The sequence below is a fragment of the Bos javanicus genome, chromosome 18 (genome assembly GCF_032452875.1).
Source record: "Bos javanicus breed banteng chromosome 18, ARS-OSU_banteng_1.0, whole genome shotgun sequence".
Classification (NCBI taxonomy): Eukaryota; Metazoa; Chordata; class Mammalia; order Artiodactyla; family Bovidae; genus Bos; species Bos javanicus.
Window position 1 is genome coordinate 54,355,675 of NC_083885.1, and position 138,754 is coordinate 54,494,428.

General features: G+C 51.2%; 5 protein-coding genes across 20 annotated transcripts; 3 read left to right on the forward strand and 2 right to left on the reverse strand.

Annotated features, from left to right (window-relative positions):
• Positions 1-6,173: 6,173 nt before the first annotated feature.
• On the forward strand, positions 6,174-19,629 carry C5AR1 (complement C5a receptor 1). The gene is made up of 2 exons (XM_061388802.1): positions 6,174-6,257; positions 18,344-19,629. Exons 1-2 carry the CDS (start codon positions 6,255-6,257, stop codon positions 19,397-19,399), a joined length of 1,059 nt encoding a protein of 352 aa, XP_061244786.1. The 5' UTR covers positions 6,174-6,254; the 3' UTR covers positions 19,400-19,629.
• Positions 6,176-34,704, forward strand: C5AR2 (complement C5a receptor 2). Of its 4 annotated transcripts, XM_061388803.1 has the most exons (4): positions 6,176-6,257; positions 28,128-28,332; positions 28,726-28,900; positions 32,111-34,704. In XM_061388803.1, the coding sequence occupies exon 4, from the start codon at positions 32,126-32,128 to the stop codon at positions 33,137-33,139; it is 1,014 nt and encodes a 337-aa protein (XP_061244787.1). In that variant the 5' UTR covers positions 6,176-6,257; positions 28,128-28,332; positions 28,726-28,900; positions 32,111-32,125; the 3' UTR covers positions 33,140-34,704. The 4 variants fall into 4 exon arrangements, with proteins under 4 accessions (XP_061244787.1, XP_061244790.1, XP_061244789.1 ...); XM_061388806.1 differs by lacking the exon at positions 28,726-28,900; XM_061388805.1 differs by lacking the exons at positions 6,176-6,257; positions 28,128-28,332; positions 28,726-28,900 and adding an exon at positions 28,940-29,363.
• On the forward strand, positions 32,240-63,307 carry DHX34 (DExH-box helicase 34). Of its 6 annotated transcripts, XM_061388793.1 has the most exons (18): positions 36,570-36,977; positions 38,171-38,217; positions 39,496-40,488; positions 41,456-41,767; positions 43,425-43,679; positions 46,088-46,190; positions 47,669-47,886; positions 51,544-51,718; positions 53,029-53,222; positions 53,875-53,976; positions 56,401-56,643; positions 56,838-57,011; positions 57,348-57,465; positions 59,581-59,687; positions 60,494-60,778; positions 61,834-62,010; positions 62,224-62,362; positions 63,041-63,307. In XM_061388793.1, the coding sequence occupies exons 3-18, from the start codon at positions 39,784-39,786 to the stop codon at positions 63,172-63,174; spliced, it is 3,441 nt and encodes a 1,146-aa protein (XP_061244777.1). In that variant the 5' UTR covers positions 36,570-36,977; positions 38,171-38,217; positions 39,496-39,783; the 3' UTR covers positions 63,175-63,307. The 6 variants fall into 6 exon arrangements, with proteins under 6 accessions (XP_061244776.1, XP_061244773.1, XP_061244779.1 ...); XM_061388792.1 differs by lacking the exons at positions 36,570-36,977; positions 38,171-38,217 and adding an exon at positions 32,240-32,326; XM_061388789.1 differs by lacking the exons at positions 36,570-36,977; positions 38,171-38,217 and adding an exon at positions 34,805-36,546.
• Positions 63,308-71,833: 8,526 nt separating this feature from the next.
• Positions 71,834-89,833, reverse strand: MEIS3 (Meis homeobox 3). 7 transcript variants are annotated; one of them, XR_009730977.1, is made up of 13 exons: positions 89,227-89,833; positions 87,388-87,563; positions 87,022-87,181; positions 86,868-86,918; positions 85,264-85,644; positions 82,313-82,424; positions 81,977-82,125; positions 80,970-81,046; positions 80,682-80,740; positions 80,501-80,584; positions 79,862-79,931; positions 73,275-73,396; positions 71,834-73,045 (listed from the first exon to the last, which is right to left on the reverse strand). XR_009730977.1 is itself a non-coding variant. In XM_061388800.1 (13 exons), the coding sequence occupies exons 1-12, from the start codon at positions 89,236-89,238 to the stop codon at positions 79,882-79,884; spliced, it is 1,080 nt and encodes a 359-aa protein (XP_061244784.1). In that variant the 5' UTR covers positions 89,239-89,827; the 3' UTR covers positions 78,321-78,769; positions 79,862-79,881. The 7 variants fall into 7 exon arrangements, 6 of the variants coding, with proteins under 6 accessions (XP_061244782.1, XP_061244784.1, XP_061244783.1 ...); XM_061388800.1 differs by lacking the exons at positions 71,834-73,045; positions 73,275-73,396 and adding an exon at positions 78,321-78,769 and having other exon boundaries at positions 85,264-85,362; positions 85,594-85,644; positions 89,227-89,827; XM_061388799.1 differs by lacking the exons at positions 71,834-73,045; positions 73,275-73,396 and adding an exon at positions 78,321-78,769 and having other exon boundaries at positions 85,264-85,413; positions 85,594-85,644; positions 89,227-89,826.
• A 15,478-nt stretch (positions 89,834-105,311) lies between these two features.
• On the reverse strand, positions 105,312-138,487 carry SLC8A2 (solute carrier family 8 member A2). Of its 2 annotated transcripts, XM_061388807.1 has the most exons (10): positions 138,199-138,479; positions 133,162-133,854; positions 128,142-128,806; positions 121,253-121,675; positions 115,113-115,216; positions 114,950-114,967; positions 113,416-113,540; positions 113,011-113,110; positions 108,351-108,629; positions 105,312-105,934 (listed from the first exon to the last, which is right to left on the reverse strand). In XM_061388807.1, the coding sequence occupies exons 2-10, from the start codon at positions 133,837-133,839 to the stop codon at positions 105,558-105,560; spliced, it is 2,769 nt and encodes a 922-aa protein (XP_061244791.1). In that variant the 5' UTR covers positions 133,840-133,854; positions 138,199-138,479; the 3' UTR covers positions 105,312-105,557. The 2 variants fall into 2 exon arrangements, with proteins under 2 accessions (XP_061244791.1, XP_061244792.1); XM_061388808.1 differs by lacking the exons at positions 105,312-105,934; positions 108,351-108,629 and adding an exon at positions 112,058-112,296 and having other exon boundaries at positions 138,199-138,487.
• Between the last annotated feature and the right edge of the window lie 267 nt (positions 138,488-138,754).

The following is a 138,754-nucleotide window of genomic DNA, read 5'->3' on the forward strand; positions in this document are numbered from 1 at the left end:
TGCAATCACCATCTGCAGTGATTTTGGAGCTCAAAATAACAGAATCTTAAAACTGACATTTTATGGGAATTCCCTGGCAGTCTAGTGGTTAAGACTCGGCACTTTCACTGCTGTGGGCCTGGGTTCAATTCCTGGTCAGGGAACTGAGATTCAAAAAAAAAGGAAAAAAAAGAAAAGAACTGGTAAGTTTTAAGGTCAGAGATGCTTCTGCTCTTCATATACTTAAACACTTTTAGAATTAGAAACTTCTAGAATTTTCAGAGTAGTAATAATAATAGCTCCCATTCTGAATTCCATCAGGGTTAGCACTTCTTATCTTTTTTTGTAGTTTTATGAATTGTACTTATTTATTTTGGCCATCCCTTGCAGCAGGTGGGATTGATTCCCCTGACCAGGAATCGAACCCATGCCCCTGAAGTGGAACTGTGGAATCTTAACCACTGGGCCATAGGGAAGTCTCAGCACTTCTTCACCTGTTTCTGTTATTGTGAGATGCTAGGAACAGCATGGTCACCAGGCAATGGCTTAGGGAGCTTTGGCTATTATTATTATTATTGCTGGTGGTGGTATTTTCCGCCAGCCTTTGAGAGCCCCTCTCTTTGAGGCACCCTCCGGAGTTCTCCTCCCAGGCCCCCCGTGGTGTTTATTGCCACCTCCTGGGTCTCAGTTTCCACAGTGTTGAAAGTTCTGGTGAACCAGTCTGGCCAGGGTCAGAAGACTGTATGGACCCAAGCATTGCTGCCTATAGTGAAGGAGGAAACAGAGATGGACTCCATCGTAGGCCAGGCTGCGAACTTTAGGCTACACGCAGGGTCACCCTCCCAATGGACTTCGACCTTTGTGCCTGGTGTCTATAGAAATGGCATACCAATGGAAAACCAGACCTCCCGGATAAAAGAGACTCAGGACTTGTACCTTGACTCTCCGATGCCTAAAAGAATACGCTAATTATCTCTAAACAAATTTCATTATGTTTATGAGGTATGACCACAGGCCTATTGATAAATGTCCACTGTTTAACTACCTAGGCTTATGACACATGAATCATGGGTTAACTTTGATCAGATCTCTCTTTTACCTTGTCCAGACTAGTTTCAAGGAATTTGGGGAGGTGGGTTTGAGCACGTACACTTAGGGTTTTCACAAAAACTGGTCGGAGTCCTTGGCAAAGAGGAGACTCTGCCTTGGGCCTGCCAGTGTAATAGACTGCATTCCATTATTTGCATTGTCCTTCTGAGTGAATTTGTTTCCTGGAACGCGTGGCTGCAAGAATAGGTCCACCACATCCTGCCTTGGAAGCCACGGTGCCCCCCAGTTGAGAGCCTCTGTGTAGATTGCTGACATCTGACTGGCTCTGGGCTTCCTGTGGCCGCTGGCAGGCTGGTGGCTGGCCATGGCTGCCCTTGAGGTGCGGTGGCTTCGGCCATCTGCTCAGCCCTACCCCTCCAGATGGGGTCAGCTCTGCATGGCCCTAGAGACTTGGGGTCACAAAACCCTATGAGTCTATATGCCACTTGGTCATAACCTTTTTTCTTCTCTTTGCCTTTCCACTGGGTAGATTTTAATCCTCTCGATGCACAGTGTGAGAGTTGCGAGTTAAATTTTATTTGAGGGCAAAATGAGGGCTTCCCAGGTGGCGCTAATGGTAAAGAATCTGCCTGCCAATGCAGGAGACATAAGAGATGTGAGTTCGATCCCTGGGTCATGAAGATCTCCTGGAGGAGGGCATGGCAACCCACTCCAGTATTCTTGCCTGGAGAATTCGCGTGGATAGAGGAGCCTGGTGGGCTAAAGTCCATGGGGTCGAAAAAGTCAGACACGACTGAAGTGACTTGGCATGCATGCATGAGGGCTGCAGCTTGGGAGACAGCACCTCAGATACCTCTGAGAGACTGCTCCAAAGAGGCAGTGGGGAAAGGTCAATATATAAGATTTCAGTGAAGGGAGAGTTCAGTGCAATCAAGCACTTACTCTACAAGAGGTTTTCTGCAAATCAGGAGGAGATGATGTCATGATGAAGGGATTTAGTGCTTCTCTAGAGATGAGGAGATGCAGGGACTGGGATCATGAAATCAGTTCCTGAGAATATCTAACTATCTAAGGACCTGTTCCACCAGTTTCCCTGGAGGGCAGAGTGCCTCACTCTCCACCCTGAATTCCCCTCAGGGCATGTGGAAGGTCAACAGCTCAGAGCACGGGGTTCAGTCTGTGCAGAGGCAGATGGCAAATGCTCTTGGCAAGAATCCACCTGCAATGCGGGAGACCTGGGTTTGAACCCTGGGTTGGGTAGATCCCCTGGAGGAGGGCATGGCAACCCACTCCAGTATTCTTGCCTGGAGAATCCCCATGGCCAGAGGAGCCTGTCAGGCCACAGTCCATGGGGTCACAAAGAGCCGGACACGACTGAATGACTAAGCACACAGCACCTACTTAAAAAATTTTTGTACTGAAATATAGTTTTCTTTCAATATAGTACTTATATTTTCATTTTACAGATTTTTAAATTAAGTTTGGGGAAAAGTTTGTGCTCAATTAGAGATCACAGTCTTTGGAATCCAAAGAACTAAGGTTTGAGTCCTGATTCTATCCAAACTGTTTCTGCTTCCTGCCCTTGAGTGAGTCATTCATCAATTCCTTCGTTTCCGAGGCAGACGGAGCAGTACTAGGATTTTCAGTCAGGCCAGTGCCCCTCACCCCTGCTTTGTTCAGGCATCAACTGTAATTAACAATACGCTTTGCAGGACTTCCCTGGTGGTATGGAGTAAGACTGTGCTCCCAAGGCAGCGGGGGGCCTGGGTTCGACTCCTGGTTGGGGAACTAGATCCCATATGCTGCAACAAAAAGATCCCACATGCTGCAGCTAAGACCTGGAGCAGCCAAAGAAATAAATAAAGAATAGTGCATTTTGCTTAACACGATTTTTCCAATTTTTCCATGATTATTATTTGAACATATAATACAATAAAAAATTGTTGAGATGTTCTACAATCATTTTTTTTTTCAGTAAATCTTGGAAATCTGGTGTGTTTTATACTCAGAGTACATGTCAATTTGGACTCACCACGTTTCTATAACTCAGTAGTTGAATATGGCTGGTGGCTGCTGTGTTGAACAGCCTGGGTCTGGGTCTTGAGGAGCAGAATGAGGGGACACCAGCATCAAGGTTGCACATGCTGACAACACCCACTCTGCCCTGCAATTCCATTGTTAGAGAGTTGTCTGCAATAAATCCTCACACACAGGCACCAGGATGCATGTGCTAGGGTGCTCCCTGTGATATGGACAAAAATATTGGAAATCACCTGAAGTTCCGCCAACAGGGAAGCTTCAAACTAACAATGGACTTATGGCGCTATTAAAACAACATGGGATGCTTCAGTGAACTTACAAAAACATCATTCTGAAAAAAGTGATCGGAGCACGTTATCGGAACAATTGATGAATTGGGAATGAGGACGGCGGCTTACATAAGGTGACCTATTACACATTTCCTTATTGCTTTTATACTGTCCTGGCCACTTCTTGTTACATTTGAATTTGCACCACCATAAGGTGGTGGCTCAGACGGTAAAGAATCTGCCTGCAGTGCGCCTGGGTTTGATCCCTGGGTTGGGAAGAGCCGCTGGAGAATGGAATGGCAACCCACTCCAGTCTTCTTGCTTGGAGAATTCCATGGACGGAGGAGCCTGGCTGGATACAGTCCATGGGGTCACAAAGAGTCTGCCACGACTGAGTGACTGATACTTTCACTTTCAAAAAGTTGTAAGAATTTTTCTGAGAAGCGGTTAATAACTTCTCCAAGGGTCCAGGACATAGAAAATGTTAAGAACCTGTGATTTTAAGGCAATGCCCAGTTCAGTTCAGTTCCTCAGTCATGTCAGACTCTTTGCGACCCTATGGATTGCAGCATGCCAGGCTTCCCTGTCTATCACCAACTCCCAGAGCTTGCTCAAACTCATGTCCGTCAAGTCTGTGATGCCATCCAACCGTCTCATCCTCTGTCATCCCCTTCTCCTCCTGCCTTCAATCTTTCCCAGCATCAGGGTCTTTTCCAATGAGTCAGTTCTTCGCCTCAGGTGGCCAAAGTACTGGAACTTCAGCTTCAGCATCAGTCCTTCCAATGAATATTCAATATTCAGGACTGATTTCCTTTAGCCATGCCCAACTGTGGTCCCAAAATCTTAATAATCAAGAGGGTATGGCCTGGCCTCCTGACTCTCCTCTAGCTCACGCACCCTCTTAAGGTCAGAGTTGGTATAACAACCATGCATTCCTATTAGCCAAAAATCCCCTAGGCCAAGACCTTCAAAATCCTTGCTGAGTCAAGTTCACTGCACATGGCTTCATCTAGTGGAACCAAACTTTGCCAAACATCGTGCACTCATATGTCCATTTCCAAACACAAGCACCACATTTGTCAAAGTCTAGGAGAGTACATTCTAAAATGCTAATTTCAGAAGGGTGAAGGTCAGGGGATTTTTCAGTGTTTTATTGGTGGGGAGTATGGCGGGGAGTACATTTCTGGATTGTTCAAATGTTTACATGGATCATCTATGCTATGAAAAGAAAGCTAGATCTGCACAAATTGAAGCTTGCTGTGGAAGAATACTATTTGGGCAGGAAGGATGTGGGCGATCTATTGGAGCGTTGCAGATGAGCGTGGGAAAAATGAAGCTGTTTCTACACTCATGGTAATAATCTTGCTCCATTGCTATAGACTGAAAAGTCGTTCCCATGGATGTTTGCCTCCTAATGACTGAAACCTGCAGGGTGACTTTAGGTAGGAAAAGGGACGTGGCAGATAAACTAATGATCTTGAAATGGAAGATTATCCTGGATTTTTTAGGGGGTTCTTTTTGGGGGGCTGTACTGGGTTTCTGTAGGTGGCTCAGTGGTAAAGAATCCACCTGCCAATGCAGGAGACGCAGGAGACTCAAGTTTGATCCCTGGGTCGGGAAGATCCTCTGGAGGAGGAAATGGCAACCTACTCCAGTATTCTTGCTTGGTGAATCTCATGGACAGAGGAGCCTGGCGGGCTACAGTCCATGGAGTCATAAAGAGTGGGACACAGCTGAGTGACTGAGCCTGCACACACGGGTCTTCATTGCTTTGTGTGGGCTTTCTCTAGGTGCAGTAAGGGGAGGCTGCTCTTCGTTTTGGGGCTCAGTTTTCTCACTGTGGTGGCTTCTCTTGTTGCGGAGCATGGGCTCTAGGCGCCTGGACTTCAGTCATTGTACCACGCAGTTTTCGTAGTTGCGGCTCTCAGACTTAGTCACTCCACAGCATGTGGAATCTTCCCGGGCCGGGGATCAAACCCATGTCCCCTGCATCGACAGGCAGACTCTTAATCCACTGCACCTCCCAGGAAGTACCCTAGAGGGCTCTTAAATGTAATCACAAGGGTGCTTATACCAGGGAGGCAGAGGGAGACTTGTGACCCGCAGTTGGAGGGAAGGCGATGTCTCTGCCCTTAGAGGCAGGTATTGGAATGATGTGGCCACAAACCAGGAGTCCTGCCAGTCAGTGGAAAAGGAAGAAGCAGGAATATACTCTCCTCTGGAACCTACAGAAGGAATGTAGCCCTGATACATTCTGGCCTCTAGAACTGTAAGAGGATACATTTCTATTGTTTTAAGTCACTTAGTTTATGGCGATTTATTACAGCAGCAATAAGAAACTAATAACATAGTTTCTTCCCCACCCCAGAGTCCAGCATGTTTCAGCAAGAACCCAGAAAGGGACTGGGAAAGATGGTGATGGCTAGACAAGAAGACTGAATAGTCCTCAAGCACTTCTTCACAGACTTGCTTTTCCTCTCTGGTCTCAATGGAACCCAGTTGGGAGGCTGGGGCTCACAATCAATCCCCAATTCCCAGGTTTAAGCCAATTGAACCCCTGAGCTTTTTCAGGGTTACCTGGGGCCATAGAAGGAAAGAGAGAGCCTCTCAAAAGGGGGAACTCAAGGCCGGGAGAGGGGCCAGGTCTAGACAAGGTGGGAATCTCTAATGTCTGGCTTCCTTCCTCCTGGGACCTGGAACTTCCTCCTGGACCCTTCCGTGGAGCGGCTGGAGGAGGTGTTCAGGGTTCACTGGGTGCCTGCCTTGCGGAAGAAACCCCGAGCCCCAGACCAATGAGAACCCCAGAGGGGTAAGACGGGTCATTTCCTCTCTGGTTATCTGCACCCTCCCTTGGGGCTTGCAAACCACAGCCCTTGGGAGCCTTTGATCAGAGGAGGATCTGGGAGAGACCTAAAGATGGTGAGTCTTGGGGTGGGGAGTGGGGGGCAGACACCCGCTATGTGTGTGGTCTCCCTTCTTGGTGCCATCTGCTCCCTTTTTCCTTCCTCCTCCTCCCAGTCCCTGACCTCTCCCCTTCTCGCCTCACCTTCCTCTCCCGCTCCGGGGCTGGGAAGCAGCTAAGGAGTAAGACTGTCAAGGGGTTGTAGAGCCGGTGATTAGCTTTGACTTTTCCTTTCTGTTAAACAATCCCAAATAGTTTGAAAAGTTTGTTTCTACACATTTTATTATTCACTCATGATTTTTTAAAGTTAAAATGTTTTCATTCCTTTCTCTGCTCAGCTGATGCTGAGATACATATTTAGTTTTATAAGCTAATCCCTGTGTTTTTTTGGCTCATGAGATTTTTTTTTGTCATGGAAATGTAGGAATGGAATATTAATACATTTCAGTTTAGTTCTATAATGTCAGAAATTTTTTTAAATTAAAAGATGGACTAGAGCTTTTTCTTTGTGAATACTAGTAATTTTTTTTTTTTTTTAAGTCCCAAATCCTTAAAGGGTATTCAGTGAAAAGACCGTCCCTGTCCAGAGACTCAGATTCCTTGTAGCTCTGGTTCCTTGTAACCAGAAACATGATCGGGTGGGATTAGAGCAGCAGTTTGTGGCTAACACTTCTGGAAACAGTTCACGACAGTGTAGGGAGTAAGGAGTATTTTGACATGGAGATCATACTGGAACTAGGTTCAAATCCTGCCTGTCTTGTATAAGAGGTGAAGAGACTAGTCTGTCTGAGCCTCCTTCTCCTTGTCACTAAGATGGGGATAGTCACCCTACAGAGAGAAATCTGTATCCTAGGGTCATGGAGAGAGTTCAGTGAGATAATACATGGGAAGCTCTTTCAGCAGTGGCTGGCATACAGCTGGCGCTCAATGCCTGTGATATGTCTATCCTTTCTACCCTACAAAGAGAAGTCTTTTTTACATGATATCCTACATCTTGCTTTTTTTCTTACATGAATAACTTATAATATTATTGACAACCTTCACCTGCATGTCAGGCACTGCGCTAGGCACTTGACATTTACAAACTTCAGCTTAATCGGTGAGAAAGATACTGTTATATCCTGGTGTGTTTCAGGGAAATTCCCTTTTTCTTTTTATCAGCTGTGTCATATGCCAGTGAGAGTTCCCATTGCTTATCAGTGGAAATTTAGGCTGTTTGTAATTAGAAAATTCCATGGTGGTCCAGTGACTAAGATCCAGTACTTTCGTTGTCACGGGTCTGGGTTCGATCCCTGGTTAGGGAGATAAGATCCCACAGGCTGGGCAGTCAAAAAAATAAGCAAACTCTAAAACACCAGAATTATATCTTTGGATTCATGTCTGGGTTTTCAGAACTGCAAATGCTGAATCTAAGACACAGACAATTTTTATTTTAACAGATATTGCCAAAACCTGTACCAATTTATATTCCTCATCTTCAGAGCAGGAGAGTATTTACTTGTCTAGACACCCATCTGCAGGTTTAGATGGAACTATTTTTGTTTTTGCCAACCTGAAAGGTAGTTCATCGCATCCTGAAAGGATCCGGAGGTTTGTCTTTTTCACATGGTTTTTAAAATGTAAATGCCTGTGTTTCTTCGTGCTCAGGGATGTTGAGTCTCAAAGACTGGGCAGATTCAAGAAGATGAGTCGAGATGCTCACCCCCACCCTCGTATCCCAGTTTCTGAGGATGCTTTAGTGGTTTTATGTGGTTCTGTGGGTGGATTGTTTAAAGACATTGTGTCCGTGTAGAAACGGGGAGAGGGATGTTCCGGAAAAAAAAGCAGACCGTGCCTTCTGTGTATTTCCTAGCCCTGACAGCATTCCTGAGTGTATTATTTCCACCGTAAAGAAGGGGACAGTTGGCAGGACATTCCCTGCCCTGAAGATGGCAAGATGGAAGCCCCGTGAGGGAGGGAAGGGGTGTGTTGCCCCGCTTAACTCTCCTACTTTTCTTCCTCCTCTGGGCATCACGCCCATCTTTGCTGGCCTGAGTCCCTGCCCCAGCCTCCTCTCTGGTCCTCTTGCCTCTATCTCACCTCCCTACAGCAGCCAGAGGAGCCTTTCCAAACAAAAACTCTCATCTAGTCCCTCTGTGACTCAAAGACCATCTGTGGCTCCCCATTACCCCAGGATAAAATACATCGCCTTTAACATGACATCCGTGGCTCCTCCAACCTCGCCCTGGCTACCTGCCAGCCACGCTGATGTTCTTTCACCTTCTGGTGTGTGACATCCTCCCTGTTACCTTGTGACCCTTTGCCTTGAAGGCATGCCCCTCACTTCCACCACGTCTGAGGCCTGGTAACCTCTAGAGAAGGTTCTAGGGTAGGACTCTCTGAAGGGCTCTTCTACCTCTGCCACTTGCTAACAGCGAGGACCTGGAAAGGTCTCTTAAGCTGTCTGTAGCCTCAGTTTTCTCATCTGCAAAATGGGTTTTGCAATGGCAAAAAAAGAAGAGCTGATACATGAAAAGGACTTAGAACTTGGTGATTCTGATTGCTTTTCTCCTAAGCATCTTCTCCTTAGCCCTGTTCTCCTCTGATCCATTCATGAGTCCTCACACTCACCACCCTAGAGTAAACCACCATCATCCCGCACCACAGCTGGACAATCCCAGTCGCCTCTCCTTCTCAGCTTCTGATCTGGCCCCTTCTCCAAACAGTAGGCAAGGGCTCTTAAAATGAGCCTGTGATCTTAGGGAAAAAAGAGAACCCCGCCTTTGGGCTTGTTGTAGCGTAAACACTGTGGTTAGAGAATTAACGAACTAACACCTAGGAAGCACTTAGGAATTGCTTAGGAGCCCCAGACGGCTGGTGTCTGAGACGCAGCCACCAGCCACACGTGGCTGGTGAAACTTAATTAAAATGACAGCAAAGTTTAAGTTCAGTTCCCAGACACATCTGCCACATGTCACAAACTCCACGGCCACAGATGACTGGCGGCTACCATCCCGGATGGCACACCTCTGGGACATTCCCATCAGTGCAGAAATTTTGTTTGGACCATGTTGCAGTGTTGTTGTTGTTTTTTCATTTCTACTTAGTTCTTGCTGTTGCTTAGTGGCTAAGTCGTGTCCGACTTTTTTGCGACCCCATGTACTGTAGCCCTCCAGGCTCCTCCGTCCATAGGATTTCCCAGGCAAGGATACTGGAGTGGGTCGCGCAGGGTTGTGGCTTGATTTTTCCAACACCCTTCTCCTGATCCCCCACCAGGCTGGCTTCTCTGTAGAACACGCTCAGTTCCCATCCCTGGTGATTAATTTCCCTCTCGCAGGAGACCATAACCTCTCCAAGGACAGGTGCCAGGTATGACAGGAGCCAATCTCTAAGATGTTAACATTTATGAGATGAATAAATGTGCTTAGACTCTTTCCTAGACTCCTAGAATTGCACTTGGGTGTGTGCCCAGCTGCCAAGTCGTGTCCCACTCTTTGAGACTCCATGGACTGTAGCCCGCCAGGCTCCTCTGTCCGTGGGATTCCCCAGGCAAGAATACTGGAGTGGGTTGCCATTTCCTTCTCCAGGGGATCTTTCTGACCCATGGAGCAAATGTGCATCTCCAGCTTGGCAGGTGGATTCTTTACTGCTGAGCTACCTGGGAAGCCCCTTCTAGAATGGTAGAACCACAAATTATTTTGTAGAGGCTATATAATATCCATTTCTGGGGAGAAGGGAATGGGTGGTATATTCACTGATATGGCTCTACATATCAGAAGAACAAAAGCATATATGATGAGGGACTTCCCTGGCAATCCAGTGGCTAAGATTCTGTGCTTCCAATGCAGCGGATACAGGTTCGATGCCTGGTTGGGTAACTAGGATCCCACATGCCTCTTAGCGGGGGCCAACCCTGCCCCCTGCCCCCCAGAAAGTATACCAACCTCCTACTTCCCTTCCCCTGGGGCAACCACTGTTCCAAATTTCTTTTGCCTGCTTCTGGAGCTAGTCTGTGCAGACACTCAGGAGAGATAAATCGACAGAAATAGACACAGAGGGGAAGTGGTGAGGAAGGGAGAGGGGGTTGGGAGGAGAGAGAAAAACAGAGAGGAAGAATGATTCCTCTTTGGTAGGTAGTGTTGCTTCACACACTGTTCTCACTTGTCCTGTTTCACCCTAGATCTTAGAGTTCTTTCCACACCCACCCGTAGGTAAACTTCCTCATTCTTCTGCTGGTTGCATAGAATTGTTTTGCCTGGATGTGTCATCCTCATTGAGCCAGTTGCCTGTTGCATGGACACTTCAGCTGTTTCCCTTCTTTATAGAGATACTGTCATGGCTAAACTTTTTAAGCCATTTACATCAGGAGGATCCTAAAAACCGCAGAGCGTTAGAATCAGCATCTTTTTCCTGCCCTCGTGAAGTCAGTGAGAGGGAAGGGCTGTGTGAGCTCATCCCAGGCGAGGATCTTTGTCAGCTGATGTGAGGGGTAATGGTGAACATGGGAGCAGGGAGTGGGGAGGCGTCCCCTTCTGGGGTCTGGATTATTCTGCAGCATAGTCCAGAGCTTGTGAAATGAGCAGAGATCGAAGTTAGTTTTGTGTTATCATGTCCACGGTGGACACTTAAAACATTTAACCATCCGCTACAGTGCAGGGTCCCCCTGGGCAGGATCTGGGGCCTCTTGCCATGCCCAGCATTGACCCTTTAGTGATCTGAGCTTGGGGGGTCCCAGAGTAGAAAAAGGGAGGTCAGGGTGCTGGAGGTGAGGATTGTCAGGCGGGTGACTCAGGGCAGAGTCTCTTTATCAATGGAAATAAAGCAACCATTTTAAATTTTTTGGAAACATCTTCACACTTACAGAAAAAATTACAAGAATAATACAGGGAACTTCCATACTCTCTTGACCTAGATTCTCCAGGTTTGCTCTATCTATCTGTCCCTTCTATTGATTAATCTATCATCTACCACTTTTTTTTTTTTTTTCCTGAACCAATTGAGAGGAAGTCGCAGGCATCCTTTGCTCCTAAATATCTCAGGGTCTCCTTCTCGAAAACAAAGACATTCATTTACATGAGTACAGTGATCAATGTCAGGGAATTTAACATTTGACGCGATATTGTGATCCAGTCCATAGATCAAGTTAAAACTTGCTCCGTGGTCCGAATAATGCCCTTCAGAGTGAATCTGTCTTTCCTGCTCCAGGCTGTGGTCCAGGATGTCTCATCACATTTGGGTGTTCTGGTCTTTTAATCCCCACTCGTCTGGAACAGTCCCTTGGCCCTTCCTTGTCTTTAGGACACTGGCATTTTCATTTTAATCGACCAAAATGCCACAAAACGTATACTTCACCATTTTGAAGTGCACCATTCGGTGGCACTGAGCGCATTCAGTGCTGCCCCATCACTGCGTGCGGCTAAGTTGCTTCAGTCGTGTCCGACTCTTTGTGACCCTATGCACCATAGCCCACCAGGCTCCTCTGGTCATAGGATTCTCCAGGCAGGAATACTGGAGTGGGTTGCTATGCCCTCCTCTAGGAGATCTTCCTGACCCAGGGATCGAACTCAAGTCTCCTGCCTTGCAGGCAGATTCTTTACCATGGAGCCACTGGGGAAGCCCTGTCCCCAATACCACCTTTATTGATTTCCAATACCACCTTTATCGATTTCCAGAAACTATTCATCACCCTCCAAAGAAACCCTGAACCCACTAAGCACTCCCTCCCTGCTCCTGCTCTCCTAGCTCCTGGCTGTTACGAGCATATCTCCCATTTCTACGGATTTGCCTGTTTTAGACATTTTATACAAATGGAACCGTATAGTATGATTCTGACTTCTTTCACTCAGCATAATGTTTACAAGCTTCATCCACATTGTAGCATGTGTCAGTACTTCATCCCTTTTTATGGCTGAATAATATTCCGCTACATAGATATACCACACCCAGTTCATCCACTCTTCAGTTGACACAGACCTTTCCTCTTTGAATAATTTGATCTCCGCTATGGCTGTACCAGCAAATATGCTGGGCCATCAGCCTGGCTGACCTGGTTGACCTTAAGGGAACATAAAGGAACTAGAAATTAAAAAGAATGGTTCAGAGAAAGATCTGAGCTCTCCAACAATTGTAAGATCAATGGGAAATAAGAGCATTGCCATTTCTTATCTCCCTACTGTGTACCAGGCACCTTGACAGGTTCTTGAGCATTTTTCATCTTATTCAATCTATGAGCTGGGTGGTTAGTGGGTCAAAACCTCAGCCTGCAAATTCAAGTACCCTAAAAATCCAGCTCTGAATATTTCTGTAACAGTGATCTGTGTTTTTCTCTGCCTCCTTTCCCTGGGCTGGTGACAAAATCACCTTCAGGGATGGGCTCCAGGGACTACGGAGTTTGCCCCTTGGGTGTCCTTGGAGGCCCCCTTCCAACCTCTGGAACTGCCCAAGGGCAGCCTCTCTGGGTTTGCATACCAATCTAAAGAAAGTTGAATTCCCGTCTACATGACTGGAACAGGCTACTTCATCTTCCAGTGCCTCTGTTTCCTTGTCAATAAAAGGGGCATATTCACAGGACCTACTTGTAGGGTCGTGGTCGGGACTGAAAGAGCTAATGCTGTACTTAAACGTAGATGCTCGATAAACACTGGCTGCCTTGGTGGGATCACTCCTGGTCCTGCATGGGGATTTTTCTTCTGCCTGTGTTTGGTGCCTCCGGGTTATTGTTTTGCATCCAAGGCTGTTTCTCATTCAGCTGCTGCTCTTTTCTCTCTTTGGAGGGCAAAGAAAGTACTCAAGACTCTGTTCTTTATTTTATTATGGAAAATATCAAACCCACAAAAGCAGAGAGAATGAAGTGAATATCCAACATACTCATGACCCAGCACCCACAGTTATCAACACTTCCCATTCTTAGTCATCCTTGGTCCTCTCTCCTTCCCTCCTCTGTTCCTTTTTTTTTTCTGAAATTTTTAAAGCAAACCCCAAACATCCTATTTCACCTGCTATGTGAAACCTCTCGGAGAAGGCAATGGCACCCCACTCCAGTACTCTTGCCTGGAAAATCCCATGGATGGAGGAGCCTGGTAGGCTGCAGTCCATGGGGTCGCTCAGAGTCGGACACGACTGAGCGACTTCACTTTCATTTTTCGCTTTCAGGCATTGGAGAAGGAAATGGCAACCCACTCCAGTGTTCTTGCCTGGAGAGTCCCGGGGACCGGGGAGCCTGGTGGGCTGCCGTCTCAGGGGTCACACAGAGTCGGACACGACTGAAGTGACTTGGCAGCAGCGGCAGCATGTGAAACCTCTATCAGAAACTGTCTTCTACCACTTTTTGAAAACATAAATACAATATCCTATCACCCTCAATAGAATAAGCAATGGTTCCTTACTGTTGTTGGATATCCAGTCTATTTTAAAATCTCCCAGATGTCTCCAAAATATCTTATTTTCCATACGACTATTCCAATCAAGATCCAGGCTTGGTCTCCGTATTATCTTTGGTATATCTACTTCTTAAATCTCTCTCTCCTTTTAAAATTTTTACTATGGTATAGTGGGCTTCCCAGGGGGCTCAGTGGTAAAGAATCCACGTGCCACAAGAGAGACACAAGAGATGTGGGTTCGATCGCTGGGTGGGGAAGATCCCCAGAAAGAGAAAATGGCAACCCACTCCAGTATTCTTTTTTGTTGTATGTGATTAACAGGTCTTTTACTGCTAGTAAACTAGAGCAAACAATCAGAATAGTACATAGGCAGTATTCAGTACACACACTAAAAGATACAGGAATTCAAAACCTATATAAAACAAAACACTGGAGGAAAAAAATTGTACAGCTTAAGAGAGACAGTGGGAAACCTCCTCTCCCTCCTTTGATTGCAGCTTGTACTCTGTACCCAACAGACCGAAATAATACAGACTCTTTAGGACTGATTGTATTTAAGAGGGATTAAACACATTTTCTAAGAATCTTGCAATGACAAATAAGCGACCCTTTCTCTGGTAAAGCAGACCTTTAAGGGCGGAACGTGGGGATTATGAAACTGACTAGTATTTCGTAACCATTTTAAATAATTTCTCATTTTCCGAACACTGCTTTCACAACAGAAGCATTTGACACTTGCACAATATTAATTACTTTGTTATATATGGAAGCCTGTGGTCGGCTGATTATACAATGAGGCTGCGAACAACCAGCGGTACTTTTCTGATGTCAGAAGAGTACGTAAAACTGAAACATCACCAAAAGTGCATAAAATACTTGTCCACATCAACAGCCAACTACGCTAAAAATATAATCAGGAAAAAAATACAATTGCTAAAAAGGGGTTTAGAGCGGAGCCACTGTCTACCAGTGGCTTCAAATGGCAATTAGTGTTCATAGCAAGTCTGGATGACTTTACAGGACCCTCTACAATAATGCACCCTTTTAACATGTACATTACACAGGCTGCAATTTCACAAAGAGGTGCTCACATCGTTACTAAATGAGACACTTTTAACCCTCACGTCTGCTTTGTCTCCAGTTGGAATTATCACCTTACCACTCCAGTAATCTTGCCTGGAGAACCCCAGGGACAGAGGAACCTGGCGGGCTACAGTCCATGGGGTTGCAAAGGAGTCCGACACGACTAAGTGACCAAACAACAATAAACAGTTGATTTACAATGCTGTGTTCATTTCTGCTGTATGGCAAAATATATCAGTTATATACACATGTATTTCACTCTTTTCTTAGATTCTTTTCCCAAATAGGTCATTACAGAATATTGAAATGCGTTCCCTGTGCTCTACAGTAGGTCCTTATTCAGTTCAGTTCAGTTCAGTCACTCAGTCGTGTCTGACTCTTTGCGACCCCATGAATTGCAGCACGCCAGGCCTCCCTGTCCAACTCTATCTCCCGGAGTTCACTCAGACTCACATCCATTGAGCCAGTGATGCCATCCAGCCATCTCATCCTCTATTGTCCCCTTCTCCTCCTGCCCCGAATCCCTCCCAGCATCAGAGTCTTTTCCAATGAGTCAACTCTTTGCATGAGGTGGCCAAAGTACTGGAGTTTCAGCTTCAGCATCATTCCTTCCAAAGAAACCCAGGGCTGATCTCCTTTAGAATGGACTGGTTGGATCTCCTTGCAGTCCAAGGGACTCTCAAGAGTCTTCTCCAACACCACAGTTCAAAAGCATCAATTCTTCGGCGTTCAGCCTTCTTCACAGTCCAACTCTCACATCCATACATGACCACTGGAAAAACCATAGCCTTGACTAGATGGACCTTTGTTGGCAAAGTAATGTCTCTGCTTTTCAATATGCTATCTAGGTTGGTCATAACTTTTTATCTATAAATCTCTTCTAATCCATGACACTTTCTGTTCCATTTTTTTTCCTCTTCCTATTTTAAAAATGCCATTTATTTGTGAGAGAAACAATACCATTCGTCCTGTAGAGTTTCCTAAGCTCTGATTGCTCTGGTTTTGTCCTTGTGGTGTTATTTATCATGTTCCTCTCTCACCTGCTTTTCCTGTAAACTGGTAGTTTTAGATCTAAGACCTTGATTAGATTCACATTCTTTCTTTATTTTTTTTTTTGGCAAAAAAACCTCCGTGGTGGTTTAGTCGCTAAGTCGTGTCTGACTCTTGTGACACCACGGGCTGTAGCCCACCAGGCTCCTCCATCCATGGGATTCTCCAGGCAAGAATACTGGAGTGGGTTGCCATTTCCTTCTCCAGGGGATCTTCCTGACCCAGGAATCAAACCCGAGTCTACCATACTGCAGGCAGATTCTTTACTGAGTGAACTATGAGGGAAGCCCTGGTGCTGTATCGTCGTTTTTCCGCATCACATCAGAACAGATATCTACTCGTCTCTCTTGTCCGAGTGCTGAGGTTGATGGGAGGGTTTGTGGTGCCAGCACCGATTTATTGTAAGGTTCCTGTCTGTTTTTCACATGATGGTTTTATTAGATATTGTTGTCCATCATCCAGATCCATATTTCCTTAAATTTATTTCATTCCTTCTGCAGGAATTATTTTTAGAGTCTTCTCTAAAGAAGGACCTCCCACATTGACTCTTTATTTCTCTGAAATAATACTCTGTATAGAAACGGCAGGATAAGTGCTTGATTCATTCCCTTTTCAGAATAAAAATGTGACCAATGACTTACTTGATTTTATTATCATTATGAACTCAGAGATCTTTATTATTAATATATATTTTATTCCATCAGTTATTATTATTATTAAATACTCAAATTGTCCCATCTTCTGGCTAGTGTCCCTCATAGCTCAGTTGGTAAAGAATCTGCCTGCAATGCAGGAGACCCCAGTTGGATTCCTGGGTTGGGAAGATCCACTGGAGAAGGGATAGGCTACCCATGCCAATGATCTTGGGCTTCCCTTGTGGCTCAGCTGGTAAAGAATCTACCTGCAATGCAGGAGACCTGGGTTCGATCCCCATGGAGAAGGGAAAGGCTACCCACTCCAGCATTCTTGCCTGGAGAATCCCAGGGACAGAGGAGCCTAGTGGGCTGCCATCTATGGGGTCACAAAGAGTCAGACACGACTGAGTGACTTTCACTTTCTGGCTAGTGTGGGCTCTTTCAGGCTCTCTCTCTTTCTTTTTTTTTTTTTTTTTGCCACACCATGTGACATGTGGGATCTTAATTCCCTGACCAGGGATCGAACCTGCACCAACTGCATTGGAAGGTGGAATCTCAACCACTGAACCATCGGGGACATTTTGATATGTCCCTATTGTTACTTAAAATTTTTCTTAATTTCTAGTGTGAGATGTTCTGGCCTCATCTTGGATATTTTCTGTCCCAGGACAGGAACCAACTTTTCTCCAAGGAGCCCCAGTTCTTCTGACTTGTGTTGTTCAGTTGCTAAGTCCTGTCTGACCCCATGGACTGCAGCATGCCAGGCTTCCCTCTCCTTCACTATCTCCTGGAGTTGCTCAAACTCATGTCCATCGAGTCAGTGATGCCATCCAACCATCTCATCCTCTGTTGCCCCCTTCTCCTTCTGCCCTCCATCTTTCCCAACATTAGGATCTTTTCCAATGAGTCGGCTCTTCCCATCAGGTGGCCAAAGTATTAGAGCTTCAGCATCAGTTCTTCCAATGAACATTCAGGGTTGATTTCCTTTAGGCTTGACTGGTTTGATCTTGCTGTCCAAGGACTCTCAAGAGTCTTCTCCAGCACCACAGTTTGAAAGCATCAATTCTTCGGCATTCAGCCTTTTCTATGGTCCAACTCTTGACTATACTTAAAATCCCGCATTGCTTGATATGTTAGCATGACAGCGTCAACCTGCAAACCACCCCCAGCTGGGAATGAAAACTGTGGGCTCATCTGAAGATCCCTCTTGCGTAACAAGGCAAGGTCATAAACCAAACAAATGACTGCAGCAGATTGCCTTTATTTAAAATTCCAATTTTTTTCCACTGTGGAATTTTTTGGAGAGGCATTAATTTTGATTTTTTAAAATATTGCCTTAAGATATTATGTATCTTCACTGCTGTACACCTGAAATTAACACATGGTAAATCAACTATACTCCAGTAAAAATTTAAAAAAAATAAAATTTAAGTAATAGTTCAAGACTTGGGCTATCAATTTTGGAATTACGTGCATGTGATTATTAGTTCATTCTCCTCAAAGTATTTTTAAAATTATTTATTTATTTTTGGCGGTGCTGGGTCTTCATTGCTGCCTATGGGTTTTCTCTAATTGGGGCAAGCGGAGGCTACTCTCTTAATTGCGGTGGGGGAGCTTCTCATTGCGATGGCTTCTCTTACTGCCGAGCGGGGGCTCTAGAACACACAGGCTTCAGCAGCTGTGGCTCTCGGGCTTAGTTGCTCCATGGCATGTGAGATCTTCCTGGACCAGGGATCGAACCCATGTCCTCTGCATTGGCAGGCGGATTCTTAACCATGGGACCACCAGGGAAGTCCGGTTTTCAACATTTGAATCAGGGGTGTGACACCCAGCTGGCTGTCAGCCCTCAGCATCCCTGTTTCCCTGGGAGAAACCTGAGCCTTAAAGAAATGGCGTGATGGGCTTTGAGTGGCTCTGATGGGCAAGCTCCTTGCTACCTGCCACTCACACTCTCCCCGCCTCTCTGATTCCACCCAGGACTCCATGGCTCTCAGCACCCCTGACTACTCTGATTATGATAAATGGACCTCGAACCCCGATGTCTTGGTGGATGCCTCTTCCCCCACCCACAGACTGCGTGTCCCAGATGTGATCGCCCTGGTGATCTTCGCGGCCGTCTTCCTGATCGGGGTGCCCGGCAACGCCATGGTGGTCTGGGTGACAGGGTCCGAGGTCAAGCGGACCGTCAACGCCATCTGGTTTCTCAACCTAGCGGTGGCCGACTTCCTCTCCTGCCTGGCACTGCCCATCTTGTTTACATCCATCATCCAGCACAACCACTGGTCCTTTGGTGATGCTGCATGTCGAATCCTGCCCTCTCTCATCCTTCTCAACATGTACGCCAGCATCTTGCTCCTGGCCACCATCAGCGCCGACCGCTTCCTGCTGGTGTTCAATCCCGTCTGGTGCCAGAACTACCGAGGGGCCCGCGTGGCCTGGGTGGCCTGTGCCGTGGCCTGGGGCTTGGCTCTGCTGCTGACCATACCGTCCTTTGTGTTCCGTCAGGTCCACATAGACCACTTCCCACCCAAGACGATGTGTGTCGTCGCATACGGTAAGGACCGTGAATATGCGGAGAAGGCCGTGGCCATCGTCCGGCTGGCCGTGGGCTTCCTGGGGCCGCTGGTCACGCTTACAATCTGTTACACCTTCCTCCTGCTTCGGGCATGGAGCCGCACTGCCACGCGCTCCGCCAAGACGCTCAAGGTGGTGGTGGCCGTGGTGACCAGCTTCTTTGTCTTCTGGCTGCCCTACCAGGTGACGGGGATGATGCTGGCCTTTTTCAATGTGCACGGGGACAGCTTCAAACTCGTGTCCAGTCTAGATGCCCTGTGCGTCTCCCTAGCTTATATCAACTGCTGCATTAACCCCATCATTTACGTGTTCGCCGCCCAGGGCTTTCACGCCCGGTTCCTGAAGACCCTCCCCGCCAGGCTCCGGGGCGTGTTGACTGAAGAGTCGGTGCGCAGGGAGAGCAAGTCCCAGACGCTCTCCACGGCGGATACCCCGGCCCTGAAGAGCCAGGCGGTGTAAGGCAAGGCCTCTCTGAGCGCCAGCTTTCCAGGGCTCTGCCAAACTTCCGGTCCATTCACTTTGCTTTTTGAAACTCAGGTGGGCGGTGGTGGTTGAATGAATTTGCCACCTTTTCCTTCCATCTTTCTTGGACTCGTCCTGCTTCTTCTAGGCGAACCCATCTTATCGTTCTTCATTTTCCAAGGTTGATAAGTTCTTCTAGGACCGCCCCCCCACCCCCCACCACAACCTTTCCATCCAAGGACTCTGGAAAACAAACGGCAACCAACATACCTGAAACCCTCCCACAAAATAAGACGTTCCTGTGCAGAGCGTGTGAAGATATCAGATACCAGAACAAACAGAAACACTCAAACTTTGAATAACAAAAAAAAAAGAATTCTGTATTTATTTTATGGAGAGTTGACCAAAAAAAAAATCTCTATATATAAAACTGGAATCTCAAAAGTTATTCTTGTTTAGGACAAAGCAAAAATCCATGGACTGGGCTTCACTGGTGGCTCAGTGGTAAAGAACCTGCCTGCCAATGCAGGGGACAGGAGTTCGATTCCTCGTCGGGGGTGGGGAGATCCCATGAGCCTTGGGACATCTAAGCCCATGTGCCACAACTATTGGGCTGGAGAGCCTAGAGCCTGTGCTCCAGGAGAGAAGCCTCCGCACCACAATGATAGAGTAGCCCCTGCTCGCCGCACCTGGAGAAAGTCCATGCAGCAAGGAAGACCCAGCACAGCCATAAATAACAAAATAAAGAAATAAAATTTTTTTTTTTAATTCATGGACCAATCTCAGCTTTGGAGAGTGAGTTGGTTTAAAGAGAAACAGTAAGGGCCTTCCCTGATGGTCTGTGGTTAAGACTCCATGTTTCCACTACAGGGGGTGTGGGTTCCATCTGGGGTCAGGGAACTAACATCCGACATGCTGTGTGATGTGGCCAAAAAAAAAAAAAGAGAGAGAGAAAAGCAGTAAGTTGGTACATTACTTCACTAGGTTAAAAAAAAAAAAAAAGAGTATTAAGTAAAAAGATGTGATGTGGTTATGGAGAAAAGCAACGAACGCGGAAGGTACCCAGGGTTGGGAAACACGGGTTGGGTCCCTCCAGGGGGTGGAGTCCCAGGGTAATTTGCTCTTTTGGGTTGTCAATTGACGTTTTGTTTGCCCTGAAAAAGAAAACTAACCGTTTCATCTTGACCTCGTTTAGCATCTCATGAGGTTGGGTTGTAAGTGATAATACGAAAGTGATCCTGTGAGTCTTTGACCTGTCTCCTGTAACAGGAACATCTTTCAAAATGGCATTACAATATCACAGCCGAGATGTTGACATGGATATGGCCAAGGTGCCGGACATTTTTGTAGCCGCCAAGTCCCTCGTGACATGCTTTTCTAGCCACCTCCATTGTCCTCTACCCTCCCCAGCTTTGTCCCCAAGCCCTGGCAACCAGGAATCCTCTCTCCATCTCTGTCATTTGACACTTTCAAGAATATTGTATTGATGGACTCATATAGCATGTAACCTGTGGACTTTTAAGTAGCTGGTATGCACCACCTGAAATATGAAAATAAAGAATAAGTGTAGAAATGTGTTGTTTATAATCGACCTGGAAATATTCCTACTTACTGATTGTGTGTGTGTGCATCCGCATGGGCTGGAAATAGTGTACAGACAGCACTGTCCAACAGAAATGTGATATGAGCCACAGAAGTGTAAAATTTTCCAGCAGATACATGAAGACATTTAAAAATAATAAAATAAATAAAAATAAAAAATAATAGCAATATATTTAATGTTGTTGTTCAGTAGCTAAGTTGTGTCTGACTCTTTGCAACCACATAAACTGCAGCACACCAGGCCTCCCTGTCCATCACCAACTCCCGGAGGTTACTCGAACTCATGTCCATTGAGTCGGTGATGCCATCCAACCATCTCATCCTCATCTCATATCAGGGTCTATTCCAATGAGCTGGCTCTTTGCATCAGGTGGCCAAAGTACTGGAGCTTCAACTTCAGCATCAGTCCTTCCAATGACTATTCAGAGTCGATTTCCTTTAGGATTGACTGGCTTGATCTCTTTGCTCTCCAATAATGTAATGCAATTATATGTTAAACTAACAACACGGATATGAATGCTATATTAATTATATTATAATAATTTATTACATATCACATGATATATGAATATAAACATATTGTGTAAACGTATTATATAATAATGTTTACAAGTACATGATATATAATTATATAACATAAACCACATAATACTATATTAATGTATATATGTATGAATATATTATAGTAATAATAATAATATAGTAACAATACATTACAGTAACAATGCTATTAATAATTTATGTTGCTATATATAATAATAATAATATAGTCAATAATATATTTCGCTTAACTCGATATTTTTATTTCAGCATATAATCACTGTGAAAAATTATTACTAAGATCTTTTACATTTTAAATTCTTTTTTACGCTGAAGAGAAGCAATGGCAACCCACCCCAGTACTCTTGCCAGGAAAATCCCATGGATGGAGGAGCCTGGTGGGCTGCAGTCCATGGGGTCGCTAACAGTCGGATACAACTGAGCGACTTCACTTTCACTTTTCACTTTCATGCATTGGAGAAGGAAATGGCAACCCACTCCAGTGTTCTTGCCTGGAGAATCCCAGGGATGGGGGAGCCTGGTGAACTGCCGTCTATGGGGTCGCACAGAGTCGGACACGACTGAAGCGACTTAGCAGCAGCAGCAACAGCAGCAGCAGCACTGTGCATATGTTAAGAGCTTTCCACATGGCGCAGTGGTAAAGAATCTACCTGCCAATTCAGGAGACACAGATGTGGGTTTGATCCCTGGGTTGGGAAGATTCCTTGGAGTAGGAAAATGGCAACCTGTTTAAGTATTCTTGCCTGGAAAACTCCATGGACGGAAGAGCCTGGTGAGCTATAGTACGTGGGGTGGCAAAGAGTTGGACACGACTACATATGCACTCATGTGTATATGTTAATCCCAAACTCCTACTTTATCTGTCTCCTCTGTGCCCTGCTATCCTTTTTGGTAACCATAAATTTGTTTTCTATGCCTGTGAGTCTACTTTTGTTTTGTAAATAAGTTCCTTTGTATGACTTCTGTTGGTTCTGCATGTAAGTGCTGTCATGTGATACTTGTATCTCTCTCTCTGATTGACTTCACTTAGTAGGATCATCTCTAGGTCCATCCATGTCGCTGCAAATGGCTTTATTTCATTCTTTTTTATGATTGAGTGATATCCCAATGTATGTATTTATATACCACATATTCTTTATCCATTCATCTGTCAACGGACCTTTAGGTAACTTCCATGTCTTGACTTTTGTGAACACTTCCGTTATGAACATTAGGGTGCGTGTGTCTTTTCAAATTAGAGATTTCTCCGGACATACGACTAGAAGCGGGATCACTGGGTCATATGGAAATTCTGATTTCAGGTTTCTTTTTTTTTTTTTAAGGAACCTCCATTGTGTTCTTTATAGTGGCTATACCAGTTTACTTTTTTGGGGGGTGGGGTGGGGTGGGTACTAGGTCTTCAAAATCCTGGGTGTGAGTTACACTCACAGTACATCTCCATTCAGACTGGCATATTTCAAGTGCCCAGGGAGCCACACAGAGGTGGTGACCCCTGAATAAGACCGTCACGTAGATAGCAGCTCCTTCTTTCTCTTTGCAAAAGCTGGCTGAGTCTAGGGAACAGCTTCAGCACAGGGCACTGGGCATGGATGTTGTCTGATTCTGACAGGAACTGTAGCTGAATCCTGCTATTTCCATGTTGTCATGTCTGTCCTGGGGATGATTTTATTAGAAGATGCTGTGTGAGCACCTAGAGTGCCAGGTGCTCGGCAGGACTTCCAGAAAAGGTTGTGTGTGGGTTTTGATAGTAAATGTTGGTACCCATACAGACCCTCTGGCAGCAAGGTCATTGGGGGAACTGAGCCCCAGCTACCTTCTGCTCTGGTACCCCATAAAGATGCTTGTGACCTTAAAGGTCCCTGCTACCTAGACAGCCCACTTGCCTCCTTCCGCCTTCCTCCCAGCCACTTGGGCCCCTCCCTGGCTTAACCTCTCACTTTCAGCATGATCTTTCTCTGCCTCTTCTACAGACTTTCTTCTTCTTCCCTTAAATGTTGGCTTTCTAGAGTTCTCTCGAACATGTGTCTTACTTTTGTGATGTCATCCAGTACCTTCCAAGCTCTCTTGCTCTTCAGGGTCTAGCCTCTACACCTACTTCACTTAAAATGATCTCAGCGTCTTCTCCCAAATTTCCCCTTCCCTTTTCATCCCCTACTCAAGGGCTTGCCCCCACGGTCCATATAGTCACCCAAGCCTCAGTTGGGACCCACTCTGGAAGCTACCCTCTTCCCATTCCACATCTTTCCTGGTTCAAGCCCTCCATCCTCTCCCACTTGGGTCCTTGCCTTTTATCCTGCCTGGTCTCTTGGCTGCCTGGTCTGTTTTTAAAAGACCACCCCTGTTGCTGTTCTACCTTCCTTCAGGGTGCAGCCTCCTCCAGGAAGCCCTCCCTGACTTCTTTCTCCCATCTCCCCATCCCTGTGCTCCATCCATGTTCCTGGCCACCTTCAGGCTTTCCTAGGTTGGGGGAATAGGCTGTAGGCAGTGGGGTCTTTTCCTTCACCCTGATTTGGAAAGGAGTTGCTTCCCAGAAGCTGGGCCTCACAGTGATCTTCTAGAAACACTTGGATACCAACATGTAGGATCCAAGTGGCTTTTCTAAGGCCTGGTGTTGATCAGCGCTGCCCAGGAAGGAAGTGGGTTGATGGGCTAGGCAATTGTGAAATCAGGAGCCCCAGGAATCTGCTGGGTCAACAAATACCAAAGAGGAAGTGGTGGGGAAAGGAAGTGGATGATGGGTTTGGTTGAGTTGGGAGGGCAGAGCTCCCAAACCCCCTGCATCTGGGCCGCCTGACCTTCTCAAGTACCCCATCTCCAACCTTCAGGATGGTATTACTTCAGATTGGTGTTGTCCGAAAGGAATATGATGTGAACCACGCACATAATTTTAGATTTTTTCAGCAGCCAAGCAAGGGACAAGCAAAGAGAAACAAAATGAATTGGGTAAAATAATTGAATGCTATATTTTATTGAACCGAATATATTTCAAGTACTATCATTTCAAAATATGATCAGTACAAAAAGTTATTGAAAGAGTTCACATTCTTGTTTTTTCTTCACACCAAGTCTTTGGAATCTGGTATGTAGCTTTCACTCACAATAGCTCTCATTTCAGATTCACCTCATTTAAAATGCTCAGCAATCTTGTGCAGCCAGTGGCTACCATATTGGACAGCTCAGAGCTATACTTCCTTGATTAATGTTCAGATCATCTACAAAATTTTAATATCTAACTGCTGGAGTTTGTATTTCTAACATGTGAAGATTCTGGTGTGACATTCTAGAATCCTGTGATTCAAATAGTGTGTGACTAACGTTGTAGGATCCCTTAGATCAAGTAGCCTGTGATTCCAACATTCTGAGAGTCTGTGATTTCAACAATTTAGGCTTCAGAGTCTTTGACCTAGCTCAGCCATCAGCAAACTCCAGCCTGTGGACCAAATCCTGCCCGTTGCTTGTTTTTGTGAATAAAGTTTTATTGGAACACAGCCATGCCATTCAGTCTGAGGCCACTTTCATTTTACCAAAGAGTATGTATGGCCTCTTGACCAGCAAAAACTAACATACTTACTCTCAGTTCCCTCACCAAAAAGTTACCCTTGGGCTAGAAATTCAGATTCTAAGCTGGATGGTGATTTTTACAGCTGCTTGTTTTGTTGTACTCTTTACTTCACACGTTACAGACACACTTTTTCATGCATCAGATATCTTGTAGTAATATATATATTGTTCAAAAGAGACTGGTTTCCCTGTGTGGGCCACTCACCCTTTTGGGCTTCTGGAATTCTATTAGCCCCTGGTGTGGTGGTTTAGTCTCTAAGTTATGTCTGATTCTTGTGACTCTATGGACTGTAGCCCATCAGGCTCTTCTGTCCATGGGATTCTCCAGGCAAGAATACTGGAGTGGGTTGCCATTTCCTTCTCCAGGGGATCTAACGGACCTGGGGATTGAACCCTGGTCTCCTGCATTTTGCAGGTGTATTCTTTACTGAACCACTAGAGAAGTCCCATTAGGGTGAACTTTATGAAATTACCAGACTTCATCCTATTTTGGGGTGAGGGGGCATAAGAGCTTATTATTTTAAAAAAAATTGTATGATATGCATAATGTAAAACTCACCATTAGTAACATTTAGTACATCCACAATGTTGTGCAACTCTGACTACTATTTCTAACTAGTACTACTTATAACAGACTACTATCTGTAGGTCCAGAACACTTTCTTTTTTTTAAAAGAAACACACATTTTATTTTTAAAATTTATATATATATATAGGCCATACTGTGCAGCATGTGGGATCTTGTTCCCCAACCAGGGATTGCACTTGTGACCCCTGCATGGGGAGCATGGAGTCTAAATCCCTGGACCACCAGGGAAGTCCATCTAGAACATTTTCATCACCCCAAAAGGAAGAACCCATTAAGCAGTAACTTTCCATTCACATCCCTCCCTTCCCCTCAGGTTCTGGCCATCACTAATCTGCTTTCCGTTGCCACAGATTTGCCAGACTTCAACCTATTATGACTCACAAAAAATGACAAATTTCATATGGATGAACTGAACAAACTTCTAAAGGGCTTCCTAGGTGGTGCTAATGGTAAAGAATCTGCCACCCAGTGCAGGAGACTTAAGAGATGAGGGCTCCAACCCTAGGTTAGGAAGATCCCCTGGAGGAGGGCATGGCAACCCACTGCAGTATTCGTGCCTGGAAAATTCCACGGGCAGATGAGCCTGGCAAGCTACAGTCCATGGGGCCCCAAATAATCGGACTTCTAAGATGTCCTTATTGTATCGTGTTGAGGGGCCAATACTCAGGATCTCATAGGCCGTCTATAAAAGGAACCCCACTCCTTAAATGATCCCCCAACTTTTCATAACATCTGTGTCCCTGTCTCCATTCACAGCATCCCCCAGCTCCCCAGATAAGAACCTCCAGCTCCAGAGACAGCAGCAAACCTTAGCTTCCTAGAATCCGAGAAACAGTTAGCTGGGACTCAGTGACCAAGCAGTTTAAGTGATCTGAGAAATACATTTTGTAACCTCAAGATCAGAGGAGGTTTGAGCTCATAAAGGACGGTGTCCCCTCCCATATCTGCCCTCACCCCCTGGGACTGCTCCCATATTACTTTCTCTTTCTGACCAGGGTGGGTTCCCATGGGGGGCTTAGGGCTGGCGGGATGTAGGGGACGAAGGTGGTGGGAGGGGGTGGTCTGGGTCAGGCTCAGCCAAGACTGGGTCGCCCAGAGACACCCCCGCTCACACTGAGAGTTACTGTCTCTTGACCCCAAAACAACTCCCGCTACCAACGGGAGTTTCTTCTCCAAACAACAAGAAAAGAAATGTATAAATATATCCCCTCAGCCTCTGAAGCACGCACACAGTGGTGCAAACACCAAAACCACTGAATGAAGGGTTCTGAGGCTGGAATGAGGGTCGCTTCCTCTTGCTAAGCCTGTCTCCCTAAAATGCAGCTTTTAAGAATTGATAGCATATGCTTTTTATTGTTCCTTAATGTGGACACAGCATCTCCTGTGTGCCAGGCGCTATTGTACGTGTGTATTTTATTTTATTTTTTTTACTTTTACAATATTGTATTGGTTTTGCCATATATCAACATGAATCCGCCACAGGTATACACGTGTTCCCCATCCTGAACCCTCCTCCCTCCTCCCTCCCCGTAGTGCATGTGCATTTTAAATCTCTTCATCCATTTAACATTCATAGCTAAAATATCCATTTCACAGATGAGGAAGTTGAGGCTCAGAAGGGTTGAGGCCCGAGAAGCTCGTCAATGGGGAAGCTAGAATATGTATGCTATTGCTCTGGCTCTCAAATCCATGTTCTCAGACTCTATGCTACGCTGGGAGGGAGGTTAGGAACCACTATGCTCAAAATCTTCCCATTTTATTTATTATTATTGTTTGTTAAGCTTTCGGCCAAGTTGTGCAGCTTGCAGGATCTTAGACTCCTGACCCAGGATCGAACCTCAAAGCTCAGAAGTGAAAGCGCAGTATTCTAACCGTTGAACCACCAGGGACGTCCCCCAAATCTTCCCATTTTAAAGAGGGAAAACAGAGGCCCACAGAGCGGATAGGACTTGTTGTGTTTTGTCTGCCTCTGAGGCCTCAGGCCCTGTGCTGGGCACCCTTGGCCTTTTACTGGAGGCTGTGACCTTGAGCTGGCTCCCTCAGAACGTGGGAGGCGGGAGGCATACTGGTCTTCATGGCTCTGCAGAGGGCAGAAGGGAGGGGAGGGGCTGAGCTGGAGTCTGGGAGTGGGTGGGGGTAGTGGGCTGTGGGGACTTGGTGGGAAAGACCTCAGAGGGCCCTGCTGGGACAGCCAGTCTAGGCCGAGACCCCCAGACCCCAAAGGTCAAGCCACATGTAGATCTGGTTTCCAGGAAGCTGGTGACATGGAGATTGGTGCTGGGGACACTGGGTCAGCTCCCACCCACCTTTGCCCGCTGCCCGGTAATTTTGGGATGTGTGAGTCATGGGAAGAATCCAGGACAGACGCCAGCGGCAATAGGAAAAGGCCAATCCTGTTTTTCCTTGCTTAAGAGCGTCGGCTGGGACCTGTGAGGACACTGTGAGGTGACAGTGCCCGGCGGAGTCCCCTAGGAGCTCCGGGAACTGGCTTGCAGGAATTCACTAGCTCACAGACGTTTGGGGAGAGACTTCAGAACACCCGGGTCTTGGCTGTCAGCCTGGATCTTGCCCCCCGCCGTGGCATCTGGCCCAACTGGGGACCCTTCCTCAAGAGACGGTAAGGATGGAGGGAAGAAGGGAGGGGGGCATTTTCCCAATCCTGGTTATATAGACTCATTATTTTCAGCATCTGGGAATCAGAACTAGAATTTCAGGAGTGGAGTCTTAATGCCATCGCAATGGAATCTGATTCAAAATCCCAGACTCTTGGAATTTACTCAGGCAGGTCAACAGAAAGCTTCTGTTGAGGGAATCCCATATATTAATATTATCACACTCAGGTGGGCTTCCTTGGTAACTCATTTGGTAAAAAAAATCCTCCTGCAATGCAGGAGACCCCAGTTCGATTTCTGGGCTGGGAAGATCCCCTGAAGAAGAGTTAGGCTACCCACTCCAGTGTTCTTGGGCTTCCCTGGTGGCTCAGTGGGTAAAGAATCTGCCTGCCGTGCAGGAGACCTGGGTTTGATCCCTGGATTGGGAAGATCCCTTGGAGGAGGGCTTGGCAGCCCACTCCAGTATTGTCGTCTGGAGAATCGCCATAGACAGAGGAGCCTGGCAGCTGCAGTCCATGGGGTCGCCAAGAACCGGACACGACTGAGTGACTAAGCATACAAGCACACCCACAGGTATAAATGTAGAAATATAATTTATTTGGTGTATAAAATCAGAAGATAATAATACTACCCATGATGCTCCTTAAATGTCCTTTAGTCTGTGGCTGGTTAATAAGCATGACACACCCAGCCTGTGGATTGATTTTGACCTTATTGTGAAGAAAGGAGTTGATTTGTGTCCAGATAGGGAAAGTAGATCTGAGACATATTAAATGGAAAAGATTAAGCAATGGCACAGGGAGTGTTTGGATTTCTGTTTAATATGTTAAAAGGGAAATACCATTGACTGAGTTGCTTACACAGGGAAAACTCAGATTTGAACCAGGAAGACCTGGGAAGGGTGGAGTCTCGGGGTGGCGGGAGAGGGTACATGTGGATCTGGGACCAAGTGGCCAATGCATGTCTAACGCTCACGGTGGACGAGCTCAGCTCTTCATGCCTATTAAGTTGATGAATTCTCCTAACACCCTCTAAGGTGAGTCTATTGTTCTCATTTTTGCAGACGAGGAAGCTGAGACACAGAGAGGTTTGGTGGTTTGCCCAAAGCCACACAACTGGTGAGGGCTTGAATTTTCATTCTGTTGAAATGCAGGTTCCGATTTGGTAGGTCTGGGGATGGGCCTGAGATTCTACACTTCTTTTTTTTTTGGCCACGCTGTATAGCGTGTGTGGGATCTTAGTTTCCCAACCAGAGATTGAACTGTTGCCCCCTGCGGAAGAAGTGGGGAGTCTTAACCATGGAACCAGAGGAAGTCCTGAGGTTTGAATTTTTAAAGCCTGCACATGGCTTCATGTTAGAGATGAAAATAATATGAAAGTGAAGTGTTAAACTTCACACACAATGGCTTGGCCTTTTAGTAGCTACTTGGCATGGAGGAGGGGGAAGGGGAGTGCCCCAACTTCCCTTCTGCCCTTCCTGTTGTGTCAACTCCAGCTGATGCCCTGCGGAGGGCCAGTCAGCCCAAAAGAGTCAGCAGAGAGCCGCAGTGTCAGGTTATTATGACATCATGCGGACGCGTCTATTTTCTACCTGAGCCCTTGATCTGTGCCACAAGCTTTACACATATCGACTGATCAAAGCCTCCCCAAACTGGTGAGGTAGGCTCATCTCCGTGACTAGCTTCTCAGATGAGGAAACCCAGAGAGAGAGCCGGCCGAAACTGTGCACTCAAGAGTCGGAGAGGCCGGGTCTGCTCAGGGTCACTGGCTGTCCGGCCTTCCAACTCTCCCAAACCTAAGACTTTTGGATGGTGATGTCCTAGGGCCTGGAGTTTCAGAGTGGGACTAATTAACACAGTTTGAAATTCAGCTCTGTTACTTGCTTAGCTGAGCCACCTTCGGTAAGTTTCTTAATTTCTCTATGGCCTCAGTTTTCTTGTCTGCAGAATGGGTCTAACAATCGTGTGAAAATCAGAGGGTTGTTATAAGGACTAAATGATATAATATGTAAAGGGGCTTGGAGCGATGCCTGGCACAGAACACAAAGTACTCGCTAGATGGTGCTTAATAGTAATAATAATGAAAGGGGATTTCCTGATGGCTCAGATGGTAAAGAGTCTGCCTGCAACACGGGAGACCTGGGTTGTAGTAGCAGTTATGATTCACATTCTATGGTAGACAATGTCATTTCTCTGCTCAGCACCTTCCCATGGCTCCTGTCTCATGCAGAATAAAAGATGAAGAGCTTACAGCACCTAGGTGGGCGCTGATACCTCTGTTTTTACCTCCCATCTATTCCACAGGAGATGGAGTTCTAATGTGTACCATCATGTTCCCGCCTTAGGGTATTTGCACTGGCTCTTTCCTCTGCCTGGGATTCACTTCTCCCAGATCACCACACAGCTCCCTCCCCACCTCCTTTCTTGTTCCTGTTGTTCAGTCCGTGTCTGACTCTTTTCGACCCCATGGACTGCAGCTCACCAGGCTTTCTTGTCCTTCACTATCTCCCAGAGCCTGTTCAAACTCATGTCCATTGAACATGGACATGATGTCCATGGTTGGATGAGGTCATCCAACCATCTCGTCCTCAGTTCCCCCACCCCCCACCTTCTCCTCCTGCCCTCTATCCCCTCCTTTGTGGTTTTGCTCAAATGTCACCTTTTCAGAGAGGCCTTCCTTGACTCCTCATTTAAAGTTCAACTATAAGGAATTAAAAATTCCAAAAAAAAAAATAAAAATAAATAAAAATAAAAATTCCTTGTAATGCAGGAGACCTGGGTTCGATCCTTGGGTTGAGAAGATCCCCTGGAGAAGGGAAGGGCAGCCCACTCCAGTATTATTGCCTGGAGAATTCCAAGGACAGAGGAGCCTGGAGGGCTACATGCCATCTATGGGGTCGCACTGAGTCGGACACGACTGAATGATTAACACTTTCACATTTACTTTCATCTTGATGAATATTCAAGTTCCAATAGTTTAGATTCTAGAGTTCCAGTCTGCTAACTGGCTAGTGGTCAATGCTCTAGAGCTTCACTAGTCACGTGTAGCTATTTAAATCAATGAAAATGAAATAAGATAGAAAGTTTAGTTTCTCAGTCACCCTGGCTCCCATTTCAAATACCACAGATATGGACTATTTCCATCAACATTGAAAGTTCGATTGGACAGGGCTGGTCTAGAATGCCAAGCGATAAATGGCTAGCTAGCTACTAAATTCTAAGAATTTAGTATTTTGGAATTCTAAGATTTTTAGCATGTTGGAATTCTAACATGGTAATATTCTGGTAATAAGCTGGGGCTCTAACACTAACATTTTAGAATTCCAAGATTCTAATGTGCTGGAGTTCTTTTTTTCTTATAGCTTTATTTATTTATTTTGATTGTGTTCAGTCTTTGTTGCTATGCAGGTTTTTCTCTAGGGGCTACTTTTCAGTTTGGGGGCCCCGGCTTCTCATTGCAGTGGCTTCTCTTGTTGCGGATCACGGGCTCAGTAATTGTGGCTTCTGGGCTTTAGAGCACAGACAGGCTCAGTAGTTGTGGAGCACGGGATTTGTTGCTCCGTGGCATGTGAGATCTTCCCGGACCAGGGATCAAACCCGTGTCTCCTGCATTGGCAGGTGGATTCGTTACCACTGAGCCACCAGGGAAGCCCTGCACTGGAGCTCTAACGTTGTCCTGTCCTGGTTTCTGAGATGCTAAGGGGCTGGTGTTCCTATCCACTAGGATTCTGAGGGCCTGACAGTTTTCGTCTCTGAGTTTTCACACCATTGCTCGCCTTCCCAGGTGTCTGCAGCCTGAATGGAGAACAATTCTCTCGGCAATGAGTATGGGGATTACAGCGACCTTCCGGATCTCCCGGTGGACTGCGCTGATGGCTCCTGCATGTCCATTGACCTCCTCCACGCGACCCCACTCCTGCTGTATGCCGCCGTCTTCCTGGTGGGGGTGCCGGGCAACGCCATGATGGCCTGGGTGACCTGGAAAGAGGCCCGCCAGAGGGTCAGTGCCAACTGGTTCCTCCAACTGGCCGTAGCGGACCTGCTCTGCTGTCTGTCTCTCCCCATCCTGGCAGTGTCGGTCGCCCACAAGGGCCATTGGCTGTACGGGGCAGTGGGCTGCCGGACCCTGCCCTCTGTCATCCTGCTTTCCATGTATGCCAGCGTCCTCCTCCTGGCCACTCTCAGCACGGACCTCTGCCTGCTGGCCCTCAGGCCCATCTGGTGGGGGACAGCTGGGCGGGCGTGCAGGGTGCGGGCAGCCTGTGGGGCATGCTGGGGGCTGGCCCTGCTGCTCACCGTGCCCTCGGCCATCTACCGCCGGCTGCATCAGGAGCATTTCCCACACCGGCTGGAGTGTGTGGTGGACTATGGTGGCTCGACCGTGGCCGAGAACTCAGTGATGGCCACCCGGTTTATTTTTGGCTTCCTGGGGCCGCTGGTGGTTGTGGTCGTCTGCCACAGTGCCCTCCTGTGTCGTGCTACCCAACGCCGCTGGCCACTGGGCCTGGCTGTTGTGGTGGGGTTTTTTGTCTGCTGGGCCCCCTACCACGTGCTGGGACTGGTACTCACCATGGCGGCCCCACACTCCACCCTCCTGGCCCAGGCCCTGCGGGCTGAACCCTTGGTGGTGGGCCTGGCCCTTGCTCACAGTTGCCTCAATCCCATGCTTTTCCTCTATTTTGGGCAGGCTCAACTCCGCCAGTCTCTGCCAGCCGCATGTCGCTGGGCCCTGAAGGAGCCACAGAGCGAGGATGAAAGTATGGTCAGCAAGAAATCGACTAGCCACGACCTGGTCTCAGAGATGGAAGTGTAGGCTAGGGGGAAATCAGTTTCTATCCTTCTATCCCATTTTGCAAGATGGGCTTCAGGCATAGCTGGATCCAGGAGCTTAATGATATTGTCATTTGTTCTTTTATTCATTCAACAAACATTTGTTATGCCCCTGCCATGTGCAGTGCAGATATAAAACATTTCCATCATTGCAGGAAGTTCTACTGGACAAGGTTGCTCTAGAATATCACCTGTTCAGATCTTTGAAATCACATAGTAGTGATACCCTCTTAACTCCAGGACAGCACTTTACACACAGTTTCTCCTTTAAGGTAATTCTTACAACAACCCAGAGGTCGTTTTCCCAAGATCGCACAACAAGGAAATTATAGAGCTGAGATTGGATCCCATGTTTACCTGACCCTAGTATCCATGCTCTTGATCATTGAAAATTTCCTTCAACGCCTTCTTCAAATAGTCTCCTCCCTGGGGAACAGAACATTCTGTTCTCCAAGTTCTGGAACAAAATTTCCCAGCTAACCTGTAAGTTTTCCAAGGACAACATCTGGGCTAGTTTAATTTCTGTCTTGCCTCCACCCTTCCCAAACTTTAAAAAGAGCCAAACTATGTTTGTGTACACCCTATTTTCTTCCAACTAGATTGTGAGCTACCCAATGATGGGGATCTTTTTGTTAAAAAAAAAATCTGATACAGGGACACATCTTAGGTCAACAACACATATTTTATTTTTTGATATTTTATTCAGCATTCTCATGGAGAAGGGAATGGCAACCCACTCCAGTATTCTTACCTGGGAAATCCCATGGACAGAGGACAGAGGAGCCTGGCAGGCTACAGTTCATGGGGTCACAAGAGTTGGACATAACTTCAGAAACTAAACCACCAGAATTCTCATGCATGATCCAAAATTGCCTTATCAAATGAATCCTGTCCTGGGACAATTTATATAACTTCATGAAAAGTTGGAAGAAATCTTGCTGTTAATCCATTGGGGCCAGGTGCCATTTAGCAGAGTTCTTTGTACATTTGTAAACAGTCTTTTGTATTTTTTGAAATTTGTTTTCCTTTCTTATTGCATCAGTATTACTTCTTGTTAAAAAATAATTAATTTCATGAAAGCTTTTAGAGTCTTTCTCAGCAATTTTCCATAGAAGTCCTTTGATCATGAAAAATAACCTTGTTTTTGGTTTGTTGCAACTTCCTCCTTTTGCTCTTAAGTTTGTTCTTTGGTTTTTGTTTATTTTTAGCATGAATGTATCAAGTTCTTTAGGTTTCCAATTAGAATGTTTCCCAAGAACTAGTTTCAAGTTTTCTACTCAATCCTTAGCATTGGTAGTTTGTTATTTTCTTCCTAACTTCATATTTGTTGCTTGCTTTCTCCCATTTTCATTTTTAAAAAAAAATTGTAGTTCTCTTTTGTACATTTTAAGCAGATGTTAGTCAATTTCTTCCCCTTCTTCTTTTGATCATGACACAAGAATTGGCCTCTCAATGTTCTAATTGCTTCCTAAGGATTCAATAGTTACATACAACTTACCACTTGACATTCCAACTCATTGTAGAATAAATAACTTAATATGCTCAAAACGGAAGTATGGATTTTCTCTTTCAGCCATCCTCCTGCTTCTTTTCCATCCCAATTGATGGCAACTCTATTTCCAGGCGCTCAGGCCAAGAACCTCGGGCCACCTCTGTTTCTCTCATATTCACAGTTCATGACCAGTTTATCAGCCAATCCCTGCAGATTCTATTTTAAAATATCAATTTTCTCCACCATCGTCCTGGTCCAGCCATCTATTGTGGCAGCCTCCCCCTTGGTCCCCTCTTCTTATCTTGAATCCCTGTAGGCTGTTCCCCACATGGGAGCCAGAGGACTCTGTTAAAATCTAAGTCACATGGAACTCTGCCCATGGACTCCACCTCACTCAGATTGGAAGCCAAAGTCCACACTTGTATCCTCCTCCTCTCTCCCACCTCATTCCCTATTGTTTTCCAACCTTCATCCAACTACACAAGCCTGCTTGCTGACCCTTGAACCCTCCAAGTTATGTGGTCATCTCAGTCTTTGCCTCTGTTGCTTCCTCTACCTTGAATGCTCTGGCCAAGGGATCCCCATGGCTTGCAACACTGTTTTTAGCTCTTTGCCTAAATGTTACTTTCTGGGAGATGTCTTCTCTGACTGTCTCTGGACCAAATAGCATCACTCCTTGTCCCTTCCGTGCTTTGTTTTACACCATAGAAAATGCAGTTCTGCTTGACATTCTATATATTTATTTTAATCTACGTGTCTGTCTCCCTCACCAAAATATAAACTCCTTCGTTTTGTTCATTTCTGTACCCTCAGTACCTAGAACTGATTCTAGAAATGAAAGCTTCTTAACCATGATGCTATCCAAAGGAAAAAGGAGAATGATGCGAAGGATATAAAAAATGAAAGATTTAACATTTATCAAGCACCTATATGTATAATAGTGAAAAAAGTTTAGCTACCTTATGTATGCATACTTTTGCATTTGTTTTTCCCAACAATCTTGAAAAGTAGGCATTATCCTCGTTTTATAAATAGGGAAACTGAGGCTCAGTGCCGCAATGACTGACCCATCTAGGACTAAAGAGGAGTCACTTTTCTCCTTCAAGTAGTCACTCATTCAACATTCACCGACTATCTAATCCCTGTGTTTGTCTCTGGAGAATCTAGGACCTTCAAGACAGAAAGCTTGGAAGTTGAATTGTATTATTCATTAATGAGCTGATAGGGTGAATTATACATGAATAGATTACATTAATGATTGTGAATTATAATACATCAATGTAAAGACCCTGATGCTGGGAAAGATTGAAGGGAGGAGAAGGGGACGACAGAGGACAAGATGGTTGGCTGGCATAACTGACTCGATGGACATGAGTTTGAGCAAGCTCCGGGAGTTGGTGATGGACAGGGAAGACTGGCGTGCTGCTCATGGGGTCGCAAAGAGTAGGTCAACGACTGAGCAACTGAACGGAACTGAACACATCAATGTATTAATAATTAATACATTAATAATAATAACTAAATCACGGGGGGGGTGTTTTGATAGTGTCTGGGCTCAGGCCAGCGTCCTATTTTGGCTAAACCCCTGCGTCCGGGCGACCCACAGATACAATTAGCTGTTCAGAGGCAGGATAGACCAATTTGCCACCGTCACGCCTCCACTGGCCCCCAGAGGGCGCAGCGTCACCCGAAGCTCCGCCCAAAGCGAGGCGGGGCCTGATCATTCTGTACGCAGGCGCACAGTGAGCCTTGGGCTCTCGCAGCTGCTCATTGGTTCCTCTTTCCGCCTCGGGGGCTGGGCTGGGCCGTGAGAATGGCGTGCGCAGGCGCAGGACCGGCTTCGGGCGCGTGAGCGGTCCTGGGGACCGGAAGTTGAGGCGATCTCGGCGGGTAGCGAGGTGAGGGGGGCGGGGCGGCTGCGTGGGGCGGTGGTGGCGGCGACTGGAGCTCGATCGGGATCGGGAACAGCTTGGGAGCGGGCTGAGGGGAACGGGGAGACCCCGAGATGAGGCAAGGTGTTGGAGGAAGCCGGGCAGCCGGGAGAAGCAGATAGAGATGGAGCCTGAGCGTTGCTAAGAGAACTGAGGGTCAGAGAGGTTGAAAGAAATGGAGGCACAAAAAGGAGTTTCGAGAAACTGAGGGACTGAGAGACGGGGAGGTTGAGACGAGGAGAGAAGCTGAAAACTGGAGAGATCGAGGGCGAGAGACTAATGGATCCGACGGAGAGAGGCTCACAGGGTCCACTAGAGAAGTGTGATCGCACCGTGCACTTGGGAGATGGAAAGAAACGTAGAACGATGAGAGTGGAAACTAGAGTTTTGAGAAAAGTGTACATATTTGTGTGTGTGATGTATATGTATGCATATAACTATATATGAGTGATGTAGTGTCTGATGTGTGTCAGCCCTAAGTAAATGTTGGCTATTATTAGAGCTTCAAACTAGGTGACAGAATTTTAGATGGAGAAATGGAGAGTCAGTGATGGAGAGAGAAGAAAACGGAGAGTCACACACACACACACACACACCAAATTCAAACAAAATGAGAGATGAAAAACTGAAGAGGAGGAGTGGAGTCAAATGGAGAAAGACAGTTGGAGAGAAAATCAGAGTGAAAAACAGAATCAGGGTGGGAGAGAATCAGAGAAATGAAGAGTTGGGACCAGTCAAGGAGAGGGAAGAGAGGTAAGGGTGGTGAGCAAGATGGACCAGAAAAAAGAGACCTGAAGATGGAGAGCCAGAGAAGAGAGATGGGGAAGTAGAGAAAATCTCTAAAAGCCTTGAGCCTAGGAAGTACAGGCCAAGAGATGGTCAGAGGCACAGTAAGAGAGAAACTAGTCAAGCCAAGAAGTCCAAAAGATAGCCTAAGACTAGACACCTTGAGAGCCATAAGGATGCCCTCATTCTGACCCACATACATACGTAAGGCAGTTGGCAGCCTGGGAGGAATGCTCCCCTCCGTTTCATTGTCCCTGTCTTTTTCTGAGACTCACTGGCCCAGCATGGCAGCATTTTCAAGGCCTTTTCCTTTTTGTTCCCTGCTAGAAAAGAAATTCCCTCTGAAGGTGCTATGGTATCACCCAGCCCACGTGCTTACCAGGAAGTGGTGGGCACTCCCCACAAAGCTACTCTTTTATGGGTACAGCTCTGCCAGTCCACAGGTTCTTCAACTGGCTCTTGCCTGGCTTTGATAAACCCTTAACTGGCTCTGATAACTCCCAGGGTTGGTCTGGGTCTCTCTGAGACTAGAGATAGAACCTCTGAACTCTGTTCTGTGATGGCCCTTAGAGACTGAAGGCTGAGGAGGAGAAAGCATTGCTAATAAACCAAGGGGAACTGTGGCCTTTTGAGTGTAAAATTCTTTCCAGGTTGTATGCCTGTGGTTCCTCGCACTGTTTTCTCTGTCAGTCATCATGGAGAGAAAGCACTGGGCTTGTATGTCAGTTACTGTTTCGCTTCTCTGTGTCAGGCTAGGTAATAAACGTTGCAGTGTTTTGAGATGGGGATTGTTCCCATTTTTCAGATGAAGAAAACCTCAGAGGAGTTAATTTGCACGTGGACGCCTATCTGGTAAATGATAAAGCTGAGGCTGAAATTCAGATCTACCTGACTGTGAAGTCTTTACCATGGAAGGCTCGGGACCCTTTTGTCAATTTTTTTTCATTAATTTTTTTTGTTGTTTTGGCTATGCTACACGGCATGTGGGACTTTTAGTTCCCGGGTCAGGAGTCGAACCTGCGCTCCCTGCATTGGAAGCATGGAGGCTCAACCACTTGACTGCAGGGGAAGTCCCTTAGGACCCTTTGAAGATCATAAACTCCTTTAAGAATCTGAGTGATGGGCTTCGCTCCAGAAAATAGCATATACAAGGGGATGTGCTTCATTTGTTAGGAGTTTACGCAGCTAAGAAACCAGGCCTTAAGCAAATAGACTTAGCGGTGAAATGGACTTTTGGAAGGAACTCAAGCACTGAATGGCGTTGCCAAGCTTCTCCCCTGTCCCTCTTCCACTTCTGTCCTTGTGGTTGCTTGGTGACCATCCTTGTGTGTGCCTCCTTGTGCCCACATGCAGTCTTTTCTGTAGGAAAGATTTCTAGGAAAAGACTATTTAAGACGTGCTACAAAGAGCTCCCTGCTTATATCATCCTTGCTTAGCCAACAGTAGATAAGCTTTTCTGTGCTAACAGCCTAGTGTAAATTCCTGGGAAGGGCCCTGACTGCCTCTCCTTGGGTCACATGTCTACTCCTCAGACCAGTCACTGGTTAAAGGGGGAGTGGGATACCATGATTGGCCAGGCCTTTGTCACTTGCCCAATCAATAGGAGTTCTCGGACTTATAGGCAGTGGAAACCATGTAGATTTCAAGAAGGGCTACTCCCCCAAGGAGAGTGCATTTGTTTTTCAGGAAAAAAAAAAAAAAAGCAGGAAGTGCCAGGCAGGCAAAAACAAACCATGCAACACTTGCAAAATCAGGCACTGAATTCCAGAGGGTTTCCGGGGATCCTGAAACTCAGTAGACCACGCTCTCATGTTGTTGTGTCTCATGACCAAGTTCTGCTGTTGGCTGGCCATGTGACCTACATTCCTTCAGGTCCAAAATCCCCTTCTTGGGGATCCTTCCCTGACTCCCAGGCATGGTCAAGGAAGGCTCCTGCAGCCCCCGGGCTTCCTTTCTTGCTGCCCCCATCTCTGGATTGTCAAGAGTCTGGTGGCAGGACCCCCTGTGGGCGCTCAGTGTGGTCTTACCCATTGCTGTCCCTTCCCCTAGTCCAGTGCTTGCAAAACAGCAGGCTGTCAGTAAATGTGTCTAATAAATGACTGTCTTCTGTTTTTTCCCGCAAACATCCAGGGCCTGCAGCCCCAGGATGAACTTGTGTCCATCCCAGAGGTCACCACAGGAGTCGTGAGGTGCCCTGTGCGTCACCAGCCTGACCCAGGCCGCAGACCATTTGCTCTGCCAACTCCTGTGTCGATCCTGTAGCACCACTGAAGAGGAGATTAGCTCTTGGAGGAGAAAGTGCTGCCTTCTTGCCGGCACTGGCCTCTCACTGCAGCAAGTGGGGAATGTCCGAGAATATTTGGTCTAGGGGCTCAGAACTGAGGCCGGTTTTGTGACAGCCCTGGGATTGGCCACGGCATGCTGCCTCCCAGAACAAGGGAGAGCAGGGGTCCCTGGGACGGACCCCGGGCTCCCAGTCCTGAAGCGGCCCCAGAGAAATGGAACTGGAATTGTCCCGAGACACGGCGCCTCTTTGAGGATGCCTTCTTTGGCGATGAGGATTATATCCGGCAGGGTTCTGAGGAGTGTCAGAAGTTTTGGACATTCTTTGAACGCTTGCAGAGGTTCCAGAATCTCAAGACCACCAGGAAGGAGGAGAAAGATGCCAGGCAGCCCAAGCACAGCCACCCAGCACTGTCTGACTTGCCTCGCGCCTACGACCCTCGCTACCGCATCAACCTCTCCGTCCTCGGCCCGGACGCTCGGGACTCTCGGGGGCCGGGCAGGCGCCTGCCCCCGGAGAGAGTGTCCGAGTTCCGCCAAGCCCTGTTGCACTACCTGGACTTCTGCCAGAAGCAGGCGTTTGGGCGAGTGGCCAAACTGCAGCGGGAGCGGGCGGCACTGCCCATTGCCCAGTACGGGCACCGCATCCTGCAGATGCTGAAGGAGCACCAGGTGGTGGTGGTGGCGGGCGACACGGGCTGCGGCAAGTCCACCCAGGTGCCCCAGTACCTGCTGGCCGCCGGCTGCAGTCACGTAGCCTGCACCCAGCCCCGGCGAATCGCCTGCATCTCACTGGCCAAGCGTGTTGGCTTCGAGAGCCTCAGTCAGTACGGCTCACAGGTGAGTGGGGCAGAACAGGCTTCCAGGTTTTCTCACATAACCTCACGGGATAAGTTAATATCAGTGAAGTTACGAAAACACTACCCTTCTACCTGGCAATGCTTCTCCTAGAAATTTTTTTATAGATTGGCCTGGATATGGTCCAAATGACAAAGGCGCTAACGGTAGCCAGTTTAGTACTGTAAAAAAAATTAGAAATGCCTAAATGTTTATCAGTCTTTCTCTAGGCAGTCAGAAAAAAAAGAATGAGGATGTTTCTTACTAATGATATCTAGGGTTCTAATCCTGGCTCGACCACTTAAAAATTGTTATTGAGACTTCCCTGGCAGTCCAGTGGTTCAGAATCCACCTTCCAACGCAGGGGACTTGGGTTCTATCAGGGTCAGGGAACTAAGATCCCACATGCTATGGGGCAACTAAGCCTAAGTGCCCCGACTAGAGAAACACATCTGAAATCGAGGTGTGTACGATGTGAGGTAAGGGTTAAGATATGTTTCCTTTCAATAACATTTTTTAGCCTGTTTACTTTGGATGACTGGCTTCAGTTTCTCCATCTGTGAGATGAGGGTAATAATAGTGCTTACATTGTGTGGTGGTTGTGAGGATGAAATGAGTTGATATACATAAAGATTTGAAGTAGTTCCTGGTACTTAGAAGGGACTCAGAGAAAGGTTAATCGTTACTATTGTAATTAATTAGTATCATACATCAGGCTCCATGCCAAATACTTCATGTGCATTAGCGCATGTAATTCTCAGGGCATCTAGAAGGAAAAAATATGTCTCTGGGATGGAATTGCCCAAAGTCGGCAGCACTAAGTGGCAGAGGTGACATTCGAACCCAAGCCTGTTGGTCTCCGGGCTCTAATGTGGGACACTTGCTCAGGTTTTTGATATGGGGAGGGTCAGAGGCTACAGGACAGGCCCAGTGTCCTCTCTGACCACCCCCTCCCACCCCCCACCCCCAGGTCGGCTACCAGATTCGTTTCGAGAGCACGCGCTCGGCAGCCACGAAGATCGTGTTCCTGACGGTGGGGCTGCTCCTCCGGCAGATGCAGCGGGAGCCCAGCCTGCCCCAGTACCAGGTGCTGATCGTGGATGAGGTGCATGAGCGGCACCTCCACAACGACTTCCTCCTGGGGGTCCTCCAGCGCCTGCTGCCCCAGCGGCCTGACCTCAAGGTTGTCCTCATGTCGGCCACCATCAACATCTCGCTCTTCTCCAGCTACTTCGGCAACGCCCCCGTGGTGCAGGTGCCGGGGCGGCTCTTCCCCATCACGGTCAGTGCTGCCCACGCCTCCCGCCGCCCCCCACCCCACCCCCCAAGCCCCAGACTCCCCACCCGGTCCCTGGCCAACGTGGACATGTCGCTTCGCTTCTCTCCTTCTCTGTTCCCCATCTCTTTAATTAATGACCTTCTCTCTCTTTTTAAAGTTTTTCTGTATTTATTTTGTGGCTGCTGCACTGTTGCAGCATTGCATGAGCTTCTCATTGCGAGGCTTCTCTTGTTGCGGAGCACAGGCTCTACAGCTCGGACTCAGTAGCTGAGGCGCATGGACTTAGTGGCTCCGTGGCACGTGGGATCATCCCGGATCAGGGACTGAATCCATGTCCCCTGCATGGACAGGCAGATTCTTATCCACTGTACCACCAGGGAAGCTGCTATTTTCTGGGCATTTGCAGTGTCCTAGGGAGAGTGCTAACTGCTTGTTAGAGGAGAGCCCAAAATTTAAAGGCTCAAATAACACAGAAATTTTTCTTATCTAACAGAATAGAACCAACTTGTCCAGGCTGGTCCAGATTGATGAGCAATTCTGTTGCACATGGTCATTCAGGGACCCAGGCTCCTCCTTTCTCATCGCTTTACCATCTCACAGGGCAGGGTTTCTCAGACTCAGCACAGTTGGTATTTTGGGCTGGATAATTCTTGGTTGTGCCCTTCAGGGTGTTTATCAGCATCCCTCAGAAGTGGCAGGGCCAGGACTTAAATCCTGCTCACAGATAGATGTGGCACCGGGCCAGGTAGCTTCTGTTTGCCCTTCCAGATCTCCTGTGCCCTTCCCTACCTTCCTGTCTGCCCCGGCAGGCACTAACGGACCCCCCTCCACCCAGCTTCTCCTTGGCCAGTGGAAAAGGAGAGGCCGCCCCTTCCCTCGAGGTCTGCAGTGGGCTAAACCTCGAAGCTCCTTCCAGGACGCCTCTCCGCACAGTCCTCTCCTTTATGGTTTGATAACCGCTCCTTCCTCTTGTTCTTTGGGGCCAAGGCTTGATAACAGCTCTGAGGCTCCTCACAGCAGGAAATGCAGTGTTCCTTGTGGTTTCTGGATCTCAGTGCCCATCAATCTGTCTTCTAAGTAGTCATTAAAAACAGAGAGGGTGCTTTCAGAGAAGTGATTTTGAGGGTTTCAATTCCGACTCCACCCCTTAAAATTTTGTCATTGTTGGAGTTATACTCCAACTACAAAAGATTTATGTGTATCACAAGTGTATAGCTCAATTAATTTTCACGAATTAAATGTCTCAACGGGGACTTCCCTGGCGGTCCAGTGGCTAAGACTCCGAGCTCCCAATGCTGGGGAGCCGTGTTCGATCCCTGGTCAGGGAACTAGATCCCACATGCCGCAACTAAGACCTGGCACAGCCAAATAAATAAAAAAAATTTTTTAGTTTTTATCACAAGAAAAAATTTTTAAAAATACTTGAATGGAGCCAGTATCTAGGTTAAAAGGCATGAAACATTACCAGCACCCCAGAAACCTCCCAGTTACCTTGATACTTTGTCCTTTTCTCACATCCTCTTCAAGCTGAATATTTGAGACAGTTTGTCCTCTGTCTGCTGCCTGGCTGGTCTGTCCTCTCCATCAGCCTGTGGCCTCCCCACCCCCTGGTCACCTGGAGTGACCAGGTCTGCTCCTGCCTGGGGCCGTCTCCTCGCAGGTCGTGTACCAGCCGCAGGAGGCTGAGCCAACCACGTCCAAGTCAGAGAAGCTGGACCCGAGGCCCTTCCTCAGGGTGCTGGAAGCCATCGACAATAAGTACCCCCCCGAGGAGCGGGGCGACCTCCTGGTGTTCCTCAGCGGCATGGCGGAGATCAGCGCCGTGCTCGAGCCCGCCCAGGCCTATGCCAGCCACACCCAGCGCTGGGTGGTGCTGCCGCTGCACAGCGCCCTCTCTGTGGCCGACCAGGACAAGGTGCGGAGTGTAGCCGGGTGGAGCGGGGCAGGGGGCGCCTCGCTGCGTAGCCCAGGAGGAGGGGCTGGGGTGGCTGACACAGGACTGAGGCCACCCCACGACCCTGGGCTGTGGGCTGCAGAGAGTGGCCACTCACATCTTTCAGCTGGGGGAGGATGTTGCGGGGCGAGCTTCCTGATGAGGTGGGGGGCACTGGGGCTGGGCTTTGGCAGACAGGAGAATTTTGAGTAAAGGAAGAGGAAGGAAGGCAGTCCAGGTTGGGGGAACTAGCTTGAGCAAAGGCCTGGACGGAGCAATCTGGGAGTCAGGTGTGGGGAAAGGTGAAGAGACTGCCTGCTTGGAATGGAAGGGTGCTGGGGGACAGGTCTCTGGGTCACTGTCGGTCTAACAAATCACCCCAGGAGCTAGAGCATGGCCACTGTTACAGTCATTGTCTTACACGTCTTACGTGGTGTCTGTCGGTCAGGAATCTGGGAGGAGCTTAGCTGGATGGTCCTGGCTCAGGGTCTCTCATGAGTCGTGGTCAGGTGTCAGCTGGGGCTGCTGTCATTTGAAGGCTTGACTGGGGCTGGAGGATTCTCTTCTGAGATGGAGCACTCACTCGCATGGCTGGCTCTTGGTTGGGGGGCCTTTCTAGGGGGCTACTTGGGAGTTCTCACAATGTGATGGCCAGCTCTTCCCAAAAGACCAAAGTAGAAGCCATAGCATCTTTTATGAGGTAGCTGTGGAGATCACAAACCATCACCTCTGCCCTGTTCAAAGGAACAGTACCAGGTGAGGCTGTGAATCCCACGAGGTAAGACTGCCCTGGCCATCCTGGAGGCTGCCTGCCATAATCACCTCCAGGAGAGTCCCTTCAGGTCACATGTGGTTGTTTAGTGATTAAAGAAATAACCTTTGAGGGACCTCCCTGGTGGTTGGGTCCCGAGGTTAAGGCTCCATGCTTCCACTGCAGGGGACACAGGTTCCACCCCTGGTTGGGGAACCAAGAGCCCACATGCTGTGGGGTGCAGCTGTAAAAGTAAAAAACAAAACCAAAACACAGCCAAAAAGTTAAAAAAAAAAAGAAGAAGAAAGAAAAGGAAGAAATAACATTTGAGCACTTCCTAGTGCTTCTCTTGCACCAGGGGGCCCCTTTGGGACACGGTGGGGGCTTCCCCTCAAGCTGCTGGTCTGCTGGGGGCCGGATGGGCATGTAATCAACGATTCTACAAGTAGTAGAGGAAAGCCTCGGATATTCTGAGAGCAGAGTCTTGGTGGATTCAGGAAAGGCTCCCTGGGGGAAGGGACTTTGCAAATGGAGACCTGAGAAAGCCCCATTCTGGGACGGGGGGCAGGAAAACGCATGTGCCAGCTAAAGTGTGTGGAGCACTTGTTTTGTGCTGGGCAGTGTCTGAACCACCCTGTCTGCCGGGTCCTGTGTCCCCATTTGACAGCTGCAGAAACTGAGGCATAGGCACTCAGGCAGAGTCACGTGACTGGCAGAGCCAGGCTGTAGAACTTGGTAATTTGGTATCAGAGCCCATGCTCCGAACCATCTGTTGGCAGACTTTCTGTGAAGAGGGTGGAATCTTCAGGTTTTATGGGCATGTGGTCTTTGTCACATCTACCCTGCTACAAAGCAGCTGTAGACTCACCAGGTGAGGCTGTGCTCTGTTAAGTTTGATTCACAAAAACAGGTCACAGAGTGGATTTGGCGCACAGGCTGTAGTTGCTGACTCTTAACCACTCTTAACCACTGTGCCTGACTGTCTTTTGGGTCCATGAGAAGGGCTTGTGCAAAGGGCCTGGGGTGAGAGAAAGACAGGGCAGCTGGGAAACTACACGCAGAGTGGCTGGGTCCAGATTGTGAGGGGGAAGTCATGGGACCAGGGAGGTGCACAGGGTAGACCACCAGGGGTCTGGAAGACCCACTGCAGGCCTGGACTTTGTCCTGAGGGCACGGGGGGATCTTGGGAGGGTTCTGAGCCAGGTGGCGGGCAGTTCTGTTTGCTTTAGCAGACCCCTCTGTTGCATGTGAAGGCTGGATGGGAGGGGTGAGACCAGAGACCAGGGAAGAAGCTGGAGCGGGATCTGGGTGGGAAAGAATAGGCATGGACCGAGGCAGGGGCTGTGGCTTTGGGGATATTCAAGGGGATCGGCTGTGGCTGGATGGGTGAGGCGAGATGAACACCCAAAATGGCCCAGGTTCTGTCCCCAGTGATGCAGTAGATGAGGAGATGGGGGCCCAAGGAGGAAAGGGTTTGGTAGAAGGTGCTTAGGCTGTTTGAGACATATGACTGAGGTCCCATGGGAGATCCACGAGGCCCCCAGACACGGGTCAGTGAGTGCCATGTTAGTTGTGCAAAGAGCCCGGGTGGGGTAGGACAAAGACAAGGCCCCAAGGCCACCTCTTTACCGCCCCCCAGGTATTCGACGTGGCCCCCCCTGGAGTCCGGAAATGCATCCTCTCCACCAACATCGCTGAGACCTCAGTCACCATTGACGGGATCCGCTTCGTGGTGGATTCTGGTAAGGGTGCTCCCTGGCTTCCCCCAGGACCTGGCGAGGTTTGGGGTTGGAGATGTGCGTGTGTAGTGAGGGAGCTCACACAGAGGCAGGGAGGTTGGTAGTGTTTGGGGCTGTGGAGAGTGGTGGCATCTTAGTCTCGTTCAGGCCGTCCAAGCTTGCCCCTGCCTCAGGGCCTTTGCACTTACTGTTGTCTCTGCTGAGAGCTGTCTTTCCCCCAGATATCCACACGGCTCACTCCCTCACCTCATTTCAGGACCTGTGCAAATGTCTCCCCAGTAGAGAAGCCCACCTTGTCCACGTTATCTAAGTGATCTCCTTTCACTGTCACCTCCCTCATGAGGCTTTATTTTTCTTCATAGTGTGGGGCATTATATTTTATATCCCAGCTAGACTCTTTTCTGAAAAGTCAGCATAGCTTAGTGGTGAGGAGACACTGGAACCAGCCTGGCCAGGTACCTTGCTGGCTGTGTGACCAAGGTCTGACAATCTCAGTGGGTCATTTTGTTCACTTGTAAATAATAATAATAAATAATAAAGTAATAATAGCACCTCCTTCAGGTTGTGAGGATTAGAAGACTTAATACGCTTGGGGGCTGAGGCCAGTACCTGGCACAGGGTGAACAAATGCTCAGTAAATGTTAGCGGTTACCTTACTGTATTGAATCTGGTACCATTGATGAGAAAAGGAAATGGCAAACCACTCTAGTATCCTTGCCTGGGAAATCCTATAGATAGGACCCTGGTGGGCTTCAGTCCATGGGGTTGCAAAGAATTGGGCTTGAGTAGCGACTAACACACACATAATTTTATGTACTGTTAGAAAATGCTGTCTGTTAATCAATGACATGTCACTAATTTTAAGGTGCATTCCATTTTGAGAGACAAAAAAGTATGAAAAAAGCGTGGTCTTGAACTGATGAAATCTGGTGTTTTGTTCAGCCCCGTGAACAAAGGGACTTTGTTTTGTTCACAGCTGTGTCCCTACTTCATAGTCCAGTGCCTGGCACCTGTGTGTGTGTGCTTAGTCGCTCAGTCGTGTCTGACTCTTTGCAGCCGCTTGGACTGTAGCCCTCCAGGCTCCTCTGTTCATGGGGATTCTCCAGGCAAGAATATTGGAGTGGGTTGCCATGCCCTCCTCCAGGGGATCTTCCCAACCCAGGTCTCCTGCATTGCAGGTGGATTCTTTACCATCTAAGCCATCAGGGAAGCCTGGCACCTAGTAGGTATTAATAAAATTTGTTGGACGACTGAATCTCTGAATAAAGAAAGGCATGAAGAAGTAAATGAAAAGATGCATGAATGAAGAAACTGAAGAGTACATTAACAGAATGGTAGAGTGGGGCCCAAACTAAGCCCTGGGATAGTGTTACTAGAAGAGTCCTAAGTGAGGTGTTGGTCGAGGCCCAGGCACGTGGAGGGCCCACATGGGTCCTGCACACACCTTCCCTTCCCTTCCTGCTCCCCTTCTGCCCACCCAGGGAAGGTGAAGGAGATGAGCTACGACCCACAGGCCAAACTGCAGCGGCTGCAGGAGTTCTGGATCAGTCAGGCCAGTGCCGAGCAGCGTAAGGGCCGGGCGGGCCGCACGGGCCCCGGCGTCTGCTTCCGCCTCTATGCTGAATCGGACTATGATGCCTTCGCCCCCTACCCGGTCCCGGAGATTCGGAGGGTCGCCCTGGATGCATTGGTGCTTCAGGTAATGCAGGGGCGGAGAGGAGGCTGAATCCTGAGTGCTGGTGCCAGAGAGGAATCCAGGAGATATTTAGACAGGGTTTCAGGGTCAGGAAGGGGAGGGTGGGCCACGCCACAGAGGGGAACTCATTCCTTCCAAATGTCAGATCCCACTATGGGGTGGGAACTGTTCCCCCCCAGTCCACAGGGTCATGGGAAGAAACTGGTGACTCAAGCAGAATGTTTTCAGCTGTAACAGAAAACCCACGAGGAAGTGGCTTTTTACTTTTTTTTAGGAAGTGGTTTTTAAAACTGGGGTTTCTCAATATGCTTTATGTCATGGCTTGTATCTCAGTAGTTAGTTTTGCTTAGACTAGGCTGCTGTGATGAATAGACCCACTTACATAACAGCCAACACAGCAGAATGTCAGTCTTTGGATTGGTTTCCTTTATTCCTATTAATAAAGGAATATTATTAAATATTATTATTAAATAAAGCAGTTTCCTTTATTCAGAGGTGTTTAGTCACTAAGTCATGTCTGACTCTTGCTACCCTGTGGACTGTAGCCCGCCAGGCTCCTCTGTCCATGGGATTTCTGAGGCAAGAATACTGGAGAGGGTGCCCACTTCCTTCTCCAGGGGATCTTCCCAACCCAGGGATTGAACCTGCGTCTCCTACACTGGCAGGTGGATTCTTTACAGCTGAGCCACTGGGGAAACCCTTATTCAGAAACCCAGGCCTTTTCCCTCTTGTGGCTCCATCATCCCTCCAGGGCCTTCATCATTTGTATCAGCCTGTGAGGGGGACAGAGCGTAGGACTTGGGTTTGGGAGGGTGAGGGTGGGTCCGCAAGTGATGTGCCTCCCTTCCACTCACCCTGGTGAGAACTCACGGCCCTGTCTCACTGCAGGGGAGGCTGGGAAGTGTAGTCCTGTGCTCAGGAAGAAGCAGAGAAGGACAGTGGGCGGCATGTGCCATGGGCTCAAGTGACTTGAACCAGCCCCCTTCCTAAGGGTGATGCACACTGATGGGTCTGTATTTGTTTGATTTCCTTTGGAAAAAGTGCCAGTTCTGACCCACTTCTTGGAGTTCCTGACTCATATAACCTGCTGTTTGAAAAATATTGGCTTGAACAAAATTTCACATAATGAGAAGTCTTGAGATAAGGAGGTTACAGCCTTGGTTGTTTAAATAGATTGGTGATGTCATGCAGGACCAGGTTTTATTTTTTTAATTTATGTATTTATTTATAATTTTTATTTTGGGGCTGTGCCTCGTGGCATGTGGAGTCTTAGCTCCCCAACCAGGGAGTGGACTTGTACCCCCTGCAATGGAGGCTTCCCTGGTGGCTCAGTTGGTAAAGAACCCACCTGCAATGCAGGAGACCCTGGTTCGATTCCTGGGCCAGGAAGATCCCCTGGAGAAGGGATAGCCTACTCATTCCAGTATTTTTTGGCTTCCCTGGTGGCTGAGACAGTAAAGAATCCACCTGCAGTGCAGGACACCTGAGTTTTATCCCTGGGTTTTGAAGGTCCCCTGGAGGAGGGCATGGCAACCCACTCCAGTATTCTTGCCTGGAGAATCCTCATGGACAGAGGAGCCTGGCGGGCTACAGTCCATGGGTTCACAAAAAGTCGGACATGGCTGAGCGACTAAGCGCAGCACAGCCCCTGCAGTGGAAGCTCAGAGTCTTAACCACTGGACCACCAGGGTTTTTTCTAGCTTTCCAACCTCAGCTTAGCAGCAGCTCTCCTAATAACAGTGATGATGATGATGACCATGATAGAAAATAATTTCACCTCGTATTTCTCATGTGCTGGGCTCTGTTCTAAGTCATATATATGACTGTTTTGATCGTCACACAACCTCTGTGTAGTAAGTAAGCTTCTTCCAATTTATGGATGAGAAAAAGGATGCACAGAGAGGTAAGATACCTTGATCCGTGTGGCACTCCTGGCAAGGGGCAGAGCCTGGACTCATCTGAGGCTCTCAGGCTCCAGAGCCTGCCTCATGAATGCACCTTCACTTTGGTAGCCACAGGTGGCATCTCCTCCTCCTTTACCTGTTTGGCAGCAGAAGCAATGAACTGCCCTTCTTTGTGGGTCTCATTTTTTTTTAAATAATTTTATTTTTATTTTTGGCTGTGCCAGGTCTTTGTTGCGGCATGAGCTTTTCTCTCGTTGTGGTGCTGGGGCTTCTTGCAGTGGCTTCTCTCGTTGCAGAGCAAGGGCTGTAGGGCTCTCAGCGTCAGTAGTTGGGGCTCCCGGGCTCTAGAGCGCAGGCTCAGTCGTCGTGGCTTAGTTGCTCTGGGGCAGGTGGGATCTTCCCGGACCAGGGATCGAGCCAGTGTCTCCTGCATTGGCAGTCAGGTTCTTTACCACTGAGCCACTAGGGAGGCCCCTGTGGGTCTTGTTTTTTTAAGGCCATGGGAACTTTTCCAGACACCCTGGCCGGTCTCCCATCCTGCCTTGTTGGTGGAACTGGGTCAGGTGTCCACTCTGTGACCTGTAATTGATCTGTAATTGTCCAGGAGGAAGGGAGGGCATTGCCTGACTGGATCAGAGCAATGATTTGCAGTCCCAGTTACATGTTGGAATCACTGGAGTGCCTAAAAAGGCAAAATCATCCGTGCTTTATCCCCCCACCCAGACCTCCTAATTTGAAGGTCTTTTGACAAGTGTCAGTGGTCTGCCAGACAGCACCAGGGCTCGGTAACCAGGGAGGACGGTGGGATGGCTGGTTGAGGGCTGGATGGCCTGCAACTTCTGGTGGCCTCCAGATCAGGGCCAGGGGAGAAGTCACTTCACCCAGAGACTTTGGCTGAGCCCCCAGCTCTCTGAGCTTTGTCCTTTCTCAGAGTCATGTGAGCCACCATGCCAGCCTTACCTTCATCCCCTCACCAGAGGGGTGCTGTTTCCCCTGAGCCGTGCCAGGTCTGGTGATGGGTACACATTTCACCTCTTCCTCCCCACGAGCCCCTCTGTGCCACTGAACTAATCAGGATGCTCTTGTTGAAAGCGAAAGAAACCCGACTGAAGCTGTTGTATTCAAAATAGGGGATTTTATGGATTTGTGAGTCCATGTTGGGGGAGGTGGGGCTTAGGAAAAATAAAGGGTTTCTCCGTCTGCTGTGGATTGGCTGATATCCAGGCAGTGGGAAAAACAACCTCAGCTGCTCTGGGCTTCCACCCTGGCCCCTCAGAACCAGAATGGGTGCAGGAGCTCCTCTCTCAGCTCCAGGTTGCAAAGTCCCAGGGAAGGATTCTGATTGGCCCAGCTCAGGTCACATGCTCAGCCCTTTGTCAGTTGCTGTGACCAGGGGCTGAGAAACCTCAAGTGGTCCAGCTTAGATCGTTTGCTTGTTCTGTGGCCGGGGTCTGGGAGAAGAGCTGCTTGGTGGACACACAGATAATGGCCCGCCTTGTCCACTTCTATACAATGGGCCTCGACATTGGATGTATTTTTACAATTTATTTATTTATTTTTAATTGGAGGATGATTGCTTCACAATATTGTGTTGATTTCTGCCATATGCCAACATGAATCAGCCCTAGGTATACGTATGTCCCCTCCCTCTGGGCGTTTTAAAGTGTCACAGGTTTGTGATCCCCGAGTCCCCCAGTGTTCCCCAGTGGCTCCTGTGTTCCCCATTCCTGAGGGGGGGGGTTGACTGTCATTCCAGATGAAGAGCATGAGTGTGGGGGACCCCCGAACCTTCCCGTTCATCGAGCCCCCACCACCAACCAGCTTGGAGACAGCCATCCTCTACCTCCGGGACCAGGGTGCGCTGGACAGCTCAGAGGCCCTCACCCCCATTGGGTCCCTGCTGGCGCAGCTGCCAGTGGACGTCGTGATTGGTGAGGACCACCGCCACCCTGGGGGTGATCACTGAGGATCCTGAAAATGGGTGTGGGACGATGCTCACTCTCTGAGTTACCTGGAGGCAAGGGTGTTCTGTCTCTAGGCCCTGTCCACTCATTCACAAGTCCTCTGTGCCACACACAGTTCTAGCACCAGGGTTACAGCAGTAAACAAAACAGATGCTTCTTTCCTGTGCCCAGCCCAGCCCCAGCGTCACCCTGGTACCCGCTTTCCTGTGGTTATAAGGATGTCAAAACTGCCAGCCTCTTCCTCTTACTCATCCCTGAGTCATCCCAGCCCCCCCCAAGGAGCTTGCTAACCGAGGCATATTCATCTTCATCTTGCCCAATTCTCCTGATTCAGGACATTCTGTATCTACCAATTAACCATCTACGGCCCAGAGAATAGTCCCAGCTGAGCTTTGCCACCTGGGGCATCATTTCCCAAGCGTGGTGCTCAAGGGAGCTTGCTGCCCTTGTCAACGTTAAAGTCCCCATCATTGTGACACGCTAGAGCAGCTATGAGCAGCAGGCTGGGTACCCTGAGGGCCACCCACAGCCGTGGAAGTGGTTATTTCTGTTTGTGTTAGAAGAGGACAGGGCTAGTGCAGAGAGAATCGCCTCTGAGAAAGAACGTTCTGTGAGCCTTTACTGTATGCCAGTGTGGAAGACTCTGTGGCCCTTATTTCATCTTCATTTGGTGAGGGTAGGACCTCCAGGCGTCCTGTTGTACAGATGAGGAAAACAAGGCTCAGAGAAAGCGCATCACTAGCTCGCCAGGGAGGCACGCCCCAGCCAGGCTGGCACCGTCGGTCCCCGGGCCCTGCAGGGCAGGAGGCACAGATGACGCGGTGCTGGGCCCAGCTGGCTCATCACTGGTCTTCCTCCGTGCCAGTAAGCGCCCAGTGCTTCACAGGTGAAACAGTTCATGCTCATAGCACGTAGACACTGCTGTTAGCCCATTTCACAGATGGAGAAACAGAGGCACCGAGAGATGGAGGGACTTGCCTTAGGTGACAGAGCTAAGAGTTCTGGGACAGCCTTGTTTTTCTGCCCATCTTTATCTTACGAGGCTAGCTGTGTAACAGGAACTTTCTGGAAAGGTGGGCAGGGGAACAGTGAGGATGAGTCAGGTCACCGAGCTCTTGGAAGCTGGAAACACTCTTTCGTCACACTGGGAGCTGATTCTGGGTGTGATTCTGGCTCCCGAGGCCCTCTGGGAGTGAGGTGGAGGGTGGGTCAGGGGTCCCTGAGGAGTGGGGAATGCCGTCGGGCGCCCAGGAGGCTCAGCGCTGGTCCACCCCCAGGAAAGATGCTGATCCTGGGCTCCATGTTCCACCTGGCTGAGCCCGTGCTCACCATCGCCGCCGCCCTCAGCGTCCAGACGCCCTTCACCCGCAGCGCCCAGAGCAACCCCGAGTGCGCGGCGACGCGGCGGCCCCTGGAGAGTGACCAGGGTGACCCCTTCACACTCTTGAACGTCTTTAATACCTGGGTGCAGGTGAGCTCGGCAGCGCCCTTCCTCTGCCCCAACCGCCTGGCTGTCGTTCTCACGGAGTCCGGGCTTTGCACCCCACCTCCACCCCAGGGAGGACCCCTGAGGCCACCGCAGACGGGGCCTGTCTGGGGAGAATCTCGAATCCACTTTTCATGGGACGAGCACATGCTGAGGGGAGCCTGGGGTCTCTAAGCACTGACTAAAGCCAGCACTGTCTGGCTTTTCAGATGCCTTAGGGGGTATCTGTGTGTTGAACACATGTTCCCTGACCAGGCCTGGTCCTGTCCTGAGCTGTGCTAGGGACCCGGTGATGACTAAACTTACCTGGCCCTGCCCTCCTGGACTCCCAGTCCAGCACAGAGAGGCAGATTGTCCCTGGTCAGTGACCACCCAGAATGGGCTGCAGTGGGGAGTCCAGGGGCCTCTGAGAGTCCCAGAGGGCTGTCTGACCCTGTGTAGTCTGGGAGGACTTCCTGTAGGAGGAGGCATTGGGCTGAGAAGAAGGAGAGCAGGTGTCGCTGAGGGAGGGCTCCCGCCAGCCTCACATCTTTCCAGTGGCTGGTGTTGCGGCTTGTCTGGGTGGTGGGTCGGCACCCCCCACCCCTTTCCTCAGCTGGTCAGGCCCTGACCTCCTGGGGTCTGGACCTCCACTCAGGTGAAATCTGAACGGGGCAGAAACTCACGCAAGTGGTGCCGCCACCGGGGCATCGAGGAGCACCGGCTATACGAGATGGCCAACTTGCGGCGCCAGTTCAAGGTGAGGTCTGGGAGAAGGGGTGGGGGCTGGCCCCCCGGGGAAGGCAGCCAGGAACAGACTTGGGACATGGGTGTGGGAGGAGGTAGAGGGAGAGTATGCGTGAACACTCTCCACAGCGTGGCATCTCTTCTTCTCTGACAGCATCGTCAGATCCCCTCCCCACACCCACCTCCCCCACCATCACATGGCTAGTGTGGGGTGGGGCCAGGGCAAAGAGGTGAAAATCGAGGAGGGCTTCCTGGAGGGGTGGACAAGGTCTGCCGTCACGAGTCACATCCTCACAAAAAACCTTGTTCTCAAGCTGGGGTGCTGAGGTGGCCACGCAGGCCGCGTGCTGGGAGGTGTGGAGCACGGGCTCTAGGGTGGGTGGGCTTTCGGGTGGGTGGGCTTCCCTAGTGGTGTTTGGAGGCACCATCAGGAGCGGGACACCTCAGCACTGAGTCTGAGCTCTGCCGCTTGCTAGCAGTTCAACCACGGGCAAGTTACTGGGCCTCTCAGGGCCTCAGCTTCTCCCTCAGAAAATGGGGAAGCAAAAAATAGCCCTACCTCCAGCATTCCTGTGAGGACTAAATGAGTTAAAACGTTGCAGATTTTCTTTATGTCTACTTTATTCATTTATTTGGGCTGTGCTGGGTCTTCCTTGCTGAGTGCGGGCTTTCTCTAGTTGCTGCGAGCGGGGCTGCTCTCTAGTTGCGGTGCTCGGGCCTCTCACTGCCGTGGCTTCACTTGTGGAGCACAGGCTCTCGGGTGGGTGGGCTTCAGGAGCTGTGGCGCTGGACTTAGTTACTCTGCAGCGTGTGGGATCTTCCCGGACCAGGGAGCGAGCTGATGTCCCCTGCATTGCTCCGTGGATTTGTAACCACTGGACCACCAGGGAAGCCCTGCAATTTTTATTGTTATTATTAAGATGCGGTTCTGCAGGTGTTTGTGTCCTTAATATTCCATGGGCATCTTTCCCTTCGAGCACAAAAAAGCTCTGGTGCTGGCGAATTCTAGCCCCCTGTTGTGTGGCATGCCACGGAATGAAAATAAAACAGCCTCTGAGGTAGCCGTTCCCCTTGGCTGCAGACCTCAGTGCGCAGTCACCACCACGGCCTCCCGTGCGTTAATGGGTCCCCACGTTCACACATCCCCTTCGTACTTGACATCATCTCTCAACGTCTCTGACTTTCTAAAGAGTGGTGGTTCAACCTTTGTTGGGCCCCAGATGCTGAGGAACAGGTCAGTGGGGGTGCTTTTCCTTCTCTCACTCTCTGTGTCCCATCAGATATCCTGTCTCTTCTCATTGGTTGGGGCTCAATGGGAAACAGAGGGTCAATCCAGTAGGGTCCCTGGGAGGCTGTTTCTGGAGGCGTGGGCAGGAGGTCTGTCAGGGGCGTTGGAATCACGGGGAGGGTCCATGATTTCTAGATTCCACACCCCACTGCCCCCCACCCCCACCTCGGAGATTCTGATTCAGTCATTCTGGGTGGGGCGCAGGTCTTGGCATTTCTTTTTTTAAGTAATTTTATTTATTTATTTATTTTTGACTGTGCAGGGTCTTCGTTGCTGCGTGGGCTTTTCTCCAGTTGTGGCGAGTGGGGGCTGTTCTCTAGTTGCGGCGCGCAGACCTCTCATTGTAGTGGCTTCTCTTGCTGCAGAGCACGGGATCTAGGGTGTATGGGCTCAGTAACTGAGGCTCTCGGGCTCTAGAGCGCAGGCTCAGTAGTTGTGGTGCAGAGGCTTGCTCCGAGGCATGTGGGACCTTCCCAGACCAGGGATCGAACCTGAGTCTCTTGTTTTGGCAGCCGGGTTCTTTGCCACTGAGCCACCAGGGAAGCCCCAGTATTTGTGACAACTTTCCAGATGATCCCAGATGCTGCTGCTGCTACTGGCCAAAGTACCACACTCCGAGAAGCATTTTAGTGTAGGAACCTCATGGGGCTGGTGCAGGCCTGGAGGGGCAGGTGGGCATGTAACCAGAGCCCGGGGACAGCTGGGTGGAGAGGGTGTGTGACCTGAGCCCCCAGGGAGGACCCTGAATGGTAATGGTCGCCCAGCCTGGTCTCCTCCCTCCTGTCCCTCGGCCTGGGTGTTCCGTTGGCCAGCAACGAAGACAGTTCTCTTTTCTAGAACAGTTACGTGCCCAGCACCATGTAAAGAGTTGTTGTCTTTGGTTCCCTGACCAGGGATCGAATTTGGGCCCTGGCAGTGAAAGTGCCAAGTCCTAGGACCACCAAGGAATTCCCAGAGAGTGGTTCTCATATAGCCCCTTTCAGCCCCAGCTGGGAGTTCCCAGGAGGGTCCCCGTTTGTCATTTGAGGACAATGGTGGCTCTAAGGGTGAGGTCACGTGCCAGCCAGCTGCAGGCCCCCAACAGGAAAGTGCATCTGGGCCCAGAGTGCACCTGACCGTGTCCCTCACTCGGGCTCCATCTGCCCCCAGGAGCTGTTGGAGGACCATGGGCTGCTGGCCGGGGCCCAGGCCCCGCAGCCGGGAGACAGCTATAGTCGGCTGCAGCAGCGGCGGGAGCGCCAGGCGCTCTACCAGCTGAAGCGCCGGCACGAGGAGGGCGTGGGGCGCAAGCGCAAAGTGCTGCGAGTCCAGGACGACCAGGACGGCTGGTCCAGCGACGAGGACCGGGGTGGCTCAGCCTCCCGGGGGGCTGGCGACAGCGTGGACATCCAGGTAGGGCGCCATGGGGCAGTCTGGGGCCTGGGGCAGTGGGGATGGCGTTTATCAGAGCGGGGACTCCTCATCTCAGGAGGTAGGTTTCCGTGGACAGGTGTCTACTGGACCCCTGGGATCCCCAAATTCCAGTACCAGCCCCTTGGGCAGTGGGGAGGGCCTCAGGAACCCACCTCCCCCTGTGTTCACCCCAGGATGTGAAGTTTAAGCTCCGGCACAATCTGGAGCAGCTGCACGCGGCCGCCAGCTCGGCCCAGGCCCTGACTCGGGACCAGATGGCCCTGCTCAAGCTGGTGCTCGGCCGGGGCCTCTACCCGCAGCTCGCCGTCCCTGACCCGTTCAACAGCGGCCGGAAGGACTCGGACCAAGTGTGTCTCCTCATCTGTGTCTTGTCATCTGTCATCCCTTCCCAGTGCCTGCTCTGTGCTGGGGTTACAGCAGTGACTGAGGCAGCCCTGGCCCTGTCCTTGTGGGGTGCAGTCTAATGATGGGGGCAGGGGAGAGACTCGTGCCCAGACAGTGACCCAGAGTGGGATGCGGACCCAGGAGCTGAGGGAACAGGAGGACCTGGTCAGCATGGGAGGGAATCAGGGAGGGCTTCCTGGAGGAGGGAGTTTTGCGTTGAGATGAGGAGGAGGGAACCTGGCAGCAGGAAGAGCAGGTCTGAGCCTCCGTCCCCTGGCATCTGCCTTCTACTCCTCCAGATCTTCCACACCCAGACCAAGCAGGGCGTTGTGCTGCACCCCACCTGCGTCTTCACCAACAGCCCTGAGGTGCTGCACGCGCAGGAGCAGGCGGCCAGGGGCAGCGATGGGAGCCGAGGTACCAGGAGCCCAGGCGGGGCTGGGGAGAGGCCTGCCGCTGGGGGTGTGGGGGGCACAGTGATCTTGGGGTGCTGCTTGCCGTCGGGGATTACCCCCTCTCACCTCCCACACTCCGCCTTCCCTGGAGCTGCTGACCTGAGGCTTGCAGGTCCCAAGAGCCACCCCTGGCTGGGTGGCCTTGGGCGCCCACCCCTCTCCCTGCCAAGCCTCGCCCTCCCCATGTGGTGCTGGCTGCCCGGAGCCCATCCCAAGGCCTGAGGTTTGCGCCATTAGAGCAGCGCCTTCCAGGAGAGGAGTCAAGGGAGCTCCGTGAAACTCGGGGCTTGGTCCTTCTCAGGGCTGGTGGGCCCCCAGCCCTAGTGTTCAGGCAGCTGCATTCGGTCTACCTTCCAGTGGGATCCAGGCCACAAGGTGGCCTCTGCTGAGGCTGCACTCAGGCCAGGCCGGTCTGCAGGGGGTGCCCTTCCCCGGGTGCAGGCTTCACACCTTCAGCGACGTGTGCTTTGTCTGAGCGCTGAAACACAACTCATCCTTCTCTTGTTTGTAAAGAGAGTAACACACTGCGTTAAAATGGCAAATACTAATCCCACAAGATAAAGTGTGTGATTTTAAACACCAAAGATAGAATTTGAAATTTTCTCGCTAATCTTTTTCTTTGTAAAAAAAATGTATTTATTCTTTATGAAGGAGGATTGCTTTACAGTATCATGTTAGTTTCTGCCATACATCGACACGACATTTTTTTTTTTAATGTTTATTTATTTGTTTGACTGCACTGGGTCTTAGTTGAGGCATTCGAACTCTTAGTTGGGCCGTGTGAGATCCATTTCCCTGACCAGGGATCGAACCCGGGCCCCCTGTATTGGGAGCTCAGACTTTTAGCCACTGGACCACCAGGGAAGTCCCTCTAATCTTTAAGTTGTGTAAATTCCTAGTCAATTTATCCTGTTCCTATTACAGTAAGTCACCTGCATATGAACAAGTTCCGTTCCAAGAACATGTTCTTAAGTCCTGTTTGTTTATAGGTCTTAACACAGCTAGGACCCATTTAACACAATCAGTTATGTAGTACTGTAATAGGTTTATAATATGTTCTCATCTTTGAAAGTTTGCAACGTATGTTGCAAATGTTTGTATGTAGGGGACTTACTGTACATTGTTTTTCTTCTTTTTATTTATTTTTGGCTGTGCTGGGTCTTTGTTGCTGCACGGGCTTTTCTCTAGCTGTGGTGCGCAGGCTTCTCGTTGCGGCTCCCAGCCTCTAGAGTACAGGCTCAGCAGTTGTGGTGCATGGGCTTAGTAGCTCTGCGGACACGTGGGATCTTACTGGATCAGAGATCAAACCCATGTCTCCTGCCTTGGTAGGTGGATTGTTTACCCCTGAGCCACCAGAAAATCCCGTTTTTCTCCTTTTTGAAAACATTTGGGAAGTTCCAGGTATCTTTTAAGTAGAGAGACTGTGATGAACCCTCTGTGACCTTACCCAGCTGCAGCTGTCAGGATTTTCCATCCTTGTTTATTCTGTCTCCTTGATTTTTTCCCCTGTCTTTGCTGGAGCATGTTAAAGCAGGTCCCAGACATCTTACCAGTTAGTAATGATAATAAAAATCCTATTCATAAGGACTGTTATTTTGTATCACCACAGTACTGTCATCCATCAGCCCTAACAAAATTAGCCACAATTCTTAATATCACTGAATAGCCGAAATCACATTCAGCTTGGTGGAGTGTTTAAGAACATGCCACAGACATTTTATCCTTAGGCATGTTCTTTGTGTGGCTATTTGAATGGGGCTTCCCTGGTGGCTCAGATGGTAAAGAATCTACCTACAGTGCAGGAGACCTGGGTTTGATCCCTGGGTGGGGAAGATCCCCTGGAGAAGGGCATGGCTACCCACTCCAGTATTCTTGCCTGGGAAATCCCACAGACAGAGGAGCCTTGCGGGCAGCAGTCCATGGGGTCGCAAAGAGTCAGACACAACTGTAGTGACTAACACTTCACTTCACGTGAATAGTGGGAGGGGGACAGACCGCCCCTGGGGGGATTGACGGGTGTGTGGGGGGGGTGGTGGGGTGGGGAGAGGATGCTGAGCTGTCCCCTTGACCCTCTCAGATGACAGGGACAAGATGAGCAGCAAGCACCAGCTTGTCACCTTCGTCTCCCTCCTGGAGACCAACAAACCATACCTGGTGAACTGTGTCCGCATTCCCGCTCTACAGGTGGGTCCCGTCCCAGCCTCCCCGCCTCCCTCCCAACTGCCGGGCGCCATGGCTGTGTTCCTCGGGGCAGGGGGCCCCCAGGGGTGGGGGTGGGCCTGGAGGAGCCATCTTCCCCCAGGCTGGCTGCTGTCTCCTTCTCCTGGTATCCATTCATTACTGGCCGAGCGCCTGCCTAGTGCCAGCGCTTGGGGAAGACACACAAGGCGGGACCCGGTCCCTGCGCCCCCGGAGCTCACATCTAGCTGGGAAGGGCGGGCAGTAGCAATAAACGCAGTGCAGCACTGAATGACAGAGCAGACCTCGAAAAGAACAGGGTAAAGGGACTGGGGAGGGGAGAGGTTCTAGCCTGGAATTAGGCCATCTGGGTGGGCCTCATTGAGAAGGTGCAGTCAGCAAAGGCCTGAAGGTGGGAGGGCTGTAGGGCTCTCTGGGGGAAGAGCGACCTAGTCAGAGGGAAGAGCAAGTGCAAAGGCCCTGGAGCACCACGTGCAGGGTGTGAACAGGGAACAGCTGGAGCAGAGTCAGGGTGGGGGAGAGAGGCTGAGGTGAGGTCAGGGTGGCAGGTGAGACCAGATCTCCCTCCTCCCCACCACCAGAGGGTTCTGAGCAGAGCTGGATCAGGGACTGACATGGGGCAGAGTCCGCGAGCCCAGCGAGGAGCCGACTGCAATCACAGGACAGGAGCGGATGGTGGTGGGGACTGAGGATGGGCTGGGTGAATGGGGGGCGCGCAGGAGCCCACGCAGGCGGGCGCCGCTCTAAGATGCCTGTCCACTGCTTCCTGTCTGCTGCCCCCTCTCTTCCAGTCCCTCCTGCTGTTCAGCCGGTCCCTGGACACCAATGGTGACTGCTCCCGCCTGGTGGCCGATGGCTGGCTGGAGCTCCAGCTCGCAGACACTGAGAGTGCTGTCCGGCTCCTGGCGGCTTCCCTGCGGCTCCGGGCCCACTGGGAAAGCGCCCTGGACCGGCAGCTGGCCCACCAGGCCCGGCGGCGGCTGGAGGACGAAAAGGAGGAGGAGGAGGAAGCCCCTGTCAACCACAAGGAGGTGGCGGCCCTGAGCAGGGAGCTGCTGCAGTTCATGACATCCAAGGTACCCGCCTACTGTGCACCTGCCCCCTTGGCTGGAGGGGCCGTCAGCCACAGGGATGAAGGCTCCGGAGGGCCCTGGCTTCCAGCTCATCGAGACACCCACATTTGGGGGTTTTCAAACCAGAGAAGTTGATGACAGGCTCAAGGTCACACAGCTGGTAAGGGTGAACCCAAGATTTGACCCCAGGAGCCACCCCCTTAACCCCTGCAGCCCTCATTCAACAGATGTGTATTAATACCTGCTGCATCTGGGGTGCTGCTGCTGCTGCTAAGTCACTTTAGTCGTGTCTGACTCTGTGCGACCCCATAAACGGCAGCCCACCAGGCTCCGCCGTCCCTGGGATTCTCCAGGCAAGAACACTGGAGTGGGTTGCCATTTTCTTCTCCAATGCAGGAAAGTGAAAAGTGAAAGTGAAGTCGGTCAGTCATGTCTGACTCTTTGAGACCCCATGGACTGCAGCCCACCAGGCTCCTCCGTCCATGGGATTTTCCAGGCAAGAGCGCTGGAGTAGGGTGCCATTGCCTTCTCCGCATCTGGGGTGCAGATTACCCCTTGGTAGCAGTTAAGGGCATGCGAGATATGAGAGAGAAGCTGTGAGGTACATGGAAGACAGACGGGAAGAATTGGACAGAGAGCATGCTTGGAACCGAACCCCCACTTCTTTATGTGGTGTGCGGGTTGAGAATTGCTTCTGATTCTACTGCACATGGATGTGGTGGGACCCAGAGGACTGGAGAAAGGGGAATGGGCTGACATGCCAGAGAAGGGGCAAGGTGGCCACACTTGAGGGTCAGACTTGAGGTCTGAATGTGTTCCCACAAGGGATGAGGAGGGAAGGGACCTGGGGAGAGCAGGTAAGGGAGTGTTCTAGACAAGCCTTTGGTCATGAGTATCTTAAACCAGGGTGTGAGTGGCTTAAGCAATTGGCCTCCTTAACTGAAAAGTCCAGGGGTGTACTTCAGGCACAGCTGGATCCAGGTGCTCCCATTATGTCTACGTATCTCCTGTCTGCTGATAAAGTCTGTCTGCTCTATCTTCTGTCTCTCTTTGCTCAGGTTTCCTACAGCCTCCGGCGGCTCACAGGGCTGGAAGCCCAGAACCTCTATGTGGGACCCCAGACCATCACAGCTGCCCCCAGTCTCCCTGGCCTCTTTGGCAACTCTACCCCGTCCCCCCACCCCACCAAAGGGGGCTACGCAGTCACTGACTTCCTTACCTACAACTGCCTCACGGTGAGCACAGACGCGCACCTTGGCCCCTCGTCCTCCTGCCCCTGAGAGTGAGATTTTAGAGATTCCCCCTGGCACCCCCAACCACATTCCAGCTTAGTCCAGAGATGCAGTTTCAGAAAGGGCCTGCCAGCCCTGAGGGCTTCTGGGAAGGTCCCAGGCTGGTGGTGGGGAGTGGGGCAGGGAGCTAAGCCCTGACACAGCCCGCTGTCACAGAGCGACGCGGACCTGTACAGCGACTGTCTCCGCACTTTCTGGACCTGCCCGCACTGCGGCCTGCACATGCCCCTGACGCCCCTGGAGCGCATCGCCCATGAGAACACCTGCCCTGAGGCCCCGCAGGGCGGCCCCCCAGGTGAGGCTGGGGCATGGCCTGGATGCCTGTGTCTGCCCAGCTGTCCATCCAGCCTGGGGTTCTTTCCATGCATCTGGGTGTCCTCAACCCTCTGCCTGGCTGGTGGCTGGTGCCACGATGGGCTCTGTCACTGAGACCCAGAGCTTGGGACACGGAGGGCCTGGAGCCACCTCATTCGCGTGTCTCTGTCTGTCTCTCTGGTCTCTGCTGCCGCCTCTCTGACCCGCCTCTGCTTTTCTGTCTCTCTGCCTGTTTCTCTTTTTCTCTGTTGTCCCCGAGCCGTCTCTGCCTCGGCCACATCCATCCTGTTGTAACCCAGAGGACGCCACAGTGGGCAGACCTGGGCAGAGTCGGCTCTGGTGCGTCCCACACCACACACATGCGCTCACGGGGAGATGGCTGCGGGGCCATGTGGTCCCACTCCAGGGCTCTCTCTGTCTCTTTTAGTCTCTGTGTCTCCACTTGTGTTTTTCTCTGTCTCTCTCACCCCGTGGGGACACAGAGTAAAGACTTGCCTCTGTGTGTGTGTATTAATCAGGGAAGGCTTCCCAGGGGAGGCAGAGCTGGAGTTCTGCAGAGGCCAGGAGAGAGCCTGAGCCACAGAGATTCCTGGAATTTGGGTGGGAATGAGAGCACGCAGTGGAGCACGGCCCCCAACCCCCTTCTCCTCTCCCCTAGGGGCTGAGGAAGCTGCCCCCGAGCCCCCCCAGAAGGCATCTGCTCTGCAGAAGCCTTACCACTGTGAGGCCTGCCAGAAGGACTTTCTGTTCACGCCCACGGAAATCCTGCGGCACCGGAGGCAGCACGTGTGAACCCAGCCCATCCCGGACCAGGGCCAAGGCCAGGACTGCCGCCCTCGCCCCCAGCCTAGGCTCGGAACTGTGGTCTGGGCCCAGCCCCGAGGTGGAGGGAGCATAAATACGTGAATAAACTCTCACGGATGGACTTGGGTCTGAAAGCCTGCCCGTCCATAAAGTGCGCTTCCCAGGTGGCGCAGTGGTAAAGAACCCGCCTGCCAATGCAAGAGATGCAGGAGAGGCGGGTTGGATCCCTGGGTCAGGAAGATCCCCTGGAGAAGGAAATGGCAACCCACGCCAGTATATTTGCCTGGAGAATCCCCATGGACAGAGGAGCCTGGCGGGCTACAGTCCATGGGGTCACATAGACGTGACTGAGCACATGCGCACACACATCCAGGAATCAGCAACCGTCTCTGCTGGTCCTTCCCGGGGCCTGCCTCTTATCCCTCCTGTTGCAGCAGCCACCTGATGTGTCCTGGGGTAGATCCCGGGAGTTGAGGCTGAGCAGGGACCTCAGACTCCAGGTCCAGGGTCTGATTGCCCCTGGCGACTGCTCTCTCGGAGTCTGTCTCATGGCCTCTGGTTTCCCTCGAACTCAGAGACCCTGGCCTGGCGCATTCACGTGTGTGGCTTTGGGAGCTGGGTGAGGGGAGGTCAGTGTTCTGTGGGCCCACGGGCTGCCTGGTCACGGGGCCCATTCTTCTGTGCTGTCCGTGGGCAGTTCTCAGCCGTCCCCTCGGGCTCCCCCACCACGTCTCCCCTATGGAAGTGAAAAGGAGACGGAATGCTGTGAACAACACTGCAAGTAAATTCCACGACTCGGTTTGAAATCTGGGTGATGGCAGGATGGATGTGGTCAAGACAGAGATCATCGTGGGGTAGAGGAAAGAACAAGAGACCCAGCAAGAAAGAAACAGAGACACAAACCACCTGAGCTCAAGAAGAAATAGATAAAACGGCACAATGCTGTGTATCTGTTGGGTTGGCAAAAAAATTCATTTGGGTTTTTCATAGCAGCCTACAGAAAAACTTGAATGCACTTTTTGGCCAACTTAATACTAAGGCAATTTAATCCGTAGTTAGAGACGCAGAGGACAGGCTTGGATGGGTTCACTGGTGACCTCCAGCAGACAGGGACTGAAGGCATGACACTCAACAGCAGCTCGTTCACAGTGTGGAGGAGGACGGCTCTGGGCCAGCACTGCCCTGATGTCAGAACCAGACCCAGAACCCCTTCCTCGAGCTTTGGCAATTCAGTTAGCCACAGATAAAAAGAACAGTACTACATCGTGGCCGGGGGCATTTACTCTAGCGAAACAAAGTCGATTTAACATTTGAAAGGCAGTTAATATGATTCAGGGGCTTCCCTGGTGGCTCAGACAGTAAAGCGTCTGCCCGCAATGCGGGAGACCCTGGTTCAATTCCTGGGTCAGGAAGATCCCCTGGAGAAGGAAATGGCAATCCACTCCAGCACTCTTGCCTGGAAAATCCCATGGACGGAGGAGCCTGATAGGCTACAGTCCATGCGGTCGCAAAGAGTCGGAGACGACTGAGTGACTTCACTTTCACTTAATGATTCACCCCATTAAAAACAGAAAAGGCGTTTGACAGATTTCAAGACCTCGTGGCCTTGGATAAAGCCCCTAACTTCTCTGTTCCAGCGTTCTTTTCTCTCTGACGAATGCAGCCAAACTATTTTTCTCAGAAGGTTCCTTTTGATACAGAGGTCCTGGACTTAAGTTTAATAAATAAATATAAAAATAAAATTTAATAATTAGAATCATTAATAATATAATAAAAATTAAAGTGCAAGTAATAAAGTGGTAATTGAACTAAGTCAAAATTAGAAAACTGCCCTACAAAAGATACTAAGAAAAATAACAAAAAATGCAAAGGCAAGTGTAGACTTGGAGAAAATACTATATATATATGACAGATATGTCATATAATTGTACATATTACATAAATATAGAAACTATGTTATACAAAAAATTCAAATCAATAAGACAACTGCTTTATAAGTGGCAAATACTGAATATAAACCCCCCAAAATAGAAAAACATGGTTAATAAGCCCATGAAAAAAGACTTGCCATCATTAGCTGTCAGGGAAATGCAATTAAAACCGCAATAAATATCTCAATAACGCTCATTAGAATGGCTAACGTAAAAAACCCAGTGCTAAGTCCGTATGTGGCACAAGCAGAGTTGCCATATGTTGCTGGTGGGAGCGTTAATTGGTAAAATGACTGGGAAAAAAATTCAAGAATCTCCTAAAATTGAACCTGGGCACGTCCTCTATGACCCGGCAGTTCCACTTGTAAACACACACTCCGCAGAAGCGCACAAGTCTGTTGTGTGTTGGCAATAGCACTATTTGTAACTGGAACCCCGCCAAATGCCTCTCGACAAAAGAATAGTTAAGCAAATTCTTAAAACAGAAGGGCCTAAACCACAGCTCCATGCAACCTAATGGGGGTTGGGGACGGGGCGGGGCAGCACCAACCAGGCTGCTGGAGGGGGCGCTCAAGGTTTGTTTCTTGGTCTGGGTGCTGGTGGCACAGGTAGGTTTCATTTGCTGGGAAGATTCACCAAGCCAAAGATCCATGCACTTTGCCGTATATCATGCTTCAAGAGCAGATTTTTAAAGGTTGGTGAATGAATGCCTATCAACTTTGCATTTTGAAAGATCCTGCTAGATTGAAGTTGTACAAATTCCCCTCAAAGAAGATGAAAGCACCCATTTCCCTAACAGCCTTGCCAGCACTTAATCCGGCTCAGTCTGGGTCGCCTATCAGAATAGATGTGTTTCCCTGGGGAACTAATGGATAGTAAGAGCCTCTGGAACTGTCAAGGAAGGGCCATAGAATTCACCGTTGAGGAGCTGTGACCCCATTCTGATAGATGCTCTTACGGCCATCTCTGGGCATTTAGAGTTTCCTCCCTTCTTTCACATATTTTAAAATCTTGTAGAATGTATTTTATTTTAATTTTTGGTTGGACCGGGTCTTCCTTGCTGTACAGTCTCTCTAGTAGGAGCAGGGGCTCCTCTTCATTGCATTGTGCCTGCTTCTCATTGCCACGGCTTCTCTTATTGCAGAGAACGGACTCCAGAGCTCAGGCTCAGTAGCTGTGACCCACAGGTTTAGTTTCTCTGTGGCATGTGGAATCTTCCCAGACCAGGGGTCAACACACGTCCCCTGCATTGGCAGGCAGATTCTTATCCACTGCGCCACCAGGGAAATCCCTATTTCTCTAGTTTCAATACCTTGAGTTGGGAAGTCATTTTCAGGGGCCATAACAGAAAAGGGATAGAGACAATAAAGGAAATGTTTTGAGGGGGTAAAGTCATCATAAAGCCAAAAGACAAGCAGCAGACTGGGAGAGGTGTTTGTAACATCTATGATGAATTGAAGCTTAAGGTCTAGAATATATAAAGAGCTGCTACAAACCAATAAGAAAATGACAAAGAACCTAGGAAGGACAGAGTCAAAAGATTTGAGTCCACACAGAAGAGGAAATAGAAATGGCCCAGAACAGTGTACAAAGATGCTAAGATTCACTCGCAATTAGGGAAAATAAGAATGATTAATTCAGTACAGCCTGTTTGGAAGGACGTTCGAGAGAATCTATCAAATGACATGTAAAAATGCCCCTTCCCTTGGACTAGTGATTCCACCTCCAGGAAGTTATCCTATAGATACACTTATGTCTGGAAATGACATATGGTCAAGGATATTCATGCCAGCTTTATTTGTAGGAGCAAAAGATGGGAAACAGCTTAAATGTCTCTCCATATGAAACTGCTTAAATATTAATAAAACCCACCCAATGTAATGGACCACTATGCAGACATGCCGAACAAAAAGCAGGCTTTGTACTGACACAAAAAATATCTCTAAGTTATACTAAGTGAAAGCGAGCAAGTTACAGAACCGTGTGTCAGATGATCCCATTTTTTGAAAAATGGAAACATTTTGTGTGCGTGCGTGCGTAGTCGTGTCCAACTGTTTGCGACCCCATGGCCGGCCAGGCTATGGTATTCATGGGATTCTCTAAACAAGAATACTGGAGCAGGTTGCCATTTCTTCCTCCAGGGGATCTTCTCAACCCAGGCATCGAACCCACATCTATTATGTCTCCTACGTTGGTAGGCCGATTCTTTACCCCGAGCCACCCACCCACCCGGGAAGCCCTTTGCATACGCAGAAGCCCTTTGTTTGCATTTGCTCACGTAACTGAATAACATTACACACCAGCTGTAACAGATTCACAGCAAACTTAACTAATGGTCATCTCTGCAAAGGGGAGGGAGGAAGAGGAGGGGTGGGGAGGCAGGAAAGAGAGGTTTTCTTTTTAAATGTATTGAGGTCCAGTTTACATACAATAAAATGTCAGTTCATTTTGGCAAACACACCTGTGTAACCACCATCCCAATCAAGACAGAACATTTTCAACACTCCAGAAAGTTCCATGGTTCCTGCCTCTTATGGTCAGTGTCTCACGCCAACCTCAGCCCCAGGCTGATCTTTTCTCTGTCACCATTTATTAGATTTCTCTTTTCTAGAATTTCACATAAATGGAGTCATACAGCATGTCCTTTTTGTGGTATTCCATTGTCTGAATATGCCACAGCCTCTTCATTCTCTAAATGTTTGGGTTATTTCCAGTGGGGAGGTACTATTTATGAAATAAAGTTGCTATGAATGTTCACATGTAAGGTTTCATGTGGACCTGTTTTCATTTCCCTTGGGTAAACACTTAATGACCGGAATTGCTGCCTTAAGTAATTGCTACACTGAAGGTGAGTTATGTTTATGTTTAAAAGAAACCGCTAAACAGTGTTCCAAGTGGTTCATCCATTTACCTTCCCTCTCACAGTATGAGTGTTCCAGTAGATCCACATCGTGGTTTTTAATTTGCATTTCTCTGTTCCCTGATGACAAATGATGACGTGGGGCATCTTTTCATGTTGGATATTTGGATCATCTCTTTTGTGTAGCACCCATTTATATGTTAGATCTATTTTCTGTTGGGTTGTCTTTTTTCTCCCTCATTTGCAGAGGTTCTTTAGATAGTCTGGATACAAATGCGTGTTGAATGTCTGTACTCCCAGTGTCTTTTTATTTGTGGTTTGCCTTTCTATTTTAACGATGTCTGTTGAAGAGCAGAAGTTATTCGTCTTAACATACTCCAGTTTGTCCAATCTTCCTGTACAATTAGTGTTTCTGTGTCCTGTTAAAGATATCCCACAACTATTTACTGAGCACGTATTATGTCCCGGGCTGGAGAAGGAAATGGCAACCCACTCTGGTGTTCTTGCCTGGAGAATCCCGTGGACAGGGGAGCCTGGTAGGTTGCGGTCTACGGGGTCGCACAGAGTCGGACACGACTGAAGTGACTTAGCAGCAGCAGCAGCAGCAGCAGCAACTGCTCTAGGAATCTGGACGGGAAGTCTAAACTCGGCTCTTAGGAAGCTTTCCGCCGCAAACACTTGCACGCATGCGCAGACTGCGTGACGCTGTTCTGTGCTACTTGCTTCGGCTATTTCTCTAGAGGGGACTTTACTGTGATGCTAGTGCCATCCGAGGCCTCAGGACCCTTGTTCAGACCTTTTTCAAGATCCTGCATCTTATGCTTTGGTAGTTCTATATTTTTCCAAAATAGGGCGCCCCAAATCGTATGAACCTCAGGCCCCATAAAACCTGGATCTACCTCATTATGACAGAAAATTCGAAGCCACAAAGACTCTCATCAGTTGAGTGATGGCTGAGTAAATTTCGCCCTGGAGCTCTCCTTGGTTGTAGAAAAAGCAAAGTCTCCACTCAGGGTAGACTCATGGACTCAACATGGACTAGGGGACTCACCTCGTGGTCCAGTGGCTAAGACTCAGAGCTCCCAATGCAGGGGCCCTGGGTTCGATCCCTGGTCAGGGAACTAGGTCCCACGTGCCACAAACAACTATGAGTTTGCATACCACAACTAAAGATCCCACGTGCCACAACTAATACTCGGTGGCACTAATACTAGCCAAAGTAAAGAAATAAAAATAAGTATTAAAAAAAAGAAAATGGACTCAGGAGCCAGATGATCTAGATTCAAATCCTAGCCCTGCTACATACTTGCTGTGCAACCTTGGACAGGTTACCCAACCTCTCTGGGCATCAGCTGTTCCATCTGCATAATGGAGGGTAATGAGAATATCTTTCTTGCTGGATTGTTTCAAAGATTAAGTGCATCTGAAAAGATTATGTGAATCCATATATGTTATATAAAACGCTTAGAACAGGACCTGGCACATAGTTAGCATTATTTGGGTGTTTGCAATCACACCAAAGTGCATGCAACTTCACCTGGAAATTGGAGAGAAATACAGATGGTTCAAAGAGCTTCCCAGGTGTCCCTAGTGGTAAAGAACCCACCTGCCAATGCAGGAGACGTAAGAGACACTGATTTGATCCCTGGGTTGGGAAGATCTCTGGAGGAGGGCATGGCCACCCACTCCGGTGTTCTCGCCTGGAGAATCCCATGGACAGAGGAGCCTGGTGGGCTACAGTCCATGGGGTCACAAAGATTTGGACATGACTGAAACGACTTAGCATGCATGCTTGGGCACAGATGGTTCAAAGGAGAGGACATTCTGCAATCGGTGCTCAAGACTTCTGACAAATGCTCTTAACTTTTGACCCAGTGCTTGTACTCTTGGGAATGTACCCTAAGGAAATGGCCAGGAGTTTGGGGAAAAGCATAAGAAAGAGGCAAGTGCAAGGCAGGTCCATCAGAGTGCTGTATAGGACAGAGGGAATCATGGTCATGGTCGCGGGGGAGGGAGGCCTCTGTGTCCACTAACCCAGGGGTCAGACGCACCTGTAGTAACTGGAGTGTGTCTGTGTTTGGATGCTTTGTGCAGAAAGCATATAGGCTCTGCCTCCATTCACAATGGGACTCATCGAACTGACCTCATGCTCAAAGCCTCTTGGGTGTGGCATTCCAGAGGACTTTTTTCCCCTTCTTATCACTTTTTCCAGCTTTTCTAAATTTTATATAATGGAGAAAACTTAAAAAAAAAGAATTTCTGCAAAAAAAGAATATGCAAAGATGTTTGCTATTATGCTATTGGAAGAAAAAAAGACCAGAAACAGCCCAGAAGTGGAATAGGAAATAGGCTTTTTAACAATCATTAGAATGGCACACCAAACAAAGCGATATTTCACAGCTTCCAGCAAATTTAATTTAGAAAGAATTTAGAATGACCTGGAGAAATACTCATGATTAGCTACAGAGAAGAATTAAATGAAGAGGACACACGATGACATCCAGTAAAACCCTTGGGCTCACATAGAAGACTCGCAACATGTCCTCTTCTCCCAGGGTCCCCCCTAAACACACACACACACACACACACACACACACACTCACAACTGCTTTGGCCAAGGTCAGTGGTGACCTCAGTGGTTAGTCTTTGGTCTTCATCTAGGTCGTCCTCATCTTAATAATAATCAGCAGCCAATGGCTCACTCCTTTTTTCCCAGGACTAACCTCCTTTTCGGAGAAGGCAATGGCACCCCACTCCAGTACTCTTGCCTGGAAAATCCATGGAGGAGGAGCCTGGTGGGCTGCAGTCCATGGGGTTGCTAAAAGTTGGACATGACTGAGTGACTTCATTTTCACTTTTCACTTTCATGCATTGGAGAAGGAAATGGCAACCCACTCCAGTGTTCTTGCCTGGAGAATCCCAGGGACGGGGGAGCCTGGTGGGCTGCTGTCTATGGGGTCGCACAGAGTCGGACACGACTGAAGTGACTTGGCAGCAGCAGTAGCAGCAACCTCCTTTTCCCACCCCCAATGCCAAAGCAAACATCTTCTCTAGGATCAAGTGCGTTCTGCCATTTCCCTGCCTGCCACAAGCCAAGGGTTCAGCACTTTATCTTCAGGTGCCACGTAGAAATTGGGTGGTGCTCTCACTTCTAAAAAGTCTGGCCCTGGGACTTCCCTGGTGGTACAGTAGTGAACACTCCACACTCCCAACACAGGGGACCTGGGCTCAATCCCTGATTGGGGAGCTAGATCGCACATGCTGCAATTAGAGAAGGCTGTGCATCACAAAAAAAAGATTGGCCCTATTTCCCCAGATCCTTTCCCCACGTCCCTGCCCTGGCCTATCACCCCCGAAACCCACAGGAGAAGCATTCCTTGTCTTGCCCAGCTTCTGCTGATTTGCTGGCAATCTTTGGCATTCCTTGGCTTGTATCTACACCACTGCAGTCCTCCGTCTTCACGTGACTGTCTTTTCCTTCTGGAGTGTCTGTCCATGTCCAAATGTTCCTTTTTAATAAGCAACATTTTTATAAGGAACATATTAACAGTCATGTTGGATTAAGGCCCACTCCCCATGACCTCATCTGAACTTGATCATCTGCTAAGACTCTCTTTCTAAATGAGGTCACGTTCACAGGTGAGGATTTCAGTGTATCTCTTTGGGGGACAGAATTCCACTCATAACACCCCCCAGTCCACTTTCCACGTGGCAGCCTGAGGGGCAAAGCGCAAACCCAATTCTGTCCTTTGTCTGCTCTACATTCTTCCAAGACAATGGCATATTATCAGCCATGAGCCAGAGGAACCTTGAAAATACTATGCTGAGTGAAAGAAGGGAGACTCAAAAGCCTTCATGTAGTATAATTTCATGTATAATCAAAAGATTCACATTTATTATATTTTGCTTAGTAAGAAATGTCCAGAACAGGCAAATCCATAGAGTCAGAGAAGGGATCGGTGGTTGACTGGGACTGGGCGTTGGGATGGGGAATCAAACGTAAGTGCTAAGTGGTTGAGAGTTTATTTAGGGAGTGATGAAAATGTTCTAGAATCGACTGTGGTGAGGGAAGCACAACTCTGTGAAGACACCAAAGGCACTGAACTATACACTTTCAATCGGTGAATTTTATAGCATGTGAATTATATCTCATTAAAGCCACCCAGGTGGCACTAGTGGTAAAGAACCCGCCTGCCAATGCAGGAGACATAAGAAACGTGGGTTCGAGCCCTGGGTCGGAGAGATCCCCTGGAAAAGGGCATGGCAATCCACTCTGGTATTCTTGCCTGGAGAATCCCATGGACAGAGGAGCCTGGTGGGCTACAGTTCGTAGGGTCGCAAAGAGTCGGACACGATTGAAGCGACTTAGCAGGCACAAGGCTGCTATCTTTCTGGCTCCCCAGCGCCCTCTGGAGGAAGCCCGGGCTCATTGCCTGGTCCTACATTCTAGTGCGTTCGCGCAGGACGACCCCACACTGCTGTGGACACGAAACTCACAAGAGGCTACAAAGCCACGCACAGAGAGAGATTGCTGTGTACAAGGAGGTCCCCAGTTATAAAGACTCGCTTGGCCACAGGATCCCACCCAGACACATCCCCAGACACAGCTATGGACCATACCAGGTAGCCCCGTGGCCTCGTCCACCATCCCAGTCAGACACCAAGGTGGGCATTCTGCCAGCTGTTGAGAATGTGTATCTCAATTGTGCATTCCAGAATCGGGCAAGTTATCACACGATGGGTTCGGGGATGCCCTGGGCCATGGTGAGACACATCTGAGCAGAATAAAAACTGATCACCTGAAATCCACGAGGCCCCTCTGACTGATGGCCACGGTGACATTTGAGGTCTTCAGAAATCAGCGTTAGCTCAGATACCAGTGTCTGGAAGTCCCTGAAGGTCTGATTATTTCTTTTCCCCCAATGCACAGTGACCCTGGTTAAAGGCTGTAAGTCCCTTTCGGGAAAACTGGTAAAAAGATTAACAGTATGAATTTGGGTCAGAGTACTGGGGTCCTTCCTTGAGGGGTCCTGGTCTCTCCTCATTCAAGGAGTCCTGTATCTGTGACCTGGGGATTGATAGAGGAGCTGTGATTATCCGGTTTTAGGATTCAGGTTTGACTTTGTTTCACTAGACCCAGAACTCTTCCACGCATACAGACCAAGTAAGAACTTAGTGGACAGGGTATCTATTTTCCCCTTAAGAGTGTCAAAATCAACTACCAGGGCCTCTTCTGATCGCTGTTTGCGGGGCAGTCCCTCGTGGTGGCCACGCCCACACGCGGTGGTCACGCCCACCTGGCCTTCGGCTGCTCGGTGCCACGTCTTGGTCCCAGCCTCCCGGATCCGATGATTCCCCACTGCATTTAAGTTGCCCAGTTCAGGGGCGGCCACCATGAGGTCTGGTCTGCAGAGAAGAGCTGCGGTGGGGACACAGCCAAGGCTATGGACACACGCAAGGTGGTCCCCAGTTACAAAGACCCACCGTGCCCCACAGTCCACCCAGAGGCTCGTAGTTATGGACACACGCTTACACGGAGGCATACAACCTATATCGAGGGACAGCGTGACTGCCACAGCCATCACGCAGCCCTTCGTCAATGACATACATCCCTTTCAGGAACAGGCTCGGCGGCGGACGCAGTCCTGGTGGCAGCCACTATACCAGCAGCCACGCACACACACACACACACACACACCACCACCCGGACCTACTACCACCCGGCATGCAGGCCACGCCGTAGACCCGTTAGAGTCCCCACCTCCCTGGGCCCGCCCACTCAGCAACACCCACCCACTGCACAGCCTGCCCCAGAAAGCAGTTCAGCTGGTTCCTCACCCCAGGCAGTGGGGGAGGTATTTTTAGTTACAATTAACCTTCCGTCCCATTTCTCTTCTCCCCCATGGCACATTCAATTGGTTTAATTAGAGAGGATTAAATGAAAGGTATTTCCAGTCGGCGCTGGAAAAGGTGGGGGAGGGGGAGAGAGGAGCGTCCCCTCCCCCACTTGCCAACCCCCAAGCTGCCCCCTCGCCAGCCAGGCCAGGTCACAACAGTGTGAGAGCTTCCCCTCGGAGTTGCTGTCACCTTGGCCCAGCCCTGTCCCCTCCCTCTAATCCTCCCGTGTGTGTGTGTGTGTGTGTGTGTGTGTGTGTGTGTGTGCGCGCGTGTGTTCAGACACGACTTCCCAGACTCTTGGCGATCCTATGGGCCAGGCTCCTCTGTTCATGGGATTCTTCAGCCAATACTACTAGAATGTGTAGCCATTTCCTTCTCCAGGGAATCTTCCCGACCCAGGGATCAAACCCAAGTCTCCTGCATTGCAGGCAGAGTCTTTACCATCTGAGCCACCAGGGAAGCCATTGGAAGTCCTTCTTGCTGTCTAGCTCACATCCATCCCATTTCAGTCCCCGAAAGTTTGGGGAGAGACAAACTCTAATCACAGTCACTGGAACAATATCTGACTCAGAAAGCAGTTTGTGGTAGGCCCTTTAAAAATCATGGATTCTTAGAATTAGTATTATTTTTTTTTAACGAGAGGCAGTGAAGCAAGTGGTTAATGCACAGGCTTCTGAGCTGCCAGACTATGCTGGTTAGAATGGCAACCTCCACTCTCCAGCTCTGTGACTCCGGGTGAACGATTTCACCTCTCTGGGCCTCAGTTTCTTCATCTGGGAAATGGGGTCAGTGATCACACCTCCTCCTGGGGTTTAGTGTAAGAGTTTACTGAGTTGGTAGATATAAAGCTCCTAGAACAGTCTTTGGTTGTTTTAGTCGCTCAGTCATGTTCTTTGGAAGGAATGATGCTAAAGCTGAAACTCCAGTACTTTGGCCTGATGCTGGGAGGGATTGGGGGCAAGAGGAGAAGGGGATGACAGAGGATGAGATGGCTGGATGGCATCACTGACTCAATGGACATGAGTCTGAGTGAACTCCAGGAGTTGGTGATGGACAGGGAGGCCTGGCGTGCTGCGATTCATGGGGTCGCAAAGAGTCAGACACGACTGAGCGACTGAACTGAACTGAACTGACATGTCCAATTCTTTGTGACCGCATGGACTGTAGCCCTCCAGGCTTCTCTGTCCATGGGATTTCCCAGGCAAGAATACTGGAGTGGGTTGCCATTTCCTTCTCCAAGGGATCTTCCCAACCCAGGGATCAAACCTGCGTCTCCTACATTGCAAGCAGTTCCAGGTAAATAAATGAATGAAAGAAGCCTTGGCACTCCACATCCCTACCCTGCTCTGCTTCTTAAGACACCCTCAGCTTCTAACAGACTAAATGATGTGTTCATCATGGGTCTTCCCCACTAGGATGTGGACCTCCACCCCAGGGCAGGGTCTCTGCCTTGTTCACTGATGAGCAGAGGGTAAGTGCCCAGGATATGCCTGTGGCCCGGAGGAATGAATGATGAGGCAAAGCAACTGAGTCTCAGAACTACAGAATTGCTTTCTCTGCTCTCCACCTGTTTCCCAGGCACCTGCTGGGTGTAAGGTGCTGTCTGATGCTCCAGGTCACTGCAGTGACGGAGAAAAACAAGCTCCTGCCTTCCAGAAGGGCTGAGATTCCAGCCAATAAGTGTTAGTCATGCAGTCATCAATGACTCTTTATGACCCCATAGATTGTAGCTGGCCAGGTTCTTCTGTCCATGGGATTCTCCAGGCAAGAATACTGGGGTGGGTTGCCATTCCCTTCTCCAGGGGGTCTTCCTGACCCAGGGATTGAACCCAGGTCTCCTGCATTGCAAGCAGATTCTTTACCATCTGAGCCACCAGGGAAGCCCCCAAGGAGATGGGCAAATAGGTGATGGAGAGAGTTCCAGGGAGGGGCTGACAGTGGTCAGGGAAGGAGCTGGTGAGAGAGAGTGGTGAATGGAAGGGGATCCTTTGCTTTGGCTGTTCCTGTGTCTTCACAGAGCTGACCTGTGAGCCAGGAGGGTGTCCCAGGCACAGGGAAGAGCCAGGACAGATGCCCCGAAGGGGGACGGAGTTGGTCATTTACCACAAACAAGGTCCAGACCTAAGCGTCTTAGAATCCACACTGGTGTCTTGGCAACAAATGCAGGACCATCTGACCCCAGAATCAATAGCAACTGATGTTCAGATGAAGTGGGCTCCCAGGTGGCGCTAGTGGAAGAACCCGCCTGCCAGTGCAGGAGGTATAAGAGATGCAGGTTTGATCCCTGGGTCAGGAAGATCCCCTGCAGCAGCGCGTGGCAACCCACTCCAGTATTCTTGCCTGGAGAAGTCCACGGACAGGGAGCCTGGAGGGCTACAGTCTATAGCATTGCAAGAGTTGGACACGACTGAAGCACGTTTGGATGGGGCACGTTTGACCCATGACCACCTCATCCGGGGCCGAGTGGCTCTCCCTGGAGCTGGGCAGCGAGTGGGCAGAAGACATCTGCTGAGTGAATGAATGAATGAATGAACAAAGTCTCCTTTTACAGTCTTAGGATTTGGGTCTCCTGGGTCATGAAACCAGGCCCGGGAACTCTGCCAGGCCCCTTCACACCAGTCATCTCAGGCCTAACGCAGCCTTGGACAGAGAAGACCCGGGGCCCCAAGCCTCAGTTTCCTTGTTTGCACAGTGCAGCTTCTTAGGAGATGTGTGTGTGTGTGGGTGGGGGGTGGGGGTGGGGAGGTGGCGCTTGAAGGAGGCTGTGAGGGTCTTGACGTGTCTCCAAGACTGTCTGAGATGTCCGAGTGTGTGTTGCATGGCTGGTAAGTATCAGAGTGGGGATTTGAACCCAGAAATGGTGGGCTGGAGTCTGGATTCGTGACCTCCCTGCTGTCTGGCTGTTTCCGAGGAGAGTTCTGGGCAAGTCTGCTTCTGGAACTTTGCCTGGGTCACCAGCAAAGCCCCCTGCTTGACTGTGTGTGTGTCAGCCTCTGCCCCAGTCCTGTGGGCACGCTGCACACGGGTGTGACATGCTGGGAGTCTGGGAGAGTGCGAACACTGGTGTGTGTGAGCACAAGTGTGAACGAACTTGCGTGTGTGTGAGTGGGAGCTTTGTGGTGTGAGTGTGCGTGTAAAAACCCATATGTAGGTGGCTGATCTGTGGCTGTTCCTTGAGCTCCCCAGCACACGTGTGTGTTTCCACATCTCTCTGCATGTTTCCGAATGTACTCGACCCCCAAGGGGGTGGGTGAGCAGGCAGATGCCCCTCCTCCTAGGGAGACAGGTCATCGAAACACAGAAAGAAAGGAGGCAGAGGGCTCAGAGCAGGGGCTTGGGGTGGGGAGACAGAAAGTGAAAAAGATGGAGACAGAGCAAAACAGAGTGTGAGGAACAGAGCTAGTGTGGCGCCCGCCTCGTCTTTCTTCTCTGGGGAGGCAGCTCTGATAAGCCGAGAGCACCAGCTTGCTCAGTCTGCCGGTCAGCAGACTGAGTCTCTTCAGTGACAAATAACAGCCTCTGCCTTTGGTGAGCATAGACCACCTGCCAGGTGCCCTTCTGAGCACTTCCCTCGGGAAACCTCCATGAACCAGCACAGCCATCCTATCAGGCAGATAACTGCACTCCCACTCCGGGTGTGGACACTGAGACCCAGCAAGGTGATGCCACCTACTCTATGCACCACAGCCATTATGTTGCAAAGGCAGGATCTGAACCCACATTGGTCAGCACTGCTCTCAAAGGGCAAGGCTCTTCACCTCCCAGGCTGTTCATGTCCCAAGGGGCAGATGGAGAAAGTCATCTGTGAGCCACCATGTGGGAGGTGGATGCAATAGTCCTTCATCCCTCCCTCTATCCACATCTCTTTCTATTTGAGTTTGCAGCTCCCCACACACCCCCTGTAAGGGGTTGACTGTATTTTTCTTCCTTTGAATCTGGGCTGGCTCTTCATATTTCTGGGGGTCAAGAGAAGATAGTGAGATAAAGATGGACCAGATCTGAGCCAGGGCCTCAAGAGACCACGGGCCCCTCTGTTCTCTCTTAGGGTCCAACCAAGCCTGTATTCTAACTGAACAAACCAAAGAGCCTGTTGGTCTATGTCACCACGCAGCCCAGTCACCCCTGTTGTCCCCACTGCCCACCAGCAGAGCCTCCTTGCTGACCCGTGACTGGGCACAGATACACAAGAGAGCCCTGTTGAAGCCACCAGAACTGCCAGCGGAGCCTAGTACACTAACCCATAGAAAAATGAGCTAAAAATTAATTGGCCTTTTGAATCATGAAGCTTTGGTGGGGTCTGTTATATGGTGAGAGCTGACTGATACACGCGGAGGGCCTGGGGAGAGAGCAGGGGACAGACTATCGATTATTGTTATAATTAGTAGCTCATGAGCTTCACACTATGAGAATTTGAATCCTGGAAGAGACCCACGAACTCAGATTGGTGGCTTTTTAAGACTTTATCATTAAAAAAAAAAAAGAGAAGACAACAGAAGAGGGAGGTAGGGGGAGAGGGGAAAGAGGGTGGCGGGCTGGGAGGATGAAGGGAACCTCCCCAAATGTCAAATCCAGGTGACCTTCCTTCCCTGATGGCCCCAGCCCACCCCCAATCCCTTCTCTGTCCTGGGGGTCCCCAGCCAGTATCTTCTGCAGACCCAGGCCTGAGATCTCAGCTTGGGTTTTGGGCAGAGGTGACGGCACAGTGGGGTGCAGGGCCGGGAGGCCTTGTCTTTGTCCGTGAGAGACCCTCGAGTGGGCGCTCAGGCCCCTCATGTCACAGCAGGGTCCCAGGGAGGTAGGCGTTGAGTTGGGGGGGGGGGGCTGTAGGAGGTGGGCCAGGTGGTAACCAGAAGCAGGTAAGAGCCTGAAGCGGTCACAGTCCAGAGGGTGGGGTCTGTGAGGAGGAGAAGGAGAAGCCTAGTCAGGAGGCAGGGAGGGATCTGGACCTCGATCAGGCCTTCTGTGCCATCAACCCTAGAGGGAGAGGGACACAGAGAGAGAGACAGAGGCAGAGAATCGGGTCAGACATGGAAGAGGGAGAGAGACAGAGAGGAAGAAATAAAAAGACAGGGAGGCAGTCAAGATAAAGAAAGTGATAGAGACAGGCAAGAGGGACGGACAGAGCAGGACAGAGAAGAGACATAAAGATAATCAGAGATGGAGATGTGGAAAGAGAAAGAGTGAGAGAAACAGAAAGAGAAAGGAAAAGGCAAGGGTTAGGGGGAGAGAGAAGAGTGGAGAGAGAAGTCGGAGGAGAAAAGGCAGCTTCCTGGGGCAGCAGGGGGAGATGCTCCCTCCATCACTGCTGTCCCAGAGGTCCCCAGGGACCAGGGCCCGCCTGTCCATGGTTGGTCAGGGCAGAGCTCTGATGCCCGTGGACCCGCCAGGCCCTGAACAGACCTGTCCATCTCTCCTCTCAGGCTCAAGCTTCCAGAGTCCTCCATATGTCAGCCCTAGCGGGTCTCCACTCTCATCTCCCAGCCTTTCTATGGGTCCTGAGTTCATTATTTACTCATTGACTTACCAACCTCAGGCCAGCCCAGTCCTTTGTTATGTGGGGTTGTGGGGGAAGAGGGGTGTGGCCCAAAGGACTGTCTCATAGCCTTTGCATATACTGTTCCTTCCTTTCTTGTATCACTCCTCTTATTCTCCTGGTCTCAGCTCCAAAGTCCCCTCCTCCAGGAAGTCCTCCCTGAACCTCCCAGCCTGGGTCCAATGCCCCCTCCGGGCTCTTCCAGTTCCTGGGTTCCCTCCTTCCAGCCCTGCTTACTGTAGGTCATTACCGTCTAGGGACAGGCCTGTCTGGACTGTGAGTTGCACATGGGCAGGGCTGAGGTGGCATAGTCACTGCTGTGTCCCCAGCACCACCCAGCACAAGGCTGGGCACCCTGCTCTGGGTGGGCTCACTACGGGAGTCTGAAGGTCTTACAAAGGGTTGGGAGTAGCATAACCCCCAACCCAATGTCCCTAGACCTAGGACACTCACATTTCTTCTGACTTCAGCCTCTATAGATAATGCCACTCTCCTTCTAAGTTCAAACTCATCCCCATTGATCCTGGAAGACAAAAGTGGGGTATTAGTGGGTGTTCCCCAGACACCTCCATATGCTCCCCTCCCCCTTCTTTCCTGAAGGGAATCCTCTATCAGGACAAACTGAGTCATCATTTAAGAGGGTGGTGGTGGTTTAGTTGCTAAGGCGTATCTGACTCTTGCGACCCCGTGGACTGTAGCCTGCCAAGCTTCTCTGTCTGTGGGATTTCCCAGGCAAGAATACTGGAGTGGTTGCCATTTCCTTCTCCAGGGGATCTTCCCGACACAGGGATCGAACCCGTGTCTCCTGCTTTGGCAGGTGGATTCTTTACTGCTGAGCCACCAGGGAAACCTGTTTAAGAGGGTGCTGGTCCTTTAAGCAAAAATGGAACTTTCCGCTGGATGGGTGAAGTCTGGAAGAAGCAAACTCTGGGAGGAAAACACGGAGCAGGAAACCTGTGTTTGCATCTCCAACTCCCCTCTTATGCAAATGAAGCATTTCAGCACCGTAATCCAAGAAGGAGGGGCATCATCTTGTTTAGGGGTGGGGCCTGGTGCCCTGGGTGTGGCTTAGTTAAGGGGGCGGGGCCTTACCTGGAGGCCTGATGGTCACGTGTGACTGAGTTTCGGTGTAGCCAGCCATGGGCTGGCCCTCTGGGCTGAAGGCTGCACCCTGCCCTGTTGAGGGATGCAGGCTGAGCCCCAGGATGCCTGGTCCAGGCTTCGGCACTCCCCTAGAAACATGAAGCCCTCTCTCCCCACCTTCTCCCTGTACCTGTGCGGTTGGATTGATCGATCATTGGTTGCACGATGCGACGCCGGGCGTTAATGAACCTGGGAGGGGGTCATGGAAACGGAGGAGGGTGCAAAGAATGAGTAGAAGAGAGGCCGAAATGAACACAGAGAGACAGAGAGCGAGTGGGCTGGAGAGGACAGATAACAGGGGCCGCCGGAAGAAGAGAGGCTCTGAGGGGCTGCGGGGCCTCCTTCAGCACCGCGGACAGCGCCCGGCCTCCCACCCCGGGCAGGCCCACGGACCGCCCAAGCCTCCTGTGTCACTCACCAGTTGTTGACTTGCAGGATGGTGAGCCCCGTGTCCTGCGCCAGCTGTTTCTTCTGCTCCTCTGAGGGGTACGGGTGCTGTAGCCACCAGCGAGAGTTACCCGGCTTGCCTGGCTGCCCTTTGATCCCCAAGGCCTGGCCTGCCCAGGTTCCCCAGGGGGATTGGCGAGCCCAGGTGGGGGCAGGGCTGGGAGAGCCACCATGTCTAAGCTTCTATGCTCCCCGGAGCCCAACGGAGGGAGGCAGAGCCAAGCTTTGGGCAATTACCCTTGCATCACCTCCTCCCCACCAACCTCTTCCAGCAATTAGAGGCTAATCTGCCAACTCTCATTAGGGAGGTGGAGCTGGGGTGGGGGTGAGACTCCACCACTCCGGGGAAAGGAGGCAAAGCCCAGCACCAGCCCTTGCTGGGTCCATTAGGTCCTTGTGTATGTCTCTGCCTGTCTCAGTCTCTATCCTTCCCTATGTCTGGCTGGCTGACTGGCTCTCCCCCTCTGTGACTCAATCTCTCCTTGTGTCTCTCTTGCTGATTCAGTGCTCCCTAAATCTCCCCATCCCTATCCTCATTTCAGCCTCCCCTTGTCTATCTTCCTGTCTCTATTTTACCATCCCTCTCTGAGAGGCAGAGGGGTGCAGCGAATAAGGCTGAACTGCCGGCATTTAAACCCACTTTGGGCTGTGAGACCTCGATCTCATCTGCAAAATGGAGCTAATAACATCCCTGCCCTCTGAAGGATGTGTTTGGCTGGATGGTGGATGATTGACAGGCGGGTGAATGGATGGGTGGGTTGGAGGGGAGGACTGAATGAGTCAGGAATCCTTAGTGGCACCCGGCACACAGGTGGCATCCACAGATGTTTGCTCTTGTCAATTCCCATCTGCTTGAGAGTCTCTCTCAATTTCCCCCCTGCCTCAGCCTCCCATCTCCAGGTCTCAGTCTCTATGCAGTACCATCCTGCACCATCTCTCTCTCTGCCCACCCCATGCCCAGGGCCCCAACACTCTCACCGAGAGGTGCTGGAACAACCAGGCTCTCATGATGTTGGTGGCCACCTTGGGGAAGATCCCTCTCTTCTTGTTCCGCCGCCGCTCCTGGTCCAGCTCCTCGTCCTCTCCCCCAGAGCTGGGAGAGGCCACGCTAGTGTCCAGTCCATCTCCTGAGTGGGGAGAGGGATGCTGTGCTTGTGGACAGGGAAGTTGGGGGGCCAGAGGGACCCAGAACCCTCCTCTGAGGCACCACACCATACCCCAGTGATCCTTGCCCCTCTGGAAGTCCTGCCTGCTGTCTAACTTCAATCCTCAGCCTGACTCCCACCTTTCCCCTCTGCTTCTCAAGTTTCTCACCTTGGTCACTGGAGTTGTCCCCACTCTGGGAGGCCAGGCCCCCGCTGGATGGACCTGGGGTCCCCAAATGTACAGACCCGCTGTCTTCATGGTCTCTAATCCATGCAGTATTCTGGAAAATAGAAGTTGGAAGTCAGTGTCAAAGCTTGGGATGCAATATGCAACAGCGACTAAGACCATGGGCTCTGCAGCTAGGACTCCTGAGTGTGAAGCCTCTCTCTCTAACTGTCTCTTTGCTGTCTTTTTGCTGACCTTAGGCAAGTCACTTCACCTCTCTGTGCCTCAACTGGAAAAACGGAAAGCAATAACCGTCCAGCCCACCCCCTCCCAGAGTGTGGTAAGGACTCAATGAGTTAATTTATGTAAAGGCACATAGCAACCGTTCAGTGAAGATGAGCCTGTACAGATCTCCCGAACCTTATCTGAAATCCTTGGAAACCAGCACTGTTGCAAAATTCAAAACTTTTCACAGCTTTCAGCAGTAAAACCAGTGCACATTGCCGTGTATTTCCTAACACCCACAGCAGGGTATGGGGCGTAACCTCGTCATCAAACTCATTAACATTTCTGCAGCAAAATGGATGAATATTTAACTAAGTGGAATAAATAAAGGCTATAAATAGCCTCTCATTAGTTCAGGTCAGATTTTGCTGCCAAATGAGTTTGCACTAAACTTAAATGGGGAAAAAAAAAAACCCACCAACATTCAGTTTTCAGAGATTTGGGGGGCTCCAAATTACAAATCAGAGTCCAGGGCCATATTTTCTTTATCCAAACTCCTACATGTTCTGAGGAATTTGACGATGCATTGAATTCACCTCTGTCCCAGCTTTGTGTCCTAGGAGGCCTACCAACCCACATAGATACATCAAGAAGCATCGAGACTTTGTCGTTCAATTGTTGGGAGGCAGCTTGGGTGAAAATGGGGGTGGAAACAGCCACAGGCGGTTGTTGAGCCCCAGGGTGATCCCTTCCCCTGCTGAATGTCCTAGACCCTGCCCAAGGCTTTGTAATCAGTCCCCCAGCCCTGCAAATAACCCAGAGTGGATGTATCATCTGTGTTCTGCCAGGGCTCAGCCTGAAACACTTGGTAGCATAGAGAAGTTTCCTCTGGGCTCAGAACATCTGTGCAGAATTGAGAGTGTGTGGGCCTTGGGGATGGGTTGTGTGCAGGCTGTAGGATCATCAGGTCTGAAGGCTTTTGAGCATTGTTGAAACTGTCACCCTCCCCTTCTGGCGCTGGATCCATTCGGATGCTGTGGGTACATGCGTGTTAAGTCGCTTCAGTCATGTCCGACTACTTGTGACCCTATGGACTGCAGTCCACCAGGCTCGTCTTGTCTATGGGATTCTCCAGGCAAGAACACTGGTGTGGGTTGCCATGCCCGACCTAGGAATCGAACCCGTGTCTCTTATATCTCCTGCATGGGCAGGCAGGTAGTGGACCTGATGCTGTCCTGAGTCTGCCATGCGGCATGTAAGTGTGAACGTGATTATGTCCCTGCCCATCATGGCAAGGGCGTCCCTGGAGAGGAGGGTTCTGTGATGTGGTTGTCACCTGGGTGGAGCTGAGACATGTAGAGGTGTTTGAGCATGGTTGTGTCACTCTCGGAACTGGCCAAGTGGCTGTATCTGACAAGGGCAAGGCTACGTTTAGTTTTCTAAGCTTGTGGCTTTAGTTCGAAGGGCCGGGAGTATGTGTGGTTATCCTGATTCCTGCATGAGCTGCCAGGCAACTCCATGATTCTCTGTGTGTGGAGGGAGGTGTCATGGCCATGGAAGTGTGTTGGTGGCTGAGTGACGATAAGGAATATGACTGTGCCTCCGAGGGAGTGGCAACGGATCAGCACACGCACAGGGTGTGCCACTGAGAAGATGTGTATTATGGGTTGTTGAGCTTCCCTTGTGGCTCAGCTGGTAAAGAATCCACCTGCAATGCAGGAGACGTAAGAGACGTGGGCTTGATCCCTGGGTCGAGAAGAGCCCCTGGAGAAGGGAAAGGCTACACACTCCAGTATTCTTGCCTGGAGAATCCCATGGACAGAGGAGCCTGGTGGGCTACAGTCCACAGGGCCGCAAAGAGTCGGACACAACTGAAGCGACTTAGAACACACACTCATGGGCAGAGGCTCACCTGTGACTTCCGTCTGCACATGCTCAAGTCTATGCCGTTGGGGTGCGGCTATGCGCCTGTATCTGGGGGCGGGTGTCGTGTTGTATCATTGTTGAGTGTGTCGATAGCGTGACTGCCTTGTGGGTGTGGGCCTCCTCGGGATCTGCATGGCTGTTGTATGATTATTACCTGGGTGCTCAAGTCTATGAAACTGTCATCTGATAGCATCTGAGACTGAATGGATCTGGAGCCATGTGGTCATTGACTGGCAAGGTGTGTGTCCACGCCAGCTGAAGTCCGACTGTTAGGGCATTGGGGTAACGTGTGTGTGCATGTGCGCAGGCACTGTCGTTGCTCTGGGTCTAAGTGTGACTGCAGCTGAGTTTGTATGGCAGGAGCTGGGGCCATTTGGGTGGCTATTTTGTGCCTGGGGTCTGTGCACCATGCGCACACACGCACACATACTCTAGAACGGCAGTGTCTCGGTCAGGCTGTGAGATCTATGACCCTGTTATGCCGCTGGGCTGTGTGTGTCTAAGAGTGCAGTGCATGTTATCACCTGGCTGTGAGTGTACTGGTTTGTGTGGCTGTGTGTGAACCTGTGTGGGTGTAGCCCAGTTCACAGCAGGTATCTGCAGCTGTTGGGGTGTGTGTGCGTGCTTCCGTCCAGCTGTACCGCAGTCTGTACAGCTGTGGCATAGTCAGTGCGTGTTCCATGGTCAGGCTGTGACTGGCTGTGCCTGCCTGAGGCTGTGTCATAGTGTGCATGACCCACCCCCAGCTCTCTGGGCATGCCTTTGGTGGCAGGGCAGTGCCTGCTGCCCCATGCCGAGCCCACCTGGTCTGGGAGGCTGGGGCAGGAGGCCGGGTAGTCGTCGAGGTCTTCTCTGCAGCTGCTGTCCCGATCCTCGATGACCAGGTCGATGGGCATCTTCCCCTTGAGGCAGGTGATGTAGCGGTGACAGAAGTTGTCGCACAGGTCGTGGACCTGAGGGGGCACCGGGGTACTGGGGGGGCCACCCGGGGGCCAGGGCTGGGGTGCACAGGGGTGGGGGTGGCCTTCTGCTTCAACTCTGGTAGGGAGAGAGCCTGAAGGAGGGGTGGAGGGGGCAAGAAGGGGAGGGATGGGGGGCAAGGGAGGCCGTGCGGGGAAGTGAGAAGCACTTACCTTCTCCAGCTCCAATAGGTGGAAGCGGAGCACTTGAATGGCCTGTATCATCTGAAAACAGACAGAGGAGGGGGGAGAGGGAGAGAAGAAGGGAGGGAGACAGAGAGAAGGAGGAAGAGGAGGAGGTGAAAAAAAGAAGGCAAGGAGGAGGAGGAGGAAGAACAGAGGCAGAGAAACAGAAAAAGTGCATTGGATGACAGAGAGGAGTACAAAGAGAGCAAAAACCAGTCGACAGAGGCAGAGAGAAATTGGCAACAGAGACGGAGACCCAGGATTAAGGAAAAGGCAGTGTGAGATTGAGATCAGACATAAAAAAAGAGAAGCAAGAGGCGCAAGAGACAGAAGAGGACTCATCGCAAGAGGGGTGAGCTAAGGTCAGCTCTCATAAAAACACCGTATCCTTTGCCTGCGTGGCCTCTGATCTAGGGCCCACCCTTCACCTGAAAACTACATTTCCCAGAGTCCTTTGCCAAAGGGTTCAGCCAATAGGAAGCCCTGGTGGGAGCTGGACCAGGAAAGGAAGGGACAAGCTGGGGTACTTATGCCTCTCTCTGCCTCTCCTCTCCTCTCTTCTCTTTCTCTCCCTTCTCTCTCCTCTCCTCTCTCCCTTGCAGCCAAGTGGTTTCATTTATTTAGGTGTGGACTCTGTTCTGCTGACTGATAGAACTAGCTAACTTAATGAGTCCCCAGTCCGTGCTGAGCATTGACTCAGTATATACCCACAATGGGGCTTCCCCGGTGGTGCTAGTAGTAAAGAACCCTCCTGCCAATGCAGGAGATGTAAGAGACGTGGGTTTGATCTCTGGGTCAGGAAGATCCCCTGGAGGAGGAAATCCTACCCACTCCAGTATTCTTGCCTGGAGAATCCCATGGACAGAGAGGAGCCTGGCAGACTGACTCCAGTCCATAGGGTCGCAAAGAGTTAGACACGACTTAAGCGACTTAGCAGGCACATACTAACAATAGCCTTACACAATAGAAAGTATTACTAGCTACACTTTACAGATGAGGAAAAAGGGCCCAAGGAGGTAGACCTGCTTGCCCTGGATCTAAGAACTAGTACGTGTAGTTGGGATTTGAACTCAGGCCATCGAATCCCTGTTCACAAACTCTAAGCTACACTACACTGCACTGCAAATGGCAAAAATTATCACTATTTGAGGATGTGGGTCACGTGGTCTCCTCTCTGCTCCCACAATCAACCCCAGGGCTACGGAGGGTGGAACAGGAGACCCCCTTGGAGGAGGGGGTGTTGGGGAGGGCCCAGGTCTCACCAGATTGTCCAGCTCTGGGTTGGAGGAGAAGAGGGGCCTCTCGGAGCGGACCTGAGAGAAAGAGAGAGGCAGAGGAGGGCACATCCTATCTCCTGCCCATGCCCCCCGCCACTTCACTGGCTCTCCTGGGACACCGCGGATGGTGGGTGCCCACCTGCTTGGCAAAGGCTGCAATGTCTTCATTGAAGGAATCGGAGGAGCAGACGTCACCGCCCGGGGGTGTGCCCAGCCCAGTCCCAGCCCCATCACGGGGAGAACATGTGGCCAATTCACATTTCTCAAAGACCAGGGCTAGCAGCGGGAAGAGCGGGTGGCTGGGGGAAGCAGGAGGAGAGAGGGTTCATGAGGGGTGGGCGGGGGTGGGGTGGGGCTGGGAGGTATGGTGCAACCAGGAGGTGGACAGGAGACCCAGAGGAAAGAGGTGGAGAGACAGACGCAGAAGGAGAGAAACATACCCAGAGAGACAAAGAAACGGGGTTGGGGGGCGCATCCCGAGAGCCCTCAGCCTCGTCCCACTCACCCATAGATCTCATCTTTCTCCCTTCTCAGGCCGTCACTGTCCAAGCCCGGGGGCTGGGGAGGCCGGTGGGGGCCATAGGGCCCGGGGGCTCTCGGTGCCGAGGACACTGCCTCCGAGAAGCCAGCCAGGGCTGCGGTGCTGTCCACGATGCCAGGGTAGTGGGGCAGCTCATCGTACTGGGGGGGAGGTGAGAGGGGAAGCCCCAGGGAGGTGTCAACACAACAAGAAACTTCCCTACCCTCTCACCCAGGAGATGCCCCCGCCCTGCCCAGCCACCTGCCCTCCTGTCTGCATAGAGCTGTCTGGGTGGGACCGAAGGCCCCATCCTCAAGCTTTCACTTGGACCCATGGACTGTGAGAAATGTCCCGTCAGAGATTCCCGATGTATGGGCAGGAGGGTCCAGGGGAGAGAGACTGACCCAGGTCTCAGATCTGAGGGTCAGGGCGTCAGGGATTGGCTGGTTGGTAACTGTCAGCTTCTCCCAGAGTGAGGAGGGGAGAGAGATTCAGAGAGAAGGGGAGAGAAGAGAGAGACTGGGAGGGAAATGAGAGAGAGAGAGAGAAAGCTTAGAGGGAGGGAGAGAGACAGAGAGAGAAATGTTGGGAGAGGGTAAAAAAAAAGGCAAAGAGAGAAAGAGACAAGAGATAAGGAGAGATGCAGAGACAGAGGGAAGAGTAGAGAGGGAGAGAGATACAGAGAGAAGATACAGGAGAAACAGGCAAAGGGAGATGGGGACTGAGAGGCAGAGAAGGAGAGAGAGGGGAGGGGAGAGAGAGGAGCAGGAGGGAGAGATTGATTTTTGCTCATGGACACTGCCTGTCAAAGCAGCGCATTGTTTGTACACAAATGTACGCAGTCTCCCCGACTTCAATTTCATTTCACAGACCAGTATGCATGTCTGAGTGCATCTTAACAACTTGTCACACTCCACTCCCCATGTGAGCCCACCACACACACACACACACACAGAGCCAAAAGCCAGGCTCAGGAACGAATGAATGAATGAAGGCATCAGACATTTAGCACAGTGCCTGGCACACATTCAATACACACTTGTTGAAACCAAGTATAACCCAGCACAACCACACAATCCCACTTGTGCCGACCGCCCCAAAGAGAAGCCAAGCTTGAGATTTCTCTCTCCTATCATCACAGAAGCAAGCGCACCAGGGGAAGCCAGGGAAACCTGAAGGCACCCAGGTCCCACCCTTTCCTTTGAGGGAGAAACTGAGGTTCGAAAAGGCAGAGAGACTGAAGAGGGGGGAGTTCCAGCGGTCCTGCCGGCGCGGAGGGCTCTGAGTGTGTGTCTCTGCCCTCTTCTCCTAACTTCTCCTGAGTCCTGAAGTTGAATCCAACTGCCCCCCACCGCTCATCGCGGCACATCTTAGGACGTCCGGGAATCCTGTGGTGTTCCTGCACCACCCCCCCCGCCCCGACTCCCCACCTCCACTTCCAAAGGTGCATGCTCACCTCTTCGCTGACCTCTCATCCCCCAGGACCAGGAGAGAGAGAATCCCTTGGCCCTGCCTGACCAGACCCACCTCCCCAGCCCTGTCCCCACCCCTAACCCTCTGGGAGGACTTGGAACAAAAGTAGACGTGGGAGAAGGATGGGGGAGGGCAGAAAGAGAAAGGGGGTGGGATAAAGGGCCTGGGATGGAGGGGGAGACCGGGGCAGAGAAGGGGAGACTGAGGGGCAGGGAGAGGGGACGAAACGGCGGAGGGAGCGCGCTGGGCTGAAGGGGGCCACAGCTCCCCAGGGAGGCGATGGAAGGATGGGAAGGGGGGTGGGGGTGCGACGACCGACCCGGGCGCAAGATCGCCCGCCCTCACACCTACCCTCCGGGCCATGGGCTGATGCCGGCGGCAGCTCCCGGGTCCCTCCAGGGCCTGGCCGGCGGGGAGGGCGCAGCCGGGGGCAGCGGCCCCAGATGGCCCGCGGTGCCGACGCCAGGGGGTGGGGCAGGAGGCTGGGTGCCCGGCCCCCCCACCCCCACCGCTGTCAGCGGCAGGCGCCCGGCAGTGCGGAGGCTCCGAGCATGGACCCCCAGCCTCCTGCCCCCGCGGGGGTCACGGCCAGGGAAGGGGCGAGCAGGCGAGGGAGGGCCGCCCGAGGCCCCCTCCCCGGGGCCCCCAGCCCCTCCCCCGGGTCCTGGGAGGAGGGAACCAGCCCGAGACCCGGGGACCGCGAGGCGGGGGACAGAGGGGCGCCGGGGGGCCGGGCCCGGGCGGCGGGGGGCGGCGAGGGGCGTGCGGCGGCTCCCAGCGCGGTGCGGGGTCCCGGCGTTGGCGGGCCGGAGGGATGCTGGCGGCTCCGTCTCGCTCTCTCCCCCTCTCTCGGTCTCTCCCTCTCTCTGTGGTCACATCCGGAAGTTCCACAGCGGAGATGCTTAACCCGCTGTCCGCCGGCGGCTCGGCCGCGGGCCGGGCGGGGCGGGGCGGGGCGGGGCGGGGGCGTCCGGGGCCCTCTCCCCTCCCCTCCCTTCCCGCTCCGCGCTCCCGGGGGCTGCGGACGCTTTCGGGGGCGGCTTTTTGTATGGGAGCCTCCGTGCGTCTGGTCCGCCCGGGTCCCCACCCCTCCGACCTCCCTCTCTCCGCGGCGCCCCCTTCCCCCGACCGCGCTCCGGTCTTCTCCGCCTTCTCTCCCTCCCGGCCGCCCCGGGTCCTTGTCTGTCTGTCTGTCTCTCTCCCCTTTTCCACCCTTCCCCGTCTCTCCCCATTTCCCTGCTTCACTCTTTTCCTCTAGATCTTCAAGTCTCTCTGCTTCCTGTCTTTCTCTTTGTGTCTCTGTCTCTCGCTGTGTCTCTCCTTTTCTCTCTCCCATGTCTGCCCCCTGGCCATACATCTATGCCTCTCTCCCGACCCCGCAGACTCCCAGAGGCCCTCTGATCAGCCCCCTTCCCGCCTCACCCTTTCCTTGCTCTCTCTTTCTCCCTGTCTCTCTGTCTGACTGTGAGACAGATCAGAGGAGAACCAGAGGCTGGAAGTCACCAAAGCCCTTTTTCTACTTTCTCTTCTTGCTCCAGACTACCCCTCCCCACCCCCCAACTTCCCACCTCTGGGAAACAGGGACACTTATGTGCTTCCCTGAAGCCATCCGTGTGTGTGTGTGTGTGTGTGTGTGTGTGTGTGTGTGGCCTTGGCTGTGTCTGTCTGTCTTGGCTGTGTCCGATTGTTGGTTCATGCCTGTTATGGGTGTGTTGTTTCTGTGTATGAATATGGTGAGTTTGGGGTGTTTAAGTGTGTGTGCCTAGAAACCTCACTCTGTCCCTCTGCCCACTTTTGACCTCTGCCTTTTGCAAGTTTCTTAGCCTGTATCCCCCTCAGCGGTTCTCGGGAGTTTGTGATGGAATCCCCGAAACTGAAGGTTAAGATGTGGCTGGTTACACATCTGCTGGAGATCAAAGGATTCCCCGGAGGAGCCTGGGGCCCAGGCAGCCTTTGAAACTGGTGTTCTAGTGAAATAAAGAAGGTATCTGCAACAGAAGTTTATTGAGCACCTACTGTGTGCTGGTTGATGTTCTGGAGATGTCACAGGGAGCAAAAGACAACCTTTCCTGGCCTCCTGGCCCTCACATGCTCCTGGGGATGGTGTGGGGGAGAGAGAAGAGTCAGGTATATAAATGTGTAAGTATAAAGTCACATCTGGAGGTGATAAGTGCTCTGAGATGAAGCAGAATAAAGACAGGAGATGACAAAAGCTGGACAGGTGTCATCTGAGCAGAAACCTGAAGAAGGGGATGGAGGGAGCTCTGCAGGTGTCTGCCTATCATGCCAGGCAGAGGGATGGCAGGTGCAAAGGGCCTGGGGCAGGAATGTTTTCCAGGCCAGCGAGGGCAGGAGGGAGAGCAAGACCCCTGGGATTCATTCTCTCACTGGCGTTTTCTACAGTAGGGTCTTTGGGAAAAAAAAAAAGATGGCATGTGTTTTGTTTGTTAATTTTTAAAATGTATTTATTTTCGCCTGTGCTGGGTCTTCACTGCAGTGTGCGGGCTTCTCTTGTGGAATGCGGGCCCAGTACTTACAGCACTCCGGCTCAGTAGTTGTGGCTCATGGGCTTAGGTGCTCCGCAACATGTGGAGTCTTCCTGGACCAGGGATTGAACTGCACTGGTAGGCAGATTCTAGACCACCGGGCAAGTCCTTCCATGTGTTTTTCCTTAATTTTTTTTTATTCATTTTATTTTTGGCCGTGCTGCACCTTCATTGCTGCACGCAGGCTTTCTCTAGTTGCGCCGAGCAGGGCTGAGTCTCCAGTTGCGGTGCGTGGGCTTCTGACTGCAGTGGCTTCTCTAGTTGCGGAGTACGGGCTCTAGAGCACAGGCTCAATAGTTGTGGTGCATGGACTTAGTTGCTCCTTGGCATGTGGGATCTTCCCGGACCAGGGATCGAACCAGCATCCCCTGCATTGCAAGGCGGATTCTTAACTCCTGGACCACTAGGGAAGCCCTGCAGGAGGGTCTTTATCCTTTGGTGACCTCAGATTCTCAAGGGGATGTGTAAGTGGGTATCAGGAGGCCTGTGAACTCCCTCAAGTCTTCCTGGCAAAGTACGGACCTGGTGCCTATGTGATTTTACAGGGAGATGGCCCATAGTTTTCATCCTATGATCAAAAAGAATGCTTGACCCCCAACAGCTAGAAACCATCACCCCAGAGGAAGAATTCTAGAAAAGAAATGAGGCAGAGATCCAGAGAGAAGGGGACAGAAGTTAGAGGAGATGAACACCCAGGGAAAGGAGGGGCAGAGGTGGGCAGACGGAGTCTCAGAGAGAGAGAAGGGGGCTGAGAGGGCTGGCTGGAGACCATACCCGCACCCCTGCTGGGCTCTCTAAGGATATTTTTATGACCCTCATAAACAGCTCAATCTCTGCCACACCCTGCTGCTCCCTCCTCCTCCTGTCTTGTGGAAATTAAACAAAACCACCCAGGCCCCGGGGAAGGGAGTCAGACCACTGGAGTTACAGCAAGAAGGACTGAGGTTAGGACAGCAGCAGCTGTCCCAGAGTGGGGGGCCGAAGGTGATGGCCCGGTCCCCCCAGCCTCCCAGGAAGGCCCCTCTCATCCACCCAGGGCTCAGCTTCACATCCACACGACCCACCGCCTTGCCTCTGTCTCATCCAGGACTGTCCCTGTCTTTCTCTGTGTCCCTGACTCTTGTCCTTTGACACGCCCCCTCGGCACACCATCAGCTTTCCTCCCTGGCCATCTCCAAGGATCTGGGGTCCAGACCCACCTCAGATCAGCTCTTTCCTTTCTAAGCCTCAATTTCCCCTGAATGAGACAGGGTCCCAAGGGGGCGGGGAGTGAGTGATGGCGAAATGGTTAAACTGGAAGGTGCCAGGACACTCAGACTCTGGCCGCCTTGACTGAGTCTGGGGTCCTCATCCCAATGGATGCTCCCCCAAAACTCTCCCAGGCACTGTTCCTCGGGTGACACTGGCCCTTTAAGGAAGGCAGAGGGGTAGAGAAGAGCCTTTAATCACTGCCACACGTACCCCGCCCCCCAGATAGGGGTTTTGGAGCAGAAAATTAATTTAAATCACTTTTTAATTAAAGATGCAAAGCTCTTCTGGGTGCGCCCCCCTCTCCCCTCCCCCTACAGCCTTCAGTCGAAGCTTAGGGTGTAGGAGTCTGGGATCTAGGCCCCCAGCTTCGCTTTGGGTCTGGAGGGGCGTGCTGAGGTCCCCAGGCCCAAGCTTGTCCTGAAGACAAGAAGGATGGCCCATCTGACGGTGATGGGGGTCAGGGGTAGAGGGAGTGGATGGAAGGAAGGAAGCAGTTGTGTCTTAACTGGGTGGGGGTCTGGGTGAGGCCAATTTAGGGGGCTGAGTGGCTCGAGGAGAGGTGAAAACAGAGCAGTGGAAAGAGAGAAAGAAGGAAAGGGGGTCAGACCGAGTCCCAGAGCGATGCGGAGAGAGGAGAGCGGAGGGGGGGAGAGACTGAGGAGAGAGAGGAAGGGAGAGACACAGAGAGACAGAGACCAGAGTTATTCCTCTCATCGCTCTGAACTCAGCCCCCAGACGAGGAGGAGGGGCTTGGACTCTTGAGCATAAATCTTTTTAATTAAAGAGAAGAGCAGGAGAAAATAGGAATGTCTGGGAGAGAAACTGATGGGAAAGGCCAGAGGCTGGAGGGGGAATGAGGGGGGAGGCTGGCTTTCTCACTCCCTCTGCCCCAGTCTGTCTCACCCAGACACACACACACACACACACACACACGCACGCACGCACACACATGCACACAAACACACCAGCCCAACTCTCTGCAGAGCTGTCTCCCTTTAGTGGTTCCTGGAGGGACCCTTGGACCCTTTGTCCCAGGCAGGGGAGGGTGCCAGTGTTTGCTGGTTGTCTGCATCCGTGAGGTGCTGTGTGGGCCCGGGTGTGTAGGTATCTGGAAGCCTCTTACCTGCTCTCATGCCTTTCTGGATGTGTGTTTGGGCTTCCCTCGTGGCTCAAATGGTAAAAGAATCTGCCTGCAGTGAGGGAGACCTGGGTTCAATCCCTGGGTGGGGAAGAACCCCTGGAGGAGGGCATGGCAACCCACTCTAGTATTCTTGCCTGGAGAATCCCCATGGACAGAGGAGGCTGGCGGGCTACAGTCCATGGGGTCGCAAAGAGTCGGACACGACTAAGCGACTAACACACTCTCTGGATATGTGTATCTGGATGTGTTTCTTCATCTGTCTGTGTGTGCGTGTGAGCGCATCTCAGCAGAGGCACAGACTCCCACGTGAACACCAGCCTTAGGAGGGATCTCAACCCTTAACCCCATCCCAGGCCTTAGAGCACCCCTGTGGATCTGGGGGACCTCCCAGGGCAACACTTGGCATCCAAGCTGTTAGTGGGTGGTGGGGAGGAACCCTGCTGGGAGCCACTCAGCACTCCCGCATCTTCTCTCTAGAGCCTGCCAGCTCCCTGCCTCAGTTTCCCCCCTTTGTCATCAGCTATGTCCCCCTTGCCCCCCTCCCCAACTCCTGGTCTCTCTCCCAGGGTCTGTATCTCAGAGGTAGGGAAAGACAGGGTCCTGAGTCAGGGGCTGTGTTTCTGTCTTGGGTGTCTGTCTGTCTTTCCAGCTGCCTGCCTCATGTGTCTCTCCCTCTACTTTTCTTTCTCTCTGTCTCTCTTTCTCTGGACGATCTCTCCATGTCTCCGTCTCCATCTCTCTCTCCTGCTCCCAATCTCTCCTTTTCTCTTTCTCTCCCGCCGCCGCCCCAACTCCGTCGTCTCTGGGGACCCGTGTCTCTGGCCTTTGTCTCTGCACCTCTCTGCGCCCCCACCCCTGTTCCTGAGTTTCTGCCTTCCTGCACCTAGCTGCCCAGGCTTCTCCTAGTCTCCTCGCCAGTTCCTCCTCCTGTGCCTGGCCCGGCTCCAGGAGAAGGAAACATTTATCTTGGTGGGCGCCTCCCCCACCCCAGCCCACGCCGGCCCCTCCTGCCCGCCGCCAGGCCATCCATCACCAGAGCTGGTGACTCCGGCGGCTCATTTGTCACCCGCTGCCTGCCGCCCCGCCAAGCAATCATACCATTAGCCATGGCTCGGCAGAGGCCACGGGGCGGACCGGGCCTGACCTGGGCGGGGGAGGGCCAGGGCCGCGACTCCCCCCACCCCAGCCCCCTTCCCGTCTCTCTGGCCTTGTTTTCTGAATCTGCCTCCTGTCTCCTTTCTGAGTCTCCCGCTTCACTCCTTTTGCCTCGCCCCCCCCCCTCCTCTCCCCTTCTTCTTTCACTGTGTCCTTGGCTGTGTCTGTCTGTCCGTCTGTCCATCTGTCTCTGCATCTTTTTCTCTGTGCCTGTGTCTCTGTCTCCATCTCTCTCACACATTCTCACTCTCACTTTCCATCTCTTCTTTTTCTGTCTCCCCACCCCCACCCCCAGCCCCGTCTCTGTCTCTGGGGACCTCTGTCTCTCCATCTCTTTTTCTCTCTCCATGTCTCCACCTCTATGCCCCAACCCTGGGTCCCCGGGGACTGTTTGTTTCTGTCTGTCTCTGCCCCTGGGTCTCTCTGTAACTCTCTGCCTCCGTTTCTATCTCCCTCTGTCTGTATCTCTCCCTTTCTCCCTTTCCCCGCTTTGCCCTGCTCAGGTTGTCTCTCCACCTCTCAGTCTCTGGTTTCCTCCTGTGCATCTCCAAGTGGCGGCCTCTCTTTGGCTTTGTGCACTGGGTGAGAGGCCTGAGGATTACTTTCAACCTGGAGCTGTCTCTGCCGGAATTCCTCAGCCTTTCCCACCTTCCTCAGCGCTGCGTGTTAGGGCTCTGGTTTCCCTCTCCTCCTTCTCTGTCTCCTCCTGTCTTACTCTGTTGCCCTCCCCACACCCGATGATGTTTTGTTCTGGGCCCCCTCCCTCCCCTGCACCCTCCCCCCTGCCTCTTGTGTGTTCCCCTTCCCCTCCACCCTGTGGTCCCTCCTCTTCTGACCCCAGCTGCCCCCTTTCAATCCATCATCCTTGACATTTCCTTCCCTCCACCTTAGGAAGAGAAAATTGCAAGGAGAGGGCAAGGGGGGGACGAGCTAGCGGGCAGGTGCCCTGGGAGACCCTGGAGGCCTTCTCTCCCCCGCCCTCCTCCCCAGTCCTGTCTGGAAGTCCTCCTGAGAGTCTGACTTTAGTCCTCAGGGGGATGGGAGGACACAGAGGAGATGCTGGGAGCAAGCCCATCCCTGTTGCTGGGACTGCAGAAGCTGAGTGCTGAGGAGGGAGCTGGGGGTGTGGGGCCGGGGACGGGGGCGTGGGCGGGAGACCTGGGCACAATTGCACCCCCCTCATTCCTTGGTGCCTAAGGAACTTCCCTGGTGGCTCAGATGGTAAAATATCTGCCTGCAGCGCGGGAGACACGGATTCGATCCCTGGGTTGGGAAGATCCCCTGGAGAAGGGAATGGCAACCCACTCCAGTTTTCCTGCCTGGAGATTCCCATGAATAGAGGAACCTGGCAGGCAATAGTCCATAGGATCGCAGAGTCGGACAAAACTGAGCAACTAACATGCATTTTCCTTGGGGAAGAGGGAAGTCCCATTCACACCCCTCTGACCCAACAGCAGCCCCCAACGGTGGTACCTGTAACTCCCCACTGAATGAAGCAGCCCTCCCTTTCATCAGCCGGGAGTTAATAAAGACCCCAACTTCTTCACTCCAGGTTGGGCTCCCAAAGAGGGTTCTAGAGTCCTCAGTGGACCTCACTGCCCATAGGAAGTGGGTGACCTGTTCATCAACACACCCCTTAATGCTTTCCTTCCCTGTCTCTCCTCCAGTATTTCCTGGAATCACCTTACAAACAAGCCTGGGACAGTGGCCAGGCAGGGACATGGTGGATGAGCAGAAAGTGGGGTAAAAGGAGAAGGGAATCCTCCCCCCTCGGCTATGATGGTTAATTGTATATGTTCATTCGACTAAGCTATCGTGCCCAGAGTTAAGGAGATTAACCTCCATAACGTGGGTGGGCCTCACCCAATCTGCTGAATGCCTTAAAGAAAAACAGACTGAGGTTCCCTAAGCAAAGGGGAATTCTGTTTCCAGACTGTCTTCAGATTTGAGCTGCAACCTCAGTGCCTCCCTGAGTTCCACTGATTTGGGACTTTTCAGCCTCTACAATCACATAAGCCAATTATTTAAAATAAATCTTTCATTATCTATTTATCCATGCATCCTATTGGTTCAGTTTCTCATGCTACCACATGGATGGACCTTGAAAACGTTACTCATGCTGAGTGAAAGAAGTCAGTCACAAGAGACCATGTATTGGACTTCCCTGGTGGTTCAGTGGTTGGGAGTCTGCCTGCTAATGCAGGGAACGCAGGTTCGTTCCCAGTGCGGGAAGATCCCACGTGCCTTGGAGCAGCTAAGACAACTACTGAAGCCTGTGCTCTGCAGCAGGAGAAGTCACCGCCAGGAGAAGACTGTGCACCCCAACCAGAGGGTAGCCACCGCTTGCAGCAACGAAGACCCAGCACAGGCAAAAATACATACATGAATAAAATTCAAACATTAAAACAAAACCCCACATATAGCAGGATGCCATTTACATGAAATATCCAGAATAGGCAAATCCATAGAGATAGGAAGAAGATTAGTGGCTGCCTGGGGCAGGGGTGGAGGGGTGAATGGGGAGTGGCTGGGTGTGATGAGAAGGGTCTGGAACTAGACAGTGATGGCGGCTCCACAACGTGCCCTTGAAAACGGCTAAAACAGTACATTTTATGTGAAGTGTTCTTGTTGTCATTTAGTCACTGAGTTGTATCCAACTTTTTGTAAACCCATGGATGAGAGCCCACCAGGCTCCTCTGTCAATGGGATTTTCCAGGAAAGAATACTGGAGTGGGTTGCCATTTCCTTCTCTAGGGGATCTTCCCAACCCAGGTCTCCTGTATTGCTGGCAGATTCTTTATCACTTGAGCCACCAGGGAAGCCTCAATTATAAGCGTGTGAAGCGTATTTTATCATAATTTTAAAAAAGAGTTCAAGATATAGAGATCTATAGAAACTCACAACAAGTGGCAGTGGTGAATTAACTCCAGACACGGTGTAGTTGCTGCTGTAACAAACCAGCCCAACATCAATGGCTTAGAACAGCACAACTTTATTCTCTCACAGTCCCAGAAGATGAAAGTCCAAAATCAGTCCCCATGGCCAAAATCAAGCAGGGCTGCAACCCCTCCGGAGGTTCTAGGGAACAAGCAGTTCCCTGCCTGTTCTGGCTTCTGGGGGCTGCAGCATTCCCTGGCTTGTGGCCACATTGCTCCAATCTTCAAGACCAGCATCTTCAAATCTCTGCCCCATCTTCACACGGCCTCCTCCTCTGCGTGTGGCATTATCTCCTGTTTGCCTCCCCCTTCTGAGGATCCATGCTGATCCAGGCTGATCCCGGATCATCTTCCCATCTCAAGATCCTTAACGTAATTACACCTGCAAAATCCTGTTTTGTCACATGAGTGAACACATTCACAGTCTCCAGAAATTAGGATGTGGATATCTTCTGGGCGGGGGGTCTATCATTCAGCCTACCACAGATGGTCTCCAACAACTCCTCCCCTTCTTCCAGGCACCCTCTCCACCCACTGAGAGGTGGTGTCTATTACCTCGCCCCTTGAATCCTGTGACTTGCTTTGACCCAGGGGATATGGCAGACATGGGCTTACAGCTTTCAAAGCAGCTCTCTTGGAATCCAGACACCATGCCATAAAGAGTTCACTTAGCCAAGGGGGCTCCAGGGAGAGCTGAAGTGGCCCAGCCCACAGACAGTACCCACTGCCAGCCACAGATGAAGGCACCTTGCAACCCCAACCAAGCTCCAAGATGGACACAGCCACATGGTGACCTCAGCCACCACCACCAGCAACACACAGAATTGTGAGGATTGTTGTTTTAAGCCACCAAGTTTCAGGGTGGTTTGTTGCTCGGTCATAGATAACTGTTACACACAGAGAGACACAGACACAGGGGAGGTGGGGGGCAGGGGGAGGCTGACACTTGGAAAGAGAGAGAGAAAGAGGGAAGGCATGAAGATACAATTGAGAAAGCAAAGCAGAGACACACAGAGAGAGGGGAAATTAAGGAAATGGAGGAGACAGCATCAAAGAGAGACAGAGACCTCTGGAAAGAGATGGACAGGGTGGTGGGGAGGGAGACAGCAGTGTACAGACAAGATACAGAAGAAAGGGAAACAGAAATTGTCAAGAAAGACACGGGCTCCTGTCAACAGCCCTGGCTCAGCTTTCAGCTGACAGTCAGCATCAACTGTCAGCCACGTGAGGAAGTTATCTTAGGAGTTAGTGACTTGCCTTCAGATAACTGCAGTCTCATCTGACAGCTGATCACAATCGTGAGAGACCCCAAGTCCACCCGGAGAGCCTAAGTGAACTGGGGCCAACCACAAGAGATAATAACTTGTCATTTTTAAGTCGCTAAGTTTGGGGTGGTTGTTAGGTAACCACACGTACCCAGAATGAGATGCTTGGAGTGTCACAGAAAGGTGGGTGAAGAAATTGAAGGATTAGGGGGAGGTTTTAGTCTGAAGATTTATTTGGATGAAATAGACTAAGGACTCGGGGAACTGTTAAGACAGGTGAAGCAGAGGAAATGTGCATTTCAGAGTCTGGGAACATTAGAGGATCAGGACTGGATCCAGATGAAGACCTTAATCTCAGAACAGGTGATGCACAGACTTAGACAACAAACCGATGGGTGCCAGTTGGGGGGAAGGATCAGGGGAAGGGATAGGTAGAGAGTTTGGGATGGACATGTACACATGGCTATATTTACAATGCCTAACCAACAAGGACCTACTGTATAGCATGCGGAACTCAGCTCAACGTTGTGTGGCAGCCTGGATGGGAAGGGAGTTTGGGGGAGAATGGATACATGTATATGTATGGCTGACTTCCTTCGCTGTTCACCTGAAACTGTCACAGTATTGTTAATCCGCCATACTCCAATACAAAATGAAGGGTTTTTTTTTTTTTTTTTAAAGAGCAGGCGATACAAAGAATCTGGGGCTCTTTGGCATTAATTTCAGTGGTGATTTCATACCTAGAGTCTGATTGCTTTTCAGAGCATCAACTCTATGAGTTTCCGCAAAGCTTTCTGCAGAAGAGACTGTTCATTGCTCCTCAACATCCAATCTCTCATCTTCCTTTAAAAATCCTCTATGACTTTTAGCATGATGACTGAGAACTAAAACTATATTTTCCCTAGCTCCTCTTCCAGCTCAGTGAAACCAGATGGTTCCGATCTGGACACTAAGATGTAGAAGGAAGCGATACGTGGAACTCCTGGGTCAAAGCCTTACAGAAGATGGTGGATCCGGGACCTCTCCTCCCCTCTCCCTCCTTCCGGTTGCATGATGACGTCATGGAGGTGCGCCATCTTGGACCAAATAGATGAGGGTCATAGTCCGGCTATGTCCGAGTGACTAGTAGAGCAGCTACTTTGCATGCTTCCGTGGCAGCTCAGACGGTAAAGAATCTGCCTGCGATGCAGGAGACCTGGGTTCGATCCCTGGGTCAGGAAGATTTCCTGAAAAAGGGAATGGCAACCCACTCCAGTATTCTTGCCTGGGAAATCCCATGGACAGAAGAGCTACAGTCCCTGGGGTTGCAAAGAGTCGGACAGGACTGAGCGACTAACACTTTCCCTTTCCTGAAATAGAGCTGCCGTACCAGCTGTAACTGTTACACAAGAGAGAAATAAATTCTAATCTTATTTAAACCACTACTATTTTGGATCCCTGCTAGTCACATCTAAACTCATACCTAATTGCTATTAATAAAAATATGAATAGGAAGCTCTTATGGGGCTCCCCTGGTGGCTCAAAGAGTAAAGAATCCGCCTGCAATGCGACAGACCTAGGTTTGATCCCTGGGTCGGGAAGATCCCTTGGAGAAGGAAATGGCAACCCATTCCAGTATTCTTGCCTGGAGGATCCCATGGACAGAGGAACATGGCGGGCTATAGTCCATGGGGTCGCAGAGTCGGACATAACTGAGCAACTAACATTTTACACTTATGAGGGCTTACATAGAGCACCTCTCCAGGTTCTAGAAACCAGCCCGGCAGGATAGAAGTGGGAACATCTTATCTTCTAGCCCCAGACTGCCCACCATCCCTTGTTTCCCTATACCGTGCACAGCCTTGTTAATATCTCCTTTTTAACATTTGCCTAAGTCACCCAGTTCGGTGACACGGGCGTCCTGTGGTGTCTTACTACAGAGTCCTTGCCCTCACAAGTCCCAGCGAGGCTATCACCTCTGGCACCCTGTTGGGCATCTGTCCCCCTGACCACAGTGTCAACCTGGGAAGAACAGGGCCCAGCAACATTTTGGTCTCTGCAGTGTCCCATGCACAGTGCCAGACACAGGCAGGCACCCAATGGACACGTGAATGAAAGAATCCCAGGGTCTGCAGGGAGAGGAAAGCATACTCCCGCTTGTCTATTTCTTGTCCCCTGGGCTTGATGATTGAAGAACTGGGACTCAGGTGACAAAGCAGTTCACGGGAAGTCTTGCATTTCTCTGTCCTTTTGACGCTAGTTGTTCCTGGATGGGGTGTGTATGTGTAAATGAGCAAGTAAACTGGAAAGTATAACTATTCCCATCTACTAAGCTCTTACTTTGTTGTTCACTCACTAAGTTGTATCCGACTCTCTGGGACCCCATGAACTGCAGCACACCAGGCTTCCCTGTCCTTCACTATCTCCCAGAGTTTGCTCAAACTTAATGTCCATTGAGTCAGTGATGCCATCCAACCATCTCATCTTCTGTAGCCCCCTTACCCTCTTGCCTAAGCTCTTACTGTTGTTAGGTAGTAGTCTAAAAAATATATATGTATATTTAATACAATAATCATACAATTTAATACAATAATCTTGTGAAACAGGGACTTCTTAGTATTAGTTCCTATTATTATTAGGCACTATTAGTTCCTATTATTATTGAAAGTGAAACTGTTAAAGTCACTCAGTCGTCTCCAACTCTGTGACCCCATGAGTTGTAGCCCACCAGGCTCCTCTGTCCATGGGAGCAGGCAAGAATACCAGAGTGGGTAGCCATTCCCTTCTTCAGGTCTTCCTGACCCAGGGGTTGAATCCAAGTCTCCCCCATTGCATGCAGATTCTTTACCATCTGAGCCACCAGGGAAGCCCCCAGATGGTAAAGTGTCTGCCTACAATGCGGGAGACCCAGGTTCGATCCCTGGGTCGGGAAGATCCCCTGGAGAAGGAAATGGCAACCCACACCAGTACTCTTGCCTGGAAAATCCCATGGACTGAGGAGCCTGGTAGGCTACAGTCCATGGGGTTGCAAAGAGTCAGACACGACCGAGCGACCTCACTTCACTTCACTTCATCCCCATTTTCCAGGTGAAGGAACTGAAGCACTGAGACAGTAAATCATTATGCTATGTTGTTTCCAATGACAAATAATTCAAATTGCTCCCAAGCTGCCCCTTGGAAGACCTTGTATCCAGGCGAGGAACATGGCGTTGCTGGTGGGGTGAATCGGCATCTGTGATGCTCCTTTTTGTGTCCAATCCCAAGCCCTGGAAACGCCCCTGTTTGAAGCAGAGACCGCACTCCTTTTCCTGTCTCCAGGCTCACACCTTTCCCTGCCTCTGTCCCCGTTGTCCTGGTTCACATCTGGTAGAATTAGAGGTGTCCTGCTCCCGTTCTGCGCCCTGGACGTCTTCTCTGCCCTTCCTTGCTGTGGGACTTTGGGCAAGTTGCTTCCTCTCTCTGAGCCTGTTTCCTCAGTAGAAGGAATTGACTCTGACGACTGATGGCAGACCGCATAAGGCCGCACAGTGCAAGCATCATGGCCCTCCTCAACGCCCGCCGCTGTTGGCACTGTTCTCGCCAGCTTCAGATCCCTTGCCTTCAGTGCCCTCTTGCCCTACACCTCCTCCCACCTTGCAGGAAAAGCCCTCTCAGGCCCGTAACTCCCTTTAGAAACTCTCTCTCAAGATTCTCCAAACTCTGATCTACATGCTCTGACTCAGTTTCCCCACCTTCTACCCACTCCTCACTCTTCTTCAGTCTGACTTCTGCTCCCACATTCTCCCCTCAACTGCTTACATCAAGATCTAAACCCACGGGGAGCCTCTAAGCTCTCATTTTCCTCCACTTCACAGCCTTGGGTCCTGCTGACCATGCCCTCATTCTAGAAACTTCTCTTGGCTTCAGTTGCCCCACTCTCCTGGTTTCCCACCAACTTCTCTGGCTTCTTCTCCTCGACAGGTCTCCCACCTTCCATGTGGCCCTTAGATGTTAGGGGTCCTCAAGGCTCTGCTTTCTTCTCCTGCTACCCAGGCCCCAGAGCAGCCCCACCCCCTCCTGTGGCTTGGTGACACCTCCTTGCCAACAAATCCCAAATCTCTCTCAAGTGCAGCTCCCTGGGCTGAGCTCAAGGTGTCCCCCGGATGTCTCTTCACCCTCTAGATGGCTCACAGGCATCTCACGTTCGGCATGAACTCACCTGAATCCTCTAAGCCTGTCCTTGGTACTTATCCCCACTTGGCTTTCCAAGCCCTCACTCTCTGGGCTGGAAATTCTTCACACTGTCCAGTCCCTCCCTCCCAGATCCACTCCCCACATGTCCACACTCCATTCTGGCCTGTAGGATTCAACCACTTGCAAGACGACCAGTCATTAACTCACAAGGCTGGACACTTTTAAACAGGCTGTGCCCTTTATCGGGACACACACACACACACATACAAGTCCTCTGAGAAAGTTACCTGATTTCTTTAGGAAACCCCCATCAACCCCAGCTCTCTTCCTCAGGCAACGCAGGATCCTCCTCTTTTGTGTTCCCAGGATACCCTATGACGTAGAAGAGTTTGTGGTGGAGGGAATGGGAGCGTGGCTAGGGAAAGTTCCTGGGTGGCATGGGGCCGTGGCCAGGGAAGCCCTTGGGTGATGGGTGGGGGCGTGGCCAGGGAAGCTCCTGTGTGGAGGGGGCGTGGCCAGGGAAGCTCTTGGGTGAAGGATGGGGGCGTGGCTAGTAAAGTTCCCGGGTAATAAGTGGGGGCGTGGTGAAGGGAAGCTCTGGGCGGACCTTCAGAGTGGTTGGTGCAAGCGGGCGTGTCCTGCAGAGGATGCTGGGAACATGGAAAAACCCAGGTTACTTGGTGTATTTTCCAGTTGCCCAAATCTTAAAGACTTCATTAGCTCTCTCGTCGTGAATTCCAACTTCCCACGGGGAGGCCGTTTTTCCAGGCATAATTTCAGTTTTATGGCAACTTTTACAGAAATCACAGAGACAGCGACTAGTGCTGATGAGCTGGGAGTAGAGAAGGGAGTACGCAACAGGTCTGGGATGTTGGGGGTGATGCACAACAGGAGGATAGGACGCTAAAAACCGGTGGGAAGCAGGTGTTATGGGGGTTGCAGGGGGGGTCCCAAGAAGTAGGCAGCACTCCTCACACCCCAAGTATGTCCTTTGGGCAGGAAACATCAACAGTAAGAAAATGTACATGGCCAGCCAACAGATAGGTGGCCTCCAAAGTTAAAAACACCCGCCCAGACCCCCCGACCCCCGTCCCACCCTCCCACCCACCCCTGCTCCCCTTCAGGCAGAGATGTGGCAGCATTTGCTGGCTTGTAGCATTGGTCCTCTGGGACCCTCGGTCTCCTCTTCGAGGGTCCTGCCCGAATTGGCTGGCACTGAGGGCAAATTGAGCCTTCTAGATTGTCGGGAGAGATTGGCTATATACTCCCGTGGATCCCCGGCCTCCTCCCCAAAGCCGCTTCTCACGGCTGGGGGTGTCTGCTGCCCTCTCAAAAGAAAAGTCTGTCACCCCCCCTTTTCCCCAAGTCATGCACCCTCCCGCATCCCCCCTGCCCCAAACACACTATATACACACACACACAGGCCCCCTCCCCTCCAAGGCATGGCTGGGCTCTTAGAGGTAGTGGAGGCAAGTGGGGGCTCTGGAATGTGAGAAGTTACAGGTCCAAAGTGCGCCTCCTCCAGCTCTGAAACCCCAAACGTCTCCCCTTCCCTCCCTTCTCCAAGCCTCGAGAATTAGCGTCCTCCCAAGGGCCTGAGTGGAGAAATCGGAGGTGGGGGAGGAGGGAGGTGTGTCCCCTCCCCCATGCACGCACCCACCTGTTCCCCTATCCCCCAGGCCGACGGAGCCCCCTGAGGGTTGGGGGGAGGCCCGAGATCCGTGACATCCTAGGATGGATCGGCCTCCTTCAAGGGCCCCTCAGGGAGGGCTAAGTTCTGAGGTCTTGGGGCACAGGTTCCTGGAAGGAGGCGGGGGTGTTCCTCTTGAGGACCGGGGACTTATGGGATAGAGCAAGGCTGGCAGTCTCAAGGGAGAGATCGAGAGGATCACAGATGGGGTAGGGTTCTCGGGGTGGAGGTGGGGGGGGCCTCGAGGTGGAAATTTCTCCAGGAACATAGCCAGTAACGAACAGGGATGCGGGCAGGAGCTGCAGGTAACTGCAGGAGCTGTTCTTTGCAGGAGGACCTGGGGAGGCTCCGGAGGGAAAGAGTGAAGGCTTTTAGTGGGGACGGAGGACAGGGTGGGGGCGGTGAGGAGGGGGGCGATCACGTCCCTGGAGGAAGGGCGGCCGAGTCCCCGGAGAGGAGGTTGCCTCTCCGGAGGACCAGGGAGATGCAGTCCAGCACGGATGCAGCGATCTCTCGAGGCTGGAGGCGGAGTCCCTGCGGAGGGCCCTAGAAGCCCCGAATGTGGCAGTAAGCCTCTAGGCTGGCGAAGAGGATGTAAAGGAACCATAGGCCCAGAAAGAGCGCGGTGGTGGCGAGCTTGGGGCCGCGCGGGCCGCCCAGCTCGCCGCCGATGTGCGGCCGGCGGCGGTAGAGCAGCACGGCGATGCCCACGAAGGCGAAGACGGTGAAGAGAGTGACGGAGAAGGCCAGCGTGCCGGTGCGCACCTCGAAGGGGCGGCCCTGCACCGCCCAGTACACTGCGGCCACCGACCAGGCCACGCCCAGGCCCAGGAACACGTTCACGGCGTTGGAGCCCGTCACGTTGCCGATGGACGCGTCGGCGCACTGGTCCTGCAGCGCGGCCACCTTGCTGGCGAATGTGTCTGCGGGGCGGGGACATCGAGGGTCAGAGGGGGCTCAGCGGGTGACACCCTCCCCCCATCGCAAGCATCCGTCAGTCACCTGGTTCCCAGATAGACCCACCAGCACCCCGCTGACCCCGAGGATCCAGCGTGGTCAGAGCTCCAGTAGAGCGCCCCGTGGATTCAATAGGCCAACTGAATCCTCACCCCCAAAGGCACCAATGGGATGCCCCATAGAACTAAAGTGGTGGGAAATGGTAGAAACCAGACGATTTCCCTCTTCTGGAGCTCTGGGCCCTTGATCCCACCCAGGGGGCAAAGTGAAAGTGTTAGTCACTCAGTTGTGTGGGACTGCCTCTTTGCGACCCCCATGGACTGTAGCCCACCAGGCTCCTCTTGCCAGTGGGACTCTCCAGGTAAGAAAACTGGAGTAGGTTGCCATTTCCTTCTCCAGAGGATCTTCTCCACCCAGGGATTGAACGTGGGTCTCCCACATCGAGGGCAGATTCTTTACCATCTGAGCCACCAGGGAAGCCCAAAGTCAGTTGCTTGACCTGTGCCTGCTGGCTATAGGCCCGGCTGCCTGCTTTGTTATGGAAGGTGTCTACATCCAATGGAATACACTACCTGCTCTCTGGAACTCATCACCTGTCTCTAGGGGATCCACTGCCTGCTTTCTGAGGGACTGGTCTGCATGCAATGCACAATCCATGCATTGCATGCAAGATCTGCATGCAATGTCTGGATCCACTGCCCACTGTCTGGAACTCAGCGCTTCTATGGGCCCCGCTATGTGATTTCTGTCAAGTCCTCACCTTAGTCTATGAAACCCTCTCCCATCACCTGTCTCTCCAATGCCCTGCCACATTCTTTGTATGGAATCTATCGTCTGGTTTTTACCATTTCCCACCACCTGTATGAGACATCTCATTATTTGCCTCAGTTGACGCATTGGATCAATGGGGTCCCCTGCCTAGTTTCTGTTATTCCCCACCATAGTCTATATTGCTATGGGCTCTGCTGCTTGCTCTATATGGGACTTGCCACCTGCTTTCTGTGGGATTTGTTGCCTGCCTTCTGTAGAACTCAGTCTACTTCGTGTGGGACACACTACTATATCGTTGTGGAAACCACTCTATTCTGTGGGGCCCGCTGCCTACTTTCTCTGGGACTCGCTGCCTGCTTTCGATGGGAATCACTACCTGTTTCCCATGAACCTCCTCCTGCCCGGTTTCCAGGCCCAGTCACCCCATTACCACCTGCCTGGACAAATGTCAGGCCCCACTCACCCGGCACCTCTTGCCCATCAGTTCCCTGCTTGGCTTCTGTCGAGCCTACAGCTTCGCTGCTCTGGCCTCCACCCATTTCTAGATAGCTTGCTAAGTTCGCAGGTCTCTAGAGTGGAGGGCAGGCCTCAGAACCGTTCACCTTGGTGGCTTTCTGCAGGCCCCACCACCTGCTTCCTGGGCCTACAGCGCCACCACCTGGCTGGTGAATGCATTTGATGATGAGGAAAAGAAAGCTGTGAGGCTCCGAGCTTAGTCTTCTCTCTCCTGTAGGAATTTGTCTGCGCCGCCTGGTTTCTCAGGGACCCTCCCTCAGACTTGGGGGAAAGAAGATTCCTGGCCATGGTGATTCAGTAGAATATATGCTGTCATCTCTGAGTCTTCTTTCTATGGCATTTCCTCCCATATCTGGTTTCTGTTCTGCCCCTTATCTTAATTGAAGCTTTGATGGCTTTAACTGGCCTGGTTAAAGCCTAGTGGCCTGGTTGTGATCATGCCCAGGAACAGAGGTCCATGGACTCTCCCATCTGGTTCCTTGGCAGGGGGAGGGGAGGTGAATATTAATATCTTGTTTCTACGGAACTCACTGCATGGTTTCTACGAGGTCCCCACCTTCTTTCTATGCCCCTCCCCTTCCAACACCGTCTCTTCAATGTCCTGCCACTTTCTTCTGACAAAATCCATCATCTGGTTTCTACCATTTCCTACCACCTTACTTCTATGGGACATTCCATCTGGTTGCTTTCAGGGAGAATTCAAGTTACATGGCTCGGTGGTTAAAAAAAAAAATCCACCTGCCAGTGCATGAGATGTGGATCCAATGAGCCAGGAAGATCCCTTGGAGAAGGTAATGGCAACATACTCCAGTGTTCTTGCTTGGGAAATCCCATAGAGGAGCCTGGCAGGCTACAGTCCATGGGATCACAAAAAGTCAGACTCAACTTAGTGACTAAATAACAACAACAGATTGAATCCATGAGCTCCCCCCACCTAGATTCTATTATCCCCACCTTCCTATTTCTAAGGGACCCACCAGACTTGGTTCTGTCTGATTCTACCACCTTATTTCTGCAGGACCTTTCTCCTAGGCTCCTCCACCTGCCTGGCTTCTCTGAGACCCTCCCCCAACAAGTGGTCTCCCGAGAGGTTACCGGGGATGGAGGTGCCCAGGGCCACGAAGACAACAGCGTTGACAGAGTCCTTGAGGCCAACGGTGCAGCCGAAGTGGGAAGCGAGGTCCCCGATGAGGGCGGTGAGCAGCCCAATGACCAGGATGCAGACGCCGAAGCAGGCCCAGCCGTGGCAGTACTCGGTGGGGGGCACGCAGGCAAACAGAACCTTCCAGAACACCGTCAGGAAGTGCATGACGTAGTCAAAGCACGAAGGCAGCCGCTCCTCCCGGGACCCGTCCTCCTCCTCCTCCTCGTCCCCTGTGGGCACATGACCCAGCTGGGGCACACTCCCGTGCCTCCTTCCTCGCCTACAGAGCCCCCCCTTCGGTTGAACTCCCAGACAGTCTCACTCCCAGACAAATTACTTTCCCAGAATCCCTTGAAGCTAGGAGACTGTCTGGCCCCAGGTAAAAATATTCACTTTCCCAGAATCATCTGAAGCTATAGGAGGCCGTGTGCCCAGCTAAAAATATCCAGTTTCCCAGGATCCCTTCTGCTAGGGGTGGCCAGATCCCTAGCTAAAGATATGGCTTTTCCCAGAAGGTTTTATGGTCACTGGCAGTCATGTCTGCACCTGGAAATATTCACTTCCTCTGATTCATCACAGCTGATGGTAGCCACATGATCAGCTAAAGGTGCTCACTTTCCCAGAATCCTCTGCACCTAGAGAGAACCCCCTACCCAGCTAACATTAGTCACTTCCCCAGAATCCCTTGAGGCTATCAACAGTGCTGTCCTCGGATATAAATATTCACGTTCCCAGAATTCCGTGCAGCCAGCAGCAGTCATGTCCTCAGCTTAAACACTTGCTTCCCAGAATCCCTTGCAGCAAGGGCCATGTGACCCAGTCTGGCCAAGAGACATAAACAGAGGGTTCTGGAAAGCTCTAGCTTTCCCGATAGGGGCACTGTTATCATGGGCGTGTTTTCTGAGTTTTGTAAAAGGTGCCTCATCCTTAGAGTTGTTTGTGTCACCTATGGTGACTGAATTTAACCCACTTTTGACCTGTGATTTGTGTAATGGGAAAGTGCAGATGAAATGTTTTCCTATGCTCACCCGAAACAGATAAGCGGAAAGCAATGAATGAGAAGCAATGAACGCACTTGAGTGTGCCAAGAATTACATCTGGAGGGGTACTGATAAGAAACACTGTAACCCCTGACCAGCAGCTCAGAGCAAGGGAGTAAAAGACCAGCCACCAGGTTATGAAGCCACTTTCCATGGTCTCACCCACTGGCTCCTTGGAATGTCAAGGAGCAGAGGACAGCTGGTGGCCATGGAGGCAGAGAGAGACTGGTAGATTTGGGTCATATATCCCTTTCCTACTTTTCCGGATCACATAGCCACTTGGCTTAAATAAAATAAGTAAAATGGAATTGGAAATTAAAACTGGAAACGCAAATGCAACAGGCACTCTGCTCCTTTCTATTTTCCTTGCCTTTTTTTTTTTCCCTGCCTGGAATATGGACTTGTTACCTGGAGGTACAGCAGCCATCTTGCAACCATGAGGGCAACAGCTGAGAATGGGAAAGAGAAAGAAAGAAGGAGCCTGGGCCTTTAACGAACATTACTAGGCTGCTGCTAACTTTTTATTGCCTCCTACAGATTTTTTTTGTTGTTGTTCCATGTGAGACATAAACTAGTGTACTTAAGCCACTTATGGTCAAGTTTTCTGTTGTCTGTCACTGAATGAATCCCTAACTCACCACACGGCTCAGGCTGCAGCAGGAAGGACACAGTCTTAGGGAGGAGGGGGCTGCTATCATTGCATCTTTTGGGGCTTCCCTCTTCCCTGCTCCAAATCCTGCCTTAGCTCCCCATTGCTCTCAGACCCAGGCCCACACTCCCACACTTCCAGTACCCACAGGCTCTGGCCTCTGCTTACTTCTCCAGCACCTCTCATCTAGAGAGAGCTTTATGAGTATGCTGTAGTTTTGGATCTGACGTTTTGGTATCAAATGCTGGATCCGCTGTGTGATCTTGAATCAGTGTCCTAACCTCCCTGAGCCTCCAAATAGCTATTTGAGAAATGGAAGCAATAATTGGACCTGCCTCGAGAAGGCTGTGATGATTGCATGAGTCAGGCCCTGTGATGCCTCCATGGGACCTGGCACATCTCCACTGTGATTGTTATTGTTCTGGCCATTGCTGTTGAAGGCCTTTTCCAGTGCCTGAGGGGATTCAAAGATGCTCAAAACCAAGTCCAGCCTGCAAAGAACATTCCACCAAGAATGGGAGGTAAAGGAAATACAAAAGCTCCTCTAAGCACAAGGTGGGACATGATTCATCTCCCAAGGAAGCGAGAACCAGAATGCTTTGTGTTCACATGAGGAACCAAAAGCCATTTGCAGAACAAAGTACAAAATGATCAAGCCCCAACCCGGATACTCTGGGGACACTCATTAAATGAGTTCCCATAGGAAATGGACTTCAAAGCTGCCTGACACTCAACCCATCTTCATCATTATCATCATCATAGTTATTATTGTTACTGTTATTATTATCGCTACTTCCTCTAATCACCTGCTTTCTATAGACCTGTGGCCTCCATGACCACCATCTCATGTCCACAGTTTCAGTTTTATGAACCTTCTTATGTTCACTACGTCCCTAGAGACATTGTTCTGGCTTCCCACTGTTCTTGAAGCTCAAATTGCTTGCCACATCCTCTGAAACCTTGCCTGACCCATCTCCTGCCAGTTTTTTTTTTTTTATTGTATTTACTTATTTATTTGATTGTATGGCATATGGGATCTTAGTTCCCCAACCAAGGATGGAACCCGTGCCCCCTGCCTTGGGAGCCTGGAGTCGTAACCCCTGGACCACCAGGGAAGTCTCTCCTGCCAGTTTTGACAGCCTCAGCTCATACCTGCTCCCACCCTCTCCCACTTCCTTCCATAGGCTCTCTCTCTCCAGAAGCTTCTGTCATTTAAAACATTCCATGGCTCCCCATTGCATCTAAAATGACACCCAAGCCCCCTCCTGTGGCCTCTAAGGCCTTTGGGGTCTGGACCCTGCTCACCTCCAACCTAATCCCAGTCCTCTTCTTCATGCCTGAAACCAGTCACCGTCCCCAAATGTGCCATAATCTCCCACATTTCCATACGCAACACTTCCCTCCACCTGGCACTCTCTTCCTGGCCAACTCCTATTCCTATTTGAAAAATCAGATCAGAAGCCTCCTCCTCCAGGAAGCCCTCCTTGACCTTCAAGCTGGGTCAGACACCTGGTCTGGGCTCCCTCAACCCAGGCCTGCCCACTCTGGCTCATCATTCTCTTGTGACAGGTCTGTCTCTCCCATTGGACAGTGAGCTCTGTGAGAACAGGGCCCAAGCTGCCAAGAGCATTTCTTTGTCTCCAGCAATGTCCCTACATCAGACGGGGGCCACAGAATCCCTTCCCAGGTGGTGCTAGTAAAAAAACTTGCCTGCTGATGCAGGAGACCTAAGAGACACAGGTTCAATCCCTGAGTCAGGAAGATCCCCTGGAGAAGGAAATGGCAACCCACTCCAGTATTCTTGCCTGGAAAACCCCATGGACAAAGGAGCCTGGTGGGCTACAGTCCATGGGGTTGCAAAGAGTTGGACACAACTTAGCAACTGAACAGCAACAACAAAAACAAGTGTACTATTTAGGTACTTAAAGCTGATTGATTCTAATGCAAATAAATGTACAATACAATAAACTCATGGATGATACATATACATAAAAGAAACAGATGCTGAAAGAGGAATGTGGCTTCAGAGGGGATGCCTCTTCCCTGCTATTAGGCTTCCAATATGGTGTCTCTGGGACCACTACCTTGTACTTTTCCATTGCGGATCCCTGGCTTCTTCTGATCCCACCAACCAGTTTCTTTCTGACCATAGTTCCTTGTGTGTGTTTATTTTCCACCAGGGTTGGCCTCCCTGAAGAAAACCTGATGCTGTGCAAGGGACAGAAGTCCTGAGTTCCACCCTGGCCCTTTCTGGATTCCCTGTGGGACTTCAGGCCAGTCCCTCCTATGTCTCTGGGCCTCAGTTTCCCCCAGCTCTATCACAAAGGGTCTCCAAGATAGCCTGTGAATCCATGTCATCATACATCTGGCCACAGGGAGGCAGTGTGGGCCTTCGGAGGCCTAAGAGGTGAGCCCCACTGGGGTGGGAGAGTTGGGTGCCCTGGTGACCGTCTCCATGGTAACAGAGGAGCCCAGGCCCAGGAGGGGAGGCCGAACCATTTAACCTGTTTCCACCCTCCAGTTGCCTGAATGCCAGGAGAAAGCCCAGACTGGGACCCCTCCTTCCCACAGTGCTCCACCTCTGATCCTGTCTGCGCAAACTTTCTGCCTCTCTCTCTGGCCTTCTGCCTCCTCATTCTCTACATCTTTCATGTATCTGGAAGATGTCTCTGCATCTCTGTCCTTCCTCGGGATTCTCTGTGCTTTTCTATGTGTCTGTCTCTCCTATTTGTATTCATTTCCTATCTTTTCCTTTGTCTCTCTGTATCTCGATCTTTTTCTTTGCGTTTCCCTGTGTCTCTCCTGTCTTCTCTCTGATCTTTTCCCCTTGTCCCTCTTCCCTTCTCCTTTTTATTTCTCTTTTTCTGTCGGTCTCTGTCTCTTCATCCCTCTCTTCTTCCTCTCTCCTCCCTCCCCACTTACCTGCGCTCACCGTAATTGCCTCTAAAAACTGCTCTCTCCACGAATGAGTCCCAATCACCAAAGCCAAGTTCGTTTTCTTGATGAGTTTATCCACCGTATTCTGGGAATGAGAGGGTAGGGAGAGACCATGGTCCATGACCACCTTAGGGTAGCTCCATGAGAGGTCCTGGGGATGGAGGCTCACACCCCATGCTCAGGGGTCCTCAACTTTCCATAGCTGGGTTCTACTAGCAAGAAGGGACAAGGGAGGCGTGTGCTGTCCATGGTGCTAACAGAGGAACGTGGAGGGTGTCCTCAGACCTTGGGTGCCCCTCCCTGTGACCCTCATAGTTGATCCCTTCTTGGACTATCCCCAAGGAAATGATACAGGTAAGACTCCAGGAAAGTGGGCCCCCAGAAAATCACCTTAAAATCATACGACTCCTCAATGATGACCTCCAGTCGACAGTTTTCCCCGAGAACCGGCTTGCCCATTTCTGCTATCCTCTGAGCCTCTTCCTCCTCAGCCGTCAGTTTCCTGTCCCCATCCCCTGCAGCATGAGGGGTGGGAGTTAGACTCCAGGGCACCTGTGATGCCTTCACTACCTCTTCCCATCCAAAAGAAAACACTGCTCTTCTCTGGGATGCCTCCTTGGTAAGGCTTCCTCAGCCTGTCCCTACATCCCATCTGACCACCACTTTCCCCAACCAGAGGCCCAGCTCCCACACCCTGGTCCATGAAGTTCGGCTGGTGGACTCTGAGGTTCATATAGTAGAGGGGCTGTGTGACCATGGGCAGTGCCTTGGTCTCACTGTGCCTCAGTGTTCATATCTACAAAATGGGTACAATAACTACCGACCTCATAAGGTGGTTACGAGCATTATAGAAGTTAATTCATGTAAAGGGCTTAGAACAGTGCCTGGTACACAATAATTAAAAAATGTTAGTTTATTATGATTACTGCCATTATCATTACCACCCTGTGGAAGAGGTTTTATATAATTATATATATATAATAGAAAAGATATTATCTATTTATATAAATTTATATTGATATGTAAAATAGATTTATATTGATTAAATAGATTATATATATATATATATAAATAGATTATACTGACCCTTTGCTCCAAGCCCAGCACCGACCCAATCCTAGGTCTCAAAAGAAAGCCACCCACCAACCAAGAACATTCTCAAAACTATGCTTGAGTGAGAAATGACTTTGATTGTGTTAAGCTATTGGGATTTGTGGGCTTACTTCTTACAGCAGCTTGTATTACTTATCCTAACTAATACAACCTTCAGCCTATCCCTAATCTTAACCCCCAACCTCAATTCTGATCTCAACTCCAAAACTACTCAGTCACTATCTCCAAGCCCCTGACCCTAGTCCCAACTCTCACCCCAAATTTCTCACCTTGGCCCCAGCTCTACCCTCAAATCCTTCAAACTCACCTCAAATTCCAAACTTAGCTTTGACCTCAATCTGGCCCCAGTTCTAATCAGATCCTATCACAAACCTAGAAGCCAATCTCTGTCTTAATTTTAGCTTTGCTGCTGCTGCTGCTAAGTTGCTTCAGTCGTGTCCGACTCTGTGTGACCCCATAGACGGCGGCCCACCAGGTTCCCCCATCCCTGGGATTTGACCCAGTCCTAATACTGATCCCAGACCCCAACCCCAACCCAGTTCTATTCGACCCCAAACCTGATTCCCTCTGATGCCACCACAAACCCACATCAGATTCTATGACATACTTTCTTCCCCATCTTAACTACAAACAAAACATGATCTTGGCCTTCGAGCCTCTGTCACCCCAATTTCACACTGGTCCCACCAAATTGATTGCACCTGCAATCTGCCTCAAACCTGATCTGGAGGGGAGTTTGAGGCCTGACCCGCCCCCAAGACCCTCCCTCCAGTGACCCCCCCTCCCAAAGACCAGAAGTAACTCCACTCACCTTGGTTGAGTAGCAGAGCTGGGGAGAGACAGAGACAGGGAGAAGGTGAGATCTTCTCTGGGAAGCTCAGATCCATGAACTTGAAGGGGCCACAACTGAACCTCCAAAGGTCCCCCCACCCTGGACCCCTTACCTCTCCCACAGCCCACCCATCACCTCTCACCTGAAATCCCTCGTTTAAGCCACTGTGGCTGGCCCAGTTCGATGAAGAAATTATCCTTTTTCTCATATTCCTCATCATCAACTATCTTCACCTGAAGAGTTTTCCTGAAGGGAGAGGCAGAATCCCCAGCATAAGGCCCCCTGCCCATGACTCACCAATAACTCGCCCATTAGCCAATCAGTTTCTTGGGCACTCGCTCCATCTCAGGCTCTATAATCTCATTTCATCCTTACACCACCCTGGGGGGAAGGTTCTCTGCTTATCCCCATTTGACAGAGACACACTCAGAAACATCTGAAGAAGCCGCTATTATTGTTCAGTTGCTCAGTCGGGTCCGACTCTGCGACCCACGGACTGAAGCATGCCAGGCTTCCCTGTCCTCCACTATCTCCCGGAGTTTGCTCAAACTCATGTCCATTGAGTCAATGATGCGATCCAATCATCTCACCCTCTGTTGCCCCCCTTCTCCTGTCCTCAATCTTTCCAGCAACAGGGTCTTTTCCAATGAGTTGGATCTTTGCCAAGTTTGTATTAAATATCGACCTGAGGACCTCCCTTGTGGTCCGGTGGTTAAGATTCTGCACTTCCAATGCAGGGGGCATGAGTTCGATCCCTGGTTGGGAACTAAGATCCCACATGTGGTGTGGTGTGGCCAAAACAAAAAGAACAAATTAAAAAAACTCAAAATAAGTATCAACCTGAGGGATCCTGATAAAACCAAAGTTAAACTGGGTGCTTCCTCTGCTCAAAACATTCACACAGACCTCCCTGTGTGAGTCCGCCTGCCAATGCAGGGAACACAGGTTTGATCCCTGGCCTGGGAGGATTCCACACATGCCACGGGGAACTTAGCCTTGTGAAACAATGAAGACCTAGCACCACCAAAAAAACAAACAACAACGAAACCCCCCTAAAAAAAAATTCACACGGTTTCCATCTCACAAAGAGTAAAAGCCGAAGTCCCGAGAATGGCTCACAAGGCCCCCTGAAATCTAGCCCTCATTCCCCTCCTGGCCTCCCATCCCTCTCCCCTCACACACTCACCCCAGTAACACTGGCCTCCTCAGTGTTTTGAGAATGTAATAACAAGCCTGCTCGTGCCTCAGGGTCTTTGCACTGGCTGTTCCTTCCGCTGAGAACACTGTTCTCCCATGCTCGTTCCCTCAATTCCTCCAGTTCTCTGTTCAAACTTTACCTTCTTTTTCAATGAGACCCACTCCCTCCACCTTCTTTCATACTGAAATTCATGCCTGGACCTACCCCAGCACACTCTTGGCCCCCTTCCCATGCTCCACGTTTTTGTTGTTTCAAATCATCTTCTAACGCACCACCAGCTGGGTTTACTTTGTTTGTTGTTTGCCATTTGCCTCTCCACATTAAGATATAAGCTCCTCCAAGGCAGCGATCTTAGTTCATTTATGTTCTTTGCTGTATCCCCATTGCCCAGAATAGTGCCTGGCATATAGTGTGACCTCCATAGACAGCCGTTAACTCAAATTCTTTAGCTTGGAAGACCCTCAACTTCCTGCCCCTTGTCTTCATTCGGAGGGGTAACTGAGCACTAACTGATTTTCTCAGCATCCCAGCTGCCATAGTAACCAGGGAATGGGAGGGGAGAAACAGCCAGAAGTCATCCATCCCCTTCAGGTACACAACAGACCCCCCTCAATTATGAAGACCCACAAGCCCACAATAACCCACAGCTCTGCCACCAGCAGCTATCTCAGCTGTAGGAACCACAAGGCCTGGCCCCAGAACCCAGAAACACAAACACCCAGCCCACACAGTCACCCAGCAGAGGAAGCAGAGCCAATCACACCGCCCACGCCCACACACCATCATACCCCGCAGCCATTCCCTATGCAGTGGCAAAATCGCACGGAACCAGATGCCAATTAGCACAACACCTCCACCACAGCCTGGGCAACAATGCCAACCTGTGAGACCCCTGCTGTGATTCCATGTAGAGTCTCCTTCCTTACCCCTCACTCTTTATGCCTCCTGGTGTCTCTGTTTATTCAGTCTCTCCCCGGCTCTCTGCCTTTCTCTCCGTGTTCTCCTCTCCCCATCTCCATCTCTCAGTGTCGGAGAGAGTGAATGGGACAGAATGGAACAGCCAAACTCGACACAATCTAAGCAAAAGGGTCTCAACCATGCAGACATATCTAAACACATAAATGCCCAGGACACAGTGACACCCAAAGAGGGACACACAAGACAGTCACGAGGGGGCATACATGCACTTCCACCTTCACCCACTTTCGGTTTCAAGACATTTAAAAGTTTCTGTTGGTTGAAAGAATGGCAGCCCCCACCCCTCAACTTAGGAGTGGGTTGGGAGCTGTCCGTGGTGCTGAAACACTGCAGCCAGGTGGAGTCGTCTCCTGACACATGCTCCTCACAGACACGTAGACAGCTGCTGACACGCTGACAAGGTGTCAGCACACATACACACATACACACACATACACACACCTCTGCCACTCATTCATTTGCAGACATGCCGTGGTCCCCTGACACCTAGTGACAACGTGCACCAGTTGGCACTCTGACAAGTGTGTCCGCTTGGGACCCAAAAGGAGGAGAAGCCCAACCGGCAGGGGACAGCAAGAGGAACTGGAGCTAGATGAGGGCGGGGCTTCCTGAGGTCAAAGGAAGCAGCTTTAGCAGTACGGGATTAGCAGATACACACCATTATATAGAAAATAGATAAGCAACAAGAATTTACTGTATGGCACAGGGAACTATATTCAATATCTTGTTATAACCTATAATGGAAAATAATCTGAAAAAGAATATATATATGCTGCTGCTGCTAAGTCGCTTCAGTTGTGTCCGACTCTGTGCGACCCCATAGACGGCAGCCCACCAGGCTCCCCCGTCCCAGGCAAGAACACTGGAGTGGGTTGCCATTTCCTTCTCCAATGCATGAAAGTGAAAAGTGAAAGTGAAGTCGCTCAGTCGTGTCCGACTCTTCGAGACCCCATGGACTGCAGCCCACCAGGCTCCTCCGTCCATGGGATTTCCAGGCAAGAGTACTGGAATGGGGTGCCACTGCCTTCTCCAACATATATATATGTCTGAACCACTTAGCTGTACATCTGAAATGATCACAATATTGTAACTCAACTATAATTCAGTTAAAATTGATCATTTTTTAAAAAGGAAACAGCCTTCCTCCCCAGCCTGACATTCTGTCATCCTCACGCCCTCGTTTCCTGGAAACTCCACTTTCCCACCCCTCACAGGCTCTGATTTCACACCCAGTCTCTTTCTCATACTATCTCCCATTCTCTCATGCTGACTGGAACTCTTCTCTCTCTGTAGCATCAGCAGGACTTTCCCTTCCCTGAGTCCGCCTGGGTTCCTCTCAGAGAGAAGAATGTCTCTCGTTACCTCCCGCACTTCTATTCCTTTCAGTCTTCTTCCATCTCAGTCTCCAATCCCTATTTCCCTCTTTTTTTCTGGCCTCACCAGGTGACAGGAGGGATCTTAGTTCCCCCACCAGGGATCGAACCTGTGGCCCCTGCACTGGGAGTGCAGAGTCTTAGCCACTGGACCACCAGGGAAATCCCTCTTTCTCCCTCTCCTGATGGGCCTCTGTCACTCAGTTTCCATCTCTCGTGGCATCTGTCTCTAAGCCTGTGTCTTTCTGTCTCCTGTCTTCTGTCTCCCTGTCTTTCACCCACCTGGTTGCCTCTCTGTCTCTCTCTTGCATCTCTCCCCTCTACCCCATATCTCTGGGCGTCTCTCTTCCATCTCCCTGTTGATCCTGCCTGGGGTCAGCCCTCCAGCCTGGCTGTTTCTCCAGGCATCTCTAATTAGTGCCTGCCCATCAGAGAAAGGATGTGTTTCCCTGAACGCTAATTAGCCTCCTGCTCTCTGTCTCCTGAAACCACAGCTGGCAGCCTGGGCGGGGGCGGAGGGCAGAGGGTGTCCCAGCCTGGGGAAGCCGTAGGGGCGGGCGGAGGAGAAGCCCTGAGGAAGCCCGTGGCCGCAGGCGAAAAGTTGATTGGAAGCCGTAGACTACAATTCGGACTGGGACAAGCAGAAAGACAACTCCCTCCACGCCCTCTGCCTCGGGTGTGAGAGATGGGGCCTAGAATGGTGCTCTGGGCCCTCAACCCAAGTCAGAACAGAGACAGATGGAAAGGTATGGAGAGTCTGTGACTGAAATATAACCCGAGTCAGAGAGCTGGATCCCGGGGACAGAGATCCAGAGATGACACAAACTCTCCCGAGAACGAGAGACGCAGAGACGCAAAGGGAGAGGTGAAGAGGCAGGGTGAGCAGTGAGCAGCTGAGCTGGGAGGCCGAGCCGCAGAGGCTGGGAGGGGGAGAGGGAGGGGGCGCGGTGGGGGCTCTGCTCGGTGGGGGGAGCGTGGGCGGCGGGAAGAGGGAGACAGACGGGCGTGCGGGGGCGGAAGGGAGCGGGCGGAAGCTGGGATGTGAGGCTGCCGGCACGCGCACCGGGAGACTCGGGCATCTGCGCAAGGGGGTGGCCGGGTGTCTGGGCGTGAGAACAGTCCTGACTCTGCGTCCGTGACTTTGCATGTCTGTATGTGCCCGGTGCGCCTGCTGGTTCTGTCTGTCTGTCTACATACGTACGTAGCCAGCTCCTCTCCGGAGACTCGGTCTCCCACATCCCAGCCCTCCTTTCCCGTGTCTCTTCCTAGGCCCCCAGATTTCTACTCCGACTTTCCCCAAAGCCTCGCCTACATTCCCCCTACCCAAGAGCTCCCCTCCTTCCCCCCGCCCACCTCCTTTAGGCCACGCCCCATCTCCTTAGACCCCGCCCTCTTCCGCTGTCCTCAGCCTTTGCCTCGCGTCCTAGCCACGAAATTAAAAGACGCTTGCTCCTCAGAAGAAAAGCTACGGCAAAGCTAGACAGCATATTAAAAACCAGAGACATTACTTTGGCTGACAAATGTCTGAATAGTCAAAGCTATGGTTTTTCCAATAGTCATGTACAGAATGCAAGATTTGGACCATAAAGAAGGCTGAGCGCTGAAGAACTGATGCTTTTGAACTGTGGCGTTGGAGAAGACGCTTGAGAATCTCCTGGACTGCAAGGAGATCCAACCAGTCAATCCTAAAGGAAATCAGTCCTGAGTATTCATTGGAAGGACTGATGCTGAAGCTGAAACTCCAGTACTCTGGCCACCTGATGCGAAGAGTCAACTTATTGGAAAAGATCCTGATGCTGGGAAAGATTAAGGGCAGGAGAAGAGGGTGACAGAGGATGAGACGGTTGGATGGCATTATCGACTCAATGGACATGAGTTTGAGCAAACTCCGGGAGATAGTGAAGGACAGGTAAGCCTGGCAAGCTGCAGTTCATGGGGTCGCAGAGTCGGACACGACTGAGTGACTGAACAACAACCACTCAGACCCCACCTAGCTCCTTCTCTGTTCCACAGACTCGGCCTCTGCATCGAAAGGGAACTCAGGGCACACTCCTCCATTCTACCGGTTAAGCTCTCCACATCCCTCTCCCCAGGCCCCACCCTAATTCCTCTCGTCTCTCCTCACTTGGCCATTCTTCCTGGTGTCCCACTCTCTTCTCCCCAAACCAGCCCAGTTCGCGCAGGACCCGCCCACATCTCGTCCCAACATCTTGACCCCACTCCTCACTCCAGTCTCCTCCCTTCTCTCCTTCATCCCGCCCCTTTTCTGGACCCTGTACCGCCTCCCCAGGCCTCCCCATTTCCAGGGCTCCATCAAAGCTCCACCCCTTTCTAAGACTGAGTGTTAGTTGCTCAGTCGTTTCCGACTCTTTGCGACCCCATGAACTCTAGCCCACCAGGCTCCTCTGTCCATGGGGTTTTCCAGGCAAGAATACTGGAGTGGGTTGCCATTCCCTTCTCCAGGGGATCTTCCTGACTCAGGGATCGAACCCCGGTCTCCTGCATTGCGGGCAGATTCTTTACCATCTGAGCCACCAGGGAAGCCCTTTCCAAAACTACGCCTCTCGGAGATCCTCCCACTCGGAGGCCTCGCCCCTGTTCGGGCAACGCCAACTCTCGACCGCACCTACTTCCAGGCCCCGCCCCCGTTCGGACCACGTCCCGCCCTGGCCCCGCCCCTCTCGCGGGCCCCTGTGGTCTCCCTGGTTCGGGCCGGCGGGCTCGCGCGCTCACATGGTCTCGTCGTCGCCGAACTCGAGCTCGCCGCACGCGTCCTCGTAGTGCACGCCGCCGCCGCGCGCCGTGCCGTCCACCGTGCGGTAGGGGAGGCGCACCGTGCCGCGCGCGCCCGAGCTGCGCACGACGCGCACGTCCACGGTGCCCATGCACTCGCTCACGTGCAGCAGGCGGTCCTGGAAGGAGAAGATGCCCGCGTGGTCGTCGTCCAGGATGGTGACGGTGGCCAGCAGCGGCGACACCAGCCGCCCCTTGGGCCGCCCACCGCCGTCGGGCTCGAACATGCCCTGCGCGTCGCCCACGCGCAGGTTCAGCAGCCGCACGAAGAAGTGCTCATCCTCCTCGAAGATGTCGTCGTCGATGATGCCGATCCGCAGCTCCTTCAGCGTCTCGCCCGGCTTGAACACCAGCGTGCCCTCGCTGCGGTGGAGGAGCGGGGAGAGAGAGGGGTGAAGTCGCTCTCAGGGCTGTGGGCCGGGGAGGTGTGGGGGGTGGGGGTTCAGGGTGGGCTTCCTGGAGGAGGGCGCCGCACCCCCGGAAGAACTTACAAGTATAATGGTGGACAGACGTGAAACAAACAATACCGAGGGTGAATGAAGGTGGGCTTTTCCCGAACAGGAGATGCAGAGGGAGAACAAAAACCATGGAGGGGTTCCCTCCCACCATGGAACTCATCAGGAGTAGTGGCATTAAACAGGTGATGAAGGTGAGATCGAGGCAGGCTTCACAGGAGAAGGCTTAGTGGGCAGGAGACCTCCCAGCAGAGGGAACAGTACATGCAAAGTCTTAGGGTGGAGAGGGAGGTTGGAGTGTTTCACAGCCACGCTTCTTGAATCTCAGTGTCCACAGGAATTCCCTGGGACATCTTGTGAAAATGCAGATTGTGGTTCAGTAGTAGCTCTGGGGTTTCAAGGCTCTGCATTTCTACTTAGCGCCCAAAGGACCCCAGTGATTTTGCAACATGGACCATACTTGGAGTAACAGGGACATAGGGCCCACAGTTGACATTGTCATACTTCCCATAAAAACCATTCTGTGCTCCCAGATATCCCCAGCAGAAAATCCACAGTCTTTAACTTGACTTCATTCAGTCATTCAACACATGCTTTCAGTGTGGGAACATGGGAACAGCAGTGCTGGGAACACGGGAAGAGCCCCATGGCACAGCCGTATCACAGTGGCACTTACACATCTCGGGATTTAATTACAGTCCGTTCATAATGAGATAGGTAATGAGCATCTGCTGTGTGCCAGGCACTGTTCTTAGTGTTGGAGAAACAGCAGCAAAACCAGATCAGAGAAGAATCTTTGCTCTGGTGGAGGTTCTGTTCCAGGGCAGGAGATGGGTAATAAAACATAAGGTAATAAAACAAAAAGTAAGGTGGTGATGATGCTATGTGGAGAAAATAAAGGAACAAGGGTAGAGAGTGCAGAGAAGGAGCTGTGTGAAAGTGGTCAGGGAAAGCTTGTCTGGGGGCGGGGGTGCCATCTGAGCAGAGACCTGAGGGAGGGAGCCACATGGAGGAGATCTGGGAAAGACTGTTCCTGTAAAGGGAACAGCCAGTGCAAATGTCATGAGGCACCAGTGGGCAGGAGTGCTTGAGGAAGATCAGGGATGCCAGTGTGGCCGCATCCAAAGGAGCAGGGAGGGAGAGAGTGGGAGATGGGGTGACCGAGGGAACAGGGGAAGATGTCATGGGGCCTTGGTGAGCCACGGTGAAAACTTTGGCTTTTACTCCAGTGAGAGGAGAGCCATGGAGGCCTCCGAGGAGAGGAAGGACATCAACTGGCTTAGGTTTAAAAGAGTGTCGGCTGTGTAAGTTTCTAAAGCACAAGCAAGATGCTCTATAATGGGCTGGGGGAGGGAACAAGGCCAAGACATTCATCAGGGTGAAACTTGGGCGGGACAGTGATGACTCTGGGGTGTTAACGAAAGTCAAAAATCTGTCATTTACCCCTCCCTTCCTCTATGGGGGAGGTAGAGAGACCCCAGGGTTCTGGCAGGGGTAGAACTGTATGACTAGACCTGGATGGAGGGAATAAGAGCTTCCCATGGCTGCCGCCCTCAGCTCAGAGGGCGCTGTCCACGGTGGCTAAGGCAGGCCAATCTGCTCCAAGCTGCCTGTGCCAGCTGTGTGGTATTGGGCAGTTAGGACTCAGCAGCCCTCTGAGCCTCGGTTTCCTCATCTGTAAAATGGATTTAATAACCCTGTCTTCCTCGTGGCAGTGTTACAAGGATTGAGTTAATACAGGGGAACTGGACATTGTCCGTAAAGGGACACGTGGGCATCATGTGCCTTCTGGCATGATGCCCTGAGGACAGCTGGATTCCTGTCAAAGTGCATCACGTGAATCTAATCATGAGGAAACATCAGACGAAGCCACACTGAAGATTGTTCGAGTACGTGGCCTATCGTTTTCCAAAGTGTCAGAGTGGGACTTCCCTGGAGGTCCAGGAGTTAAGACTCGATGCTTCCAGTGCAGGGGGCGTGGGTTCGGTCCCTGGTTGGGGAACTAAGATCCCACATGCCATGTGGCACAGCCAAAAGAGAAATTCAGACCAAAGTGTTGGCGTCACCAAAGTCACGGAAAGACCGAGGGAGTGATCCAGATTGAAGAAGGCGAAAGAGACACGACAACCAAATATGCCAAGTGGTTTCTGGATCAGATGGGAAGAGAGGGAGGGAGTGAAAACACAGCTATAAAGGGTGAGACAAGGGCGACTGGGGACAGGCAAGCGTGGACTGTAGATTGGGTCGTCATACTGATGCAATCTTAAACGTCCTGCGTGTGATCACTGGGTTGGGATGATGTGGGAGTATGTCATCATTCTTAGGAGATGCATGCCTCTGTTGATGGGTGAATGGTCATGCTGTCTGACCCTCACTCTAATAAAGTGCCACCGTTATTTTTTTTTTTCAAAAACAAATTTATGGTTACCAAAGGGGAAAGGTGGGGGGTGGGTGGAGGAATTAGGAATTTGGGATCAACGTAGACACACTACTATATATAAAAGAGATAATCAACAAGGACCTACTGTATAGCCCAGGGAACTCAATATTCTGTAATCACTTACATGGGAAAAGAATCTGAAAGAGAATGGATATACACATATGTATAACTGAGTCACTTTGCTGTACAGCCACAACTAACACAACACTGTAAATCAACTATACTCATATCTAGAAACTAAAAAGTAAAGTAGCACCTCAAAACATCTATTATATATTGAAGAGCATGAGTGCCCACAGGACAAAATAGGCACAATTGGTGAATATCTGTGTGGAGGTTATATGAAGGTTCTCCAGGCTATGTATTTGCAGCCCTTCTGTAGGTGTGAAATTTTTCAAAATAAAAAGCCGGGGAGAAAAAGAACATGGGGATTTTAGAAACCAGGTTTCAGAATCATAGAAGGCTAGGTTCCCAGGACTCATATTCCAACACTGGATGCACAAAATCTGAGAAGATGAAAAATCTTAGAACCATCAGATTAGAGATGGGCTGGGGTCCAGATTAGAATACTAAAACCTTGGAATTCTGGAATCTTAAAACCTTCGACCCTTAGTGTGTTAGGATTATACAGGCTTAAATCTCAGAATCTTGGAAGAGCTGTGTCATTTGGGGGTCATAGAGGTCATTTTTAATTTGGAGAAACTAAAACCCCACAGAACCACCCTTAGCCTAGTGATGCCTGCAGGCAAGTTAGAAAAAGGTATCCTTTCTTCAAGACACTCTTTCCATGAATCTGGAACTGTCATCATAGACACAGAACTCTACAATGTCCACTATGTGAATAGCACTTCCTTAGACATGTTGCTCTTTTGCAGTGTACAACCTCAACAACTGTACATGACAGTCCTACCTGCCCAGACTGAGGCAGGAACTTACCCAAGGAACAGGGGGCAGGGCTAAGCTGGGGCTGGAACTTCGGTGTCCTCCTCCCAGTCCTAGACCTAAGCTGCCTTGATAAGTGATGCCAGGCCTGTGAATATCAACTGGGTTGGGAGAGTAGAGACATATGGAAAGGTGTCAATTCTTCCTAGCTCTGGCTCCACCACTGAGCAGCATTTACTCCTTCACTTCAAACATCTCCTTCCCAAGGTCATTTGCAGGTGAGAAGGCAGCCTCTGATCCCAGCAAGTGATACCTGTACTCACTTCCTTTTGCAAAGGCTTGGGGTTTTGATGAGGGTGATGCAGACCAGAGGTGCAGGAGGAGTGGAAGGGTGAAGAGGTGGACTGACGGCAAGCCCTCACATGGTGAATGCCTGTTCTTCAGTTGAAGGAGGCTAGAGATGTGGGATGAGGGGAAGGATGAAGGGAGGAGGTCATGGGCGGCCAAAGGGGTCCCATGCTACGGGAAGACAGAACAAAGATATGTGAACAGTTCAGTTTCAACTTAGTAAGTGAAACCTATGAGAAGATCAGCCATCAACACTCTCCTGTATCCTGCTGTATTTTTTCTTCACTCTTCTCACCACTCTCTGATATTTTAATACATTGAATGTATACTTTCTAATGACATGTCTTTCCCAAGAGAGTGTCAGCTGTGTTAGAGCAGGCAGGGATTTCTACATCTTTCATTTATTGATGGTCTCCATTGCCCAGGTTCATTTCTGGCACAGAAAAGACATGTGGTACATGTTATTATTACAGAAAACCATGGGAGCTGGGCTGGAGGAAGCACAAGCTGGAATCAAGATTGCTGGGAGAAATATCAATAACCTCAGATATGCAGATGACACCACCCTTATGGCAGAAAGTGAAGAAGAACTAAAGAGCCTCTTGATGAAAGTGGAAGAGGAGAGTGAAAAAGTTGGCTTAAAACTCAACATTCAGAAAACTAAGATCATGGCATCTGGCCTCATCACTTTATGGCAAATAGATGGGGAAACAGTGGAAACAGTGAGAAACTTTATTTTTTTGGACTCCAAAATCACTGCAGATGGTGACTGCAGCCATGAAATTAAAAGACGCTTGCTCCCTGGAAAAAAAGTTATGACCAACCTAGACAGCATATTAAAAAGCAGAGAAATTACTTTGCCAACAAAGGTCCATCTAGTCAAAGGTATTGTTTTTCCAGTAGTCATGTATGGATGTGAGAGTTGGACTATAAAGAAAGCTGAGCACCAAAGAATTGATGCTTTTGAACTGTGGTGTTGGAGAAGACTCTTGAGAGTCCCTTGGACTGCAAGGAGATCCAACCAGTCAGTCCTAAAGGAAATCAACCCTAAATATTGATTGAAAGGATTGATGCTGAAGCTGAAGCTCCAATACTTTGGCCACCTGATGGGAAGAACCAACTCATTGGAAAAGACCCTGATGCTGGGAAAGATTGAGGGAGGAAGAAGAAGGGGATGACAGAAGATGGGAAGGTTGGATGGCATCACTGACTCAATGGACATGAGTTTGAGTAAACTCCGGGGGTTGGTGATGGACAGTGAGGCCTGACGTGCTACAGTCCATGGGGTCACAGAGTCGGACGTGACTGAGCGACTGAACCGAACTGAATGGGAGACTTGCACATCAGTTAACAAAACATACTGTAAACCTATAATTCTTGAAAGAGTGTGGTATAGACAGATCTATTGCACAAATACATAAAGAATTTTGTGGTCCCATGAGGACACAGAAGTTAACTACCTTGTTTACTCTTGTCTGTTGAACCCTTAAAAAAATCTGGATGGCAGATGAATAAAAAGGCCCTACTGTATAGCATAGGGAACTATATTCAGTGTCCTGTGATAACCGTAATGGAAAAGCATATGAAAAAGAATACATATATGGATAACTCAGTCACTTTTCTATACAGCAGAAATGAACACAATATTGTAAATCTACATTTCAACAAAAAAATTTTTAAAAACCTCTGGTGCCTAGTAAGTGCACAGTAGGAATAGCTGGCTAAGGTCACAGTTCTGCTCAAAGAGGGGTGAGGAGAGGGACTGACAGTGAGACATGGGAGGGTTCAGAAGGCGGGTGGCTTTACGGTGGAACCAAAGATGCAGAGGCAATGCGGACACCATCTCTCTTCTCTTGACCCCACTTTGTTTTCCCCCACAGCACTTGCCATCACCTGATATTTTTGTATGCTTCATAGTTTATAACTTTATCACAGCTTAAGGGTAGGGACCTTAGCCGTCTTGTTCACCGAGGTACACCCCTGGCACATGTAGTAGGTGATCGATAAACATTTTTAGGACTTCCCTGGTGGTGCGGTGGGTAAGAATGCACCTGCCAAGGCCAGGGACATGAGTTTCATCCCTCCAAGAAGATTCCACACGCCCCGGAGCAGCCAAGCCTACGCGCCACAACTCCTGAGCCTTCGAGCTGCAAGTACTGAACCCTGAGCTCCTGGGGCCCGTGCTCCACAAGAGAAGCCACCGCAATGAGAAGCCCGCACACCACAACCAAGAGTAGCTCTTGCGAGCTGCAACTAGAGAAAGTGCCTGCAAAAGCAACAAAGACCAAGCGCAGCCAAAAAAAAAAAAACATTAATTTTTTTACTTTAATAGTGGTGTGGTGGGTGGGGCACTGGTTCTACCAGGTCATGATGGTAGAAACACATCATGGAGTTATACTAAGGAACACAGAGCAGGGTCAAGCACAAGGCACAGGTGTATCATGGACCTGGGAGCAGCAGCCCGCGGTCAGTGGACAGCCACACTGTCCGTCTTGTCCAGCAGCCTGTGCCAAATGTCTAGAATAGTACCTGGTACAAAGTAGACTCTCAGGAATGAATGAATCCAGCAAGTCCGCCCATCGCAAAGTAAGGATGGGCACCAGACGCAGCCAGGAGACGGAGGAGCCTGGAGGCTGCTGGACGGCGGAGCCTGTGACCCGCGGACCGCCAGCCCTCCCTGCCCACCAGCCCCCAGGAGACCCACCTGTACTCGTAGTCCGAGCCGGCCTTGGCGGAGCCGTCCTCCGTGCGGTAGTCCACGTAGAAGGTGCTGTTGCCCTCGCCGCCCTGGCAAGTGACCGACAACAGCACGGAGCCGCAGTTCTCCAGGCAGTGGTAGAGGCTGGGCTCGAAGAAGATGCGGCTGGCGCCGTCGTCCTCGTCCTCGCCGGGGCCGTCGGCCGGGGTGGCCCTGCGCGAGGCGTCCACCGCGTGTCGCCGCAGCACGTTGCCCGCGCCGGTCATCAGCCGCGTGGCCTGGATGCGGTAGAAGGCGCGGCTCTTCTGCTGGTGGAGCAGCGCGTAGTAGTTGGCGATGCCCACCAGCTGCTCCAGCTCCTTGTCCGGGTGCTTCTGCTTCAAGTCCTTGAGGATCTGGATGACCTCGCGGCGGCTGGCGTCCAGCTCGCGGGCCTCGGCGGGGCCCGGGCCCAGGCCGCCCACCTCGCCCGGAGCCTCGGCGCCCACGAACGTGCCGTCCAGCTCGATGCTCTTCGGGGGGTCGCCCTCGGCGCCGATGATGATGCCGCTGCGCGGGTCGGTGCGGTAGCGCTTGTACACGTACTTGTAGAAGAGCAGCCGCTTGTCGGCCATCCAGGCGAACACCACGCACACCGGGAAGAAGACGAGGGTCAGCAGCGCCTCCCACACCTGCGGGCGGCCGCGCAGGTCAGGACCGCCGCCCCGGCAGGGGGCGCGCTCGCGGCCCGCCCGCCGCCGCCCTCCCCAGCGCCGGGTCCCTGCCCTTACCCGAGTTCCCTCTTCTCAGTCTCTCCCCATCCGGCCTTCTTGCTGTCTCTGCCTCCTCCCTCTGTCTCGCTCCTGTCTCTCTTCATCTCAGCCTCTCCCCGTTTCTCTGTGTCTCTGTCTCTCCCTCCATCTATATCTCTCCCCTCTGTCTCTCCCTCTCTCTGGCTCTCGTCTCTGCTTCTCCCTGCCTATCCCCATCTTTCTGGCTAGGTTGGTCCTTATCTCTTTTTCTCCCTGCCTCCAGTCTCATTCTCTATGTCGGCTGGCTTGTTGTTTGTTTGTTTAAGCTGTAAAGGTATTTATTTATTTATAACTAATATTTATTTCTTTATTTGGCTGCACTGGGTCTTAGCTGCAACATGCGGGATCTAGTTCCCTGACCAGGGATCAAACCCACGCCACCTGCACTGCAGAGAAAGCCCCGCGTCTTAGCCATTGGACGGCTAGAGAAGTCCTTAATGTCAGTTGGTTTTCTATCTTTCCTCCTCTCTTCCTTTCTGGTGGCCCCTGTCTCCTTGTCTCCATTGTCTTTTATATCTTTTTTAGATACCTACCTCTCTTTCCTATGAGATTCTTCTCTGTCCCCCCTGCCTTCTCTCTTTATGTCTTTATGTCTCTCCTTCCCTCACCCTTTTTGTCTCTCCTTTGGTCGCATCCATCCATCCATCCACTGTTTGTCATGCTGCTCAAGTGCAAAGAACACAGACATCCTCAGCCACCACCACGTCAGGGACACGCCCCACCCTGTGGTCCCAGCCCCTGTCCGGGGTAGTGCTGGTCTCTCTCCATCTTTCTTCTCCCACCTCATTGCCCCTCCGCCCCTTCTCACCCGAGATGCCTCCACTTCTCCAAACTCCACCCATCACCCAGGGTCTGCTCTCTGCTCACATCCCCAAACTCCCCTATTCCTTTCCTCCAACTCCTCCCCCCGCCTCCACCAGTAAATACAGCCTTTGCCAGATTCTCCTTCCTTAGGATTTGTTTGGCCCTTAGGGATTGGACTCTGACTCTAAAAGAGGCACAAGTTTGGCTCATCGTCTGACAGCCTCATAAAGCAAGTTCTCATGTTTACATGCTACCTCCCCAGAGAGACAGGGCAAGGCTGAGTTTAGACCCCGGTTCTAGAAGAGGGATGCCTGGCCCAGGCTCTTATGTGTAAAATGAGCACATCCCAAGACTGAATGAGCTCATGCACTCCTAGCACTAAGCCTTGTCAGTTACTGATACGTGGAAGATACAGAAAATGTGAAATTAATGGGATCGTTATTACTAGTGGGCTTCCCAGGTGACTCAGTGGTAAAGAATCCGCCTGCCAATGCAGGAGACCCGGGTTCGATCCCTAGCTCAGGAAGATCCCCTGGAGGAGGCCATGGCAACCCACCCCAGTATTCTTGCCTGGAGAATCCCATGGACAGAGGAACCTGGCCGGCTACAATCCATAGGGTCACAAAGACGCAGACACAACTGAGCCCATGTGCACTATTACTACGTTTATACTGCTGTCACCATGTTACTATTGTCTTGAGCTCTGTGCACTCTGGGGCTCAGTCTGCCCATGGTCTGGCAGAAGGCACATACAGGAAACATCCATCAATACCTGACAGCTCTCCTTGAAATATTCATGTAAAGATGCATATGCCACCTTTCTCATTAAAGATAAAGAAGAAAAGATTAAAGAGCATTTACAAATCGGATGGCCCCAGAGGTATCTTTAAAATGAGCCTGGTAAGGAAAATATCTTTAAGCTCTCATTTCACAGCCCCTTGTCACTGTGTTTACTGCTGGTTCAGAGAAAAAGTAGGACTTGGAAATAGTACAACCACACAAAGCCACCGGCAGCCTTGTGAAAAGAAACTGAATTTTCCACGCAAGCTGTAAAATGAACTCTTGCCTTGCACTCATTGAACTGGCCAGTGTCTATGCTGTGGGCGATTCTCTCTTAATCAGAAGCAAGATCTCCAACACCTGAGATCTGCTTTCTTCCCTGCAGGTAAACAAGGTGATTCTAATAGATTCACATCTGCCTTCAAGGGCACCCACTGGTGGCGCAGGGGCTAAGACTGCACTCCCAATGCAGAGGGGTCTGGGTTCAATTCCAGTTCAAGGAACTAGAGCCCATATGCCACAACTAAGAGTTCGCATGCTGTGACTAAAGATCCCGAGTGCTGCAGTCAAATTAATTAAAAAAAAAGAGGACCTCGCTAAAATCAGAAATGAAAAAAGAGGACCTCATTTAAAGAAGAAGTGCTTCCCTGGTGGTAAAGAATCTGCCTGCCAATGTAGGAGACATGGGTTCGATCCCTGGTCCAGGAAGATCCCACATGCCTCGAGGCGACTAAGCCCATGCACCACAACTGTTGAATCTGTGCTCTAGAGCCTGTGCTCTGCAACGAGAAGCCACTGCATTGAGAAGCCCACCCACTGCAACTAGAGAGTAGCCCCCACTTCTGTGCAATTAAAGAAAAGCCCTTGCAGCAATGAAGACCCAGTGCAGCCATCACAGAAAACTATTTAAAAGAAGAAGAACCAATGGACTAGTCCAATCCCTTCCATAGTTCAGATGTGTAAACTGAGACCCAGAGGGTATGGGCTTTGCCTGAGGTCACACAGCACTTCCGGAGAAAACCCTGAGCCAGACCCATCTCCTCCCTGCCCCCGTTCAAAGCATCTAGGAGGGACTGGCATCATCTTGATCTCATGCCCATTCTTTCAGTTATTTCGTGAAAGCATTCCAGAAGTCTGGTCTCCATGTCACTCCAGAAGGGATCCTCCAGAACCACTTCTATACCCAGACCTGTGGCATTTCACACTGTTTTCCCTGTGATGAGCCAGCTCCTTCTCAGGAGAAACCTCCCCCCTCCCAATCCCACCTCCTCCCCACAGTGTCTAAAATCTATTTCACAGTTTTGGTGTAAATCCTTGTCACGGACCACTTGGACAACCCAAGTCAGGATAGCGTCCTTTTTAAAATAGTGCCTGAGACCGTGTGAAGCATCGTCTGTACTTTTCACCTTGGCAGCCAGGAAACTCAGCACTGCAGTCAGGAGTCATAGGAACTGTCTCCCTTCCTCCCTCATCCCTGTCTTCCAGTGCTCCACCTCCCTCTTTTCCTCACTGTGGTTTCTTCCTTCCTTCTGCCTAGATAACATCTGCAAAGAATTTTTTTACCTCTAACTTTAGATCTTTCCTGGAAAGAAACTATAGCTGGCAAAACTTGACAGATATGTCTAAGTAGATTATACACTTGTATAAAGGAATCCTGGGTAGCCTCAAATAAATTATGCATGTGTGTGAGAGAATTAAGCCAGGCCCATGAATAAATTATGCAAATGTAGGCGGCAATCGTGGGGCTGTGGGAAATAAATTAGGCGAATGTTTTAAAGGAGACTAAGCAATAGGCCCGTTAAGACACTGGATAAATGAGAGGCAAGTGATTATGTGAATGCGAGAGTAAATTATGCAGCTGTGGTTCTAAATTTTTTCCCACTATTGGAATAAATTATGCAAAGTGGTCTTTTCAGTGGGCTGGGTTTATGCCTAGGTTGGACTCGATATGGGTGTGAATTACAGTGAAGTGGTATAAATCATCTCAACGTCAGCAATCAATTATTAATAATGAATGAACTATGCAAACCACGACTGCATATCTGGCAAATACAAAGCTAGATTATGCAGATGCAAAGTCCATGGGCAAACTATGCAAATTGCACCAAGTGACTCAAATCAGTTAGCACTGTCAGAAAACACGGGGCTAGATGCTGCAACTGTAAAATGAATTATGCAAATGGGGGATGTCTAATTGAAAAAGTGGAAATAAATTATGCAAAAGGCAGGGAGTATAGGGAAACACGTGACCATACCTGGCAAATACCTGACTAGACTGTCATATGCCTTACACGGATCACTAGGACTCTGTTAGCACACACGGCACCCTTGTGAGAGTTCAAAGATGCCATTTCCAGATGGGCATATTACAAAATGGCATCTGGTTCTGCATGGATGAGCTCTTTCCAGAGTTTGCAATGCCATCCAGACCTGGCTTGGGGAATACCCACCAGACTCCAGCCCCAATTTGCCCTCTCTGGCCCTATGCCTTTGTGCAGTGCACGACCTGGACAACCATACCCGGCGGCCCTCTCAGATGTGAGCATGCGTTTCTGCAAACACAGGCATTGACTCTCCGAGCTCAGGAGGCCACCCCTCTGGATTGTGCAGACATACATGCACCCAGGAGATGTCTGTGCATCCTTGCTCACCTGGACCACACCTGGGGAAAAGACAGCCAGGATGAGATAAAGCCAGACGTAGGCGAAGATGCTCCAAGAGGCGGTGACAAAGAAGACCCTCAGGTGCTTGATCTTGCGGCTCTCGCCAGCCGGGATGACATAGATGCACACAGCAATGACCACAAACATGTTGAAGGCAGCGCTGCCCACGATGGTGCCTGGGCCCAGCTCACCCGCCTGGAAGTTGTGGCCGCAGACCTCAATGACGGACAGCAAGATCTCCGGGGCTGAGGAGCCGAGGGCCATGAGGGTGAGGTTGGACACTGTCTCGTTCCAGATGCGGACAGTGCCCACGCTGGTCTCGCCGTTGGCCTTGGTGATGGTGATCTCCTTCTCCTTGGACGTGATGACCTCGATGGAGGCCATGAAGCGGTCGGCAATGATGGACACACCCAGGAACATGTAGACCATGGCCACAAAGTAGACCACGGCCCGGGCTGCTTTGTCCCCCAGCGACGGGTCATCGGGCTCCCAGACGGGCAGCAGGACCCCTGGCTGGCAGCGGTTGGAGCCCTGGCAGCCCCCTGTACTGCTGGCATCACTGTCATTGGCTGGGGGAGGTGGCAGGGACGGGGTCGGGGTGGCCGCCCCTGAGCATGGCGGAGTCCCCAGGAGGAGTGCAAACCCCACCAAGGCCAGGGGAGCCATGGAGGGGGCACGGTCCTGTGGGGGAGGAGGAGGAAGTCTGGATGAGGGGAGCAAACCCCTCCTCCCTCTAGCTCAGGAGTCAGGGCTTGTTGCAGGCAGAGAATGGGGGAGAAGCTGGGGACTAACAGAGGGAGGAGAGAGACCAGGAGAGACAGAGAGACAGAGATTCAGAGACAGGGACACAAAGAGGCACTCTCTCTGTGCTAGGCAGAGACCAAGAAAGGCATAGAAAGATAAAGGCATCATGCACTGCTGATGGACATGTAGCCTCTATGAGAAACTACATCACGTATCCCAGGACTCAGCAATTCGACTCCCGGGAATGTACCCAGGGAAATAAGTCAAGTGTTCAACGAAAGACCCATACACAAGTGTTTACAGCTGCTTCATTGATAATAAAGCTTGAAGCAAGCTGGATGCCTATTGGTAAGAACACAGAGAAGTACAGGGCAGAAGACGCACGTGGTGGGATATTATATAGCACTGAAAAGGGAGTGGACAACTGATACACCCAACATCACAGACGCATCTCACAGACATACCATGGAAGAGTGAAGCCAGGCACAGAAGGACGCAGAATGAATAAGTCTGTGGGTGAGGCAAGGTACTGGGGGGCCCTCAACTCATTCGGTGATTCCTGTGTTTCCCAGTTTGGTGCTCGGAGGGCTCCTGCTTGGGATTTGGGCTGTATAGGTGCTTCTTTGTTTTTCCTGTCTCAGGTAGGGCTGGGGAGGGGCTGCTGGCGGGTCTCTCACTCACATTCTGCCCCGCAATGCTAGCATGTGTCTCTCTGCAGTTTACCTGGGCTTCTGGGAAGTGGGAGATTCCTTAGAAGTTGTGATGTTGTGGCCCCCAGGTTGGGTTTTTTGCCCCATTTGTGGGTGGGATCAGTCCTTATCTTCCCGCCTCTGGTCCTGGGCTTGAGTGGCTATGTCTGTGTGTCTCGGTGTCCTCTAAAAATGCAAATCATTTCACATCCTTCTATCTGATCAGAACCGCACCCCCCCCCGCCCCCCATGGCTCTGGTCTCACTCCAAACACTGAAGTCCCTTCCCTGGTTCATAAGGTCTCACACAATCTGGTCCCCTCATTCTCTTTCTGGTCTCATTTCTCTCCCTCTTTCCCTCCCTCACTTGGCCTCAGCCACTCTGCCTCTTCCCTGCTCTTTGGACAAGTTCTTGCCTCAGGGCCTTTGCACCTGCTGTTCCTCCTTCCTGGGACACTCTTCCCAGCATATCCTCTTCCTCTCCTCCTTCAGCTCCCCACTAAGAGGTCACCTTCCCTGACCACTCTGTTCGAAATGACACCCTCCCAATTTTGGGGAGTCCCCAGCCATCTCACGGATGAGCCGACCAAGGCTCAGATAGGCTTAGTAACTTGTCCAGTGACCGCCAGCAGCCATTCTGTGGCTCCCAGTTTCTCTCTCCAAGAGTGGTCCTGACTTCCAACTCCCCCGCCCCACCCTTGTGTTGCCATGGTAACCCAGTAGCCTATAAAACAGGCCTCAGAAAGGAAGGGAGGGGTCCTCAGGGCCGCCTGCTCCCTGACCCCTATCCTGGCCACCAGCCTCAGTTCTCACATAACATCCATTTCTGTCTGAAAAAGTTCTCAGAGTCTAGCCCACAGCCTGCCCCCAACGCACACCGGTGTCCTCACGACTGAGAACTGGGGGAGGGAGGCAGAATGTTGGCAGAACTTCCCAGAGAAGGAGTGAGTGTGTGTGTGTGTGTGTGTGTGTGTGTGTAGGAGGGGTAGAGGGGTGATTCTTAAAGGGCCACCGCACAATTACCCCCTCAGCAAGGCCCCTAATGATATGTCTAATTAGCAGCCCCCTAATTAGCAATGACTTGGGCATAATTACAAACCCACCAGGATCCAAAGCAAAGACTCACGCTCTCTCCTCCCTCCCTCCTCATCAGCCCCTAGCTTTCAGGAGAACCCAGGGCCACCTGGGAGTCAAGAATTCATCCATAGCGTCTCACCCCCTCATTCAGGGAAGGGCCACGGCCTGGGAAGTTCTGCCTCGCATCCAACCACCTGTCCCTCCCGCCTCGGTCCTCAGGGGAAACCAGGGTCAGCCAATGGGTGTTCTGACACCCGCCCTCCTTGCCCCGAAGCTGGGCAAAGCAGCCTGGTTCAGTGGCTTTTTCTCCTGCAACACCTGGCTTCCTCTCCCTGCAGCCTTTGGAGAGGAGCGGTCAGGGAGAGAAAGCACTGGATAAACACTTGTGTGATAAGCCACCAAGAGGTCGGAGCCCTGTTACTGGGGACAGCTGGGCTGCTTCTGCTTGAGACTCCTGCCTCTGCCTCTCTCGTTTCCCCAGCTGCCCTGAAACCTAAGCTGGGTATCCAGGGGCAAAAGGATCAGGTGGAGGCCAGGGTGGGACTCCGGAGGGCAGATGGCGGGCATCATCTGTCCCTGGGGCCGTCCCTCCCCTCCCTTCTGGGCTGGTGGCCAGCTGGGTCAGTAGGGAGCGCCCCAGTTCTGCCTTGCCCCCATCTGGGGGCCTCAGAGACCTCATCTGTAGGGTGGGGACTGCAAGCTTGAGCGGGGTGGGGCGGTCAGGCTGGCAGGCCAGGTAGGACCCCCTCTAGTCGGTAAGCAGCGGGTGGTGGTCCCGAACCGCGCTCAGGGCAGGGGCAGGGGGTGCCTGCTGCCTGCCCCTCGGTGGGGACACGGCCTTCTAAACACGCCCGCTTCCCACCCCTGCGTGAGCCAGGTCCCCCCACCCCGCCCCTGCATACGGTGTCCCCGCCGGGGGACCCCACGCAGACACACGCAGTCTTGGTGTTCAGGCTGTGTGATAGATACATCCATTGGTAAACTGACACCCGGAGGGGCTTGGTCAAGTCGCGAAGCTTCAAGTCGTGGGCAGGACAGAGGCCCGGGGCTCCTAACCTGTGCTCGATTTAACCCACCCAGAGCCCCTCATGGGCACTCACTTGAGGGCCTCACCCCATCACAGTGTGGGCTACAGGCTCAGCCCCACACCTCTCATCTCCCCCACCTCCTCTGGGGCCCCCCTTCCCAATAGGAAAGAAGAGGATGTATCCTCAAGACTCAGAAGGGCCCTTTCCAGAGCCCCCAAGGGGCAGCAGAGAAGCTTCTGAGCTCCACCCCCTCCCCGCTGGAAGACAGGTCTGGGGCTGGCACACTGGAGAGGGATGGAGGCAAGACTGTAGGGAGGACTGGCCTGGTCCTCCTAGGACCTATTATTGCTCTGCCTGGAGCAGTGAAAGGGGCTCAGTAATCGTCCAAAGAATGAATGAGTCATGAAATGGACAGACGGCAAGAGGTACGGAAGTGAGACGGCAGGAGGGACGGGGTCCAGTCAATATGAAGAGGAATGGGAGGGTAGATTGAAGACAGGACCGATTCGGTCTCCACTACGGAGGCCACCGTTAGGCTGCGAGAATGCCTCAGGATGCCAGAAATCAGGCAGGGGCGAGCAGAGGAGCTCTGTGCTCAGGGGAGGGATGGGCGGGTGCCAACGGGGAGGATGGGGCGGGGGAGCTCGGCTGAGGAAGGGAGCGGAGTTTGGGGGACTCCGTGCCTCCGGGCGAGCCCACTCTGAGGCGGTGGCGGGGGCGGGGGGGGAGGTGGGGGGGAGGTGGGAGATCTTCTTCCTCCAGGTCTCCCCTGGCCAGGGGCGGAGACAAAGGTGTGTAGGAGGCAGAGTTAGCCAGGGAGAGGAAGAGGGGAGGAAAGAGAGAGGAACAGGGAGCAGGTGCCTGGAGACAGAGATGGAGATGAGAGAGGAAGGGGAGAGACAGGAAGACCCACGCGGAGATGGAGAGAGACAGAGACCCAGGAAGGCTGAGAGCGTAGAGACAAGAGACCCAGGGAAACACACAGATGGCGAAAGAGGAAGGCAGGGAGAGAGACCCAGGACTGAAACAGAAAGCTGGACCAGACCCAGGCACGGAGAGAGTGAGACGGAGGGAGTCAGGGACTCAGAGAGACAGGCAGACTCGGCGGGACCGAGACCTCTGAGAGGTGTGGAGGCACAGGAAGGCGAGACCCAGACACAGGAGGGCGGGGGCGGAGGCGGAGAACGCGAGGGGCGGGGGGCTGCCCCAGACGGGGCGGGGGTGTTCGCACCCACTCAGTGCCCAGGAGGCACCCCCTCCCCAGCCCGCCACGCTCCCCGAAGCGCAGGAGGGGCTGAGGATGTTGGCTGCTGGTGGTGGCCCCCGACTCCGCGTTCGGGCCCTGGTACCCGCAATCCAGGATATGCAGCCCCCTACTCTCCATAACGGAGCCCAGGGAAAAGCGGCTCCTCGAACGCCCCCCTCCACCCGCCTGGGGTAGCTCATCCTTCCCCCCAGCTCGCCCTCCCCTCACTGGGGGTCTCTTACCTGCAGCTACAGCCTAGAGCAGGTTCCCCCAGCACTGGATTGGCAGTGGTGGGCGACTCCGCCCGACAGAGAGAGAGAGAGAGAGAGGGAGAGTGAGAGGGAGAGAGAGAAGAGCTGGAGACTGAGAGGGAGAGCTAGGGAGGAGGGGAGAGAGAGGGGATAGAGGGAGGAGAGGCCAGGAGGAGGGGGGAGGGACGCGGGGGAGGGGGAGTCGGCTGGAGAGGGAGGAGGGGGGCCAGGGGAGCGCGCCGGGAGGGCGGAGGAGGAGCCGGGGAGAGAGGGGAGGAGGAGGAGGCGGGGAGAGGGAGGCCGGCGCGGGAGGCAGGGGAGGGGCCTGCAGAGAGGAGGGGCGGGGAAGGGGGGGTGAGGCAGCCCAAGCCTCCCACCCAGCCTCTGCGTTCAGCACCACAGGCAATGGACAGCGACGGAGGGCGTGTGTGTGTGTGTGTGTGTGTGTGTGTGTGTGTGTGTGTGTCCGGGGGGGCGGGGTTCTGGGGGTCATTCAGCAGCATCGTCCACGGTGCCCCCGCCCCCCACCAACACAGTCTCTGATCCA

Excerpts from the sequence above, each read along its gene's own strand:
- C5AR2 (XM_061388803.1), top strand. The coding sequence starts at position 32,126 with ATGGAGAACAATTCTCTCGGCAATGAGTATGGGGATTACAGCGACCTT.
- DHX34 (XM_061388792.1), top strand. The coding sequence starts at position 39,784 with ATGCTGCCTCCCAGAACAAGGGAGAGCAGGGGTCCCTGGGACGGACCC. Across the intron at positions 40,489-41,455 it reads TCAGTCAGTACGGCTCACAG|GTCGGCTACCAGATTCGTTT; the intron begins GTGAGTGGGGCA and ends CCCCACCCCCAG. Across the intron at positions 62,363-63,040 it reads CCCGCAGGGCGGCCCCCCAG|GGGCTGAGGAAGCTGCCCCC; the intron begins GTGAGGCTGGGG and ends CCTCTCCCCTAG.
- MEIS3 (XM_061388798.1), bottom strand. Across the intron at positions 82,425-85,263 it reads GCCCCAGCCTCCCAGACCAG|AATACTGCATGGATTAGAGA; the intron begins GTGGGCTCGGCA and ends TCTATTTTCCAG. Across the intron at positions 82,126-82,312 it reads GGACAACTCCAGTGACCAAG|GAGATGGACTGGACACTAGC; the intron begins GTGAGAAACTTG and ends CTCCCCACTCAG.
- SLC8A2 (XM_061388807.1), bottom strand. The coding sequence starts at position 133,839 with ATGGCTCCCCTGGCCTTGGTGGGGTTTGCACTCCTCCTGGGGACTCCG. Across the intron at positions 115,217-121,252 it reads TTCGGCGACGACGAGACCAT|GAAAACTCTTCAGGTGAAGA; the intron begins GTGAGCGCGCGA and ends CTCTCCCTTCAG. Across the intron at positions 105,935-108,350 it reads CCTGGGCACCTCCATCCCCG|ACACATTCGCCAGCAAGGTG; the intron begins GTAACCTCTCGG and ends CCCGCCCCGCAG.